This window comes from Cucumis sativus, chromosome 3, assembly GCF_000004075.3.
Source record: "Cucumis sativus cultivar 9930 chromosome 3, Cucumber_9930_V3, whole genome shotgun sequence".
NCBI lineage: Eukaryota > Viridiplantae > Streptophyta > Magnoliopsida > Cucurbitales > Cucurbitaceae > Cucumis > Cucumis sativus.
In genome coordinates, this window is record NC_026657.2 from 23,902,686 (window position 1) to 24,046,864 (window position 144,179).

General features: G+C 32.3%; 10 protein-coding genes and 3 long non-coding RNA genes across 15 annotated transcripts in view; 10 read left to right on the forward strand and 3 right to left on the reverse strand.

Annotated features, from left to right (window-relative positions):
- LOC101222655 (ras-related protein RABB1b) overlaps positions 1-1,137 on the forward strand; it is a 4,398-nt gene extending 3,261 nt beyond the window's left edge. Inside the window, exons 5-6 of the mRNA XM_004145646.3 lie at positions 1-58; positions 739-1,137. The exon at positions 1-58 is cut by the window's left edge and continues 11 nt beyond it. Of these exons, the coding sequence (XP_004145694.1) occupies positions 1-58; positions 739-831 (151 nt within the window). The 3' untranslated portion in view covers positions 832-1,137. The remainder of the gene's footprint in view (positions 59-738) is intronic.
- A 3,340-nt stretch (positions 1,138-4,477) lies between these two features.
- On the forward strand, positions 4,478-5,905 carry LOC101222416 (ribonucleoside-diphosphate reductase small chain). Its single transcript, XM_004145645.3, has one exon. The coding sequence runs from the start codon at positions 4,566-4,568 to the stop codon at positions 5,553-5,555; it is 990 nt and encodes a 329-aa protein (XP_004145693.1). The 5' UTR covers positions 4,478-4,565; the 3' UTR covers positions 5,556-5,905.
- A 7,145-nt stretch (positions 5,906-13,050) lies between these two features.
- LOC101222897 (translocon-associated protein subunit beta) lies at positions 13,051-15,761 on the forward strand. The gene is made up of 6 exons (XM_004145647.3): positions 13,051-13,425; positions 14,586-14,684; positions 14,779-14,887; positions 14,974-15,045; positions 15,181-15,186; positions 15,306-15,761. Exons 1-6 carry the CDS (start codon positions 13,256-13,258, stop codon positions 15,420-15,422), a joined length of 573 nt encoding a protein of 190 aa, XP_004145695.1. The 5' UTR covers positions 13,051-13,255; the 3' UTR covers positions 15,423-15,761.
- A 4,913-nt stretch (positions 15,762-20,674) lies between these two features.
- On the forward strand, positions 20,675-23,080 carry LOC101202780 (cysteine-rich and transmembrane domain-containing protein WIH2). Its single transcript, XM_004145649.3, has 3 exons — positions 20,675-20,895; positions 20,979-21,174; positions 22,678-23,080. The coding sequence occupies exons 1-3, from the start codon at positions 20,841-20,843 to the stop codon at positions 22,733-22,735; spliced, it is 309 nt and encodes a 102-aa protein (XP_004145697.1). The 5' UTR covers positions 20,675-20,840; the 3' UTR covers positions 22,736-23,080.
- Positions 23,081-23,879: 799 nt separating this feature from the next.
- LOC101222179 (protein AUXIN SIGNALING F-BOX 2-like) lies at positions 23,880-26,120 on the reverse strand. Its single transcript, NM_001280628.1, has 3 exons — positions 25,669-26,120; positions 24,817-25,312; positions 23,880-24,695 (listed from the first exon to the last, which is right to left on the reverse strand). Exons 1-3 carry the CDS (start codon positions 26,118-26,120, stop codon positions 23,880-23,882), a joined length of 1,764 nt encoding a protein of 587 aa, NP_001267557.1.
- Positions 26,121-33,580: 7,460 nt separating this feature from the next.
- LOC116402524 lies at positions 33,581-36,748 on the forward strand. The gene is made up of 2 exons (XR_004214940.1): positions 33,581-33,938; positions 35,325-36,748. It is a non-coding gene; the product is annotated as an uncharacterized LOC116402524 (long non-coding RNA).
- A 20,555-nt stretch (positions 36,749-57,303) lies between these two features.
- On the forward strand, positions 57,304-60,598 carry LOC116402458. The gene is made up of 4 exons (XM_031881707.1): positions 57,304-59,838; positions 59,914-60,152; positions 60,231-60,398; positions 60,490-60,598. Exons 1-4 carry the CDS (start codon positions 57,304-57,306, stop codon positions 60,596-60,598), a joined length of 3,051 nt encoding a protein of 1,016 aa, XP_031737567.1.
- Positions 60,599-60,674: 76 nt separating this feature from the next.
- On the forward strand, positions 60,675-61,768 carry LOC116402822. 2 transcript variants are annotated; one of them, XR_004215470.1, is made up of 5 exons: positions 60,675-60,724; positions 60,809-60,904; positions 60,983-61,209; positions 61,302-61,401; positions 61,515-61,768. It is a non-coding gene; the product is annotated as an uncharacterized LOC116402822 (long non-coding RNA). The 2 variants fall into 2 exon arrangements; XR_004215469.1 differs by lacking the exons at positions 60,675-60,724; positions 60,809-60,904; positions 60,983-61,209 and having other exon boundaries at positions 61,216-61,401.
- Positions 61,769-78,216: 16,448 nt separating this feature from the next.
- LOC116402580 lies at positions 78,217-81,856 on the forward strand. Its single transcript, XR_004215026.1, has 2 exons — positions 78,217-81,453; positions 81,548-81,856. It is a non-coding gene; the product is annotated as an uncharacterized LOC116402580 (long non-coding RNA).
- A 13,363-nt stretch (positions 81,857-95,219) lies between these two features.
- Positions 95,220-100,487, reverse strand: LOC101203018 (mitochondrial phosphate carrier protein 3, mitochondrial). 2 transcript variants are annotated; one of them, XM_004145650.3, is made up of 6 exons: positions 100,157-100,487; positions 96,798-97,159; positions 96,643-96,686; positions 96,345-96,559; positions 96,012-96,136; positions 95,220-95,616 (listed from the first exon to the last, which is right to left on the reverse strand). In XM_004145650.3, the coding sequence occupies exons 1-6, from the start codon at positions 100,433-100,435 to the stop codon at positions 95,550-95,552; spliced, it is 1,092 nt and encodes a 363-aa protein (XP_004145698.1). In that variant the 5' UTR covers positions 100,436-100,487; the 3' UTR covers positions 95,220-95,549. The 2 variants fall into 2 exon arrangements, with proteins under 2 accessions (XP_004145698.1, XP_031737799.1); XM_031881939.1 differs by lacking the exon at positions 100,157-100,487 and adding an exon at positions 97,989-98,186.
- Positions 100,488-104,391: 3,904 nt separating this feature from the next.
- LOC105434920 (pentatricopeptide repeat-containing protein At3g26782, mitochondrial) lies at positions 104,392-110,333 on the reverse strand. Its single transcript, XM_011653283.2, has 4 exons — positions 109,666-110,333; positions 108,357-108,840; positions 105,430-107,568; positions 104,392-104,693 (listed from the first exon to the last, which is right to left on the reverse strand). The coding sequence occupies exons 1-3, from the start codon at positions 110,115-110,117 to the stop codon at positions 106,525-106,527; spliced, it is 1,980 nt and encodes a 659-aa protein (XP_011651585.1). The 5' UTR covers positions 110,118-110,333; the 3' UTR covers positions 104,392-104,693; positions 105,430-106,524.
- On the forward strand, positions 104,688-106,262 carry LOC105434918. Its single transcript, XM_031883307.1, has 2 exons — positions 104,688-104,825; positions 105,320-106,262. Exons 1-2 carry the CDS (start codon positions 104,738-104,740, stop codon positions 106,069-106,071), a joined length of 840 nt encoding a protein of 279 aa, XP_031739167.1. The 5' UTR covers positions 104,688-104,737; the 3' UTR covers positions 106,072-106,262.
- A 30,448-nt stretch (positions 110,334-140,781) lies between the features above and the next one.
- The window catches only part of LOC101213627 (short-chain dehydrogenase reductase 3c), a 4,494-nt gene continuing 1,096 nt past the window's right edge, over positions 140,782-144,179 (forward strand). Inside the window, exons 1-2 of the mRNA XM_011653284.2 lie at positions 140,782-140,984; positions 141,133-141,210. Coding sequence (XP_011651586.1) covers positions 140,965-140,984; positions 141,133-141,210 — 98 coding nt within the window. The 5' untranslated portion in view covers positions 140,782-140,964. The remainder of the gene's footprint in view (positions 140,985-141,132; positions 141,211-144,179) is intronic.

Below are 144,179 nucleotides of genomic sequence, written 5' to 3' on the forward strand. Positions count from 1 at the left end.
AACTGCAGCTAAAATACTTCAAAATATTCAAGAAGGTGTCTTTGATGTATCCAATGAGGTAAACTGGTCTATCTTTTCTGGCAAAAATGTAGATTATTGATTGCAATTGCCACCTACCCATTATGCATTGCTATATTGCTAAATTGACAATTTTCTGACATTATGGGCTTTCATATGACTGCAGTAGATTGTAGTACAAACTAATGGCACTGGGATGCGAAAAATTATGAAAGGGCCATAGTGTAGCGATTTGTCTAGAATATTTTAGCCTTAGATTCTTATCTCAAGAGATTAGTTAAAGCCATGCATAAGTTGGTGTGATCACCTATGATTGTAAAAAAAGTTAGGCATTTATGTACAATTTTCATTCTTTTCTGCTATTTTTTAGGGGTTGTGGTTAGATAGGAATAGAAGGTTCATTTTACTTTTAAGAGCTTGAGAGATTTTGTGATGTGGTCTCAGATTAGGTTTTATGGTTTGGACATTATTGGCCAAGGCATTTTGTAACTATCCTCTAGATTTGGTCCTTTTGGACTGGGGATTTTGTATGGTATTTTTGCATTGTGGGTGTTTTATTTTGTTGGGCTGTTCTGTATTCTTTCATTGAAAATATCTATTTCCATTTTCTTTTGCGAGCTTAAACTACTGCTAGCATAGTTTCTATTTTAAGAACATATTGCAACCATGAAGAACAAAAGTTGAGTTGTACAATACAACTGATTTTATTGAATATTGCAGTCATCTGGGATCAAGGTGGGTTATGGGCGTCCTCAAGGGCCATCTGGGGCGAGAGATGGAACAGTTGCTCAGAGAGGTGGATGCTGTGGGTAATTGTAACACTAAAAGAAAGTAATGTGTATATGATGAAGAATCATTTTGTGCAAGTTGTTTTACTCTTGTGCAACCCACCATGATTAAGTTGCTTGTGTATCCCTCTTCTATAAGCATTGGAATGTACAATGTACAGTGTCGGAACATAACTCAGAAGTCTTTCCCAAACTAATTCTTTTCTACTTGACTCCCAACGCAATTAGTTTGTACATTTGATTAGATTTTTTGTTCATCCATTTGTTCTATCCTTAGTTCACGCTGGATATCCGTATATGAATCTGCTCTTGCTTTGGCATTTTATTGATATTCAGACTTTGCTTTTAATTAGGTTTAGTTTATACGATTTCTGTTTCAGTTTCCTGTTCCAGAACTTTCACGCTATTATTCAACAATGTATGATATATATTTTATGTTTGGATATTAGTTGCCTACCATTGAAATACGGTGGTTGTAACAATTGCACCTCAAATGGTATGCCTCCCTAAGTTTGATTTTTTTTATACAGATTTTTTTCAAAAGAAAGGAAATTTGTGAAGTCCACCTCAAAAGGGTGAGTAGGGGTAGGAGTGTAATTGGATTGAGTCGGTTTTGAAACAATCAAATCGATTCGAAACCTCGATTCGAAATGGTATGGTTTTGTGTTCCGTTGGGTCTTTTTTTGTTTTCTTTGTCAAATAATTGATGCATCCACAGTCTCACTCCCCATATAGATTGACAATTTTTTCTAAAAAGTTAATCGAGAAATAATATAATGCATTTTAATTTTTGAATGAGTGATCTCTTTCTAGTATTAATAACACACACATAATGTCTCTACGATGAAAAGCCTGAAGAAAAAGAACGTACCAATTTACAATACCCAGTTATATGTCATAAGTACTTAGCTATATGCCAACTTTTAAGACATGATTTGATGGATTTTAGTCAAATTGAGGATCGAGATTTTGTTCTTATTGTTCTTAGTTAACATGCATAACTCCAAACTACATGAATAGGATTTAAATTAAAAGAGATTACCTTCATAGTTTCCGAATTGCTCGTCTTCTCTATACCACAGACTCGAATCACCAGTTGTGTTGATTCGCTATTCTCTACACGTAGGTTCGGATTGTGGGACTCGATGGATGAAGGATTTGAGAGAGAGATGGATAGTTTGGAGAATTGTAAAGGTTTGGAATTAAAATAAAATAAAACAAAAACTTTGGTGAGTATGAAAATGACCAAAAGTTTTTCTTCATTCACTTTTTCGGATTTTTTTCATGTTCAAAGCTATCACTAATACCTACAATTAGTGGATATCTCTGATAGCAGTTATCAGTTGTTATCACTAATAACTACTAACAATTATTACAATTTTTTTTTTCGTTTTTCTTAAATTGAAAGCTATCATAAATAGCAATTGATAGTTGTTATATGTTGCTATCACTGATAGATGTTGTCACTAATAGATTTTAATTTGAGAAATATGTTATCAGTTGATATAATTGATAACGCTATTAGCAATAGCTTTAGTCACTAAAGGGTACATTTACTTTCAATTTGAAAATATATAGTAGTAGTTGTTATAGTTAGTTGTTGTCGCTGATAACTGCTATCACTACTAACAATGATTACAAATATTTCTTTTCGTTTTTCTTAAATTGAAAGCTATCATAAATAGCAATTGATAGTTGTTATAAGTTGCTATCACTAATAGATGTTATCACTAATAGATTTTAATTTGAGAAATATGTTATCAGTTGATATAATTGATAACGACTATTAGCAATAGCTTTTATCAATGATAGTCACTAAAAGGTACAATAACTTTCAATTTGAAAATATATAATAGGAGTTGCTATAATTAGCTATTGTCGCTGATAACTGCTATCAGTGATAGATTTCAATTTAGGAAATGTGATATTAGTTGCTATCACTAATATCTTCTATTAGCGATGTTATCAATTGATATTTCTAATAGATATTATAAGTGATTTTTCTGTATTTCTACCGATGTATAGATTTATAAGGAAAATAAGATATTATAACTATTCACTCTACTTTGTTATGAACTCTTTTCTATCTTTCAACCTTTCAATTTCCTCCTCTTTCAAATTTTGTAGTATCCATCAATTTCCCTCTCTCAATTTCTTTTTTTTCATTCAAACTCATAAATCACAACAAAAAAACTAAGATGTGAAGAAGAAATCAAATGATCATTCTTATGTTCTCTTATATTATTCATTTTTGTTGTATTATATTTATTTACTTCTACATATAAATATGTTTGATTGTATTCTTTCATGGATGTTTAAATCATGTAATCCTTATATTTTTTTTTTTAAAATGTAAACATGTGATATAAATATGTTTGTGTATATCTTTTTGAGATATGTTTGAATCATGTGACCATAAATTTTGTCTTTTAGAATTCAAGAATAGAGAATCTTGGACATTGTAAAAGAATACATTCTTCACTTAAGTTTTCCATTATATCTTATAAAATACATTAAACATTAAAACATTAACATAAAATCACTTTTAATTCTCTCCATTTTCCACTTTCAATTAGAAATATCTTTTCATGTAAATATTTTTTCTTCAACAAACTCAGTGTCAAATAATTTTAATGATAACAATCTTTTATATCTTTTTTTTTAAAAATGATGTATGTTTTTGTATTTTTGAAAACTAAATTTGTTGAATTTTGTTTTATATATAATATTTTTTATTTACTTCATATATTTTTAAAATTTATTTAACAAGTTAAAAGAGTGGAGAGTGTATTGAAAATAGGGTAGTAATATATAAGGACAGAATTGATGTGATAAATACAAAATGGGATAAAGTTGAAGTGAAAGGCATAAAAAAGATAAAGTTGTGTAGAGAAGAAAAGAAAAGTAAAAATGTAAAGTGAGAGAGGGAAGGGGATATGGTGTGGGGGCAGAAATTGAATTATAAAAACAAAGGGTTCACTTTCCTTCCCGCTCTAAAATATATATATTAACTTTCAATCAAATTTCTCAAAAATTTCCCTCCAAATTGTTATATTCGAAATTTCAATTCTGATTTTTCCACCCAAATAAAAGTTAAATTATTATCTTACAATTCATTTCATATTATTCTCAAATTTCTACTTCATTTATTTAGTCTAAAAGAAATTTGGTTGTTTAGAGTAAAATTACTTTAATTCCACAGTTATTAAATACAATAGAAAAAAGAAGTATTTATTACCATTACCAAGAAAAGGAAATCCAAACATTTTTTTTGTTTCTTCTTTTTACCTACTTCTAACATGTAAAAGTAAATGAAGAATTGGAAAACAAAAGTTTTTGTGTTAGATTGTGAGTTGATGGAATTGATGTAGATTATATATATATATATATAAAGAAAGGTATAGATTTAAATCTGTTTCCGAAATCCATTTGAAATTGATGAATTTTGGAATTTCATAATTTGATTGGATCTAAAAAGAGAAAAGAAGATTACTTAATCCACAGAATTGATTATTGAATTGGTGATAGCTTGTTTAGAACGGAACCGGCAATTCCAAAGTTCCAAAATTGGGTGAAATTTAGATTTAAAGAAAAAAAAAAAAAGAAAAGAAAATTTAAATCACCCGCTATTTTTCAAAACCCTATCCCCAATTTCATTCTATAAAAACCCTACCTCTCCACTCCTTCCTCCACCATCGAAAAATCCCCCAATTTCACAGCCTCAACCTTTTTATTCATCCCCTCTTCCAATTCCCCGCCATGCCTTCCATTCCCGATGAGCCTCTCCTCGCCCCTAACCCTGATCGCTTCTGCATGTTCCCCATTCAATATCCCCAAATCTGGGAGATGTACAAGAAGGCCGAAGCCTCCTTCTGGACCGCCGAAGAGGTCGATCTCTCTCAAGACACTCGCCATTGGGATTCCTTAACTTCCGACGAGAAGCATTTCATCACTCACGTCCTTGCCTTCTTCGCTGCCTCTGATGGTATCGTCTTGGAGAACCTTGCCGGTCGGTTCATGAAGGAAGTTCAAGTCGCTGAAGTCAGAGCCTTCTACGGTTTCCAAATTGCTATCGAGAACATTCATTCCGAGATGTATAGTCTTCTCCTCGAAACTTACATCAAAGATTCGAATGAGAAGAATCGCTTGTTTCATGCTATTGATACTGTCCCCTGTGTCAAGAAGAAGGCCGATTGGGCGTTGAAGTGGATTGACAGCACGGAGTCATTTGCTGAGCGGATTTTGGCATTTGCTTGTGTTGAGGGAATTTTCTTCTCAGGTAGTTTCTGTTCTATTTTCTGGTTGAAAAAACGTGGGTTAATGCCTGGACTAACATTCTCAAACGAGTTGATTTCAAGAGATGAAGGTCTTCATTGTGATTTTGCATGTTTGTTGTATTCGTTGTTGAGGAAGAAATTGAATGTGGATCGAGTGAAGGAGATTGTTATGGAGGCTGTGAATATAGAGAGGGAATTCGTTTGTGATGCTTTGCCGGTGGCTCTAGTTGGAATGAATGGAGACCTTATGAGCCAATACATTGAATTTGTGGCAGATAGATTGGTTGGAGCATTGGGGTATGACAAAATCTACAATGTGCAAAATCCATTTGATTGGATGGAGTTGATTTCCTTGCAAGGGAAGACTAATTTCTTTGAGAAAAGAGTTGGGGAATATCAAAAGGCATCTGTGATGTCAAATCTAAATGGAAATGGAGGAATTCATGAGTTTAAGATGGATGAAGATTTCTGAAGATTGAAGATAAAGATGAGTTCACTGTGTAGAATAATATTTGTGGGTTCTTCTTTCTTTTAATTCTTATATGTAGTTTAGTATTTAGGGATTAGATTTGATTAAGTATGGTTAATTTAAGATTAAAAAAAAAAAATGTTTCATGGTTTGGGTTTAGGTTTATGTTGAATTTGGTGTGTTATGGCCACAAACTATGGCAGATTTAAGAAGCCTAAGATATGATGAGGGAAAAGAACCATTTTGTGATACTTGTTTTGCTGCTGTTATGCATCTTTGTTAAAGCATTATTATGTATTATAGTGTTTCATCATATAACACTGGCAACTCTACTTGCCAAATCTATTTTTATATCCTTTGATGACAAAATTTGAAGGTTTTTTTTTTTTTTTATTTGGATCCCAGATTCTAATGAAGTGTAGGGTATAATCATCTAAAAAAATTGCCGTTTGAAGCTTTCTTTTTTCCCTTCATTAATAATTTGTAACACTCATTTGGAGTTTGGTTTTATGCGAAAGATCTGGGAAATGGTCCAACATTTTTACTTGAAACTATTAAAATGTAAGTCTTTTTTATTTTTAGCATAAAAGGAAACTTTTTTAAAAATATTAAAAAATATCCCTTTTCACCTTTGTTTGTGCAAAAGACCCTCTCCAACTTCCTTTCCTCTTCACGTTAGTTCCTTCTTCATCTTCTTCGTCCCTTGTTTGTGATCGAATATTTAAATCAGGTGCATCGCCCCTCGTATCCATCCTCAACATTTGGTTTGCATTTGCTACAACGTTTACTAAGAACTCCTATTTCACTTTTAGGTGCCAAACCCTTACTAAGAACTCCTATTTCACTTTTAGGTGCCAAACCCTTACTAAGAACTCCTATTTCACTTTTAGGTGCCAAACCCTAACTCTTTTGAGGGTAAGTCTTTTGAAGGAACAAATCTTATCCATGCTCTAACTTTCAATTTTATTTTTGCCTTTTTCCTTGAATGACATAGTATTTTAGTTTAATATTATTTAATTAAATTTGATTTAACTGAATTAATATAAAACTATAAGATATTGAAGAGATCTTCTTATGTTTTGAATGAAATATTAATTAAATATGATTGAATTAACTATTAACTAATTGATTAATGATTAATTAATTAGTTAATTTAATTTTTTTATTAATTTAATATTTTTTGAATTAATAGAATCTTATGATTCTCTCTTACGTTAAGAAAAAGAAAAATAGTTTTTCTTAACCAAAATAAAAAGAATAATTTTGCTTTTATGCGAAATAGTTTCTCCCTAAAACTTTTACCTTCCAAATCGTTCCCACAAACTAATCTCATCTCAAAGGATAGGAATGTTTCCAATGGGTGGTGTTCTCAATTCGATGGATTGTAGATTTAGAGACGTCAACAAGAGTAAGTTCTATGTAACTTTTAATTTAAAAGCATGCTTAGTTTTTTTTATTTAGAATTTTGATTCTAAATATTGTCAATGTACTGGTATTTGGAATTTCCAAATTAAATTGAGGAATGATTTTGTAAAATCTTCTGCTGTCAAAGGTTTTTATCCCTACACTGAGCTCAACAAACAACCCTCCTCCTTTGGCTTCCATTCTTCCTGAAACTCAACTTCTCTCAAAGTCTTCTCTTATTACCTTGCACTTAAAGTGGAATGGTGTAAAATGACAGAAAGAAGGATTTGTTGTATTTAAAATAACTCTTTTTGTTAAACATCCTTGGCCAATTCTGTGAACTTCTTCTCATATTCAGAAACTGAGAGTTCTTCCTATTCTAGATGGAGAAACTCATCTCTCTTCCCATTTGTATATGTCTCAAAAATATATTTGCTATTGAATTTTTCTTTAAAATCTTTCTAGTTTACTCTTCTCCCCCTATTTTCCTCTGGAGTCCACCAATCTTCAATCTCTTTTGCAATAAAAACACATCCAAATTTACTTTCCTCTCTTTCGGGCATTGCATAACTTTGGAACACTTTTTCAATGTTCTTATCCACTTTTCCGCTTCCTTTGGTTGAGTAGTTCCAACTAACTTTGTAGCTCCTAACTCCTTTAACCTTTCTATTCCAAACTTCTTCTCAAGTTGTTGTCCCATGACATCTATCAACCTCTTAGCAAGCCTATGATACACTACTTCTTCTTCTTCTCTTCTTGCATCAAGATTGATTGAATGTGTTTCTAAGTCCATTGTGGGCTTAGTGGCTGTCCTTGATCTGACTCTCCTTGGTGGCATAACCTCATAAGACGTCACAAGGTTGTTCGAGATTTCTCACTTTAAAGCTCTGTGTTTTTCCTCTTGATCGAATAGAACCGAGTTTTAACACCTTTGTTCTGAGATTCTACTTTCGAGTACTTGTTTCGCTTGATAAACTCCAGAATGCTTGGTTGTTTTATTTGTGTGCATGCAATGTTTGTTCATGGATGTGTTGTATTAAAGCTCTAAATGTGTGACTTAGTAGGGGATTAGGATAGGATCATGCGATAAAAGGTGCTATCCTACCTATGTGTTGCTGGTTTCCAAATAATAAACATGTAGTACATAGTTTTCCTATCACTTGTCCAAGTGTAAGTGAAACGAAAGGTTTCGTGGGAAGTCTAGGGTCAAACATAGGAAATTTCTATCAAACCTTTGTTATAAAGCGTACTTCTCAAGGCAGTATACAATAGCTATACAGTATAAAGTAAAATTACAACTAATAAGCTAATTCTACTATTTATACTAAAGACTCTATAAAAGGTGGTATGGAATGGTGAAAAGAAGAGGGATGGACTAACTTGTGTTAAGAAAGTGTGAAGGAAGGTCTTTGCGTTGTAGGGCAATTAAGATACGTGGTGGTCCTTGATGCGATATAGATCAATTAACCATCTTTTAATTAAGGTGAACACCCTTCAATGCCTTAAATGCCACACTTGCTCGCATCTCGGAGTGCAAATGATAAAGATTGATTAAGCGATAACTATCCATAAGTTTTTACTTATAAGACTTATATTACCTCTCATTTAAGGGTGACAACCTCTCACTGCCAAGTTACCACACTTGTTTTCCTTCCAGGACACAAATGATGGAGGTTTAATCACGAAGATGGAGTTTGTGGGCAAACTCTTTCTTGTGCATGTTAGCTATGTCCTTGCTACTTACTCTCTCAAGTAGTTGGTGACAGATGATGTCCAAGCTATAGAGTAAAGCTTAACTAACAGGATAAACCTTATAAGTTAGGCTTCTTATTAGGAACTTATCACAAGCCTAAATCACTAATAATACACTTTGATAAATGAACAGAAAAGATATGAAAGATTGAAAATGAATAAATTTGCAATGTATTAAATGATATAGGCCTTTGGTCACGGTACAATATAACTCATACATTACAATGAAATACAAAAATCAAAAGTAAAGAAATGAAGTCCAGCGGCAGAATGCCTAAGCATTCTTTGGTTCGTTTACAAGTTAGGGTGAAGTAGAATATGGTTTTATCTCTAGTTTCCTTTAAGCTCTCACTTACAGTTGACCAGAGAAAGGATAGAAATATCACACCCCACCCCAGACACTTGCTTGCTCGGTCCAAGACGTAGCGTGATGTCAGCCAAAGTCGTTCGACTCAAGAACAACTTCAACTAACACATGACATGAAAGCATGAAACATTTAAACAATGAAAAACTTTATATCATAAGGATAGAACATTTAACAGCAGAAGTCCTAAAACTCTTAAATAACTTTAAAACCATAGGATAGCCCATTTGAAATTTCCATTTTATAAGTACCAAGTAAACATATATATTATACATGAAGATATGAATTCTTGAGTAAATATAGTAATGCTTTTAGTAAAACAATTCCTTTTATGAAAAAAAAAAAAACTAAGTTGACCTGACAGTAGTAAGTTCAACACGCAGAGATTCCACAATCTGTATATGAAAAGTGGAAAAATATTTTGAAAGAGTAAGTCAAAAGATTTAGTGAACAACAATTTTAGAAAACATGTTTTCATAAACAGTTTAGTTATAAAACTGAAACTTAAATACATTTATCAATAAACAATCATTTTATAACATAAAACTTAAAACATTTGCATAGCTTTTCAAAGATAGTCTTCCATAGCCACAGACAATATTTATCTCTTCGTCCGAAGACGGAACAGTCGTTGGGAAGCTATCCCCCTCCTTTAAGGCATGAAAAATATACCCTTCCTGATGACCCATAAACTATAGGTTCGTGAACTCTAACATCAGTATGGAGTTAAACACATGTATATAATAGGCCTCATGAAATTTTCGAGCATGGAGAAATTATTTGAAAACATTGAAATATTTTCCTTGAACTTGATCATGAAATTAATTCAAACATGGTATAACTTGAACATTGGTGCTTAAACTTTTATCAATAAATCATAACTTGAAATAATAACTTGAAATCATACTTTATAAATCATTTTCACAAACTATTGCTTGTAAAGATTGAAAACATGCTTAATAGATACTTTAGAAATCATGGTGTTACTCATTGCACTTGACCAGAGCATTAATCGTGATATTCCTCTCAAGCTTCCTTGATCTGAAAAATCCATATTTATTCATTTTATTTAGTCTTTTGAATAAGAAAATATCCAAAATTTTCCTTAAATTTCTCAAAAATATCACAACAGTTCAAAATAGTCCAAAAATAGCTCAATGGTGCCCAGTGACATGATGGATAGGGTTGGCCACGTCTGCATGACCTAAGGTCTTGTCGCGTGTAACCTTGCAATGAAGGGTGCCGCACGCGTCCTTACCATCTACCCAGTACACCCACACCACATGTGCCTTGCGCGCGTTGTGTTCCCCACACATTATGCGTACTAACCTCTAACGCAAGGTCATGCACTCAAACTGTGTCATGGCCTTGTCATGTGTGTGCAAAACTAACTAAAGTAGCCTCTAAACTGAAATTTCATACTCATCTCGCCCACACATGCAAGCCTCTTGTCCACTATCCAAAACACTGTTTTTCGTCCAAAATCATGACCCAAATTTAAAAAATCATAACTTAAAATCCATAATTTTTTTTAACAAATTTCGTTCTACAAAGTTGCTCTGAATTGTCTTAACTTTCTTACCTCAAATTTCCAAAGAAAAATTCCAAGAAACGAGTCCTATAGCCTTCTGAGTGTGTACCTTGCTTAGATTCTCCTAGAAAATGAACTTCTCGCCTAATCTTGATCCAAACACCTACCTCATTGAATTCAAACTAAACAACAACACTCTCTCACAAACGACTTAATTTCTAAACTTTTAAGATCAATTTGAATTATTTTGCACGAGTAAGTTGTGATAACTCCTTTGCTGAAGACAACTATTTATAGAAGTCCTTGCTTGAGATTAAGTTGATACTTAATCTTGATTAGACTCACATTTTAAGCTTGTGATTACACCTCATCAACTCCCCCATGTCCTCCTGGCCACAAAAAATGCATGTTAACATGGTTAGGACACCTAGATAAACTTTAAGCTGAATGCCCTAATCATGCCACGTTGTTGTGCTACTCACGTGGCTAACCTCCATGGTTTTATCGAATAGTCTTAGCCTCAAAATCTCTCAACGCCTAGCCTTGGTTGCCTAGCTAATTGCATGCTAACCTCTATGTCCATCTCACCAAGCCTTGGTTGCCCAACTAAAACGCCAAAGTTCAAACACCTAGCCTCAAGCCCCATGCTAGCCTCTTAAACATTAATGCCACAAACCTCTCTTGTGTGTCCTTCCTCATGTAGACAAGCCTTCCTCACATGACTAACCTCTCATAAGTAGCCTTCCTCGCTCAATGACACATCTTTGGAGGTTACTTTTCATGGCTTTGCCACCTAGTCCATGTCCCAAACACCTAACCATGACCACACACCAATGCTTAGAGGTTTTCAAGCCTCATCTTGTTGCCCAACTAACATCTTTTAAAGGTTATTTTGTCCCTTTTTTTGTCCACACAACCTTCAAACGCCTAATGTGTCTCTTCTTGACACTTAGCCAATTTTTTTAACTTTTCTCTTTTTCTTAAATCTATACTCTAACTGTTGATCTCTCCAAATAGTTTTAATTTCTTTTCCTCTAAATTTCACTTTTTCCTTGTTCCTAATAACTTCCAAAGGTTTAAGAAATTTTGAGGTTTCATAAGAAATTTTGGGGTTTCACAAGAAATCTTTTACAAAACGCAGAAAAATTATTCCATTTTGTCGGCTCTCATGGAGCTCTCTAGGTTTTGGTCCATTAAAACCAGAAAAAGTAAATGGTAGGTAAGGAGCCATTGTATAGACTTCTTTCGACGGAAAACTTCTATTCTTCTGATCATGTCAACGCCAATTGCAGTTCTTTGTAAAGTCATATCAACTTCAACTATAATTCTTGCCTGCTAGTGCGTGATGATGTGGTTTTATGCCTAAGGATGTTAATTGCCAAATAGGAATCCTAGCACATACCTTTTGCACATGAATTCCTTTGTGATTCATTGTATCTTTTTTTCTTTATAATTATGTGATAAAACACTGAAAAGCAAGATAAAACAGACATGGAGATCTACTTATTCAAGTTTTATTCTCTTATATTTATGATTTTGCGATAGAAGCTAGCATTTTGACACAATATCTTGTATTTTGGCTCCATTATTCTACTTTAAAGGTCATAATAACTTGTATTTCTACAAGTTATCAATGTTGTCCCGAGTAACGTAACTTAGCCCAAGAATGTTGGAAAAACTCTTAGCTTACCCTCAACATTTGGCAAGTAGATGGGATATAAGATGCAGGTATTATAGTAATTACCCAGGAGGCCAAGATATGACAATGAAAACAAAGTTTCTAGTAGGCTTAAACTTTGATTATTAGATTGTTGTCAATTGTCCATACTTTGGGGTTGGAATTAACCCCTTTTATAAGCTTACAAGGGTTAGGGTTTCCATAAAAATAGGTTGCAGTTGTTCTCTCATCAGCTTACAACCAACTCTAATGATCAATTACTGGCACTTCGACAACTAATTTTGGTCTTCAACAACCACCTCCATACAACCAACTTGGATGATCAAATTTTGTCTCTATTTTTGTGCACACTCAACTCATGAGTTGTATGACTATTAAAAGCATGTTGTAGGATGGTTGATTATACATATAATTGTATTTGTCGCAATAGTTATATGTAAAACGAACTTGTATATGAAACGAGTGTTAAAGAATTTGGAAAAGTAGGCATGCAGTAGAAGGGTGGAAGAAGATGTAAAGAAAAATACAAAGAAAAGAGTGATAGGAAGATGAGGAGGGGGTAATAGGAAGAAGAATATGATAGAAAAAATGGATGGAGAAAAAGTTGTGATTTTTGTTTGGTTTTCCATTTCATTTAACTATATTTATGCAGAAAATTTAATTTGTAGTTGGTTAGTTTACTAACAAAACAAGAAATTGAAAGAAAGAAAAATTGAATATGAAGTGAGTGAACATATAATAAAAATAACCCCTAATTAACACAAAATGGAAAAGAAAAAGTTGGGTTTGTGTTTGTGTGTTGAGCATAATGACAAGATTACCCCTGTTGAAATTCCTTCCTGGGGGGTTCTAAAAAATCCCCATCATATGTTCTCTTCACCGTTCCACATTTTTGCGTACCTAATTTATCTGACGCCTCCTTCTCCCAAACTCCCTTTCCGATCATCTCTCTCGCCCTAATTCCGACCACTTCATGGCCCCTCCTATGATCCATCTCCTCTTCGCTTTTCTCTTCCTCTCCTCAACCATCGCAACCTCCGATGTTCCCTTCATTGTCGCCCACAAGAAGGCCTCCCTCACCCGCCTCAAATCCGGCGCCGAACGCGTCTCTGTCTCAATCGACATTTACAATCAGGGATCTTCGTATGTTCTCTTCCTTTCCTTTAATCTGATTTCTCTTTCCTTTTCTAGATTCACCTTGACTTTCTACTCTCTGCTCCCTCACTTGTAGATCGAATCCTTCTCTGTGCATGTCTGCTTTCATTCATTCTGTTTTGTTCTCGATCTATGATTTGATTTGTTCTTACGTTTTCTCGTACATCAATTTAAGGTTCAGGCGTCGCAAATCTTCTCAATTGTAGAAGAATACACATTTTCATCGATGTGAAATTTGGTGCGTTTGTCTTTTATGAATTGTGGTAAAAGTTCGTAACGTCTTTGGTTAGATCCTCAAGGCTATTATGAACTGGACTCAGGCGTACCTCTCCTAGCTGCATCAATAAATTCTGTATTTTTTTCTTTTTTTAAATGTAAATACCCAAAAAGGATTTACCGGGTCGTTTTATTTTGATGATTGCTGCATTGGCTGTCTTAATAGTTGATCAGCCATGATATTCATTGTCATTCCACCCTAGATCTTGTTTCACATTAAAATTCTGTTCACTACGTCTGCTATAGTGGCCATGCAACAGGAAGATATAAACTGCTTTTGAGTCAATTTTTCTCAAAAATTTACCCTTTGGTGTACATTGATGGGTGGAGGGTTATGTATGTGATTAAGTGCTAGCTGAATTTTAGAAATTTCTAAACCAAAGTTGAACATGTATCTATTTGACCTATGTGAAGCAAATACTGAGAAGGTTAGAAGAGCATTCATGACGCATGAGATGTTCTTTTGACACATTTCCTTGCTTCTTTTTAAGATAATTAAGAGGGTTTATTAGGAACATTGAAAGGGAGGAGTTGTCTGACTTATACATCTTTTTCTTTTTTATTTATTGATCAGATTTACTATCCCTATCCTGTTACTTTCTTTGGCCTTTGCTTTGTATTGTCCATGAAACAAATTGCCATTCAAATTTGTCTTTTCAACTTTATAAATTATATATATATATCTTATTTCTTCATTTCTTTCGTTGCTTAGATTTTCTGTAGTTTCTTTATCTTATGTTATCTCTAACTAAAGAAGGGAATCCTTTTCATTTTCCTCCCTAACCCTGTTACTTTTGTATATTTTTATTTCTAAATTGCCTGGGTTATAATTTTTCTCCTCTTTTTTGTATTTTCACTTGTAATGATTACAGGACCGCATATGATGTAAGTCTGAATGATGCAAGCTGGCCAGGAGATATGTTTGATATTGTGAGTGGTGAGACCTCCAACTCGTGGGAAAGACTTGATGCGTAAGTGATTCCTTTTGTAATGTATTATTTCCTATATGCTATGGTTCCCTCCATTGGGTTTTTGTGCTTCTAACACGAATCTGCTGTTTGACAGTGGTGGCCATGTGTCTCATTCATTTGAATTGGAAGCAAAATCAAGAGGAATGTTTCATGGTTCACCTGCTGTTATCACATTCCGTGTCCCTACGAAGTCTGCTTTACAGGTCAAATGCAATATCCTTTCAATTACGATTATATTCTGGGTTACATAAGGTTGCAGACGTTTTACCATTCATCTTGATATCTGTAGGAGGCCTTATCAACCCCAATTCTACCTTTGGATGTCCTCGCTGACAGGCCACCAGAGAAGAAGTTTGAGTGGGTAAGTTTATCCCCATTCCTTGAATGACTTTTCCATTTCAAGCTTAATGATTTAAAGTCTTGTCAACTTGGTTAACTGGAGCAATCTTTTTGCCTTTGCATGGAATTTATCTCTCTGGGGGCGTTATTTCAACAGGTTAAGGTATGATTCATTCCATTCTCTCAATTCTTCCATAAAACTCTTCAAGTTAATAAGCAAACAGAAGCATTTCTTTGTTGACTGACCATTTATTCACATAACTGTTGTTTTCCTTCCTGCAGAGACTGCTCGCAAAGTACGGCTCTCTGATCTCAGTGGTCTCCATCATCGTTCTCTTCATCTATCTTGTGGCTAGCCCATCAAAATCTGCTGCAAAAGGAAGCAAGAAGAAGCGTTAATTGAAGAGTGGGAAGAAGAAAAATAGGTATAACTGTGTGTTACCCAAAATTTGAGAGGATGATATGTTTGGCTGATGATAATATTTTGTTGGGTTAGGAAAGGTACAGAAACTTTTTGAGTTGATAGATTTTCTTTGACCCCTAATGAAGTAGAGCCGGAGGAAACAGAGTTTAATTATAGACATCCACGAGAGTCGGTTAAAAGTTAAAAACAAATGGTGCCAGTAGTTGAGTTGTTTGTTTTTCTTTTTCTTTTAAAAAGTTATATTTCGGATTTGTCCATCGTATTACTGAGTTGTTTCTTCTTTCTTAGCCATGAATCTCTTCTTCATTTTCTTTGCTTTTTGTGTTTGTTCTATATATAACCTCAAATGCCGAAATGATTTCAATTTGTGTTTGTAGGTTCATATGTATATTTTGGTTGCAAGGAACATAAATCTGACCATCCGTATGTTAAAGCTTTTCTATAAATTTGACCCATGCTATTTAAAACTTGTAAGGTCGTGTGATGAAATCTTAGGGAGTAGAGTAGGCTCAATAATTAAACAAAATTGATAATTATGCATAAAAACAAAAATGTGATAACATCTGCCTGAACTCTCTATTACAAATTGAGATGGGTTTATTATAGGAGGGATAGAGGGGTGACCATGGATTGAAATGTCGAACATTGGCGGATATTTTTACCGCTCACGAACTTTATAAAATCTATTTAGATTATTTATTAAATTTTTACTTTAATTATTAGTATTCATATTCGTATTGGTGGTTTAGATGGATTTTTACACTTTTTTTTTTATTAATTTGCATTTCTCATTCTAACAATCATATCTTGAACTTTTTTAGTTCTTATGGTTGGAAAATATGAATAAACAATTTTAAATTTCAAAATCTTCATGGGGTTAATGGGAAGCTATGTTACTTTAATTGTTACCGTTGTTAGTTAGATGTTTAAATTGGTGGAAATTTTTTTAATATTTTATTGTAGTTTGTCTATTTTGTAAATTTTTGTTTATTTTCTTTCTTTTCATTTGTGATCAATCCATTCATTCAAAATATTGATAATGTTTGTTTTTTTAAAAAATTAAATAATATCAAATTAATAATAAAATTCTCATATCATTTATCAAATTAATAATAAAATTATAAACAATTAAATTTGAGATCAATTAAAAGTTGACATTGTGTTCCAAATCAAAAGTTCAAGGTATAAATTAGCAAAGATTGATGATGTCATGAGTTTTCATCGTGGTCGGTAGATTGCTAAAATCAAATTGAGCCTAAGAATGTGTTTAATCCAAATCCAATTAGTTAGGGTCAAGCCAGGTCTACGGATCAATCATGTCCAAGCTCAAAAGATTCATAGGCCACATGAGGACTTGAGTTCTTTTCATTTGAGAGGTCAGAAAATTTTGCACTTCAGACACCTTAGAGAGAACTCTCCTAACAATAAGAAGATGTCCTGACTTCTAATATCTGAACACTTATTGAAGATATAAACATTCTTTCAATACCTCGATTCAAAAACATCATTTGCTTCACTTCCTCAAATCAAGTGTATGTATTCAACTAGAGAGAATCATACAATCAAGTACTAGCGTTTGAATTGCATCCACATCAAATCTACATCAAACAAATTCAATTCCACGAAATACGTTTATCTAGAAACCTTGTGCAAACAAAAAAAACAATAATTTTATAACTTTTATATTAGATAGAAAGTTAAAAATTATTGTAAAAATAACTTTATTATATTATTAAAAATATATATATAAAGTAAAAAAATAAAAAAAATACTTGTTTTTATTTTTTATCTTAGAAAAAAAAAAGAACAACTACAAATATAGCAATTAGAATTAAAATATTAGCATATATAGCAACATTTTAAAAAATGGTAAATAGAACAAAGTTTATCAATGATAGACTTCTATTGTTTTAGACTCTCATATCGTCGGTGATCTATTATCGATACACTTTGTTATATTTGATCTTTTTAAAATGTTGTTGTTACTTCATTCTTATCACTAAGATTTTCGTTCGTTTTAACTACCCAAAACAAAAATAACAATTATTAAACAAGTTTATTTTTAGTTTTTAAAAACAAAAAACCAAAATCAAATACCTAATATGTCATTGGATTTCTTGTTTTTAAAAAATAGAAAAATCAATTACATTAGCTGAACATGTGTAGTTTTTGTTTTTTCAAACATAAAATCAAGTATTGAAAGTATAAAAGCTAAATGGTTATCAAACAAGACCTAAAACAAAAAATTCATGTCTATTTGATCCCTAAACATTGAAATGTATAAATTATAGATCTCTACACATTGCATGCTTTTGTCCAATAGGTTCCTGAAATTTAAAAAGTATTTAAAAATTATAAAGAGTTTATACTATATTTGACTTCGTAATGGTTGGTTGTTTTTATAACTTCGTTACTTGAAGAAACAAATATTTCACTAGGATAGGTGTTTTGGCTAAACTTAATCTTTAGTGAGTTGTGAACTATTGTCTATAAGGGCAATCCTTTGATCAATATGAGGGAGAGTGGTTGATAACTTGTAGAAATACAAGTTATATTGTAGTCTTTTAAGTAGAATAACGAAGTCTTAACGCATGAAAATGAGAAAAACATGCAGTAAAATAGATAAAATAACTTGGTTGCGCGTTATGAAATATGGAAGAGCTTTTTATGTCTGTTTATTGCGTTTTTCATGTCTTTAAGGGAAAAAGAGAAGAGTAGCCAGGTGACAAAAATGTTAGGCGAGGAGACACGCTCTACCAAATGACCAGAAGAATGAAGCTAGGAGATACACATTGTTAGAAGACAAAAAATGGATGGCGCTAATGTCAGAAGAGACGAAAAAGGCATCTGCAACGTAGAGTAGCTTTATCATAGAATTAATGAAGTACAAACGATGTTAATTCTTGTCAATCTTTGCCTATAAATAGATGCTACATCTTCAAAGAGAACGGTGTGAAAATCCATAGGAGAGCAAGCTCTTTCAACCTCCATTCCCTTTCTTTGCTTTAGGTGAGATCAACTTAAAATGGAGATGAGAGAGTTCCCCTTCTGCTTTCTCTTAGTGTATAGGCAAAAATCAAAGTCAATGAGTATCAGCAGTCATACTCAGCCACTCGCCTTATTTCCTTGTAATATTTCATTTGCAATTTTCTTTTTTGTATTTGTAATGTAAACTTCATGGTTGGCAGGCTTAAAGCCTTAGTTATGAATATTTCTACTTCCATTCCTCCATTTTCTTATCTCTCAAATTCAGTTATGTCTAAGTAAGAATGTGTAAATAATGTAAAGAGTGGTTAATGCTAAGGAATCTAGATGTCTGCGTTATTTATCTTATTCAGTTAAATGTAGCCATTAATGTTTTGTCTTACTCGAGAGAAAAGATAAATTGCTAATTGTTGTCACTTGACGCGTGATAACTTGGATATAGATAAACATGCTGCGAATGGGTTATAGCGATGCAATTATGTCGTTGAGCTTATCCTTAGCATACATATCAGAAATGCTAATGTATGTGGTAAAGACACGAAGAGGTTGGTCGCCCTGATATAGGATGAGTTGCATATAATTAATTTAGAAAGATTAAATACAAATCATCTCTTAACTTTAAGTATTTGGATTCCAAAAGACAAGCAAGTTTGGCGAATGCACCAAGACGTTGTTTGCCTTAAATTTGAAGTTAACTAATGCTCTATGTCGCCTTGACACATGAGTTACCTTTGCTCTACACTTAATTAGTTAGAGATTCCTGCATTTCATCGTCGAGTGCATGAGTTTATATTTCATTTCATTCCACCACCATTTTCAACTAGTTGCTCTATCGCACTTAATGTAAATATATAAGGTAAAATTATATGAATTGTGCATATTAATTTATATTGTATAGATACCACATGATTTTAGAATGCAAGATTGTCCTAGTAGGATCATTAATTAATTCTCTATGTTCGACCCTAACTTACCTAGAAAACTCCTCTATTCGCTTACACTTAGACAAGAGAATGAAAATTTGTACTCAAAATGATGAATTAATGAAGTTGGCAATGCATAGGTAGGATTGTGTTCCTTTAGTCATATATATACTTAGAGCCTAACATAACATATTCACAAATTGATGTTGTAGTTATAGAACAAGGAAGTGGTCTATCTAGCCAACGAAATAAGCCTACCATTTTTTGGATTTATTCGAGTAAGGAGTGGGGAACACAACTACACATGATGTAATTCACTTCTTCTCGTCTTTAGAGAAAATATATCAATTGCTCCCTTAATGGCTGATTCTGAGTCTTGAACAATGGAGATTCTCATTAGCCTACAAGAGGTTAGTTTATTATTAGACTTTTTGTTCGTTAAATGGATCATCAGTACTTAAAAAGTTAGATGTAACTACATGGGTAAAAAAATAATTTGAGTCAGCTATAGTTATGAGTTTCTAATCGTAGATTCATAAGATTTCCTTGTTAGCTTAGAAGAGATAGAAACATTGAATAACAATTTGGAAATTACTATTTTGGTCTTTGTATCTTGTTCAATGTATTTTGGTCCCTAAACTTTTAAAAGCGCGTGTTTTGGTCCCTGAACTTTTGAAAAAAACTTACTTTGTTCTTTGCTGTTACAACTATGTTAACTATTTAACAAAATAATGATGTGACTTCTATATTATTTGGATGATTTGGCTCTGTCACCACGTGCTCGAGATGATTGAAGCAGTCGACATCCTTAAAAAGGTTGTTTCTAAAAACAAAAAAAAAAGAGTCATACTAATCTTTTTACGATGTGATTAGACATTGAAATAAAGTAAACTACTTTTAAATAAAATAATAAAAAATGGTATGCAAAAACTAGAATTTAGTTCGAGAACAATTTTTAATAAAATAATAAAAAAATGGTCCGCAAAAACTAGAAATTTAGTTCGATAGTTGTTTATGTACGAGGAAGTGTTAGCACTCCACAAAATTCATTTAGAAAAGGGTGACCAAGTTTCAAATGTTAGGACATGCCCTGTGGAGGTTATTTATATCATGGTTTTCTCCTCCTCCATTAAACTTAATTAGTTGATCCCTACTACCAACCAGCACAAAGGCTTTCCACCATAGGTCCAATCTTTGTATGTGTGAAAAAGATGAAGAGCTAAATTTGTAATTTAAATAGTTATAGGTGGGGTGAGTGGTGCATTTGAGGAATATTTGGAACCAATATGCAATTATTTAAGAAAACATGATTGGACATGTAATGTAAATATCTAAATTAAAATAAATGCTTACAACTAGAACTTGTGAGAAGGGGAAATACCCCATTACCCACCACCTTAAGCAATTCTGCTATCGTTTTCATCTTCTTTCTTCTTTCTTCTTCCTCACATCTCCAAATTTCTCCATTTCCATTCCCAAAGAATTATGAGTTACCCTTACGGCTACAACCATCCTCCGCCCGAAACCTACCCTCCTCCTGGTCAGATCTCCTTCTTTTCTATTTCTCTCTTCTTCTTTTGATTTTTCACTCCATCTCATTCTTTTCTTTCTTTTCTTCTATAGGGTACCCTCCACCGCAGCCTGGATATCCCGGCTATCAGCCACACCCGCCGCCACCGCCGCATCAAGGCTATCAAGGCTATTTCTATGATGGGTATCAGCCATCGGCCCCCCCTCCCCCTCCTCCTCCACCGCCTTGTCATCATCAGCACTATCACTACGATGATCGAAATGATTGTTCCTCCTTCCTTCATGGATGGTACCCTTTCCCCTCTAATTTCTTCAATTACTATTTGGACTATCATTTTCTTGATCCCATTTTCATTTGTTTGTTTCACTTTCTGAAATGTGATCTTGTTCATGCATTCATTTTCTGTGCTCTGGGAATTCATTGGATTTGTGAAATTAATGTTTTCTGATTTTCTTGGGATTTCGAAACTGGCAATTCAATTTTCCTTTTTTTGATCTTCTTTCAATTTGATACCCATCCTTTCTCTTACAATGGAATATATATGTTCAGTGAAGGCCGACACAATGTGGCTGTCCCTTGGTAATTTTCCAATTCATGTTTGAACTACATTTTTTTAATTTCTTTCTCATACATCCAATTATGTAGGATCATAAGCGACATTATTGTTCCATCCCTCTTGAACAATGCCTTCTTGCAATAGGCTTTTGTGCTGAGGAGTTATTTAAACCCCCATTTGATATCCATTTAGTTTTTCGGTTTTCGAAAATTTTGCTGGTTTTATTACAAGTTCTTTACAATAATGTTCCTTCCTTGGGAAACATTTGTGTTCTTAACTACTTTTTCAGTTTTCAAAACTTTGGCTTCAATTTTGAAAACATTTGTAAAGAGTAGAAAAAGAAAACCAAGGAAATCCATTGCTTAAAGTGGTATTTATAAGCTTAACTTTCATAAAGCGAAAAGAAAATTATCAAATGGGGTCTAACAATTTCAATTTGTTTGGATGCATTCTATCTAAGGACATTACAGAATGGAAGTGGCTATCCTGAACCAATCAAAATCATCTTTGTTCTTGTATAGTGAACTAAGCAGTATTTTTCTTAGTTTAGTCAGCAATAGGGAAAAGAAAACTGGTCGTGTAATGTTTGATATGGGTGCACAGAGCATCTGATGCTTCTCCTTTTATGCTACTTTGTGATCCAATCCTTTCTTCCTCTTTTTATGTTTTGTAGCTTTGATAAAACTATTGAATTGGACTATCTGTTTGTCAAGTTATTGATGGGACTTTAACATTCTGATTTTTGCTAATGTGGGTCCATTATCTTTAATACTGTCCCCCTTGTAATTTGGAAATCAATTTTGCTTGTTCCTTATCTTAATACCCATGTTTATAGGCGTTTTAATGTTCTTGTTGTGCATGAGATAGCTCAAGAAGCCCACTCATTCGGGCGTGTTTTATTGGCTTGCTCCCTTTCCTTGTTGAGTGGAGTACTTGTGTAGAACTTCGAGGCTTCCTTTTTTGGGTTCTTGTGGTTTAATGCTTGTTTCTTTTCCAAAAATAAAGAAAAGAACATTTAACAAGTTTTCTTTCTTCTAACGGATAATGTTTTAGTAATTACAGATGCTTGTGCTTTTCCTTGATCAAACTGAGAAATAATGTCTAAGAATTGTGAAATAAGTTCCATTCAGTAAAGTTTTCTTTCTTATTTCTTTGTTCTTGGTTCCTTATTAGCGAGTGTCCAGTGACTGGCTTTTGATTATAAGTAACAATAAACTTATTGTTCTCTTGTGCAGCTTAGCTACACTTTGTTGTTGTTGTATATTGGAGGAGTGCTTGGCCTGCTTCCGATAGACGATTGCAAAATAGTGTTTCTTCTTCAGTCGGTTCAGCCATGCTGTGTTCATGTCTTCTATTGTGCTGTGTTCATGTCTTCTATTATGAATCGTCGCATCACTTGAAACAAGATTTGTAGTTTCTGGTTTGTGTGATTGCAAACTATATCTGTATTGTTTGATATCTAAATGTTCTTATTTACTTTTATACATACCTAAACAAATAGTAGATAATACTATTATAGACTTGGAATCCCTATTGTTGTCATCCATATCAATTTCTTTAAGATTTTGATGCATGGTTTCTGTGGAGCCTTGATACAGAAAGCAGAATATGCTATTTAGAACTTGGTTTGATCCTTCATTTGGTATCCAAACATTTTAATTTTCTGAGTGGCCAACTGATGCTGGCCCCACTTTCCTTTTGTAAAGTGGTTTTTCTTTCATTCATTTTTTTTTAAATAACTTTGACCTTATGATCATGAAGCTAAAACATCTGAATAACTTTCTTTCCAGAAGAGGTTGAAAATACGAGCAATAAATATAATAATCACAATCAAGCACCTTTTAGTTTTGGAAGCAACAAATGAGAGTCCATTACCTTTTTTTTCCCATCTCTAGAGAAAGCGAGGAAACAAGGAGTTCCATATAATTGTTGAAAATAAAACAATTGAGATTCCATCTTATATATTAGTACACGTTTAGGTTAATTAGTTTAATGCCGAAGACAATCTTCCCAAATCGTTCCAACCTCTATACTTGTTGAATTCGTACACAAAACTTTTGATCATTAGACGATTAGGGTAGGTTTCTCAATCAAACCAACCTCAACCATAGACCAAACAGTTTAACACTCTTCCAAATTTCTCAATCTACCAACTTCTCGATTTTTTTGTTCGGTCTATCGAAAGGAAGGGAGAGCAAAGTCATGCAAATGAGTAGAAAAAATCCAAAGAGCAATTGAGAAATGAGAAAACTAGAATTGCAAAGTCTGTCTATAACATCAATGCAGATAACAAATTGAAAAACTCCCAATAATTACAATAAACACCAATACACTAAACTCACATAGCTAAATAAAAATCCCACTGGTCAGTTTGCCTAACAAAGAAAAAAAAGGTACAAAGTAAAATTCAAAAGCCTTGATGGAAAGAAGTATCAATCTACAATGTCCATACAAACTTAGGAGCATCTTTCCTTGGTCCTACTAATGTACGGTACAGATACATTTTCCCCACTTTCTGCTTATCATCACGGCAGACTTCTGACTGACCATTCTCGTTGATCATCTCCACATTGCGGCAGAATCCCAACTGATCATTCTCGTTGATGATCTCCACGTTCAGCCTAGGCATCTTCTTTGCTAGTGTCTTGCAGCCACCAAGAGTAATCTCGCAGGACGACATCCAAAGGGATCGCATTGTTTCATACTTCCCAACGTCCTGCAGAAGTGCCATGTCACCAAACGGGCTGTCCATGATCTCGAGCTTGCGAAGTTTCTTGCAACCATTCAATACGTGAATCATTCCCTTGTCGCTGATCCCAGCAAATGCTAATGAAAGCATTTCTAGATGCTTTGCATATTCACCAATGTAATAAAAGACCTGATCTGAAAGGAGGCCTGAGAGAGATAAACGTCTCAGACCTTTACATGCTTTGACAATCGCCCCAAAACCTTCATCCAGTGCATTCCCCATTACAGGGTCCGGTTTTGTGGGGTCGAGGATGCACAGCCTGAAACGTATGAAGTTTGGGTTGTTCTTTGCTACAGTTACAAGCGCAGCATTTGTCATCTGATGGCAGAAGTACAATATCGAATGAAGTTTGGGGCAACCCTTCGATATAGCAACCAAACCTTCCTCTGTGACAGCAACATTACCAGCCCCAGAGAGATCAGATGGGAAAACCCTCAATTCCTGCAATTCGTTACAAGTTGAAGCAACAACTTCCAGTCCTTTGTCTCCAATACCATCCAGAATCTGTGGCCCAATAACATTTCACATCATTTAAAAGGATATGAAGTATATCCATACATAGAGGTGAAATCATATGCATATATAAAGCATTATATTGTAGTAGTAAGGTCGGATGAGTACATACCCACAAGCGTTGAAGTCTCTCGCAATACTGAATGACCTTTATGAGCTCATTGCCATGAAGCCCAGGAGCATAGCTCAGGTTCAAGGATGTCAAATTGGAGCAAATTGGGTAAATGGAGGCCAGGCAGCAAGGAGAAACATCTAAAAAACCAGATAAACTCCTGATCGATTTGCATTTCAGAAGGGTGTTCTTGATATTCTCATAGATCTCAGAATCTCGATCGTGATCGTAAGACCCGGTGCCCAAGTCCACAAGTTGAGGAGCATGTGCCAATATATTTTGCAAAGTTTCAATAGGCACCGCACGGTTCAGCCTCAAACTCTTGAGGTTAGGAGATCTTGCCACAAGCCTCTCAAGAGCACCCAGATTCACTTCTCCTCTGAGGCAAGCAAAATTCAGGGAGACAAGCGACGTGCAGCTCTCTGGAAAGCAGCTAAGCCAGTAATTACTATGGTCATCAATTTCATTCTCTTGGAGGTCAAGCTCCCTCAGAAACCTAAAAGGAATCGGGAAAAAGAAAGTAAAACACATCAAGAAACCATAATCTCACATCACGCAAAGACCCTACGAATATTGTATAACTACAATCTACACAGCAGGTGAAGAAAAAAACCCACGGACAGCATAATCCCTAAACATGGTTCTAAAGTCAACAATCAACAACGCAGCACAACAGACCATCTATCCTTAAAATGCTCACTTCAGACAGAAGAAGAGTTTCACAAACCAATACAAACCCACAACAACCAAGAATAGTAAGTAAAAGTAATGTCTCTAATTACAACCCAACAAACAAAGCTCAACAGAGAAAAAAAGAGAGAGAATTTTCTTCTTTTATTATGATTATTATACCTGCAATTGGCAGCAATGGCAGCAAGGCCATTGGTGGTGAATCCCTCACAGCTGAAAAGGAGAAGGGACTTGAAATTGGGAAAGGATCGAGAAAGAAGCTCGAGACTGTCGTCGGTGACGACCATCCGCTTCAAACGAAGCTCTTCGAGGGAAATCCGGCGCTTCGCAAAGGCTTGGATCCAAGGGTAAACGTAGCCACCCCAATCATGAGGGACCAAATTGAAATCAGCGAAATGGGGCTTTCCCTTTAGGGTTAGGGATTTAACACAAGGAAATCTTCCGATTACCCTCTCCGGCGTGATCGAATAGCAATTTCCCACGAATACTTTCTGTCTACTAAATCTATCAACTCTGTACCACAATTTGCACACCAAGGACACCGCGTTCCGGTCCCGGTGAGACGTTACATAATCAAAAACATGTTCTAAAACCTCGTCGGGAAAATAATTCATCGTTTCTCAGCATCCAAAGAGAAAATTCCCCCAAAAACAAGACTTTCCGAGGAGAAATTTTTTATAAAAATAGACCCAACTTTCACCAGGGAAAGGAAAAAGAAGAAGCAAAAACTTTCTGAAGAAAAATATATTTAAGCTCCAAAAAGAAAACGAGAAAAACTTAGCTTTATGCAGCAGTATGAGTATTACATACCGGGAGAAGAAGAAGAAGGGAGGAAAATGGGAGGAATTGAAGCAGATCTCGGAGGGATTGTCTAATGAAATTTGAAATCCGCGGGGAAGTTGACAGATCCAAGGAAGTGAAGAGAATAAAAGAACAAATCTTGCATCTGGGGCAGTTAAAAAACCTAGATCTGCAATTGCAGAGAGGAGGGAGAGAGATTGGGGAAAAGGGAATGGAATATAGTGAGGAAGAAACAGAAGAAGGAACAAAAAAATTGAAGCAGTGGTTGAAAATGGAGGAGAGAATGAAATCCTGAAGTGAAAATGAAGAGAATGATGATGAAATCAAAAGAAAAAAAAAAAGAAAAAAAAAAAGAGAAAAAAGAAGAAGAGAGATTTAAGATCCGTTGAAGAAGAAGAAGAGAAAGAAATATGTACAGAAATAAAAACTTAAGGATTCGATTTGTAATGATGAAGAAGAGAGAGAGAAAGAGAGTAAAGAAATAGAGAAGAACAGGTTCGTCTCTCCCACTGAAGAAACGAACTGGTGGTGAAACAGAGAGAGAGAGAGAGAGAGATGGAAGAGAGGTTGGAGAAAGTTAACCATGGTTAGTTTATAACCGGAGGTAGTTTAACCATGAGTCAACATGCATGTGTCCTTATCTCTTGTTTCGAAGAGAGAGAGGCCCCCACACTCTGCATTGTCTCTAATTTTTCTTTTTCATTTTCTTTTTCTTTTTCTTTTTCTTTTCTTTCATTTTTAATTTCTCTTTTCAGATCTTACCATTGAAAGGAATTTTAAAAAAGGTTTATTAAGTAAATTTAATTGAAACTTCAGCTCATGATTATGTTGAAGTTAATTAAGGTGGAGAGATGAAGATAAAAAAATTAAAAAAAAAAAGAATGAAAATTGAAAAATGTGTGTGTTTATGTGTAATGTATGACCATATCCCTGCGAAAGTGTTTTAAATGTAAGTGTCAGATAAATGAGACTGATTTTTGGAGGAAATTACGGGGTTTGCCATCCGTAACTTTGATGAGGCTGTTTTAAGCTACTGCCGTTCGTACGTGAGCGTCATACTCCATGTGGATCAAATACCTTTTAATCCCTCACCTACTTATTTGTTTTTCTTTTTTTATTCACTCCCCACTCCCCACTCCGACTTGCTTTTCCCTTCTTCTCTTCTTCTCTTCTTCTCTTCTTCTCCTCTTTTTTTCCTCCCTCACTAATTAATTCTTCATTTAATCTCCTTTTTACCCTCTCTAAATTCAAACCAACAACATCTCCCATTATAAATTAATAATTTCATACATTATCACCCCTCTTCATTATATACAAATAAGTTTTGTAAACCTTATTTACAAACTAACATTCATTCATCCTCATTCAACATCTTACTATCTGCAAAACTGCAACACTTGTTGGTTTGTTTGTTTGTTTAGGATGGGAAGGAATCAAATATGAATTGGACTATCTTTTGAAGGTAATTAAAATGAAATAGTATTTTTTTTTAAAAAAAAAAAAGAGAAGAAAAGAAAAGAAAAGAAAAGAAAGAAAGGAAAAGTGAGAGTTAGTCACAGAATTGATTAAAGTGGGGGGTGGTGTATGTGTGTGTGTGTAATATTTACTTTTTAGTATGATGATGATGATGATGATGATGATTCAGTGCAATAGGGTGCACCGTACTGTGGTGTAATAGTCTAACTTTTATTGGTTTGCATCACTCACTACTCCCCTTCCCTCATCTTATCCAAATCACTCCCTTACACAAATGCTACGCTACTTCTCTAACCCCATACCCTACCCTATACCCTTTCTCTCTCTCTCTCTTTTTCCTCTTCTACTAATTCTCTTTACTTTTTACTTTCCTCCTCTCTTTCATAACTAAATTATCCATTTTTCTCTCCATTTTTCTCTTTTCCACCTTTTTTTTCTTTCACTTTTTCAAATTTTAATTACGTCTATTGTTTTTAGATGAAACAAATCATAATTATATTAATAATCCAAACTCTAATCTTTCCCACTATTATAACCATTCTTTTACTTTTTTTCTTAATCTATTATTTATTATGCACTCTATTTTTCAACTTACAATCAATCGCTTATAATTCTTACTATTCTGGGTAAACATTAGTTTTGTTTGGAATATATGAAATACAAAACAATGTCATCTAAATAATAATCAAATTGGTACCAAATGAATGAAGAATGTAAAATTACCAATTACCAATTTTATTATTTGTGGAAAGACATAGGAAATGGTGAAAAAAGAAGATTGATTTTGCTCTTGTGTTGTTTAAATATTGTTGCAATTTCATAAATTTCATAACGATTTTTTAATAGCTACACATAGCACACGTCAACCCAATCGATCAAATATTTTTTTAGATGTTTATTGTCTATCAAGAAAAGAAAAATAGATCAACAAAGTTTGGTATCTTTTCTAAGACCCCGAACTAACTTAAGGTAATAATAATAAATAAATACAACATTTGGAGTATTTTTCTTGAAGGTTTGACGGACTTTTTTTTATTGTCTGGATGAGTCTTACATAAATCAACAAAAATACTTCTTTATAGGCTACGCATTAAGAAAAAATACATTACTGCATGTGGCCTTCTTGATGACTATAGATTGTCAATTTAAATATATTTTTTGAATGGCTAAAACCACAAAAAGAAAAAAAAAAAAACTACTTGATGAGCAATGTTCATTAATATAGTATTCTTGATGTGTATTGTCCATCAAGAAATATGGTAATCTTGATGTCTATGGTCTGTCAAGAAGGGTTTTTCTTCATAGTTTTTTTTTTTCGGTCAGTGAAACCACAACTAAATAGATCATATTTTTTGACGTTTTTGTCTATTTGTTCATCAAAATAAGAGATTTTATTTTATAAATATTGTATTTTTTGATGGTCTTTTGTCATGATCATCCAAAAAAATCAAAATTTGGGAGTTTCATATTTATAGTAGTGAATAGTAGGAAATGAGGTAGATAATGGAATGATTGATGAAGTTGACTAAGTCAATCCTCTCATTAATCCACCTTTAAATCTCTCATTATTATTGTTGTTGTTATTGCTATATCCCAAACTCTTTCCATCCATCTCTTTTGATTTTTGCATTATCCTAGATTTCCTTCTGATTGCCTCTCAAGCTCATTATTCACCCTCTCCTAAGTTTTGTAATTTTTCTTTCTCATAATAATGAGACTTTATTTTTTTTACCCATGTGTTGGAAATTAAATTAAAATTAAGGTCAAATCTTATTGTTTGTTTGGAGGTTTTAAATACTTTAAACGAAAATGAGATGAATATTAATTACTTGACTTTTTCTTTTTGTCTTGTGTGTGTGAAGAGGGTAAGGACATGGTGAGAGCTTTGGAGATATTATGATTTTATCAAAATCAAATATATAATTTCTTTTTCAATAATAAACTAAAAAAATTACATTTTGAGACAACAAAAAATGAAAACCACTGGTAGAAAAAATTATTTGGTCCAAGGCCTTCCATGCAATGTTATGAGCTTCACCATTATTGAATAGTTCAATTAAACAACTTTGTTTCACCTAAATTAACATGGAATTCCAGATATGTGTTTGTTTCCTAAGATTTTAGGTTTTAAAATTCATCATTCTTATTATTCATAGAATTTTAAAATTCATTTGGCAAGGAAATTTTAGTATCTCCATACTCGTAGAAATTATATATCTAAATAAAGTCTTATTAATTAATAAATTAATTATTACTATTAAAATTTTAGAAAAATTCTTATAGATAGTAATAATAAATAAATAGACTATAAATAATTTGACGGATTTTATAAATATATTATTTAGATTTAATAAATTTCAATTAATACATTTATCATTCATATTTTATTATCCTCTATTGACTATTTAATATAAGTTTTATTATTAATTATAATATTTATTTAACTATTTTTATTAATGAATAAAATAATTTAATTATGTCTAATTAAAAAAATAGAGAGATACGGTAAAATTGGTCCAAATATTTACAAACCATTTTTTTTCATGTATAATAAATTTTCTTTTAAAATATTAATTAGTGTGGTTAAATAATTAAATAATTAAATATAGTTATGGGTAGCTACTTTAGTTGATTAAATAATTAAATAATTGGTACGTTAATCATACTGCAAATTCTTAGATAGACATTAATTAATAAATTATGAAAGCCATTTAAAATGGAGACATTTAAAAGGTGTTTACAAATATCTCTTGACTTTCTTCTCTATTAATGTCTTTTCCAAATTTAACATTTCCCAATGGTTTAGAAAAAGAGAAAACTAAAATACAAGAAATTATGAAGAAATTGGTTCTAACCTTAATTTTCACCCACAATTGCAAGGTGGAAATTGACTATCTCACTTTTGTGATACTTCATAGTAGCCCATCTATTATAACTATCTTTACATTTACATTTCACTTAAAAGTTTGGATTAAATTTGACAAATTAAAATAAATTTGCCTAACCTCATAAATACTTGCTCAACTTTTATTTTATTTTATTTAATTGTGTCTAATCAATTTACAAACGTATCATTTTTAGGGGTTTTTTTTTTTAAAATATAATAAATCAGTAAAATATTTATATTAACAATTTTGAAAGTGAAAAAAGACCATATATGGTTATGTACTGAGCCTAAACTATGGTTTAGATCATGATACATAATCGTTACCAATAAATACACGATCGGTTTAGATATATTACAATGATAGATGACATGGTGAAGTAGTATAACTTTTAGGGATCATGTTGATCATAGTAAGTAATAGTGTTGGTTATGATAGTCCAATTTAAATGATCGTGAAAATTTTCAAATCTAACGATCGTGTTGATCATTTAAAATGAACGATATTGATATTCTTGAATATAAGAAAGGTGAAGAACAATATTGAAATAATTGTGAAATAGCTTCAAAGCATGTGGCCAAAGATGATGAAAATGAAATAGAAGATTTAAACGATTGGATTTTATACTCTAAACGTCGAAGAAAAAAAATGTGCAGAAGAGATGAATAAATCGCAAAGAAGATAAATAAATCGAAAAGAAGAAGAAAAATAAGGAAAGAATTACCCTAGGGTAATTATAGACAAATCTAAAGTTTATAAAAATACAACAATGTTTTCGTAGACCTTGTATTTTTTTTTTTGTTACATGAAAATTATAATATAAGAGTAAAAAATATATGGAAATGAAGGGAAAGTTTGAATATAAATGTAAGAGGTGAATTTGAAAGAAAGAAAGTGAAAAATAGGGAATTTAAGAAAAGATTTAAAATGTAAGTAAGCGTGAATCATGGAAACAAAAAAGGGTAGGGGCAGGCGGGCAGGTCAAAGAAAAGAAAAAGGGGTATTGAAAAGCATCTAAGCAGAGTTTGAGTTTGAGTTTGAGTTATTTGTTGTTAGAAATATAATATTAATTTAGGGCAGGGGATGGGAAAATGAAGACATGTGAGGTGAGATGAGGTGAGGTGAGGCTCCCTCTTGCCCTCTTGCCCTATTGCCCTATCGGGGTTTGGCGCATACTTTGTTTCTATACGGCACAAACGTGACCAATTTCTTCTTCTTTTATTATTATTAATTTCAATTCAAACCCTAAATACCAACCTTTTCATTCTTTCACATTATCTTTCTCTTTCACATTTTCACAACAATCAATTATTTCCCCATTTACCATTCTTTTTTTCTCTTTCATACTATCCTCCTTTCTTTTTACTCTACTAAGCCTAAACAGACATAAATTGTGAACTAATGTGATTATCCTTAGTATTTTTTAAAAAAAACTATACAAAATACCTCTCTCAACTTAGTGTTTTGTTTAAAAAATAGCATTGATCTTTAATTTAAAAAGTATTAAAAAAATACTCTTTATTAGTATATGGATACTAGGTGTGGATACTTGTTTCAAATACAACTTTTCAAAAGTTACAATAATACTTTAGTTTGGGTTACAAATGCTCTTCACCTACTTTTGTCACAATAAAATATAACTCAGCCATAAAATTCCAAAAATACCCCCTAAAACTAACATATTATTAATCTTGTTAAAAACATATAAATCTAAGACGCATTGGTGCTTTCTTTAGTCTCTTTCTTTCATTATAATCTCTCTCTCTCTCTATATATATATGTTACCTGGAGAGGATATATTTTCTTTAACTGAGATAAACAAAAAAGGTTGAACAATTGACAAGAAAGAGAGTAAGAGGGGAGATTGAAAAAAAAAACCAGGAAGAGCCTATGAGGTGTAGACATGGAGTTAGAGCATTTTTAACTTTTGTTTTCTCTCTCGTAACTCTTAATGGAACTAATGCAACGTTTTACTGTGCAATGAGGTATTAATAATGGAACGGTTACTGAGGATAATTTTTTTAAAAACATCGTTTGTATATTTTAACATTTTTTTTAAAAAGTTGATATTTTTGAAGAATAAAATACCAACTATATTAATCTAAAATGATTAGGAGAGTATTTTTTTAAGAAAGATTTAGAGAAGGAGTTTAAGGAATGAGTTTGACCAATTTTGGTATATTTAAGTAAATAGTTTAAATAATTTGTTATTTATTGAAAATGCCTTCTTATTCAAATTTTTATATATATATTTTTTTAAAAAAGCATATATGTGTAAAAATACTAGTTTTTTTAAAATGAACTTACGTATTTAAGCCAATTGTCCGATACAACTGTTAATTGACAAGTTTTTTTTTTTAAAGAAAATTGTCAAAATAGAACATTTAAAAAATATTTATACTATTGAAATTTGTGTTTTTAGTAGGTTTATTTTATGAAACATTTTGTTAACAACGTCATAATATATTTTTACCTTAATTTTTTTTAATATGTTTAAAATGTTTATGAGTGATTTTGACGACATTAATTGAAATAATGATTAAACAAAAATTAGTTTTTCTCTCTCCTCTCTTTACCCTCCTTCCCTCCTCTTACTTAATTATTATTTAAGATGTCATGTCCACATCTAACACAATAATACATTACTAACTCAAGGACCTTAAATTTTGAGAGAGTTAAAAGTCAATTTTGTTATTATCTAAAATATCTCTCTCTATATATAGTTTTATTAATTTAAAAATTAAATTTGAAAACAAAAAAGTGTTTAAACCAGTGGTAAGTTCTATTTTGGTAGCATTTTCTACAGTTTAATTTCTTAGGCTTGTTATATAACAAATGCTACAACACAGAAGTTTATTTAATTGCAATTATTACTATGGTATGAGTAATGAGTATAATATATATAACATATGCTCCTGCCATTTGGTACGCTAACACAATTTTCTCATCTAAATTTCTATTACATAATTTAATGGAGAGTTGCAATTTTGGTGAAATTTCTTGAATTCACAATTTGGTTTGGATGTTTTTCAACTGCCTCGTTCTGCTTCAATTGTTGAGGAGTTTTCCCATATTAGCCAGCTCCTCCCTCTGGTTCTCTTAAGGTAAACTTCAATGTGCGACTATTGAGTGTGGCATACGTATCAAAGACATTATTGTTCGTAACAGGAATGGTGAAGTTATGCTTTTTACACAGAGCCGCTTCTCTATGATGCGTAATCATCTTTCATGGTTTGTCTAAAGCTCTCAAGTCTCAAGGGCTGACATTTTGTAAGTTGATTCCAAAATTAGTAGGAACCTCTTCATTGAGAATACGATAATATAAATAAATGAGATTCTTGCTTTAATTGATGCCATTTGAGATCTTCATATCTATGTGGTTATGTTTGTGAATTACTGTATGCCAATCACAAGAGTAGCTCTATTGTGCATGAGTTAGCTTTCCATGCTCATAAATTTCCTTTTTTTTCGTTGTGTGACTTGAAGACCACTCTCTATTCTATGGGTGGATTGTGGATTATACCTTTTATACTTCTTTTATCTATTATCTTGTCCTTGATTTTCATTTTTTCCCTTTCTGCGTCAGTGTCGTGGTTCCAGTTCCTGTATTGTATTTGTTTCTTATATTATTTTAGATTTGGTTGTTGAGATTGGTTAGTTGGTTTGTTGTGCTATCCCTTCATTCTCGCGTTGTTCGGATTGCTTCTCTCAGTTTCATAATACTTCATATTACTGGGTGAATGGTGTTTATGATTTTGTTGAGAGAAAAAAGCCTTTCTTGAAAAGGCATGGTTGGTGATATTTTCTGATCTGTGAGTTACAATACTGCACATCAAAGATAGAAGATTACTGGAAGATAAGATTGCAAGTAGATTTTGGAGGGTCATCTCTGATATAAATAAGTCCTCCGCCTTTTTAGTTCTCTCATCAAATTTCATCCATTCTTCGCTTAAGTGATTTTTTCTGATAAATATTCTTTGCTCCTAATGTATGCAACAATTAGTAAAAAAGAAAGCCGCCATAAGACAGGTATGAAGGCGTCATAGGTTAATATCCAATTTTGATAACCCAGTTCGACGACGCTCCATTCTTCCCTTTCTTTTTTGCATATTTCATTGCACCTTGGGACGGTTTAATTCCCACTCCTAAAATGAAAGCTCCACATGAGTTGAACTTTCTTCTAAATAGAAATAGTGGGTATTGCTAATTTTTCCTAAAATAAATGGGCATTCAACTCAAATTGTTTGAGCCTCCAGAACGGCTTCCCAAATTCTTTGCTCCTAACATCTGCCATTTTCTCCAAATGAATAGTAGAAGGCCCCCTCTAAAGAAAGAATATTGACTCGACTTTTAAAAATGACAATTGTTTTTGTGCAATTGAAGCTCTATGATAGTTGAGTCAGTTCATGAACAACACACGTTGATTCATGTGTATAGTGTTGTACTTAAGTCATAACATTGTAATTCGTCAATTACTACACTAGTAATATAACCTCTTATCATGGGTCTAAGGTGTTCTAGATGTAGATGCAATGTCATCGGGTTATCAAAATTGGATGTTTTTTCTATGTTTTTATAAGCTTCCATAGTTTGTCTCTTTATTATTAACGCATGGTGCAACAATAACTAAGTGTGTGTTTTTTCAATTGGTATCAGAGTAGTCATTGAGTTTTCAATGGCATCCATCAAGGATAGTGGGTCAATAACTGGAAGCGTAAGGTGTCCTGAATGCGAAGTATCCTCTGGTAGTAAGTTTGAGGAATTTGGGAGAGCCCTTACCAGTGTTGTTGCGGCAGATGAATCTACTGAAGATGGCTGTTCTAGTGGGCAGACGAAGTCTGGTGCATATACCGAGCATCGAGGATGATCATCTTGTGTTATTGCAGATGGCAATAATCTCTTTAGAAAATGGGAGGAAGATCAAATTGTTTTGAAACAACAAAATGAAAGGATACAAGGTTTAATGGAGGATACTCATCGTTACTTGTCTTCTATTGCTATTCTCAAAGATGAACGGAAAGAAGCTCGCAATGATTTTAAGTCTCTTTCTAAATTAGTTATAATGCTTACATTCGGAACAAAGAGTTTGAATTACATTTTAAATGATGACTGATAAAAAGGGTATGGGATTCTCGGGCCAATGTTGTGGTTATGACAAATCCTTGATTGTGTTCGTTCGTGCTTTAGATGGCAAAGACCCAAGTGAAGAAAAAGCAACTTTCTCCGGAGTGAATTCCTTCCATGGCATAACTACTCTAAGGCCTTCAAGAAGATGGATATGTCATTTTTGCGGAAAGTCTGGTGAGATTATTCCTGAGGTTGGTTGTCTTATTTTATTAATGGTAGAATTGGAGCTTAATTTCTTATATGGTTGATGTCGATTAATAAATATGTGGACAATATTTATTAATCAAGATATATAGTTGGCTTTTATTTTGTTACAACTTGTGACCTAAACATATAAGCTCGTGGATGCATGATATTGTTGTAGCATTGGCTGTTCTAAATATTCATGTATGGTGTGTGGTGTTCAATAATTTGTTTGTAGCATCGTGAGTCACTTGATTTAGAAGATTCGTGCAAGTTAGGGGAAGCCTAAGATTGAAGCTCTTTTTAAGGAGTCTTGTGCCATTTGACGTGGATTTCTTGGTTTGAGACTTACAATGGTTGGCATCTATACGGCCTCATTTGGTTCTTCATCCTAAATTTACTTGTCAGCAAGGAAGGGGGAGAAATATGTTGACTTTATATTATGATCTGATTTTGGCTGTATTATGATCTCAGTGGTTTTGGATTATGGATATGGATTTGCAGCGCGTTCCTATTTTCCTTTGGTGAATGAGTTGCTTAATGACTAAACTCTTCTTTGGAGATGGTATTTTTGACTATGTGTTATGTGGGTGTTTCCTCTGTTAGCTTCTCTATTTATGGATGGTTCTTGTTCGTGTGGTTGCCTAGGTTACTTGTTGCTTGTTCGATCAAATAAAGGAAGCTTTCCCAAGAGGGAGTTTGGTCCCACTTCCTTCATTGTATTTATTTATTTATTATATTGTTTTAGATTTAAATGTTGAGATTGGTTAGCTGGTTTCTTGTGCTTTCCCTTCATTCTCCTGTTGTTTGGATTATTTCTTGGGTGAATTGTGGTTATGATTTTGTGGAGAGAAAAAGGCCTTTTGTGATAAGGCGTGGTTGATGATATATTCTGATGTGTGAGCGATGTAGTTACGATACTACACATCAAAGATAATCTTGAATACTTGATGAGAAGATTGCAAGTAGATTTTTGATTGAGGAGGAGTGTTCCTTTTAGTGTTATGACACTTGTTTCTGTACAACTGAAGTTCTAATAGTTGAGTCAGTCAATATAATCTCTTGTAATGGAGTTTAAGGTCCCATCAGATGTAGATGCAGTGTTATCAAATTGGGTATTAAAGTTTGATGTTTTCTCTGTGTTTTTATATGCTTTCATAGTTGTTCTCTTAATTATTAACACGCGGTACAACATATGGTACAACTATAACTAAGTATATATTTTCACAATTTGCGTCTGGTGTTCTAAAGAAAACAATTTTTTTTTTTTAATAATCTGAATATAGCAACAGTTTATAGGGATAAAAGTTGAACCTCCCACATCCAAGATGGATGATTATGCCAATTACCTTTCACTACAAAAGAAAATTGAAAAAGTAAAATAGTTAATTTTATTTTTAGGCTATTACTTTAGTTAACGACGGGAGAGATACCTAATGGAACACAAACAAAAGAACATTTTAACTTTGATAACTCAGTTTGGTGAGAACCCACCTACTTCTGAAGAGCTTTAATAGCTTAGATCATAAAGAGATTTTGTTAAGATTCAAATGACTAATTATTAATGACCACCTACTTCTGAAGAGCTTTAATAGCTTAGATCATAAAGAGATTTTGTTAAGATTCAAATGACTAATTATTAATGATCACACTTCATTAATCTAGAAGACACTCCCCTAGATAGTACTCTTTTTAGCATTTCCTATTTCCTAAAAACAATCAGGCTTCCCTGAATTGTAATTTGAATCTAACGAAGATGATCGGGCTCCCCCTAAATATGTAATTGATCCTATTTAGTTAGCTAAGTCTTTTTGGAATCTCTTATCATCATATACCTTGAATCGTCTTTGAAGATATATTTAAACAATCTTCATAAAATGTCTAAGAAGGTAAGGACTTATCTTCGTAAAGATTCTTCAATGGATAGTAGCCTAAAATCGTCTTGAACGGATGCTTGGAAGAAGAATGGTCTTTCCTTTTTATTGGAAGGAAGAACTTCAAATCGGAAGAGGAAAGGGATCTTATAAAGATTTCCAGTTAAAAGATTTTACATTAAAATGCTTGTTGATGAAGGAAGCATATCTTCTTGTGAATGAAAGTCTCATCAACTAAGGGAACGATAGATATCCCTAAAATCTTGAAAGATATTTTTCCGTTTTAAATATAACAAAACACCAAAATATTTATGACCCGTGTAACAAAATAAAAAGCCCATGAAGTCGGTAGAATATTTCATAAACTTTAGATTTGCCCTTGATATTGCGAACTATTAGTCACTTCTCTTTCTTCTTCTTTGTGATTTATTTATCTTCTCTTTCAGACTTCTTCAGCTCATCTTCCAGATTCTCTTTCTTTTATTTTAAAACATTTTATTCTTCTATTTAAATCACAAGAATTTTCAAGATTGTTTAAAAAGAATATTAAACTTCATCTTCCTCATATTCAATAATATTAAGATTGATTGAATATGACTATGACATGATTATCTAAACAATCATTTTCTATTGTCAACACGATTGTTTACCATGGTCAACAAGATCGTTTTAGTGTTGAAGCCATTTTGAACAGTTTAAAAAGAACTACACAAACATGTGGATATGATCTAAACGATCATTTACCATACGAAAATGATCGTTTAGCATGGTCCACACAATCATTTAGATTTGAAGCTCTTTTTTCATTGTTTAAAAAATCTAAACAACCGTGTTGACACTACCTTCATGATTGTGTATCATTATGTACTCGATCATGTATCGGGGTGATTTAGAAGACGATTACATGAGCGTGTGTGACCATTAAACATGCGTTGGCAGGGACATTTTTAGTATTTTTCATTGTTGGTCTGTGAACTTTTTTCGTTTTAGAATTATTCTATACAGTGTAAATATTTTACCAATTTGTTATACTTTTTAGACCCCTAAAAAGAAACTAATTATAATGTTTGTATAACAAACCTAACAAACACCCTCTTTTGACAAAAGATCATTATGTTTAGTTTTCTTTTTATATGAAATACTTTATGATCTTGAACTTTCTTGAACTGAAAAACCAGAGGCCACAACTTCATTCATAGATGAAATAATAGTCTTCACAAAAGAAAAGAATTTCAGTTAAACATCACCAAGGGTCTTTAGATTTACAAATAACAATAAATAGTCAAATCTTCAAAATATAAGCGCTATTAATTCTAGTAAAATCTTCTAAGACAATAACAATATTAATACCAAAATTTTCATAGCAGTAACTATGTGCTACTCCCCCTTTGCGTAAAATAGAAAACTTAACATTCGCCTGTGGCATGAGAAGTAGAGCCACAAAATGTTGAAGAAAGAAGAGTATTCAGATGTTGAACCAATGCATCCACTTCAACTTGGTATTTAAAAAGAGAGTGGATCAAACCACTCAAAGACTGAGATTCTTCTTATAAAACTCTGATAATTCTTGTAGCCAAAGCACGACGAATTAACAAACCTTTTGAACAAATGTTGATATTTTATTTTTTATTTTGAAAAGTTAGTTAATCTAGGAGGGTGAACATTGTGCTCAATGTCTAGAATATGAGTGCCCTAGAAAAGTCTATAACTCAATGATAAGGTTTTAGGAGTAGGTCTAGGGGCATCTCCATATGTCAATACTTCAGGATGTTGTTGTAGCAAAATGCTTGAAAATAATCTTGGAAAATAGATGGGAAGTTTTACTCCAAAGATGTCCACATGCATCAAAAGTTAATTGTAAATAAGCTGACCAACGTTTAAATATTTATTGGTAAACCAGTTCCAATGCGATAAAGAAGAGTTGCTCGTGTCGTGAAGCCATTAGAGGTATGAGTGGAAGGGAACCAGTTGACCATGCCTATTTTATGCATGATAACATACTTGACACTAAGTGAGACAGTAGGTATTTGACCATTTTATGGCCATTGATAAGGAATGCCATAAGTAAGCTTAGAGACCAAGGACTCAGGTGAAGGCTGAGGTAATGAGAGATCTTCAAGAATAGGATTGTCAAGAAAGTTATTAAAAATGTTTGGTGAAAGTTTGAAGGGAATCTGTCACACCTTGCCTTGAGACGCGGCATGAAGCCGACTAGTATCTCTCCCTTCAAGAGTGACACTAGCTGACCCTTAACCTTAACCATTAAACTATAAACGTCAGTAAAAGTTAACACATAAATTTTAACACAACGGGGTAAAACCCCTTTTGAATACAACAAAATTTATATAGTTTTACATAGACAAAATGTAATCTTATTTACATAGAACAAAACCTAACAAAAACCTTCCTAAAAACCTAAGTTTCACAATACAAAAAACTAATTACTGATCACAAGTACAAAATAACAGGACATATACAATGACAAAATGAAATCTTTCAGCAGACAAGTAGCAGCGATTCACGCTCTAAGGACAGGATCTCTATTTGAAAAGTAGATAAACATTTTGAAGAGTGAACTAAATGAGCCCAGTGAGTGTTAGTTTTCTAAATAACTTTTCATAAACTTTTCATAACTTTTAGAGATTGTACTTTAGAAATTCTTTGAATAGTAAATAATAAATCATAACATGAGAGCTTAAATCTTAAAGCATTTAGAAAACAATAACATAAAGCCTTGTTTTTCTTGCTCAAAACCTAAGTATCTACTGCTTGGAGGTAGTAGAGATTACTCGATACCAACTCCAAACCTTAGAGATGGGTATCCCTAATCTCTGTTCCAGATAGATTGGTGTCCCTAATTCCAATCCTGGAGATAAGTGTTCTTACCTCAATTCCTTGGCGCCCATAATCCTGCCATGTTAAGGAAAATTTAGAGATCTTGGTTTTGAGAAAATATCTACAAAACCAGAAACCTTAAATCCTTTTACAATGAGGAACCTTTAACTTCTTTTCAATAAACCTTAAACATTTCATAGTAAATAGTAATCTTGAATAATACATTTAAAAAGTAACATGCTTGAAAACTATTCATAATTTATTTAAGGGGCCCTTGCAAAAATAGCAAAAAAATTATGATAATAGAGCTCATGTCATTACATTTTCTAAATTGCAAAAGTAGCAAATTTAAAAACCGATAATCCTATATTACCATCTGATAGCCCTTCGATAGCGCTATGATTACCATCTGATAGCACTAATTTTGCCATATTCACAATATGCAAAAAATAGGTGTCATGACCTTTTTTTTCTAAATATTTTTGTCATTTGATGAAATTTTCCATCATTTAAACATGTAATTGAAATCATTCATAAATCATAACTTGAAATCATTTTTCACTCATAGAAACAAGTTCAAATCCTTGGTTTATGAATATGCCTGATTTCTTCTTGACCTGAAAATATGGTACAATAATCCATTTAACTTCCCTTGACAATGAAAATATCAAAGTTGTACTTAAAATTTCCAAAATTGACCATAAAGGCCTAAAATCATGTCACGATGTATGCCGGCGTGCATGTAGTGGGTGGCAGGCCTTGGTCATGTGCAGTGGGCATGCCCATGGTAACCTCACGCGGAGGCAGGCTGTGCACCCCAGATGGTCGCATGTGCCTGGCGTCTCGCACAACCCCTACTTGTGCGCATGGCTTGCCGCATATAATGTTTGCTTTGTGCGTGGGTTATGCGTCCAACACAAGCCACAATGCATCACTAACCTCTTTGAACATCAAAATGCCTGTCCATCTTGCCTAGCTTACCTTGTCACTCGGCCAACCACCAAATTAACCCGACTTTGAAAAATTATAACTAAAAATCAAAAATTCTGTTGAGGAAATATTTTTCTACAAAAATTCTTACAAACGTTTTAACTTTCTTACCTTAAAATTTCAGCTTCAAATTCTAAAGAATGAACTATGTAGCCCTTTGGAAATCAACCTTGCTCAGATTCATCCAAAAACTGATCTTCCTCACTTTCTTTAACTCAAACTCAACTCTCCCTTGCTAAAAAACATCAAGCAGCCTTAGACTGGAAACTGAACTCAATTTATAATCTGTTGAGAGTAATTTCAGCCAAAACGCATGAGTGAAATGAGAAAAATGTTAATTTGAAGTGACCTATTTATACAGAACCCGTCATGAACCTTTATTGACACCTCCTACTAGCCGAAATCTAAGTTAAACATGCAAGGACACCTATAAAACACTTCAATGACTCCACCTATTCATCATCTCGCCTAACCAAAATGCCCAATGTCCCTGACAAGTCCAAAACGCCTTTTGTCAACTTGTTGCTAACCTCCAAGCCCTTCTCGCGTGATATGCTTCTCGTCTAAACCAAACCACCAAGCCTTCTTTCCTTACCTCTCAAGGCCCTCACTAACCTCTAAGTGACAACCTTATATACTCAATAACACTCCTTTAGTGGCTCTCTTCTCGCTTAATGTCTTATCTTCATGCCTTAGTCAATTTGCCGAGCCTAAACATTTACTAACCTCTTTAGAGGTTTTCTTCCTTCTTTTGGCCTCCCAATGTACTTCCAAAAAACCTCTAAATGTCTTGACATGATCTAAACATTCAATGATGCTTATTTAGAGGTTATTTCCATCAATTTGGCCACCTGCACAACACCAAAATAACCTCTAAAACGCCTAACCTTTAAGCCTTAACACTTGGCCAAAAATTTCCTTCTTATCCAATAACCACGACACACTTTTATGACACTTTTTATCCTTAAATTCCTTCAATACTTAAACTTCTCATTACTTCAAAGGCCTCAAGTTTTCTTCCAAGGTTTGGGGTTTGCAGAATACCTCAGATATAGAAAGTTTGGTAATCAGAACTGATGAGGTCATTGAAATTTGTGGGGAGAGTTCTCTAATGAAATGAGTGTAAAACTGACGAACTTGAGACACAATTTAAGAGAGGTCAACTTTAACAATTAAATCCATTATTTTCTAAGAAAGAATGATGTTGATCATATATGTTTTATTCATTAAGAAGTATTCTTTGAACAACATATTTCCATTTATGGACATTTTCTTTACTGTGAAAAGATATTCCATCGTGGGGCTGTAGGAATATTGGGAGGGATTTTTGTTTCACTTACTTTAGTAGTAACAATTTTAGGGTCTTTAGCAAGCTTTTTGGATTTTGGAACTGATTGCTCATTGCAAGGTTTCGAAGGAACAATATTTTTTCAGTATGTATTGAAGCATTTGGAATAGAATTGATAGAAGGATTTTTTGAAACAAATTTATCAGACGAAGAAGGAATTGATTGGTCATAAGCAGAAACTCATTCAGAAGGATTAACATCAACAGACTCACTAAACACGGTTTCATTAGAAGCATTATTAACTGTTTCATTTAAATCAGGTTCAACAGAAGGGTTTTCTTTTTTGAGAGGATGGAACAAAAGTAAAGTCTTAATTAATGTCAGTAGAAGAGTTTGTGGCTAAGGATTTAGCTTTTTTAAGTAGATCTACTAAAACTATATTATCTCTTTTGTCAGAATCCCCATCGGAAAGATACCTAAAATTTTATGGTAAAGAAGATTCAGAAATATCTTGATGAACATGAGGACTTGAATGCATGAAGGAATCGATGACAGTATCAGTTGAAGACTTACTTCTTTTTTAACAGATTTCCCAAAAAGACAACGAGAATGGATAAGTTTGAGCCGTTTTGAGCTTTGGGAAGAAGGTGCAAAATGTTGCATTTTACCCTTCCACATTTGTAGTTTTACTTTTATGATCTGAGTTATGATTCAATTTGGTCTCTACGTAAATGCTTACTTTCAATATCTTTATTGCAAAAATAAAAAATAAAAAAATTGTTACATTATTTAAAATAATCAAAAGACTTATAATTAATCAAATTTTACTACTTTTACATCACCATTCAAATTAATTTAGTTGATATTATTGCCAAAGAGCAAGTTGCATATTTGGTAAATAATGAATATTAAACCTATAAATAAAATTGAAACAAAACTCAAATCTCAAATTGCAACATTTTCAAATCTATGAACAAAGACCATATTGACCAATCCATAACAAAAATTTGTGTAATTATAATGGAGTTCCATTGTAGATTAATTATAATGGATCATAGATGTAATTGAATTGTTTTCAATCACGTTTACTTAGAATCATGAAGTTTGTCATATTTACTATTACAGTTATTGTTATCTTGACTTTTGAGAGTCAAACATAAGTGGTAACGATAACATTAAAGGTGCCAAAATTCATAATTTTTTTTTAAAATTTGGAGTAGGGAAAATAATAAGGGCAATGGTAACAATACGACATAATTTCCATATACAATTAGATGAATATCTTTCACTTGTCAATTAGTTTGCATTTTTTTATTGCATATTTGAAACTGAGCCTTATGTTAAACTCACGTTCTAATAGAGAGATTTCTTGTAAATTAATTTTTGAAGTTAGCATAATTAAGCTTTTGTAGGTGTTTTGAGATAATGTGAGAAGTGGGGCGGCGAAAGAAGATGAAAAAATTAGACAACATTTTAGAAGAAAGACAACGCAAGAAGGGAAGGTGCATGGCAACGAGCACTTAACCTATTATTGGGTGATGAGCTAGGCGAGGAGGAGTTTGATTAGTTAGATAAATACAAGTTAAGTTTAAGTTGAGCATAGTTCTAAACTAATATGTGTAACACACTAAATAGAAGTTATCGGAGAAGTGTAATGCTAACTCACCTGATTTGAGGGGAGTATAAATAGATTTGAAATGGATTAATTAATGTGTTTTAGAAAAAAGGAAGTTCAAGAAGAGGAGTAAAAGGTGAAGCTTCATTTGTCATACTCCATCCCGGAGCACCTCCTCACTAGGTCCGAGATGTGGTATGAAGCCAACTGATATCACTCCCTCTAAATGAAACTAGTTGACCCTTAACCTTTGACCTTTAAAAGAAAAATGGAAGCAGAAGCTAAGAGATGTAACTTAAACACAATTGAGTGCTAGCGATCAATAAAACAGACCATGATAGCCACCTCCTCGAATCATGTCGAAACACAACTTTACAATTCATGAGGCTAGCCAAGAATGTATGTGGTTAAGATGGATGGCTCAACATATGCGAAAATCATGTGGTATATCTTCTAGTAAACTTCTTCCAACAACTTTAATTATACGAAGATAACACAATTTGTATAACTCAAATCAAAGGAGGTTATAATACTAAAGGTGATAGAACAAAGCACATCTCACTAAAACTTTTCTACACTCATAATCATGAAGAAAATGACGACACCAGAGTACAACAAATTTGTTTAAAGGATAACTTGGCAGACTTATTTACAAAATCATTACCTAACACAACCTTAGAAAGATTGGTGCACAACATTGGAATGCAACGACTTAGAGATCTCAAGTGATGTGTTTTTATGAGGGGGAGTAAATTGTATTTTTGTAAGTATATAAATTGTATGAAATATGTACTCTTTTCCCTTCACTAGGATTTTTTTCCTAGTAAGGTTTTAATGAGGCATATTTCATATGTATAATGAGCATCTAAGGGGGAGTATTATAAATAAGTAATATAATGGTGTAGATGTCCATGTCATGTGACTTATTATTGTAGACAGTTAGTGTCCAAATACGACCACATCCTTCATCATGTGTCAAGTAACCATGCACCTTTATGGAGGTGTTTGACCCATGAGTTTGGAATTAGGAGAGTTTGACATTTAAATTCAAACCCATGTTTGAATACTTGGAACAGATTCTCCGGGATTAAGAAACTAAACCCATGAGTTTGGAATATATATATATATATACACACACATATATTTTATTGAATATCATATGTTTTAGAAATTTTTTTCACTTCAACCTCTTATCAATGATCATTGATGACTATTGGCAAGAACGTTAGCTAACTTTACGATCAATCATGATGACTGATCATATGATCAATCAATGGTCATGACAACCAATAGTCTTAACTGACGACTCTAGATCATCTTAATCATTACCTTCAGATTGTCTTGACCATGAATTATCAATCGTAGATGACCAATCATTTTGGTCGTTGGTGACCTGTACTTTGGATGTTACTATCGTCTAGTGAACATCTTGATAAATGGCAACCAATTGTTATCATTAACTATCGATATCGTGCGGATTAACAAATGGTCGTAGTGATGGTTAATGATCAATAACCATTACCCTTGGTGACCAATTTTCAAGATGGTCGACGACCAACCAATCGTCTTAAACATTAGCATCGTTGACCGTCTTTACCATTGATCAACGACCATCTTCATCATAAGGTTTCCACACTCTTTCCCGTGGGTTTGAATATAGTAAACACTATTCAAGCCCATGAATGATTTTTTTTTCTCTAATTCAATCTAGAAAATTTGTCGGCCAACTCTGAACACCATGCCTGGTGACCATTGTCGGTTAACCATTGGGTATCATTTTTAACAACTTCGTTGACGAACTTCTAGCCACCAACTCCGAGCAACCATCACAAACCTTGAAAAATTAATAAAAATGACTTTTTGAAAAACATTTTTTTCTCTAAGTCATTCCAAACAAGCATTTGATTTAATCACAATAATACTTTTTTAAATATGCATTTTTCTATTCTTTTATTTCCTTTTCTTCTTGAATTTTTTTAATAATAATTGTTAGATCATATTTTTTAATGGTTACTTTTCTTTTCTTTGTTTAAAACTAATCTCACTTTTCTCTTCTTTGTTTAAAATTAATATTTCCTTCGTTGGAAGAGATTTTTTTTATTTTGTTATATTTTTTTAGGTGAAAATTGATGACCTATCTATTGTGATAGTATAAATCAAATATTAAGATATTGGTAATATGGTACAAATTGTAAATACCATGGTAGACTTTTAGTTCAATACCATTTTTCTTTTTTTTCATTGGTCAATTTAACTAGAAGACTTAGGAATTTATTTGGATTGACATACAAAAAAAGTGTTTTTTTTTTTTTAAAAACTCATTTTTATTTAAACTCTCTTGATAAAGATGGTTTAAAATGCATTACATGCGTATCATAGAAAGATAACCATAACTATGTCTAAATGTAACTCTACTTGATTTTTCGCTTTTGCATGACCCTTTTGTTTATGCTTATTTTGAAACCTATTAGACCATTTTTAGTGTTGCTTAGTTGAAACTTTCATAAACTCCATTCGTTTACATGACTTATTATATTTTATGGATGGTTTTTGATATTTCTAATTAGACCATTCATATGCTTAATGCAACTGTAATCAAAATTATTGTTATTGAATATTAAAAAATTTCTTATTTTTACATTATTGTCATAAAAATCAATAGAGTCAATAAAATTAATTAGAGCTAAAAAAAATGTAAAAAATCAATTAAAAATTTGACACATCATAAATTAGGATGTACAATTCACAAAAAAAAAAAAAAAAGTAAACAGATTTGTAATGGTATCAAGATCCCATCAACTAAGCCCACATGCATTTAATTCCCAAACATTTGATTTCGCGTTAAATGTCCCCTTCTATTTGCCAAATTCCCAATTCCTAAACATTTGATCCCATGCATTTAATGTAACATTCTACTTGTCAAATTGCCTATAAATAGTGATATTTGGTGGGTTTGTACGATACACTGTTATTAGACAGAATTTCAAAGAATTTAAAGAAAGTGGAAAATTTGATATTTTCTTATTTATTTATATATTTTATATATTTATTTATTTTAATATTATATTTTCTCGATTTTTGTATTTGAGATGACTTGTTTTTGCAACTATTTTAATTCTTTTTAAGAGTGAAATTAAGTAAACTTAAAAAAAAAATAAGGAGGCTAAAATGAATTTAAGAAATTCATTTAACAACTTAAAAAAGTCTAATTACAAAAATAGAAATAGATTTATCAACTATTTCTTCATGCATATGTAAAATTCAATTTCAATGAAACTTCAATTAATTATATTCTTCCTTGGGGCTTTCTCGTTACTATTTTTGGTTGTAAAATAACAATAACTACAATATGTTTTAATTTACATAAATATAACAAAATAAAAAAATATTTACGGTTAATGTAACAAAAAAAATAAAAGCACATGAAGGCGATAAAATATTTTCATAATTTCCAAATTTGCCCTTGAATATTGCAAACCATTTGTTACTTCTCTTTCTTGTTGTTCTTTGTGATTTATTTGTCTCCTCCTCCATGTTTTCTTTATTATATTTTTAAACAATTTATTCTTCTGTTGAAATCTCCTATTTCTTCTTCACCATTTTCGACAAGATTCTTTGAAGTTACTTCATCTTCCTCGTAGTTAAGAAGATTAAGATCGTTTAAATATCATTTCGATATGCTTTAAATGATTGCTTACCATGGTCAATACGATCTTTAAATTTGACATCATTTTTCTATCGTTTAAAAAGAACTACACGATCATGTTGATATGATCTAAACAATCGCCGATCTCTTACCATAGTCAACACGATAATTTAGCATAGTCAACACAATCCTTAGATTTGATGTTTTTAACAATTATTTACATTAGACTACACGACTGCTTACCATAATCAACACGATTGTTTAGCATGGTTAATATGATCGTTAAATTTGAAGTCTTTCCTCATCATTAGAAAAAGAACTACACGATCGTGTTAATACGATCTAAACAATCGTTTACCATTGTCAACACGATCCTTTAACATGGTCAACACGATTGTTTAAATTTGAAGCCCTTTTCTCATCGTTTAAAAAGAACTACACGATCCTGCTGATATGATCTAAATGATCACTTACCATAGTCAATATTTAATTGTTTAGCATGGTCAACACGATCGTTAGGTTTGAAGTTTTTTAATGATAATTTACATTAGACTACACGATCACTTACCATAATCAACATGATCATTTTACATTATTAACACGATCGTTTGCCATGGACAACTCGATCATTTAGCTTGGTTAACACAATCATTAATTCGAAGCCATCTTCCTATCATTAAAAAAGAACTACATTATTGTGTATCATGATTGTACTACACGATTGTTCAAAAGAAGATTACTCATGTGTGCATGTGGCCGGTTAATTGTGTGTTGACTAAGACATTTTTGGTATTTTTCACTAAAAAAAATATGACATATTTTTGGTATTTTACTTTTAACTTATTTTTAAATTTTATGACAAATATTTTTTTAAAATTTAAATTGAAAAATTAAGAAAATAATCATTAGATATATAAGTTTAATAAAAAAAAAGAGTAAAAATATGATTTATAGCAATATTTCAAGACTAAAAAAATTAACATCAAATAAATTCATCATACCTCTAAAGTTTTAATTTTTATAGATATAAACCAGTCTAAAATAAAAAATAAGTATTTTATTTTGTTATTAACATATTATATATATATATATATATATATTTTTGAAACTAACGTGAAACTAAAAGAAAATAAAAGCTAAGTAGTTTTTTTGTTGTTATTGGTTTTCTATACTCAAGAGGATTAGGGTACAAGCTTAGGGTTTTTTTTTTTTTTTTTAAACTTTTCAGATATTTGATTTGATCAGTATTATTTTTAAAATTAAAAAGATTGATTTGATTATTTGATTTTTCATGAGATTGATTTGATTATTTGATTTTTCTAACATGAATAGTGAAATGATACAACATATGATCGGGTGTTTTAGTATTAAGAGTCATACACCATATAAATTAGCAGTACAACATTGTGTAAGGGGATTCTTTGTTTTAATATAATATATTATTGTGTTTCAAATTATTTGAAAGCGATACAAAACTATCATAGATAGTTTGCTCAAGATAAAACATATGACAAATCGTAAGAATGATCAAAACATATGACAGACGAAGAGTCTTTTCATATGTTTTTACATTGTATCGATATAAACAATTTTAATTTTTATTTAAGTAATTTTCAATTATAAACAATTACTAAAATACAATTGTAGATTTTCATAAAAAATAATGTGAATATATTTATATAGACTTTACTTTGATGCACTTGTCTATCCACACAAAACTCTCAATTAGAAAATTAGCTTGGTGAAACAAATATCGATAAATATATTTAGTAATACTCTGCTCCACATAGTATGAAGTCCAAAACATTTCGATGCTCGACTTAGATAATATATGTAGATACCGTATTTTGTCCGACTTTTTATTTTTTATTTTTTTTCATTTATTTATTTTTTAAAAAGAATTTGAATTTAAATTTAAATTTAAATTTTAAAATTTAAATCTTAATTTTTAATTCTTAAATTTTAAATTTATGTTTTAAAACAAAAATAAAAATAAAAATATATTTAAAATTAAAATTAAAAATAAAAGATTTTTTTTTCTCCTCCCTATTTTTTCTCAACCATCCCTGATAAGAAGTTTGTCGTTTATATTTCTCACTTCATTGTATTAAAGAAAAACATAACATAATATTTTTTTTATGTGAGTCATAAAAATTATGTTCAACCAATTTGTACGTCCATAGTTTATTCTTATTCAAAATTCTTTTAGCATTTAAACTTTTGAATGATGTACATAAAAAATTTATACTTCAAGATGTACAAATCTAATTCTCCAACACATGCATATTGTAAAATTAAAAAAAAAAACTAGTTTTTCATATTAATTTTCTCTTAGCAAAATTCATATTGAACATTTTATAAGATAAACTAAATAAAGAAAATATTTTCATTATTTGCTGAAAAAATTATAACAAATAGCACAATTTAGAAATTAAACTAAAAATATTGCACAACAATAAAATATTTATAAAATGTCAAGTTTGCAATTTAGTGATTATTGTTGATCTTTATTATCAACAATAGTAATCGATGATATATTTCTCAAAATGAAAGCTAACACTGATAGTCATGTATCAATGATAGCAACTTATAGCCGTTGCTAATTGCTATCACTGATAGTAATGATAAATTTCAATTTGGAAGAGTGGAGAAAAAACAATCATAAAGATGACAAATAATAGAAAGTCTATTAGTGATAACCACCGATAGTTGTTGTTAGTGATCGCTTTTAATTTGAGCAATTTGGGAAGAAACATCCCAAACGGTGGTTGCACGTAATTGTAACTAACAATTAAAACCAAATTGAGTATGTACATAGGTATTATTAGTGATCACTTTTAATATTGGTGATCGTTTTTTATGTTATATATGCAATTATTTTATTTGTGTTATATATTTTATTTTATTTTGCTTAAATATGATTGATGCAAGCGGTCCTATTTACTACCTACCAACTCATTCCCCCATCCAATACTTTAAGAAAAAAACTATAGTATATAAAATGAACTAAGAAGGAGATTTTTTGCATATTTGTTTTAAACATCCATTAATAAATAGAAGTTCTTGCAAAAATAATAAAAAAAATTATGATAATAAAACTCATGTCACTACATTTTCTATAAATTGTAAAAATAGAAAATTTAAAAGCCGATAACCCAATGATTACCGTCTGATAGCCATCCGATAGCTCTATGATTACTGTTTGATAGCCATCTGATATCACTAATTTTTCATATTCGCAATATGTAAAAAAATAGGTGCCATAATCTGTTTTTTTCTAAATGTTTTTATCATTTGATGCAATTTTCATAAGTAATCATTGGTCTTCCAATCTTTTTTGTTATTGGCGGAGGACACAATTGTTGGAGTATAAGTGGCTTTTAAGAGATGAATAAATTATTTAGAAAGAAAAATACGACTAGAGGAAGGGAAAACAAGTTAGAGAAAGTAAGTTAGAAAAGGTTACACACAAATTTTTTAAAGAAAAATGTTAAAATTAGAGTGAATAACAATTTCTTAAAAAAAAAAATATGAGCAACATTTGGTAATAGAAAAGTTAGAGATACAAGTTATAATTCTAAAAGTTTTTAGCTAATAAATATACGAAACATTTTTTAAAATAGTAAAATAAATTAAAATATTTACAAGCTATAACAAAACTTTAAATTCTATAAATGATAGACAACCGTATAATTATATTAATATATATTATTGATAGAATCTGAAAATTTTACTATATATTGTAAATATTTTGTCAAAGTTTGTTATTTTTGATAATTATAAATAATTTTAAGTACTATTTTAATTTATTAAATTTTATGTACGCATATTATTAATATAATCATATGGTTTTCAATATCTTTGCATTTAAAAAATATATTTTTTTAAGGTTGACATGATAACTCTTAGCATATCAATAACTCTGGTAGCATTTTAACTTTTTCTTTTTTAAAATTCAATTACTCAATCATACATTTGTTCGACTAAAACGATAAACTTACTAAGTTTATCATTGTTGGATACATAATTTGAAAAAAGAAGCAAAATAACTTTTATTACTACAATAAAAAATACGAAGATAAGTTTAGGTGTGTGTTTATTTAATCGTTAAATAATAAGCGCTAGAGATGTTGGTTACATGTAAAGTTAGAACTAAATTGTGCTAGAATCGTTGTAAGCACTGAGGAAGAAAGGTAAGTTTGATAAAATTTAGAAACTATGAGGATGATTGTTAGATTGTAGGACAATTTTGATTGAGAGTTATGAATGGAATGAATTAATTTATACATCAAATGTGAAAAAGGATGGGTCCTCAAGCAAAGTACCATTTTGTTTTGATTGGTGTCATTTAATTGGAGGGCATTTTATTTTAGTTAGTTAGAATGGTAGGTCTCATGAAGACCCGTAGCCAACAATTAAAACCAAACCTCACTCCACCATTTTTAGTCAAATTTTTATTTTTCTTCCTATCTTACCTTCTACGACCTCATTCTTCTCTACTTTTCTATTCCAAAATTTTTTCCCATATATCATTGGTTCATGAACTTAGAAAAATTTCACAGCCACCCAAAAACCAAAAGAAAGTCCGCAGTCAAACTTGACGGGATAATATTATATTTTATTGATAAATCAATTGTAATGAACTTCAAATATAAATGTAATTGCATTACTTTTTATAGATTTTATTAAAATTATAAATATGTTATATTTTTGTTTACGTAATAGTAATGATAATAAAAATGGTAAAGTAACACTAAAATAAATTCAGAATTCTTATATTGTGATAGTAACATTATTGGAACGCTTAAAAAATGACAAAATAATTATGATAATAGGATTCATGTCACTACTCAAAAGTAGAAAATTTAAAAGTAGATAACCTTTTGATAGCTCTCTAATAACCCTCTGATAGCCCTCTGATAACTGTCTGATATCATTAATTATTTGTCATATTCGTAATATGCAAAAAAGAGATGTCATGAACTATTTTTTTCTATATGTTTTTGTGATATGATACAATTTCCCAACATTACTTGTAATGCTAATGAGCCTCACGTAATAATCAAATGTAATTGCATTGTTGAGTCTCTTTCCTAAAATCAAACTACGTTGGTTGATTACCGATTTCAAAGTGGGTCCCACATTTTATTACAAGTACATTACATCGATAAACAACCAACCAAAAAAAATGAAGCCTACCTTTTACATTATAATTGTTGGGTGCAACCCAACCAATTGCCCAACAACGGAAAAAAAAAGAAAAAAAAGGTCATGTGACAATTTTTTAAAAAGAAAATTTAAGTTCTTGATCATATTATTATTATTTGGTAGGTTTGAAAAAGGGATGCACGAGATGGGTACAGACTAGGCTGCGATTAAATTTCTCACACAAATATATGTTTCGTATATGACTTTGCAAATATACATAAATAAATAGATAAGTGTGAGGAATATTATGTGAAGTCAAAATAATCTATAGTTATCCATACTATTTAACAAGGTTAGAAGAAACTTCCAAGATTATTAGGTAATTTCAGTGGTAAAAATTAAACTATTTATTTCTTTTTAATTAATATATTGTTCTTACCAACCTTCGTTTTTAAGTTCAAATCATTTATTTATTATAAAATGCTCACATCTAGTGACGAATCCAGAAATTTCATATAGGGGCATCAGACACTATATAATAATCATACTAAAAAATGTTATAAAAATATCTCGATGTTTTATTGATATATACTCTAATAACATTAACTACATTTGTAGCAATAAAAAAATGATCGAAAATTTTCACATGATTTTTTTGTAATATAAATGTGAATTAAAAATTGCATCAAAATAAGAAAATAAAAAAAAGAATAATATATTTTTCATCGAATATTATTTAGAGTAGAAGTTTAAATCATGAACTTTATTGCATTTTGAACCAAATTTTGTTTAAAATAAAACATTATTTAATATATACTATAATCTGACACTTTAAAAATAATATTAAAATACAAAAATTGATAATGTGAGGGAGACATGTGCCCCACAGGCCTCTTAATAAATTCGCCTCTGGTCTCGTCATCATTTTGTAATGAGGGTTTTTAAAAAATATAACAAATCAACCAAATATTTACAATATATAGAATAATTTCAAAAACAGAAAAAGGCTACAGGCCCACAATCGAAAATACAAAGATTGTCATGTGATTAATGGACACTCGGAACGTGTAGTATATTTAGTAAATGATCGTTTAGATTTGGTTCAAGATTTATTGGGACACAGTTGTTTACATTTGGTACATGATCCTTTATATTTGGTACACGATCGTTTAGATTTGATTGTTAAAATTTGAGTAGTAAAATCTTAACTTTTTTTTAAAAGATTTTTTTTGTAGATGATCGTTTAGATTTGATAGACGATCGTTTAGATTTGGTCATATAAATTTGGCTACCCAAATCTAAATAATTTTTTAAAGATTTTTTGGTACACGATCGTTTAGATTTGACTATCCAATATCTCAACGATTTTTTTTCACGATCTTAAACAACTAAATAATATTTTGATTTTTTTTTATAAAAAAATAGATCTTGTAGAAGAAGAGAAAAATACGATGAAAAAAAAAATGGTAAAAGAAGAAAGAGAAGAAAGACGATGAAAAAGAATGACAAACCTGAAATAGTTAAAAAAAATGATCAGCTTCATGGACTTTTTCATTTTGTTACACGAGCCGACCGTTTGTTATAGGGTAATTGTAATTGATGGCCATTTTAGCAATAATAATTAAGGATATAACAACATTTAATTTTTTTTGCAAATATAGCAAAACTATCGCTGATAAACTTATATCGCTTTAGTGATAGACCAATATTTGCAACATAATCTATCGGTGATAGACTTCTATCATTGACAGAATTTGATAAATTTTGCTATATTTGCATTTTTTTTTAAATGTTGCTATATACTTAATTATTTTGAATTTAATTGCTAAATTTGCAACTATCCCTATTTTTTATTTCAAAATAACGTTCGTATTTCTAATCTTCTTACTAAATTGTGATTAATAATATAATTGTATTTTTATAAACCACCCTTAATTTCAAGTGTTGTCATATCAAAATCTTGATTTTTATTTATAGCAATTCTCGATGCCAAAAAATAGATCAATTGTAAAAATTATTTTATTAGGAGATCCATCTAGGTGCAAGCAAGGAAAGAAAGGTAAGCGTGAGTGTAGAGTCTAGCTACACACACTCTGACACTCAAGTCTGTCATGTGCTTTTGAGTGACTAGACAATAGAGAAAATAGTAAAATTTTCTGGCTTATTTGGACATACCTTCGACCAATGGCCTTTTGTTTATATAATATGGTGATTCTTAAGATTCTTAACCATCAAACTCGTAATCGTGCCTCTTAAACTTCTAGAACATTGACTTTATAATTAATGAGTAGTTACATTTTCATTATAACTGACTCATGAATGCACCCTTTATGACACATGTTCGTTCAGAATCTAAACGATTTCATATTTAACAATGCAGAGGTCTTCTCTATTGGTTCTCTAGGCTCTCCTTAGTACTGTTCTAAAAGTACTTTCCTTTGTAGGTCTCCATCCTTTTCTAATAAGCTCCTCTAATTAGGAAGCTAGGTTTTTCTTGGTGGGTCCTCCTTCTACGAGCTCCTCTTAGGAGGTTCTTTCTCCTAGGCTTTGCTGAGCTCCTCTCGAGCTATCTCTTAGACTTATATGAGCTTACTTCTCTTATGCCGACCTCATGGGTCTTGCGAGTTTCTTAAGCTCCCTTTTATGAGTGCTCCTTTCGAGCTCACTTCTAGGCTCTTTTGAGCTAAGCTCACAGGTCCCACTGAGTTGTCTAAGCTCTCTCCTAGGCTCCTCTTAGCTCCACTTGAGCCTATCTCATGGGTCCCATGGAGTTGCCTAAGCTCTTTCCCATGAATGCTCCTTTTGAGCTTTCTCCTAGCTTCTTTGAGCTTACACTAGAAGAAAACAACCCTACAATGACAGTTATATATCTCAAAAAATGAATGGAAGAAAAAAAACTGTCACAAAATATAAAATTTCGCGTTTTTGGCGGGAAAAGACGGAATTTTTCGGAAAACACTTTTCGCGACAGTTATTAAATGTCATAGAATTTTAGGGTTAAAAATTTTATTATTTTATATTTAAAAAATTAAAATTACATATTTATATTTTTAAAAAAACCCAAATTCCCCAAACTTTTCCCCAAAATCCCAAAAATTGTCCCCAAAATCCTCCTCCCATTCGCGTGCCCTAACTCTCCCCGAAATTTCTCCCAATTTCTCCCTCTCCTCCCGTCGGCGTTCTCCCATTTCTGACCGTCTGAAGTCCCGTCGGCACCACCACCCCCCTCCTGGCCGTCCGTCGAAACCTTCTCCACCAACCCGTCGCCACCACCCCCGTCTTCTCCAAACGTCTCCAATCAACCCGAACCTTCAAATCGTGGGCGTCGGTCCTCACCCCTCCCAACCGCCGGTAAGCTTCTCTTCTTTATCTCTTTCTCTCTCTCTCTATGAAGTTCTTCGTTGTCTCCATTGGATTGTTTCTTGAGTTTCATTTTATCCCAATTCCAGTCATTAATCTTTGATTTTCTGTTATATGATCTTAATTTGTTCTTGGAAGCACATGATCTTATTTTGTGAATTTGATTTATGCTCAATTTGTGTTTTCTAACGGTTAGCTTCTCTTCAATTTTAATTTCTGAGTTAGCTTATTAGTCTAATTACTTGTACAATGTAAGCCAAAGTACTTATACAAACCTACCCTAATCAACTAACTAAGGACAAACTATTGTTATAATTATTTGTCAACTAATTCCCTTCATCATTCATCATGTCTGTAAAGGAAATTGTCCTTGAAATGTTTTAGAATAATTGGGGTTGTTGAACCTAGTCCATAAGTTTCCTTCAAGAAAATTCCTAAATGGTTCGTAATAAATTATTAAGTACTTTGAGGATTATCTACCGTTTTGAAAGTTTGAGTTTTAAAAGTTGTTGCCTATAATCTCTTTTGTAATCAGGTTTATTTTCGAGGCCAACTTAGAACTCCACACAATGGACAAGTCATGGATGACCCAAAATAGGATGTCAAGAGAATATGATTTAGGAGTCGAAAGGTTCATTAAATTTGGGTTGAGTCATGCCAAAGGTCTTAATTCAATTAGATGTCCATGTTTGAATTGCGGCAATCGTTTACTTAAGGATGTCTCAACAGTTCGATATCATCTGTATGCCAATGGAATTGATAAGAGTTACAAGGTATGGTTCTGGCATGGTGAAGAATTGAACTCAGATAACGTTGCCAACACGATGGAAACTACAGTGGATGAATCTGATGAAAACGACGATTTATTTAATACAATTAATATGGTACAATCTGTTCAAGAACAATCTTTTAATGCATCAAATACCTTCGACACTATGTTTGATGATGCGAAGAAACCCTTATACCCAGGATGTAAGAAATTCACAAAGTTATCAGCCCTCGTGAGATTGTATAACCTGAAGGTTAGGTATGGTTGGACGAATACTAGCTTCTCTGAATTGCTGTCCATAATAAGTGATCTATTACCTGATAACAATGAAATTCCATGTTCTTTGTACGAAGCGAAGAAAACACTTGGTGCCCTAGGACTGAGTTACCAAAAGATTGATGCATGCCCTAATGATTGTTGCTTGTACAGAAAAGAATATGAAAAGTTGACCAAGTGCCCTAAGTGTGGTTTGTCAAGGTGGAAGATCGCTAAGAACTCAAAGAAGGAAAAAAGTGGTGTGGCTGCTAAGCAGATGTGGTACTTTCCAATAATTCCAAGATTTATAAGAATGTTCAAGAGATCTGAAAATGCTAAGAACTTGCGTTGGGATGCGATAGATAGACAAGTTGATGGTGTTTTGAGACACCCGGCTGACACTCCATCATGGAGGTTGATAGACCACATGTGGCCAACCTTTGGGTCAGAACCGAGAAATCTCCGTTTGGGTTTGTCTACTGATGGAATTAACCCATTTGGAGATATGTCGACGACGTACAGTTGTTGGCCCATCATCACTACAATATACAACCTTCCACCATGGCTGTGTATGAGAAGAAAACATTTGATGCTGACAATGTTAATATCAGGTCCAAAGCAACCGGGGTACGATATCAATACGTACTTAGCACCTTTAATTGATGATCTACAAACGTTGTGGACGGATGGAGTTCGTTGTTTCGATGCATATAAGGAAGAATATTTCACACTGCGGGCTGTCTTATTATGGACCATCAACGATTTTCCAGCATACGGTAATCTATGCGGTTTTAGTGTGAAAGGATATAAGGCTTGTCCAATATGTGGAGAGGAGACTACTTCTATAAGATTGCAACATGGAAAGAAAATGTCATACATGGGACACAGGAAGTATTTGCCAAGACATCATCCATACAGATTACAAAAAAAAAAATTTAATGGGAAGCAAGAGCATGGAATTCCTCCACAACCCTTGTCGGGCGAGGCCATGTACCTTAAGATGAAAGACATGATATTTTCATGTGGGAAGAAGTGTGGGAAGACTGTGCATAATGAAGGTGGCAATGACTATTGGAAAAGAAGACCTGTTTTTTTTCAACTACCATATTGGAAACACATGCATGTTCGACACTTTTTAGACATAATGCATATTGAAAAAAATGTATGCATGAACATAGTGGGCACCTTACTTGATATACCAGGAAAAAGTAAGGATGGGATGAATACTAGACTTGACTTGGTTGAGATGAAAATTAGACCAGAATTGGCACCAACGTTTACTGGTAATAGAACTTATATCCCTGCGGCATGTTATACACTGTTAAAAGAAGAGAAATATCGATTTTGCAAGACTTTGTCAGAAATTAAAGTTCCAGAAGGTTATTCAGCAAATATTAGTAGTCGTGTCTCTTTGGATGACTTAAAACTGACCAGCCTTAAGTCGCACGACTGTCATGTTTTAATGCAGCAACTGCTTCCAATTGCAATACGTTCAGTCCTACCGAAGAATGTGAGGTACACTATTAGTAGATTGTGCTTCTTTTTCAATGCGATTTGTGCCAAAAGTTTTTCTGTCTCAGATCTTGATGCACTTCAAGAAGATATAGTTCTGACTTTATGCAATCTTGAGAAGTATTTCCCACCCTCGTTTTTTACAATCATGGTTCACCTTGTCGTTCATCTCGTTAGAGAAGTAAAGCTTTGTGGACCAGTATATTTGCGATGGATGTACCCATTTGAACGATGCATGAAAGTGTTGAAAAGTTATGTTCGCAGTAGAGCTCGACCGGAAGGATGCATTGCAGAAGCAAGCATATGTGAGGAGGCAGTTGAATTCTGTTCAGATTTTCTCTCTGGATTAGATCCTATTGGACTTGGGTCACTCAATTCAAGGACAGAAATACAAAGCGATCGACCGCTATCAGTAGGAACATACGTTCGACCCGATGTCCAACAACTCAAGCAAGCACGAAACTGTGTGATTCCAAATCCGACAAAGGAAGGAGTCACGAAACTGACGCATGAAGTTGGATCACATTTAATGTGGCCACGACATCTTGTTCTTACTAGGAATGATAAGGTAATTGTCTGTCTTATTGTGTTGGAGTTTTTATGCATCAAATTGTACTAACAGTAGTGGAAATTTTTGTGATAGAAGGAAACTGTGGGCTTCAATACGGATCCGTCCACATTCTCCAGTGCAGCATATCTACGTGCTCCAGTGGCACTCCAGTGTTTGGTTAGACTCGTTGAACATATGGGGTCATCGATTCAACTAAACACGCCTTTAGAGCTATTCGGTGTGAAGAGAAAATGTTGCATTATGGTTGAGTCACTTAGGGATTTCTCGTCAATGCAGCCAATATGCACATCATGCCTAGATGCTTACATGATGTAAGATTTCCTTTTAGTATATATACGTCATTGATGGTTGCGGTCTCCTTTTAATTGTAATGCCATTTCATTGTGTAGGTACCTTCACACAATTATGGTACAAGGACGAAGTTCAAGCTTGTTCAAGTTCATGGATGCCGGATCTGTAAGTTACTCGAGTTACAAACAATCGCGTGCGCAGTTGTTGAATGCTCGACTTCTCGGAGCCGAGTATGACCAAGTCGTATTGTTCCCATACAACTCTGGGTAAGCGCATGATAATGACATTTTCATTAACATTCACGATTTGAATTCACTATTTGTGTATAAATTTATAATGGTGGAAATGTGTTCTTAGCAATCACTGGACATTGGTCGTTGTTAATCCTACAAAGGGTGCTGCATATTGGATTGACCCGTTGAAGAATCGGATTGACGGAGACATGAGTGAAGTGCTTCAGATGTAGGTCATATTATTGTCGTTAATGTCTTTATTATGTGTGCAACTATTTTAATTATGTAACAATCTTATATTATGTGGTAGGTCATTTCATATATCAAAGAAGAAAAAACCGAGTTGGAAGGTTGTTAAGGTATGTGGCATTGACCAGTAGGGTAGTCGTAAATAAGTTATTAATTTAAACGTTTCACATGTATTTTTTGTATTCTACATCCAGTGTCCCAAACAAAATGGGGTGGTAGAATGCGGGTACTATGTTATGCGATTCATGCGGGACATAATTTCTGCGAGGAGTACTTCGATTGTAGATGTCGTAAGTATTAGAGTTTTCGAACCACTTTATGTCATTGTTTGGAATGAAAATAATTCTTAACCACTTTATTATTTACAGATGAAAAGTTTACCTCCTACGTACTGTCAAGATGAAATCGATGAAGTTAGATTAGAATTGGCGGAGTTCCTTTCTAAGCACGTACATCGTGCTTAGCACCAGATTAGGAAACAACATTTTTTGAAGTATTTTGTGGGGTTTTTTTGTTAATATAATTTTGTTAAACCCGAACGACACACAAGAAAATGTTAAGCGCATTCTTTTGAACAGACTTAAGCATGAAAGGGGTAAGTGAATGGTTATTTTATCACATCTAAGTATATGTGACTTGCTTTTAAGTAAGTGGATATGAATGTGTGTTTGCTTATATGTTTCTTAGGAAGAGTTCGATATATATGTGACTGGCTCATGGAATTTTGGTATTTGGTGCCATACTGCATTGTGATATGAATCTTCTTGCAATCAAATAACTGCTGAAGGTGATTATTTGCTTGTGTCCTTGGTTCACTATCTTTGAATGTTTAATATATGGATTGGGGATTAGAGATGTATGTTTTTGCAATGTGGTGTCTAATTGGTTTTTGTAATTCAGTACTGCGGTCTTCCAAAATATGGACAGCTTTGTCATACACATGGGATAATGCTGGGCACTTCATTCAAGTAAGACGGTATAGACCTACATTGTCGCAAACCAACAATGAATGGTATGTCAATACATGTATGGCTTGCACATGAACCCTTCAATCCCTGTAGCACTTTTTTTGTTCCTGAACCTGAGTAGTTGCTGTAATCTTCCTATTCGTTTTAATAATTTGAGAGAATTGGTACATGATTATTCATAGTTCATCTTTATTGCCGATGATTGCATAATACAAACTGTTCAACTCTAAGGATTACAAATTGTCGTACATGTATTGTCGTAGGCTGTTTTGTTCTAAGGACTAGGAACAACCCAAGAAGTTGTTCAATTTGCAGTGGCCATTTGGTTGGACGTTCTTCTTCTCCTTGATAGAGAATGGGAGAGTGAGATGGGGTATGTTTTTGGTATGTGTATTCTAGAGAGAAAGAGTAGCAGTATGTTTTTGTTTGCTGTGTTTGCCTAATGTAGTCCTCATGGTCTTCTCTTTTCATTTCATGGAATCAAGTGTTGAAGTTCTTGTTTGTGTTCTGTATTTTGTTGAGACATTGATTTAGTTATTCATTGACTGTACGTATGTGTTATGGATACTTATATTTAGGTTGTCTTTGTAGATTCAACTGGAGTCGACAACTTCAAATATCATTTCCAGAAACGAACATTCTCGGTTGGTCCAGTCAAATATATTCGAATGCTATTTAAAATATTTTTTGATTAAGGCCTAGTATTTTGTACATGTGGATTATTGAAACTTGTATTAAGATGTACAAATATTATAAATCGTATTATAGTGTATATATATTAAAGCGTTGGCTATTTTTTTTGTACATTGGTGTGAAACTTGCATAATTTCAAAATTGTCATTCTCAGCTACATTATTGTCAATGTAATGGTTCGTGTAATGGTGGAGCTACATGGAGAACAGGAAAAAACTATAGGAAATTGAGAAATGTGGAACATGAAATAAATGACGTAACAAAAGAATTTGTGATAGTTAATAGTTGTTGTAAATTGGAGAACGATGACAGTTATTTAACAAAATAAATTGTCACGATTGCTCTATTTGTGACAGGAATAACATGTCGTCATAAGATAAACAATGACAATTTTTTTTTCAAAAAAATCTGTCACGATTGCAATATATTTGACTGGAAAAAAATGTCGTCAATGACAAAACAATGACATTTAATGTTATCGAAAAACTGTCACGATTGCAAAATCGTTGACTGGAAAAAAATGTCGTCAATAACTAAACAATGACATTTTTACCAAAAAAAACTGTCGCGAAAAACATATTCATGACAATTAATACATGTCACAATAATAGAATTCGTGACATTTATTTAACTGTCGTTAATAAAGAAATGATGATAGTTATTGAATGTCATAAAATAGATTATGACAGTTATTGAATGTCGTTGAATGTTGATTAACGACATTTATTTCATGTCATAAAATAACCTATTGCGACAGTTTTCAAAAACTGTCGTCGAAGGCCTTTCCATGACTCCCGCTTCTATGACTGAAAATAACTGTCGCGAAATCCGTTCACGACAGTAAATAACTGTCGTCGTAGACCACTTTTGTACTAGTATTATCTTGAGCCTCCTAATGGGTCATATTGAGCCATGGATCACATTGAGCTGCCTAAGGTCTTTCCAATGGGTGCCTTTTCCGAGTATAGTTTAGGTCTATCGGACACTCTCTAAGCTCATTTAGGCATACCTTATGGGTCCATCAAGCTACCACTAAGGTCCTTTAGGCTCTTCCATTGGATATCTTGGGTAGGCTAAAATTCATCCACAACAGTTACCCCCACTCTCAAGCTTGATTTAGATAGAAATGTTTGAAAGTTTAACTCATGTGCAATTTTAATATTTTCTCATCTCTCATACCAAATTATAATGCTTTTGAAGATTGATTTGGTTTTTAAATTAAACTAGACTGAACGTATGGTATATAATATCAAATTATTATTGAAGCAATAACATTTGATCCAATCGAATTGACAGTCGAACCGAACCAAACAACTTGTATTATCAAGTGTTGAAGCAAAGGAACCTAAACTAACTAAACCGATCGGTTTGGTCATTCAATGGGTTTAAGTGTCCAAATATTTGTTGATTTCTCAAAATGTGGGGTAGAAATAATGGGGTGCCTGCAAAATTAGCAAAAGAATTTATGATAATAGAATCCGTGTAATTACTTTTTCTAAATTGCAAAAGTATCAAATTTAAAAGCCTAGCTCAAAATCATCCATGAGCCTAAAAGTTAAAGACGAAACTACGGTCGTTTCAAATTTATTCATTCTTCTTAGTCTTAATTTGTATAGCCCTTTGATAGCCATCTGATATATCAAAGTCGTTTGTTAATCTTCTAATATATTGGTAGTTGTTATGTCTATACGTCACGAAGCATTTTCATCGCACGTAAGATGCTTACTATATATGTATTGTGTGATTAATTTTATGCAGTAAGTCATGAGTCATGATCATAGCATGCGAGATGCTCACTATGTACCTCTTTATCACGTCATAGCTAAGTCCTCATTTAGTACAAGTTTTCGTGCAAGCAAAATAGTAGGTTTACCTTGATGATCCAGGGTTGAACATAGAAAATTGATTCAAGACATTAGTTCTATGAATTACTTGTCATCTAGGCAGTGTAAAAGAATTAATTAAATAAAGTATAAAATAATCAGAACTAGCATTAAAACTACTTATGTACTAGTATTCATTTATTGACTTTTCCATCTTTCTTAGGTATTTGCATTCACAAGATGTTTCAAATTACATCTTCGTCGACCCATCCCTTATATCTGTTGGCTACAACACCAAAGAAGTTAGAGCTCGCAATCTATGCAGTAGATTAATGATTTCAAAGCAAAACCAACTGATTCTAAAGTCTTTTAATCCCGGGTAAGTAATAAAATATACTAATCAATTTATTAAATTGTATTGCTTCTTCTTTTGTTGATATTGAAACACATAGCTCATACTTTAATGTGCTCACCGTTTAGGTTTGTTCATATTATGTTTCTTTAAGAAATAAAATAATTAAGCTATAGGTGATATGTTACTTTGAATTGAATTTTAGGATTTTAGATTATGTTAAGGCAATATGGGGGGAGGGGGGTCAACTTTTATTGTTGTAGTCTACTTTCAAAACATCACAGAGAGATAGGAAGAAAGGAGCCAAAATGGGTTGGTGATAGGAAAAAACGGACAATTATAAACGGGATTTCGATTCTTTTATGTTCTATTTCAGTTTAGGTGATATGTTACTTTGAATTGTTGTAGTTTACTTTTGATTTAGCACAGAGAAACTTGTTTTGGATTATGTTAAGACAATCTACTTAGATTCTTTCTATGTAGTGGTCATTGTGCACTTCTAGCTATTAACGCATACGATGAGACAATTTACTATATTGACTCACTTCAAACAACATGAAGAGTAGATATTAGAAACGTAACTGACATGTAAGTAAGTTTTTTTAATGTATGATGTTTATCGTCTTAAAGTTTACTTCATGGCTAAAGTGATGTAATATAGAATAGTTAATAAAACAGTTTAACAGTTTAAACTGTTAACTAACAGCTAGATAGTTAGTAAAACAGTTTGATTGTTTAAACTGTTAACTGTTAAAAACTGTTTCATAAAAAACATTTATATCAACTACTAATAAATACTCCTTCTCTTAGCCATTAGAGGTAGAGAATTCATTTTTGAGAAATTAAATCCAGACTTGAATTTCATCAAGTGGTATCAGAGCAGCTCCGATTCTCGGACGGATGGCTGCCCGGAGAAGAATCCCCGCCGCGGGGGACAACCGCGAGCAAGAAGAGGTGGAGGAAATCGCCGCCCTCTCTCCAAGGACATCCACGGTTTGCTTGCTGGCCGTCGAAGACTCCTTGGGAGATTTACATGACAAGATGAATAGAGTAATGGATAACTTGGACTCCCTCAATCGAAGAATAGACGGCCTGCTGGCACCGGTAAGGATAGAAGACTATGATCGGCATGGAGGAAACAGAGGAGGACGACGGGCACGAAGGAATTTTAGACACTTGCCCAATCCAAGAAACGATGAAAGGAGGAGACAAATGGATGCCCCACCACGATACGCTGACGACGATGACCAAGAAGATTATGACGATTGGCAAAACGCGCAAGACCACGAATCATCAAGTGGAGACGAGCAAGGAAATATTTGGAATGACCACGAAGAATATCGAATGCCCCAAGGTTACAGAGGGCAGGAGGTACGACGAGAAACTTATCATGACTACAAAATGAAAATTGACTTGCCAACGTACAACGGGAAGCGCGATATTGAATCTTTCTTGGACTGGATTAAAAATACAAAGAACTTCTTCAACTATATGGATACACTCGAGAGAAAAAAGGTACATTTGGTGGCTCTAAAGTTGAGGGGAGGAGCCTCGGCTTGGTGGGACCAACTAGAAATAAATCGGCAGAAATTCGGCAAACCACCTATCCAATCGTGGGAGAAGATGAAGAAGCTCTTGAAGGCACGCTTTCTGACACCGAACTACGAAAAAACATTGTATAATCAATATCAGAATTGCCGCCAAGGGAGCCGAACTGTGGCAGAATATATTGAAGAATTCCACAGATTGAGCGCAAGAACCAATCTGAGTGAGAACGAACAACATCAGATTGTAAGGTTCATTGGCGGATTACGATTCGATATCAAGGAAAAAGTAAAGTTACAGCCCTTTCTCTTCTTGTCGGAAGCTATTTCTCTTGCGGAGACAGTAGAGGAAATGATCACAACACGATTGAAGAACTCTAACAGAAAGATTACATGGGAGACAAACTCCACCAAGAAGCAACCTTACAACAGGAGGACGGAGGAACAGCCAGCAACATCAGTGGCTGAGAAGGGTAAAGAGTTCGATACTCAAGAGGCAAGCAAAAAGAAAGAAGGAGCAGGCAGGGGAAAGAGTCTAAACAATTACACTCGCCCGTCCTTAGGGAAGTGTTTTCAATGTGGTGAACCTGGCCACTTATCCAACAACTGCCCCCAAAGGAAAACAATAGCACTAGGTGAAGATGAAGGCAGTGATATGAGTAAAGAAGACAAAGAAGGAGAAGAAGAAACAGAGCTGATTGAAGCAGATGATGGGGACAGGGTTTCCTGTGTTATCCAAAGGGTCCTCATCGTCCCTAAAGAAGAGACAACCCCCCAGCGACACAGTCTATTCAAGACAAGATGCACTATCAATGGCAAGGTATGCAATATCATAATTAATAGTGGAAGCAGTGAAAACTTTGTAGCAAAAAAAATCGTGGCCGTCCTTAACTTGAAGACAGACCCCCACCCCGATCCTTACAAGATTGGATGGGTGAAGAAGGGAGGGGAAGCCACAATCAATGAGATTTGTACAGTATTACCACTTTCCATTGGAAACAGCTACAAAGATCAGATTGTGTGTGACGTGATTGAGATGGATGTGTGCCACTTACTACTAGGCAGACCTTTGCAACATGACACTCGAACCCTACATAGGGGGAGAGAAAACACCTACGAGTTCCAATGGATGGGAAAGAAAGAGTCCTCCTCCCACTAACAAGAAAAAACACATAAGGCATAAGGCAGAAAAAGAAGGGGCAGCTCTTTATCACAGTAAGTGGGAAGAAAATTTTGAGAGAAAGGGAACAAGACCTATTGGGACTTGTAGTTACTGACAAGTCCAAGGGAGAGGAAGATGAGGTCACTGATCCAAAGCTGAAGGAGTTACTCACAGAATTCCCTCACCTAAAGAGAGAACCACAGGGATTGCCTCCCACACGTGACATTCAACACCAAATTGACCTCATCCCAGGAGCATCACTACCCAACTTACCCCACTACAGAATGAGTCCAGAAGAATACAAAATCCTACACGATCACATAGAAGAGCTGCTGAGAAAAGGCTACATCAAGCCAAGCCTTAGCCCATGTGCTGTGCTTGCATTACTTACACCAAAGAAGGATGGAAGCTGGAGAATGTGTGTAGACAGCAGGGCTATCAACCGAATTACTGTAAGGTACCGATTCCCCATCCCTCGAATTGGAGAGTTGCTGGATCAACTAGGCAAGGCTACCATCTTTTCAAAGATTGACTTGAAGAGCGGCTATCACCAAATAAGGATCAGACCGGGGGACGAGTGGAAAACAGCCTTCAAAACCAATGAAGGCTTATTCGAATGGATGGTCATGCCCTTTGGCCTATCAAACACCCCTAGTACCTTCATGAGACTAATGAACCAGGTACTTCTCCCTTTCCTTAACAAGTTTATAGTTGTCTATTTCGATGACATACTTGTATACAACACCAACTATGATGAGCACATACTGCACTTAAGAAAACTATTCCAAGTCCTAACGGAGACAGAACTATACATCAATTCCAAAAAGTGCACATTCTTTAGAAGGGAAATTGCCTTTCTTGGCTTTATAATCAAGCAAGGGAGCATAGGCATGGAACCAAAGAAAGTAGAGGCTATCCATACTTGGCCCACACCAACCTCTATTAAGGAGATACAAGCCTTCCTTGGCTTGGCTTCCTTTTACAGAAGATTTATAAGAAACTTCAGCTCATTGGTAGCACCGCTCACCGACTGCCTAAAGGGAGGAAACTTTAAGTGGACCCAAAAGCAGCAAGATAGCTTTGACGACATTAAAAGGAGGTTGACTTCCAACCCCATACTTCAACTACGAGACTTCACTTTACCATTTGAAGTGGCTGTGGATGCGTGCGGAACAGGAATTGGGGCTGTTCTCTCTCAACGAAGTCATCCCATCGAATATTCTAGTGAAAAGCTAAGCTCATCTAGACAGTCTTGGAGTACATATGAGCAGAAATTATATGCTCTCGTTCGGGCATTCAAAAAGTGGGAGCGCTACCTATTATGCAAAGAATTTATACTGTTAACTGACCATTTTTCACTAAAATACCTCCAGTCCCAAAGAACTATCAGTCGAATGCACGCACGATGGATCTCTTTCCTACAAAGGTTTGACTTTGTGATCAAACACCAAAGTGGCAAAGAAAATAAGGTGGCAGATGCCCTCAGCAGAAAGAGTTCCTTACTCACACTTCTCTCCTCAGAAGTCGTGGCATTTAAACATCTTCCCGACCTATACGAGGAAGATACTGACTTTTCAGAAGTATGGTACAAATGCACTAATTATATTAAAGCTGAAGACTTCCATATTGTGGAAGGTTTTCTATTCAAAGGGGAACAACTATGCATACCTCACACCTCATTACGAGAAGCCCTATTAAAGGAAGCTCACTCGGGTGGTCTGGCTGGACATTTCGAGCAAGACAAAACATTCGAGACAATTTCCAAGAGGTATTATTGGCCACAACTCAGGAGAGATTCAAACAATTTCATTAAAAGATGTCCTATATGCCAAAGAGCTAAAGGCTCAAGTACTAATACTGGGTTATACTCTCCACTGCCCATCCCAATTTCTATTTGGGAAGACTTATCAGTAGACTTCGTGGTAGGATTACCAAAGACTCAAAGGCAAAAAGACAAATGATGCAATCTATATAGCCAATTTGTTTTTCAGAGAAATAGTATGCCTACATGGAGTACCAAAAACAATTGTGTCTGATCGGGATGTGAAATTCTTAAGCCACTTTTGGAGGACCCTATGGAAGAAACTTGATACGACTCTGAAATTCAGTACTACAGCACACCCACAAACAGATGGACAGACCGAGGTCACTAATAGAACACTAGGCAACCTAATACGTTGTCTTAGTGGGACTAAACCGAAGCAGTGGGATTTGGCACTTGCTCAGGCCGAGTTTGCATTCAACAATATGAAGAATAGAGCAACTAACAGATGCCCATTCGAAGTTGTATATACTAAACAACCACGATTAACGTTTGACCTTGCCACACTCCCTACAGTCGTAGACATTAATGATGAAGCTGAAAAGATGATTGAGAACATTGAAAGACTGCATAAAGAAGTAAATGATCACTTAATGCAAATAACAGAATCCTATAAGAAAACATCTGATAAGAAAAGAAGACAAGCTGGCTTTTCCTAAGGAGACTTAGTAATGATCCACCTTCGAAAAAATCGATTTCCCATTGGCACATACAATAAACTCAAAGACAGACAACTTGGTCCATTCTGTATCCTAAAGAAAGTTGGAGAAAATGCCTACAAGATAGAACTACCACCAAACATGCATATTCACCCAGTCTTTAACGTGGCAGACTTAAAGCAATACTATGCTCCAGACAGTTTCAACTTAGCAGACTAAGGTTACTCGGGTCGAGTTCCATCTAAGGGGGGTGGAATGATGTAATATAGAATAGTTAATAAAACAGTTTAACTGTTTAAACTATTAACTAACAACTAGATAGTTAGTAAAACAGTTTAATTGTTTAAACTGTTAATTGTTAAAAACTATTTCATAAAAAACAGTTATATCAATACTAATAAATACTCATTCTCTTAGCCATTAGAGGGAGAAAATTCATTTTTGAGAAATTAAATCCAGACTTGAATTACATCATAAAGTGTAGTTGTTTCTTGCAAATAGGGCTATTACTATCTTTCACTCTCAGAAAAATAGTCAATTGGAAAACAATGAAGGTAAAGTGTAAACATATTTATTCATTAATTAAAAGTATACGGTATATGAGCTATTGCACCATTAAATTTATATTTTGGTAATTTATGTATTTACAGTATTCTTTGCAAGTTGGAGTAGTTGAATGTGGGTACTATGTGATGAGATACATGAGAGATATAATCACTAATGGGAGCATAGTAGTCACAAATTCAGTATGTTGTGTTTAAATGATTATTTGAATTATTTTCTACAATTCAAGTAATCAAAGTATTAACATTAATATTTTGGGTTCATATCAGATTGATACAAGGAGCCCATATAGTTAATTTGAGTTGGATGAAGTGCACATGAAGCTTGCTGATTTTTTGGGTGACCACATTTGATTTATGATGATTATATTTTGGGTTAGATAGACAAGTTTTGTTGATACTGGATATAGGTGTGATATTTTGTTGATATACTTGATATAGCTAGGTGAATTAATTTAGTTGATACACCTATAGTTATGCTACACATAGATGGAAAGTTTAAGCTATTGTTAGAAGTATAAGCTAACTATATGTATGTATATGGTTCATTGATTATATATATGCAATATGTTAAAATATTATTAGTTCTTTGATGGAAAAAATTTAGTTGATTCAATTGTTCAATTAATGTGTACTTTAGCACATTTTTAAGCGTCAAGTAAGACCAGTTTTGTAGTATTGTAGTAGTGTGTCCATACTACATATTGGGATGTTGTACTCTCTTCATAGCATTAAAAATAGTATTAAAATCCTATTCTTATCACAACTTTCATTTGTAGTAACAACAACGATAAAAGTAACAGTAACATAAATATGGTAGATTATGTCTAGCGATAATAATACCGATAACAGTAACAGTAACCGTAAACATACAACTTCATAATTCTAAGTAAACGAGAACAAAAATAATGCAATTATATTTGCAATTCAAACTTAATAGGATTGATCCATAAATGATATTTCATTACAATTACACCACTTCGTATTACCATTTGGTAGAGATGGTCTAAATGGAATCATTTGGTAGAAATGGCCTAAATGGAATACAAATATAAAAGGTGTATAGGCTCCACTGATGGGGGTTGACCTTCGATCCTCATCTAAAAAAATCCAGATCTTCAAGCATGAGAAGCTAACTCATGCACCATAGAGTTACCTAACGATTGACCAACATGAAGCTCATGAATGGAGTCGAAAAAAACTAAAATAACATACTGAAATAACATATCAAACTTTCCAAAAAAAAATTAGTAAAACTAGGCTATCTTAAATGACATTACAACATCCACTCTTTCCAATATGTAATAAAAATTAGCATAATTGTAACGAGATTCTATTGATGAATCAATCATAATTGGGCTTGCATTTCAAGCATAATTAAACTACTTTTGATCATATTAAATTAGAATTACGAATCTATTATATTTAATGTTGTTGTTTGATCCTATACAATATATATATAAATGTAATATTAAATGTGACAGATTCACAATTTTCATATTGTTATATTAATAATATTAGTAACAGTATAACAGTTGAGATAGTAGTTTCCACGCAATTCTCAAACATAATCAAATTGAGCATACTCTGTTCTTCAATCAAACTGTACATATTCATTAGTGACTTTGAGGTGATCTCCTATAGTTCATTAGAATTACGGTATGCAGATAAAAAAAGTGTAATGAAATGAGACTTACTTTTCAAAATAATTTTGGTTTAATTAGTTTCCATTATTTTTTTATCACTCTCTCTATTTCCTTAAATCTTATCAATTAAACTTGAGTAAACCTAATATGATTTTTTTAGGTTATGCAGATTCCATGTTATTTGGAAAAACAAAAAAGCGTTGAGAAGATATATAGCTTTTGAATATGCAAAAATCAAAGTGTTTTTTTTTTTTTAATACAAAACTAAAGATCCTTGGAGTATTTTTGAAAGCTTGATTTGGTGTACATTTTAAAAGTATTAGATTTTAAAATTCAAGGATTCTGAGTGGTTAAGAAAGAAAAGCAAACATTAAACAAAAATAAAAGAATTAATAAATTAAAAGAAAAATAAAATAGAGTAATAAAAAAGATAAAATAAGTGTGTAAAAGAAAGTTGAAGTAAGTTCATTAGTAGGACGTCTCTTAATTTGACACCATTTCCCTACTTTGATAATTAAAAACTCTATTTGTCATGTGGGGGGAAAGTGGTTACATAGTGTGTCAAAATTTGTCTCATAGTACACATATGCCACCACCACCACTCAAATAATAAATACTTTTCATTACAATTATACCTCACACCTACTCTAATGAATTTCATTGTTATAGTTTGATCAATTACCAATTAACTCTCATTGTTTGTTTTCCACATTGCTTCAAGAAAATGGAGACCATCCCACCAATCAGATCAATATGAAAAGGGATTTTTTCCCACTCACTCCCTCAATTCTCTTTTTACTGTGGGTGGAGTCTCGGAGGAAATAAATACCTCAAATTATTATTTCTACAAATTTTTCATGAGAATTCTTCACCTTGATCCACATAATTTTAGATGAAAAATTTCATGTACATGGAAAATCAAAATGGGCCCCTTCCCATCCACAAACATCTATAGTTGTCATGGACGTAATTAAACTATGAGACTAATCCAAAACAAACGGTTCAATATATTGATCTAGTTCATGTAGCTAAAAGAGAAATCTTGGCATGGTCTTGAAGAAAGAAGTACAACATGTTTAGAATAGTCCAAATTGATCGTGATTGATTTGATCTTAGAATAGACTCCTCTACAAATCTTAAGTGATACTGATTATGAATGTGTGTAGGAGATGCATATTTAAAGTATATGTTGGCAAATAATCCTAATCTTTCATACGTGTTACAATATAATTATTGTAGTTTTTTTTCGGGTATCAAAATGTGTAACAAACATCTACTTAAGAACAACTTTCTATTTACAATATCGATCACATTTTCATTGTTAAAATTATGTGTCTGCCTTTGTCCAATTGATGCATTAGCAAGTATCAAATTGAAAATTTAGAAAAAGAACCAAATGACAATCAAGTCTGGGTCCAATTGAAAATAACTAGTATATCTTTTTTTTTATTTTTTTTATGGTGATTGCAAAAAAGAGAAAAGGACCTTACAATTTAAGGCTAAAGCACAAACATAACACCTGTAAAAATACTAGAATGAGTAATGACAAAAGCCAAAAAAAACATAAAGGAAAAACGCTAGATGGAGAAGAGGCTACCTGGTCCCCACAAGAAAAGTTCCAAATTAATAAGAAGCCGTTTGAGAGAAGGTTTGAATTATGGAGTGTTAGAGTTATGATAAACCTAGTGTTATGATAAGATATGTTTGGAGGAAAGGTTATGTAGGAAGTGTGTGTTATGATAGGGTTATATTAGTGTTGGGCGTTGTGTCCTAAAACTTGTGGTTTGTAAATGAAAAACTTATTTCTATTTACAATAAAGTACTTTTTATTGTTATTCATTCAATAAATTTGTTGTTGAATATGTAAATTGTTTATTTCATGTTTGAAAACCCTTACTCCAATAAACTAAGATTCATACCTATGAGTATGAGTGCTTGAACTTAACATGGAGATATAAAAATCGATCAAGTTCGTGTAAATAGCCAAAATAGATTATAGTATATGGATAAGGTTGGATACCTTATTCTGAGGTTATTATTGGATTGACCCATTTTATAGTTTTTATAGGAATTGTCCTGTGAAGTGTTTTAAATGAAGTGATCCTAAATTGTTCAGATAGAGATACGTGAATTCGGGTGTCCACGTGCAAAGAGTTTGTATAAAACCAAACTAAGAAATTTGTCACTCTTACTTTATAACGTAGTTTACTATTTAAGACTGATTGCTTTAATAAGATGACCTAGGTAAAACTCGACCTTAATCCTCACCTAACTATGAATTCATGTTTATTCGAGATTGTCCTTTAATCTGCATGAATGAGTGAGAGGAGTTGAAATCATCGCCTCAACAAATCTCCCATTTCAAGCTAGGGTAAGAATGGATAAATAACTAAAGATATAAGATGCAAGATGAAATTCACTTCTACCCACTATGAGGGTTAGTAGAGAGGTTGTTCCCTAAGTGCTGACGTTGGGACTTGAACATGAGATCCCACTCTCTCATTGGCTCAAGAGAGATTCACTTTAGTGATTGGACCATAAACCAATTGCTTATTAGAGGATCAAGTGTAACTTAAGGATCCAGATGTAATTTCAAGGGTAAAATCATATTTTCAGTGCCTCACTAAATTTATGAACAATTTGTGAGAGTCAACTTACTAATCATTATTATATCAAGTGGATACAATAATATGTCTACCGAGAGGAGCGTACAACTACATGCTATAGTAGATAGTCTCATTAGTTAACGAATATTGGTTAACTAGTTAAAGAGTATAATTGGTTAACCTCATATCATTAAGGCTCATGGTTTGTAGGTTCATTAGATCCCTTCACTAGCTCGTCATGGAATTAAACATGATTAAGAGAAGAAATGTTGATATAGTTAATGATTACAAATTAAGAGAAAAATTATATTTAAATAAGATTTATATATAAAAAATTCCAATAGATATTTGAACGAGGAGAATTGGATTGATTTGAATTGAAAGTTAAAAATATAATACAATTTAGTTAATTAAATTGTTTGATTAATTATCTAATATTTTCAAATTAATTATATCAACAAATGAAATTATTTAGTTAAATGAATTTTGAGTTACAAACTTTTCAAAATTAAAAATTTCATGAATTTATCCAATGTGGAAATTGAGTAAGTTAGTTGGCATTGTGTGGTGTTAATCTCATAGTTCTCCGCAAATCAGAACAAAAAACCAATTGTTTATAAATACACCAAGTTTTAATTAATGCTTTGTATTTTGTTGAAAAATACATAGTACTCATCTAAACTTTTCTTCTTCTACAAACATTGAATGATGCAACCTTAACCCCCAATCTGGAGAGATCAAAATCCTAAATAACCATGGTGTCAAAACAAATAAACACACTCGATACATTTGAAAGCATAATAGAACAGAACAAATATGATGTAGTTGATTAGCATAAAATTGAGAATAAGTGATTGACTCTTCAAATTGGTAGTACTTCTTTCCAACAGAGAACCAATTTGCCTAAAGCCTTTATGAAATAAGAGGATTTTTCAATGTTTTAATTTTTTTTCCTCTTTTACTTTTTGTCAACATGAGCTAATAAGCACAATTGACACGTATATGTACTCGAGGTTTGAAGACAATAGATGTAGAGATGCTATAACATCAATTCTGGAGAAGACAGTTAATTAAATGCAAGAACACAAATGAAAGTCTTAGAATAATCATCATTAGACATAAGACGAAGCAAGGCCAAAAATCTTCGAAAGAAATCTGGCAGCAAGAAAGCCAAAAAAGATTAAGATCTCCAGCATTAAAGATCATGAAATTATTAACCAAACAAAAATGAGTGGGGAATCTAATCACAAGGAAAATAATAGACGTATTTATAATATTACATTAATGTAGAATCTTGTAGTACCAAATTATTTGGTGATATCGTAATATTTAAAATCCATGGAATATTTAATGAGTTTAAATATATAGGAGCAAGTGATTTTTAAGGAAAAAAAAAGTGTAGGAACTAATAAAATAAGTAAAGACAAAATAGGAAAATAAATAACACTTCCACTTGCTTGGGATTATGCATTGAAAGCTAAAAAGAGAGATCGGGGGCGAGGAGTGGAGCAATCATGCATCCTTTAATATTAATAATAATCATAACAATAATGTTTAGAATTAAATTATCATTTCCCTTACTTCTTTTTTAAACCATATAAAAAAGTAACCAAATATTTACATTACAAAAATTTTGAAAACGAAAAAAAAAAGCTAACAGACTTATAATGAAAATATAAAAAATGTCTCACTCAACACGCGATTAATTAACCGCTTCTGTGTAATATATTTGGTACACGATTTTGTACCGAGATCATTTAAATTTGGCTATCAAGATCTCCAAATTTAAATGACTATCCAAATATAAAAGTTCTTTTTTTCGACATTGATAGTATACATTTGCACACCATATTATTTTCAGCACTATTTTAGTACTTTAATTAGTATTTGTTTTGTTTAATAAAATATTATAAAAGGTTATTATAATAAATAATATCCAACCAAATATTATTTCAATTATAATAAAACATATAATCGAAAAATAAAATCTTTTTATTGGATGAATTCGTAGCAATGTGATTTGTCTTTACTTTCAAGATCATGCACGTCAAAATAGTAATATCATTTACTGTAAATCTTTTAGGTTAATTTCCATAAATGTAAAAAAACACAAAAATATTTATAATATGTGTGATAAAAATAAAAAACTCCTTGATAAAATATTTTTTAAATTTCAGATTTATCTGAATGATTTGTCACTTCTCTTTCTTCTTCTTTTTTGTAATATATTCATATTCTCTTTTAGATTTCTTTTGGTCCTCTTCCAAATTTTCTTTCTTCTATTTTTGAACGATTTATTTTTTCGTTTAAATCTTCTATTTCATTGTTCATGCGAGATTTCTGAAGAAATTTGATTCATGGAGTTGAACTTGTGTTGGCATTGTGCTTGCATTTTGACAGACTTTATGGGCTTGAGCCTAGTTGGTCCATGGATCAGACCCGTTGGCTTCACCACATAAAAATTGGATCATATTTAGCCTTTGTGCTAAATTAAACTTTTTTTTTTTGACTCAATTGAACTTTAGCATATAATATTTAATTGAACCAAAATAATTAACTTGATCCAACGGTCATAATTAAAACATGTGTCATCGTTAGAATTGACCCATTTATGTCTTCAATTTTAATTTAGGACACATGTCAATTTTTTAATTAGTCACAAATTCAATTATTTGTATTTTTCATCATTGATTTAGTAAATAACGTACCAATCCGTACAACAAATATATCTTTTGATAGCATACAACCATACATGTTTAGGATTATGTTATAAAATATAGAAGTAAAAAAAAGGCGAAAAAAATTGATTTATTTTTAGGTCTTGAGTGTTATGCTTTTTCTCTATTTTCAAAGTTCCCTTTTTACCAAATGCCTTATTCTTATTCTTTTCACTCATTACCACCTCTTTACTGTATCATTAAACAAACAAAAGTCCTATTTCACTTATGTTTTTATCATGTACCCTATGAATTCAATATTTCAACTACCCACAATCTACAATGTGATCGGAGATGGGATTCTTTTACTAGTTTTGCTTATATGCAACTACACAAAAGGTACACAGTTATTTATTGTGTTCAAATCTAAGAGGTGTGAAACAATGGTTAAGAAATTTCAATCTTTCAACATGGAACTATTTCTAAAAAATGGACATGGAGATATACGTGCCTTTTGCCTTGTGGATCTCATATTTGGTAACTGGTTTGTTTTCTTGCATATTATAAGCATCCCTACTATATAAATATTTGAGATTGTCACAAAAACGTTGTCGTTTCACATGGACTTCCAGAGCTCTATAGAGTAGAAATTTAAGGGCTAAAATGGTTTTTAGGTGAAGTATAGAGACTTTATGTTTATTGAGAACATCATTTAAATTTTTTGATATTGACAGGTTTTGTTGATGGTTTGGAGATAGGAAATAACGTAAGATATGATTCATTGCCTATGTACCTCTGCGAATATTGGTGTGTTTTTTTTATATACTTAACTTAAAGTGCAGTGGCGTGCACAAAAGCCTTGGAACACATATATCAAAAGTAATGGATATGATAAAGAAGAATCTTTCCATGATGTTTTCAGATCCATGTTTGATGACTCTATTTTTCATTAATATCACCAGGAGTTCAATTATTTAAATTTTTACTAATCCTTTTATTATTTGCTAGACTTCTACTTTTGCGTGGGTCAACTTTTTCTTCTTCGAATTTGTAACAACTGTGTTGTTCATGCTACTGATGTTTTAAATGCCAAAGGATGACCTTTTTGGTTGAGTGAATCTCCAAGTTATATATCTAGCTAGATTTATAATTTCTATACTTTTTAGGTGTTAAATGATAGGACTATGTGCTGACTCTCATTGTTATTTTTAATACATGGGACACTTAATAAAACTATTTACTATGTCTCTAATGTTTCTCTCTCAGCCACTTCTCTCCTTTTTTGATAATCCTGTAGGTTACTGGTAGAAAAAGTTGACCTCAGGTGTATTAACCTTCTGCATTTAAAGCTGTTTTTCTGTTCAAGTATCTCCTTTTTCTTCAACCTCTATTTTGGTTTGCATCTGATGGTGTATTTTCTCTCCTTATCATAGCAAAAAATACCCTTTCCTCTGACTCAGGTTTCGGTCGATGCTACAGAATGGAATCGACTTGAGTATTATTCTACTTCTAGACCACTAGTACTTCTTGTATGTCAGCTTGTTAAATTTTTTAGTTAATTAAACCTAAGAATTTGAGGTTTTCTACGACTATGATCTTTGTTTTTGCTTGGTTGTTGCTCATTTTTCAATCTGCAAATGCTAGTGATTTAAATATCTTCTTGTCCCTTCTTCTATTGCTTTTTTTGTTAGATTACTTGAGAAATTCTATTTTTTTCCGATGCAGTTTTTGATTTTGTGGCTCTTTGCTGAAGTGGGAAGGTTTTGTTTCTTTTTCTTTGAAAGAACTTGATTGAAAGAAGTGTTTGTTCTTGTTTTGATTGAGTTTATGTAGTGGCAAAATGTGTATGCAAAAGGAAAAAAAAGTTCTCAAGCTTCTGTTAATAGGGGGTTTGTCTCTTGAATGTGATTGTGATTCGACGGGGTAGTTTTTAGATTTTCGTAGAGAAATACACTACAACAAATTAGCCTTTCAATAACATTTTTTAATAACATATATTATAACAAGGCAAATATCTTGTTTTCTTTAACACTGAAATTTTTAGTCAAAAAACTTTCTTTTTTTTTTTTTTGCTAAGTTGGACCCAAGGTTTTAACAGGCACAAGGGAGTCTTATGGCATTATATAAGGTATGTACTCAATCATGCTATGGTTGAATACGTAAATGATTTTATTTTTACCCATAAGTTGTTTCATTTCATGTTTTGGTTTTTAGGCACGGTAAAAAAGATACTTCCTTTAGCATATTTCATGTTGGTTATTAGGCACAATATTTCATTCATTTCATGTTTTCATTTACTTTTGGTGTTAACATGTAATATTTCATTTTAGATGTTACTTAAGTTTACTTTAAATTGTTATAGTCTCAATTTCTTCATCCTCCAATTTTGCAAATCTTCTCTGGTTCCCTCTTTCTCACAATTCTTCCATTAACTGCCTTAAAAGAGGAAAGTAAAATGTTCTATAATCATACTCATACCACCCTATTACATCCTAACATAATCTCTCTCTCTCTTTTTTTTTTTTCTTTGTCTCCAACGGACTACGAAGAGATCCTCTAGTTCATTTTTACATTTACCCAAATTGGGAGCATATCCCACATTTACCCAAGATATGTTCTTAGTACGAAAGTTGATGGCATTTATTTATTTGGTTCAAGGTATGGAAACAAGTTTAGTTTTAAAATCTTTATTGATATCTGGTTGAGTATATGATTTTTAGGCAAAAAGCAAGCTAATTTTAAAGAAATGAAAAAAAAGCAACTTCCTCACACATGTAGTCGTAAAGACTATGCTCGACTAACATAAGATTTGGTATAATTTTATGTAATTAATAACATTATTATATTTAGCACATATAGCTAATATGTAAATAACTATTGTGTTTCAATGTACAAAAACTCTTCTTCTTTAACTTCAATTACTCGATTAGATGCTTGGACAAAGGCACATGTGAAGAAAGATGAAAAACCTTTCAAATCGCAAGTGGCCGATACTTTGGTTGGTTTATCTTTTGTATTTTGTATTTTATGTTTTTATTTTATTTTTATAGTAGTTGTCATTTGAGTATTGATTTCTTTAACTGAATGACGGGTTTGATGAAGTATGCTTAGACACCACTTGTTTTGATCTCTTGTTAGGTTGTTCTTTGACTAGTGAGATTTAGTTGAAGTAGTTTTTAAGTGTTGTGACTTTCTATAATGCCTTCTACCCCCTCCCCAATGATCTTTTTCATTTTCCATGCTTTGTTTACTGTTAAGTATTTTGATTTATTCAACTTGACTTGTTTGATGAATTATGCTTAGATGCCACTTGTTTCGATCTCTTGTTAGGTTGTTGCCCTTTGAGTAGTGAGATTTATTTGTAGTTTTTAAATGTTGTAACTTTCTCTACTGTCTTTCACCCCTACCCCCAATGATCTTTTTTTTTTTTTTTTGTCCAATACTTTGTTTACTAATTATTGATTTGTAGTTGGATGATTGTCATTTGAGTATATTTCTTCAACTAAATGACTTGTTGTGACTTTGTCTCATCCCCCACCCCACCATGGCTTTTAAATAGTTTACTATGATTTTTGGTTAGAAGTGTATTGAACAAGAAAACCTAACCAAAAATCATGTGAGAATGTCTTCTTCGAGTAGTATAATTGAAGATGCAATTAGTAGAGTTTTCGATCCCGATCAAGGCTATGTAAGAGGATTAGGATTTTGTGTGACTCGATCGAAGGTGTCTACATCAATTCAAAAAGATAAAACCATTGCATCTCTTGAAAGAAAATGTAACAACTTAACGTCAGATGTAGATGAACTGAAAAATATAGTAGCTTCCTTACCCAAAGCACAAGATAAATTTGTCCTAACACTCTTAAAAAAGTTCTTAAACTATGTTTTATAGTACATTTTGACATTGTTGTTTATATAGGAAAAAAAAAGTGAACAAAATTTGAAAAAGAGTAGCATCATCGAAAGATATTCTTACTCCTACTCTAATCATAAATTTTTCACCAGTAAATTTGTTTGTAACTTTTTTGTTCCTTTATTATTTTAAATTATTATTGTTTAATATTTTTTTAACCATATTATTGTTGAAAAAGAGTGTTACTACCAGAACTCCCTATAAGCGTTTGCTACTAGATTGGCCGGATTGGTTCAGGAGAAGCCATTGTTGAAGGTAGGATCCATCAATTCTAGTTCACCATGTTCCTCTTGACCCCAATGTAGTTTGTGTGTGAGTTGATACAACGAGAATACCAAATTCCTTCTTGTGGAGACCTACCTCTGACATTATTGTTATTGACAATGTTGTGAGCACTATTGTAGCATGGCCAATGGATTAAGCCAAACTATGTAAGAAATTTTATTTGCTTTGTAAATTAGGTATTTATTTACTTCTTTAGCTTATTAGAGTTAGATAATGATATTGCTTTTTATTTTTTGTTAGGTGATTGATATGAGGAGAAAACAATGGGAGCAACACATACATGTCGAATAATTTTGGTATTGCTATAATTTAAACATCTTTTCTTATCCTATCAAACTTTTGAGATTATATATATGAAGTCATTTTATTTGAATTGAGAAATTTCTTGTTCTGGTAGTTGAGGACTTTGTTGGAACTTAGTGATAGATTATTTTAAACTTTTGAATGTATATAATGCTTTTTTTTTTTTTTTGTATGTTATAAGTTTGAATATTTTAATTGTAATTATGATTGTAGATTTGGATGAATGTGAATTATACCTTCCTAGTATGACAAATTACGACTTGATCTATAAATAACTATCTGATTATAATTTGATTTTACAATAATAATATTGGATAGGTGATATTAGATCAATTATAATTATGTTTGTATTATTACAAAAAAAAAAAATGCTATATAGGGTCAATCAATAAGAAAGTTTGTGTGTAAAAATGGGGTATTTATAGCTTTTTTCCATTCCAATGAATATTGCTAATAAAAATAAGAAACCTTTAATAACATATCTAATCTTTTATAATGTCTTTTTATTGTTATAACATTTTTTATGATACTTTTTCAATATCATGAAACGTTTCCATAATAGTGAATTAAAGCTATAATATATCAATTTTTTTATTGTTATTAATAGCTTTACAAAACTCGCTATTAAAAGTCAAGGACTTCTTGCTACGACAACATTCATAAAACGGTAAAAAAAAAATGGTTTATAGAATTTTTTTCAATGTTATTAAAATAGCTATTGAATGGTTTTGATAACGTTTTTCTGAACGCAATAAAAAATGCTTCAAAAAGTCTTTTATAACATTTTTCCAATGTTATTAAAAACGCTATTGAAACATTTTGATAGTGTTTTTTCAATGTTATTAAAATAGCTATTGAAACGTTTTGATAACGATTTTTCCAACGCAATAAAAAACGCTATCTAACTTTCAATAGCATTATTTTCAAAAATGCTATCGAAATTCAACAATAACGTTTTTTTATGCTATCGTAACTTATATTTCTTGTAGTGAATTTGTGACTGGTTTTAAAATTTCTTATTCAAAAAATGCCTCATTTTCGAGATTTATGCACATATATAGGTGAATGAATCTTGAAAAGAACAAAGTTGAAGTCAAAATATGAACATTTTTTTCTCAATTCGACATATCAAATTAATCAAACTATAAATTAAGTACATTAGTTTGATTTAAACTTAAAATAAGGGTTAAATAAGGGTTGGAAGATGGTCAAACTTTAATTTGAGAAATGTTCAAGGTTTCATCCGTAATTTACTTTGATTTGAAGATAAAAATTTAAATTAATTTTTTTGGGATAAAATTTGGAATATAACCAAATTTTAGTTTGAAATAAGAATGAAGTTTCTACCACACCCTAATTTGTCCTGAGGGTGCACAAGAATTTGGAATTACCAATTTTAATTTGAGATAAATTGAAGGCCTCAATCGGGGGATAAAATTATTGTGTCGATTTTAATTTTAATTTGGCTACCCAAATCTAAACAATCGTATAGGGAAGCATAGTCAAATCTAAACGATCGTTTTCCAAATATATTTTATGTGTGTTGAATGTCAATTAATCACATGACATTTTTGAAATTTTTCATTGTAGGCCTGCGAACTTTTTCTGTTTTCGAAATTGTTATAAAGTTTAAATATTTTGCCGTTTTGTTCTATTTTCTAAAAGATACCTAAATTTAATTAGGATTCTTATTTTTCTTTCGATAAAATTAAAACCTACCAAATATCCAAAGTTTACATATGAGAGGTTTGGTTCTAAAATTCTTTGAAAGTCAACATTTTTTTATTTTTGTTTTCTAAATTTAAGATGTCAGTCTTTGTTGAATGAAATTTCCCTTTAGTTTAAGATCTTTAGGCATTTGTTTGGTAATTAATTTTCTTAATATATGGCTTTTCTTTCTTTTCTTTTCTTGCAATTTCTTTACAATGCTCATTAGTTTTTAGCCAACCATTTTTTTTAAAGAAATAAAAGCTTTTAAACCTTAGTTTGAATTAAAAAATGTAAATAAAAAGTCCATATATAACAAATGCCATAATAGAATTAATTTTGAGATGAAGCCAATCTTTATCTACTTCTTTCTTTCTTCTCTTTAATTTATTTTTATTTGGAGAAAGACTCTATGTCCATATCTCCAACTTTGATGAACATATAACTTCTATTCAACAAAACTATCAATAAATACCTCTAGCCCTACAAAACACATGTTAGCTTTGGCCACTTGACATTGAGTGCTCGTCCTTTGCAAATTATAAAATATTCCCATCCCTAATAACATTACCATCACACACTATAGATATTATCTAATAGTATTCATTGTATCTACACAACTACATATTGACATCTTTAAGCAACTCTACACAACGTATGTCATGAACAACTTGGCTCAAGCTAGATCACACAACATTTCAAAGAATTAAAAGTGCACGATGTATGATAATTGGAACACACATGACCAACCATCACTATTTCCATGCTGACAATACTTTAATTATCAAGTCAAGTTCTTACCCTCACTCTACACAATTCTCTATTATTTCATCCATTATGTCATATCATGATCAATGACTTAGTTCAAGGTAGGTAGATGACAAGATATGAAAGTATCGAAAGCACGACCTATGATAACTCTTAAAACACCTGGCCACCATCACTATAGTCGTCTTTTAAAGAGGTCAAATTGTTACATTATCGTACTCATTTAATTCGACATATCGTAACGTAAAGAAATGGTTTTGACTTGCACTTCAAAATCATGAGTTTGGACGAATTTCATAAAATATGAGCAAATGAAAGAGGAAATTAACCAAAACCATATATTAGAAAATTGTAAATGAATAAAAGAGGGAGGGGGTGAAAAGTATGTAAGTTAGAGAAAGAAAAAATGTTTAAACAATGTGTGGTTAAAAAAGAGGGAATGGAAGCATGCGGCACATGATAGCGCATGGGAATTGGTACGTGGTCCTAAAAGATTAGCCTCCCTCTCTACCTATTTCTTTTCACTATTCAAATGGATTGGGATGGAACATGAACAAATATAACAATCAACCATAATGCTCCAAAATGCTCCAAAACTTTGTCAAAAATGTTCAACTAAAAATGGACTATAAGAGGGTATGGAAGAAGAGAAGGGATGTAACACGATCGTGTATTTTAGTCTAAACAAATAATCTACTATTGTTTAGGTCACCATACATGATTGTGTAGTTCTTTTTAATGATGAAGAAAAAAACTTCAATTTTAAATGATCGTGTTGACCATGACAAATAATGATCATGTTTATCATGAAAAATAATCGTATTGATTATGTTAAGCGATCATATAGTCCAATGTAAAACATCGTTAAAAACTTCAAATCAAATTATCGTGTTGATCATGCTAAAAGATCGTGTTAACTATTGTAAGCAATCGTTTAGATCATGTCAACACAATTGTATAGTTAATTTTAAATGATAGAAAAATGACTTCAAATTTAAACGATGGTGTTGACCATGGTAACCAATCGTTTAGGTTATGTCAAAATGGTATTCGAACGATCTTGATATTCTCAAATATGAAGAAGATGAAGTAACTCCATAGAATATTGTCGAAAATTGTGAAAATGAAATAAGAGATTTAAACAGAAAAATAAATCGTTTAAAAATATAATAAAGAAAATGTGAAAAAAGAGTGATAGAATGATTCATAATATTAAAGGCAAACATAAAAATTATAAAAATGAAATAATTTAGGGATTTGATGGGTGTTTATATTTGGTAGACAGGCAGTAAATATTTGTTAGTTTTTGTTAGTAAATAATGTATTGGAATGTTAATTTCCGTTAAAAAGTTAAAAAAAGTTTTTCTGCCACAAGAAAAGTTGTAAAGTATTTAAAACTTTAGATGTAACATTGAAAACTATAAGACACATATAGAGAGAGAGAGAGGTATGTGTCCTTTAATTTAATGCCCATCCATAATTCACATGTGGTTCCTTTATCTTCTTATGAAACAAAGACCCTCTTATATAATTAAAGAAAAGAACTCATTATTCTATATTCTTAATTAACTAGCTTTTCTTTTCTTCTCTTTTCTCAAATATCATTGCTCCTATTTAATCACTCAATTTTCCTTGTATATATCTTAAGAAAATTATACAAAATATTTAATAACTTTGGAGTAATTTTCAATCCATTACAAAATTGATAGAGGAGTGAATAAAAACAAGAGAGTCTCTTATAGAGTGAGAAAGAAAGATGACTTGTGTATTTTGTATATTGTAATATATTACATAAAAATCTCTTAAACCTTTATTAAGAGGGTTGCGAGAGTAATGACTACACAACCAAACATAAAAATGGGACAAAAGAAAAATTTATGCAAAATGATGAGAAGATTAGTGGATAAATTTGTAACTTAAGGAGGTTATGGATATCTCTTCTTCTTTATCTCTTCGCAAAGGTCTTCCATTGAGCCTTAGAGACCTTCATAACTTTTGCAACGGAAAAACTAAAGAAATTACAAAATGCAAATTACAATTCTTAAACTTTACTTTGCATGAAAATAAAATCAAGTTAGACCTTCTCACATCCCTCGATCATCCACCTCTTAATGCACTATATAGTGAGTTTTATGGCTATCCTCTCCCTGACTGAGCTTTTTGTCTCTCTGGCACACTCGGTTTGGCTTCACCAATTACCTGGATATTGCACTCACCTTTCTTCGAAGTCGGGTCATCTCCGCACTAAGGAGCAATTCACTTACCATCTGGCTTCTTAGGCCTATGATGAGAAGCCATGGCTAGCATGCCGTGTGTTAAGATATTTTGTCAAATAGTTTATAATATTTTCTAAAACAAAAATCCTTTTTATGAAGGTACCAAATTTTCCTATTATTTAGGAATCTTGATATAAGTTTGTTTCCTTCCTATATGGAACAAGATATCTACATAAAATATTATGGGAATATATATATGTGGAGATTGTGGTTGTTGTGACGAGGAGAAAATACCAGATTATGGAAAAAGATACGAACTTGTCTGAGGACACTGTTTAAGGTGAAGAACTTAATGAATATTTGATATTGATCTTATCATTGTAGATTGATATGAAACCAATGAGAAGATAAGAAATATGTTGATGTGAAGGCTACTAAATTGAGGGATCAATTCATAAAGTCAATGGGAGCCTGAGCTATTCTTACAAGAGATTTTGTATACTTTCAGGGGGAGCCTGAGTTTACTATCAGTTATGATATGACTATTTAATGTAACCAGTGAGATAAGTTACATATTATGAATCTCAATAATATTCCTTACCTGAGCAAAGAAACTCTTCATATGTAGGCAATATTTGTCGAACTGGGTTACCAAAGTGCATTGTATTATTTACTTTCTATGTGCTTTAGTTAAACGTATAGTTGAATATTTGTGATATAGCTAAAAGGTATTTGACTCATTCATTTTTCAATTGATATTAGAGCAGGTTCGATATAAATGGAAACATCCAGAGAAGTTACCGTTGCTACAAGACCACCCATATTGGATGGAAAAAATTATTCTTATTAGAAAAGTCGTATGACATCATACTTGAAGTCTCTCTGGATGCAAAGGCCTAGAAAGCTGTTAAAATTGGGTGGAACCCACCTATGATTACTGAGCGTAAGTCTGTGCCAAAACCAGAGGAAGACTGAAATGATGCAGAGGAGCAGGGATCCTTGGGAAATTCTCGAGCTCTCAATGTCATATATAATGGAGTCGACCTGAATATGTTCAAATTGATCAAGTCATATGTTACTGCTAAAGACGCGTGGAAAAAACTTGAAGTAGCCTTTGAAGGAACATCTAAAGTAAAAACATCTCAATTACTATTGCTGACTTCTAAATTTGAGTCACTAAGAATGATGGAAGAAGAAACCATAACATAATACAATGTACGAGTTCTAGAAATTGCCAATGATGCTTTTAATCTTGGTGAAGGAATATCATAAGCAAAGCTGGTTAGGAAAGTGTTATGATCTCTTCCAAGAAAATTTGATCTGAAGATCATTGCCATTGAAGAAGCATATGATGTCACTACTCTCTCTCTCTCGATGAACTGTTTGGTTTTTTGCTCACATTTGAAATCTCGCTAGCAAAAAGAGTATAGAGTAAAGGCAAAAGTGTTGCGTTTCAATCCATTCATGAAGATGAATCTTTTGAGAAAGGAAAAGCGCCCTATGATCAAGTGAATGAATCAATTGCTATGCCGACAAAGCAATTTTCTAATGTGATCAAGAAAATCAACAGTTCCAACAACTATGGAGGGTCAAATAATCGATCTCAAAATAATTTAGAAGAAGAGAGTTAGATAGGCCAAATGTCAGAGAGTCAGAATGATCCAATAACAAAGAATCAGATCAAGCGAATAGCAGAGAGAACAGATCTTTCAAATGCAGGGAGTGTGGAGGTCATGGACATTATCAAGCCAAATGTCCAACTTACTTGAGAAGGCAGAAGAAAAGTTTTAGGGCTACCTTATCTGATGAAGAATCAAATGAAATAACTGAAGAAGAAGAGTTTGTGAACGCTTTTATCAATATTGCTTCAAGTGATGCAGTAGATTTGATCTATAAGTCTGATGGGGAGATGAGTTGTCAGTCTAATGATGACCTGACTTAAAGTAAAATGGTGTTCTTTTCTCTTCCTAAAAAGCCACCGTCATTTTTTATCTCACAGCGAGTTGTCAAGTCACCTTGACAAGACATTTATTTGTTCGCCTCATCCTCTTGGGTGCAGATACTTCTTCTTGTAATATCCTACTGAACGTCTCGCTCTTGGCACCCAACGCATGCTTCCTTCTTGCCACCTATTCTTATTGCGTCTGTTACCTTCACGTGATAGAACCTTGGACTCACGTTTTTCTCTTTTCACATCGCCTATTCACTGTTCGCATCCTTTCTCACGAATTAGTACTTCACATATATGGTTTCATTCTAAAAAATTTAGATTGATTTAATTTTTTTTTTAATTTTTTCTATTAGAAAAAGGCCATAAACTTTCTAAATAATGAATATTTTGGTTGTAAACTTTCAATTCTTCGTTTTATTTCTTGACCTAAAGTCCTCAATATCACAACTTACTTTATTAATTGGGGTTTTAAAAAACTATAACAAACCAGTAAAATATTTACAAACTATAGAACAATTTTGAAAATGGAAAATGCTCACATGCTCACAATGAAAAATACAAAAAATGCCCTAGTCAACACGCGATTAATCGGTCACACGCATGCGTGTAATTCTTCTTCTAAATGATCATGATACAGAATCTTGAACAAAATGATACACGATCTTATAAGTACTATCAACATCAACCACATGTGCGCGCGTAATTTTTGTTTTAAACGATCATGATACGCGATCGAATAGGAAATGATACACGAACATATAGGAAATGATACATGATAGTGTAGTTGTTTTTAACAATGGAAAAAATGCTTCGTGTAATTCTTCTTCTAAATGATCATGATACGCGATCATGTACATGTAAGAAATGATACATGATCTGATTTTGTTACACGAGTAGTAAATATTTTAGTGTTTTGTTATATTTATGAAAATTAGCCTTATTAATTTATGCCACCAATCTTTACACTCACAAACTTATTGGCTTAAATATATATATGTTTATGTTTACATTAGTAATTTAGTATATTTGACTAAAAAAGATCAAAGAAGAAAAAACTCCACCTTATTACTTTGTTAAAAAGGGAAAATAATAATAAGTTTCAAAGTGTTGGTTTTTTGGTTGAAATAACGTACGTTTTAATTTCCATACTATTAGAGTACTTTTTTTTAAGAAAGAACAAAAGAAACACATAACTTAAGTACTACGAAGCCAATCGGAGAAGAAAGAAAACTAAGAAAATTGAGCTCTTCAAAACTAAGAAAGAAAACTAATAAATATATATATATATACACATATATATCTTTTAAAAATTTGAGTTAAAACTATAGATTAAAATGAAAATTAAACTTGAAAAGACAGCTAAAAGAAAGAAAGAAAGCAAAGAGAAAATGAGTATTTGGAGGAATTTTGGGAATATGGACAACTTAAATGAAAAATGGTAGCTTTTATTGAACACCATATGGTTTGATAGAGAAATATGAAGGAAATATAAAGACAGTCCCCAATCACTTCCCTTCTCTTTAATTTCTGCATATTCTATACTCATTGTATTCTTTTTACGCTTAACCCTCTTTTACTTTTATATTATGCTTTCCTTACATCACCTCCCTACCAATCACTTTTTTCTTTCCGTAAAAACAATAGTACACGCTAGTGAGAAACATTTATCAAAAAGTATGGTTAATAGTACCTATATCATGTCAGTTGAGTCGTAATAATTTTGACAACTTTATAGGAAAGTTGATTACTCAACTCGACACACCCCTTCTACCCGTACTAACAAATAAAAAAAATTCAAATGAACATCCTATTCTCAAAGGAATCTCTTATTTTGCCAATGAGAATGTGTTATACTTCTACAAAATTAAGGATCTTAAGAAGTCGTGGTTTTGATCCTTCCAACCTATTAAATGAATTGTATTTTTTAAAAGATAAATTCATCCCAAAGTATACATTAGAAAACATAAATAAAAATACATTGCAATTAAACTTTCTACAAGTAGCTAAAGTTGACAATAAGCTGCAAACAAAAACATGGTGACAACATGATGAAAAAATTGATAACACAAAAAAACAATAAGTTACCCAATTAGATAGTGGATCTCACCTTTCTAATTCTTCATCCCTACAAAATATACTTAGGAAGTTGATACGTTGTACTATGTGAATTTGGTCGTCGCTATGCGAAAGATGTGGGAAGACCATACTTGTTGTGCCTCCATGCATCTTACTTAAGAACTTCTTCCTTGAAACGATAAGCTTGATATTTTTTGTATGTCAATTACTTTAGTTTTTTTTCACTTCAACTCATTGGCCTAAAATGATATGACCCAAATAATCTATATCTTCTCCCGCAAAGCTGCATTTTTTTTTTTTTTTGTTTGCATATAACTCATTCTTCCTTCGAATTTCTAATGCCAACTCGAGGTGCTTCAAGTGATCTTCCAAATCCTCACTGTAGATTAGTATATCTCGAAGAACACCAATATGAACTTCCACAAAAATGGCTTAAATATAGACTTCATGAGAGATTGAAAAGTGGATGGAGCATTATTCAAACCGAACGGCATAACTATAAACTTATAGTGTCCATTATGTGTATGAAATGTTGTATTTTCTATGTCTTCTCCACACATTATGATCTAATGGTACCCCACCTTCAAATCGATCTTCAAAAACCACTTCGCTCCATTTAATTCATCGAAAAGCTTCTCAATCACAAGAATAAGAAATTTTTTTGGAATGGTTACATTGTTCATCGCTCGGTAGTCTATGCAAAAACGCCAACTTCCATTTTTTTTTCTTACCAATAGGACTGGACTAGAATATGGACTACTGCTGGGACGAATTATTTCCGATGTCAACATTTCATCCACAAGTTTTTCCATTTCAACTTTCTGTTGTGAAGCGTATCTATAAGGTCGTACATTTACTGGATCAGTGCCTTGTTGCAAATAAATATGATGTTCAATATTTCTTTAAGGGGGTAGTGTCTCCGGCCAAATAAAAGCATCTTCAAACTTCTTCAACACTATAGATACTGCTTCTTCCACAATTAATACTTCTTCAATCCCATCCTCTTCCTTTGGTTCATAGACTCTCTCCATTGCCCGACATTCGATTAGAAATCCTTGATCGGAATCCTTCCATGTTTTGATCATGTTCTTGAGGCTTAATGTGGATTTGGTCAAACTTGGGTCTCCTTTCATCACTACCTTCTCTCCTTAATGCACTAATGTCATTGTGAGGTTTCTCCAATCTACTTCTGTCATCCCCAGCGAATATAACCATTGCATTCTCAACACGACATCTACCCCTCCCAATTCTAAGGGTAAAATGTTTGCCACCACTTTCCACTCATTCAGCTTAATTTCCACTTCTTCACATATTCCTTTAACCTTCACTGTCGCCCCCGAACCCAAAATTACACCATAGTTTGATGTTGATTTCGTGTTTGGTTGCAACTCCTCCACTATCTTTTCGGAGATGAAGTTATGTGTCGCTCCACAATCAATGAGAATGACAACTTCTCGATCACCGATCTTCCCTTTCACCTTCATCGTCCCCGGATCGGTTAGCCCAACCACCGAGTTAATTGACAGTTCAATGACAGTATGATCTTCTTTTGTGACTTTCACACAATTCAACTCCCTTTCATTTTCTCTCGCTTCTTCTACGATTTCAAATTCTTCATCATTCACCTTGACCACATACATTCTCAGCTCTCTTTGTTCTCTGTTTTTACTTCGGTGATCATGAGAATATTTCTCATTACAACGGAAACAAAGTCCATTTTCCTTCCTCGCCTAAAACTCCGCGTCCGACAATTGTTTTGACTGCCCTTCCCTCTTAACTTCTCTAGAGGTCGTTCTCAGAGTAATCATTCTCATTGGGAACAATGTGTTTCTCTTGTTGTCACTATTGTTCATTGTCATCGTATTCGTATTATGAAAAGAATTTTGAGGAGGATACTTACCTCCAGCGTACCCCTTAAGGTTAGCCTCATTACGAATGAGCTCTCGATTTTCCACGAGTTGAGTCGCTTGCATCATTTGAGTCAGGCGGACCAGACAACAAAAATTAACTTTCGCTTTAATCCAAGGAAATAAATCATTCATAAATGTTTCCTCCACTACTATGTCCTGTAAATCGGATAATGGTGCCATCAGCCTATCAAATTGGTTCCGATATTCTTCTACCGTCGATTTCTGTCCGATCCTCAGAAATTGTCCGCATATTGACCCATCTCTTGCTCATCGAAAATGGATGAGTAGTCTCTCCTTGAGGTTCGACCAACCGATAAACTTGTCACGTTCTTCTTGCGCCCTATACCAGTTCAGCATCAGGCCTTCAAAACTAATGGTCACAACCAATACCTTCTCAGCATCAGTCAATTTGTGTATCTGAAAATATCTATCTGCTCGGAAAAGCCAATAATTGGGATCATCCCCGTTGAATACCAACATCTCGACCTTTTTGAACTTATTCCACTCATTTGTTTCGTCTTCTCCTTCCATTTTCCCATCCTTCGTTTCATCCTCATGGTCCCTGTTTTTGGGCCTTCCTTCTTATTCGTTATCGTTGACACTGTCTCTCGCCCACTAGACTCGACCATCTTCTCACTCATAGTCGTACGCTTCTTCGTGATCAATTCCATGAACATTATCAACATATGATGAGACTTTTCTGTCCTTACACTGATCGTTGTTAATCTCTCTTCCGTCAACGAAATTTTGCTTACCTCGTTCCATTCTCTCCTTCATTCGTGTTTGGACCATCGTATTCCTCTTGCCTAGAAAATCTGTCTCTGATACCAATTTGATGGAAGTTCCTTTGGAAGTTCAACTAGAAACTTTTATTGCTTCAATCAACTAAATGAATTACAAGGTAAAATAATAATAACAGAACAGTCGAATTGATGAGATCTCAAGTCGAAAACAATTTAACTCTCTATGCTATTCTATCTCTCAAGGAAGAGCATGGGTCGTTTCTTCTTAACTCAGCATACCCTTCCTCTTCCCTCCCTATCCTTATTTATCCTAACTGACGCTTAATGACATTTCTAAATCTCCTCCGATTTATCCTAATCGACGCCTAACAATCTTCTAAATCTTCTCTACTTCGCACGTCTGTTCCCCATGATTTCTTTCTTTTTCTTTCTACTATATTGATGTATGATAGTGGGTCTATCGGATTACTCACTAAAATCTCAAGGACCTGTCTTGTTTGTCTAAGAAGAATAATTTTATGTCTCAAAGTGTGAAAAAAACTTCTAAAAAAATCGTTTATGGTAGTCTTTCTCATGCTAGTGATAATCAACCATCTAGAATTGGAATTTCCAAAAACTCTCTTACTATTTCTTTTGTGCCTCTGAGTGCCTTTCACAATGAAGAAAGTGTTGGTTTATGTAAATATAGGGTTGAAAGAAGAATTGCAACTGAGAAAAAAACTCTCTGATCAAACTCAAGATTCCTTAGACATTGTGGAATTATTTGCTAAAGTGGGTTTGTAAAAATTGTTGTAGCGTGCAAACATGAGTTTAGTTCAACTGACACCTATATGTTCTTGTAGACAAGTGGTCAGAGCTTTTTGTGAATCTGTCTGTTGGTGCAAACAATGTTACTAGCAAAGATCCACCATATGGACTAAGATCTTTACCATGCCCTTTTAATTTTGTATATGGTATTTGTGCCAATTGTTTTCAATAACATGGAGTATATGGAGGTACTTATAGATCACAATATGTAATGAACATAGACATCGATTTGTTTTCAGTATCTCAAAGAAGAAATACTTATTAGCTCCATGGAAGTGGAGGAAAAGAGTCTTATTCTTGAAAATAGTCATAGCATTATGCTTTTATAGTATGGTCTTAAAAACAAATTAACAAATCATGTTAAAATCAAGCAAAACAGTCCATCAAAGTGTACTAATCCAAGAAAAATCATCCATCATTTTTATCAAGAAACCATACCATTATGCCTTATTGCTTCGGTCCTAAAAACAAATTAACAAAGCATGCTGATACAAGCAAAATCATCCATCAAAGCATACTAATCCAAGAAAAATCGTCCACCATCTCTATTAAGAAGCCTTATACCATTATGCTTATATGCTTTGGTCCTTAAAACAAAGCACGCTAATTCAAGCAAAATCTCATCCATCAAAGCATACTAATCCAACCAAAATATCCATCAAAGCATACAAGTTCAAGGCAACACATCAATTACATCTACTACAAATGTTCATACTTATGTTACCAAACCCCCATTTGAACACAATTGAGCATAAAATCATTCAACAAACTATATAAAATTTCTTTTAAAAAACAAAATAAAAGAAACTTTCCGTAGTCAAATCTTCATCGGGAGTTAGTAGCTATCTCCTAACACTCTTCTAAACAACATCGAAAGTTGTTTATCTCATTTAGCAAAAATGGGTGTTTTCAAACTAAATTTCGACAACTGTTATACGACATTAGAGTTCAGCGCTTATTTTCAATGCTTACTTTACCCCATTGGAAGATACGCTCTCTTGACCCCCTTTCTCCCAACGGTCGTTTTTTTTTTCTTGTAGTGATTTAAGGACCATAATCTCCAATACCAAGAACTTTATGTGGTGATGTTTGAGAAACCCATTGATATTCTTGAACAATTTATGAGTCGGTGAAATTTGATACTTACAAAGAATGTAATTTTGAAAGAATCATGGGGAACCTACACTAAATTGCAAATGTTTGTGAGTAGAAACATTGAGGCGTTTTGTGAAGATCATTAGCCATTGGTCACCGGTACAAGCGAAAAGAAAACCCTAGCAATATCTATACAACTCAGAGAACTTGACTAATAACATTATCTAACTAAGGTAGAGTTGGAGAATACTAACAAATAAAACATAAACATAAGATCCTTTCAATATACATGTAATTTTATCACATTCAATTTGGAACTGTCATTTTGATAATATATATATAAAATTTAAATCATATTGAAAAATGTCAACTCACATGACTTGTTTAATATTTGTAAACCAATCAATATACAATGATACAACGCATATTTGGTGAAGAACAGAGCCATGTCATGACCTAAAATATAAAGCCTCATTCGATCGCTTTAAGAGGTCAAGGGTGTGGAGTAATTCATATCCTCTGCCCATATCTACCTAATTTTCTCAACTATCCTTTTCCAATATTATAAATTTATATTTATTGATTTTACATATTTTTCCAGCAAGAGTTTTCTTGTAAATTTTGTAGTAAAAAAAACGTGTTAAGTAGTGACAATGATTGGATAGCCTACGCAGTTGCAGTTGTATGTTCTGGGGATGCAGCAATGGGAGGAGCAACCCCACCCGTTGTTGGCCTGAAAAGAAACCCTCTGTCAGAGGAGCGAATTTACCGTGTTGAAAAATAGGTAAAGTAAAACACAAATCTTTCCCTTTGGGTCTACGTGTGCCCAACTATTTAACTTACAATTAACTATAATATTACTATTTCAATTTTTATTATTATTTTTACCCTTTAAGTTTTACATGGGATACTTTACCCTCCAAAATTTGATAAATAATTCTAAGTTGTCCTTGATTTGAGGAGTGAAAATTAGTTGTTGACCAATGAAACATCACTTAAAACTACTTATCTAGAAATAGAGTATCTATTTTAGAAATTGTAATGACCAAATGGATACTAATTTGAAGAATAAATAAGGTGTATTTTGGGTTATAAATAATAAACAAGAGTGGTAGAAAAGACACGTACAGTCCAACAGAAACTTTGAAGGCGTCGTAGATAACCCATTGAGCTCCAGTTAGGGTACCAATCATGACTATGCGTAGAGGCAGCCCTCGTGTGAAGAGACCCCATAATCCAAGTTTCTGAATTGCCTGCAATACCAACACCATGACTCCAAATTTTAAATTAGAAAAAAAAAACTATAAACAGGGGAATTGTTCTTTTGCTCTTTTGCTCTTGAATGGTTACAGATTTTTGTTTTTGAAAATTAAGTCTACCCTTAATTGATTTCTATGTTTTGTTAGGTACATTCCAAAAGTGTGAGAAAATAGAACAGAATTTTTACAAATAAATACTTACCTCGCCAACGGTAGCCCCTTTAGCATTATTGAGAAAGGAGACGAGATTATCCGCAGGATGAGAAACTATAGCACAAGACACACCCGCAATATATCCACCAGCAAAGCTGACTCCAAGCTGCAATGCGCTGCTGCATTCATTCTTTGGCTTCGTGATTGCATGCTTGTAGATAAGTTCCACCAAGTTCTCAAATGTTGCAAACTTCATCATTGTATCTGTAAGATGCAATGCTTTTATTTTTATTTTCTTTTCCCTATCACTACTATTAATTAACTCGCTCTATTTCAACTTCACTTACATGGGATTTGACGTCCCCACAGAGGAACAATACCCTTGTACAACCTTCAAGAACAAAAACAATTTGGTTATTAATTACAGAAAAGCAGACATCGAACTAAGCTTAACAATTAAATATATGAGATAAGTAGAGGATCGAAAGAGTGAGTTTTTTACCCAAGAGCACCTTCAGATCTAACAAATTTAGGAAGGCCATCTGACAAACCTCTGCCAAAACCTGGCTGTGTCTGAACTCTAACTTTAACAGCTTCAAAGGGGCAAAGTGCAACATCAGCAATCACTTCAGCGGACGCAGAACCAGCAAGATAGATCAATGTCTTGTACTTTGCTGCATACTCAGGACCCACTATATCGGAATAGTATTTCTTAAAGAATTCGTAGATGCCATACTTGCAAGCACCTTGAGCACTGTAACCAAGTAGAGTTGGCGCCCAACCCCTAAAGAGGCCCCTGATTCCTTGCTCCTTTAGCAAAACTCCAAAACCAGATGAAATGTTCTTGTATTTCACCGGGTCAATCTGAACAAAAAGATTGTTGTTGGCTTTGGGATATGTAATGAATACAAAAGGGAAAGTGGTATTGAAAACATGTAAAACAATTTTTTAAGTTCGAATGAAATTTTTGAATTGCTACCAAACCAAACACATTTTGTGTTCTTTAAATCGCTTGTTTTTAGTCTCAATCCCCAATAAACAGGCCTCAAATGTTTCATCCGATTCATTTCATCTCAGAAGACACAATATAGCCGAAAATTGAGGAGGAACAAAACCAATATATTCCATCTAATGGAAAACAATTAAAGAAAACAACCAGCAAGCTCCTGTTAAAAGAAAGGTCACCCACTAACCAAAATGTTTCCAAGTGAATAATTACAAAAGCTCTTCAAAATGGAAACCTAAAAATACACGTAAAATCTAACCAAAGACCAAATCTCACTATGCATCCTCTCTCTATCCTAAAATTCCTCTCCCCAATATGTCCCACATAGCCGCACACACCCCGGCAAGCTAAAGAAAACCCCCTGTATCTTTCAAGGGTAGATGGAGGAGGAATTCCTCGATCATCACTCTAACACTCTAGCTCTTGAAAGAAAGAGCTTTGCACAGTCCAAGCAAATTGGCAATCCCAAAAGAGATGATTTCCTCCACCTTCGGACAAAGCAAGCAACAAAAAGACACATCAAGCGAAGTTCTTATCCAACCAAGCCTATCAACAATGTTAACCCGACCCAGCAACACTAGTTAAATAAGTAAATCTAACTTTCTTAGAAATATCAGTCCTCCAAACCACGTAAAAAACTAACTCTATAGGGGGCAGGATCTAACAAGAGATGAAACAAGGATTTACAAGTACAACCCCTACTAGGATTACGGTTTTAGTCACGAACATCTCTTCTTCTCTCCCTAAAACAACATCCCAGGAGTAAGAAAAGAAGAGAAGCCATGTTTTCTTATTGGTCAAATTAGGACAAAACCCAAAAGAGAAAGACGCATAATTCTTAAACCCAACCAAAAGATCCCATGTCATACAATTTTTGAAAGAGGATTAAGGTTTGTTAAATCTTTTTTGACAATGAATTTTATTTAGTTTTCTTTAAAAAGAACCATTTTCCACTAATATATCAATTCAAATTTTTAGGGATTTCGTTAATCCTCGTTTTTTCTCTGACAAGAAGATTTTTTAAAAGATATTTTAATTAATTCATCAAAAAGTTTTCTCAAGATCTTTGACCAAAATCTTTAAAACCGAATCTTCAAATCTATTTTGGATTTCTTTAACGGTAAATCTTTGAAGTTGCCTCTCGAATTCTAGTATGAAGTTCATCAAATTAACTCTACCTATAAATATAGGAGTTTTCACTCTCTTTTGAGATAGATAAAAAAAGATTCATCCAAGAAGAGACCGGAGAAGAATCTTGATGGGAAGGTAAGTCTTTACCTTCAACTAAATAAATAATTTTATGAAAATTATATTCCTTTAGTAAGATCAATCCAAGAAATATGAAGATTAGAGATTAAAAGAAGACTAGCTTGATATCTTCAAAAGATATTAACATAGTGATATAGCATTCTTTCAATATAAATAAATAAGTTTCTTTATCTGAGCATAAAAACTCTTTTGAAATAGGTGAACTTACCGAACAAATTATCAAATTTATAGTGTTCATTTTTCTTAATGTTAACTAAAGTAATAAGTAAAATGATCTACTCTACATTTTCAAATGATAAAGGTACGAAAACAAAGAACAAAGGAAATTCTCTCCCGCCCACTCATCCTTTCAAAAGAATTGCAAAAGATATATTTTTAGAAATTGGAAAAGATATATTTGTCCAAGGATTTTGAAATGTGCATTTAACCCCTTTTACAATAAATGGAAGCCATGCTTGTTTACAATAATTGTATGCCATAAAAATTTGGGTTCAAGAGAAAAGTGACAAAGCCACTTTGCCAACAATGCCCTGATGTGGATTCTTTCCTTTTCAATGTTCTTACACACTAAACTAGGCCCTAAATAGTGAAAGAACATACACCGAGATTCCATTCAGCACATATCTAATCAAAGTTATTCTACCAGGTTTAGAAAAGAACCCTTTCTTCCACAACTGTCAATCTCTTACAAACTTTCTCATAGACAGGATCCCAAAAAGGGAGGGCTCTTGAATTACCCCCGAGGGAGCCCAAGATAGAAGGAAGGGAAGGACCCAACTACACAATCAAAGACCTTCGCCCACTTTCGAAGCTTGGCCTGATCCGAATTAATACCAAATATAGTGCACTTGCTTCTATTCACCTTCAGACCCGACAAATATAAACTTCAAATAAGGCAACCATGTGGATAAGGATACGGAAGGACTCCTCTTTTCCAAAGCAGAATAACATAGTATCATCAGCAAATTAGAGGTGTGATAAGACTACTCATTCCTACCAATCTTAAACGGCTCAACAATATTACAGGCATAATTAAGATGAGAAGACTGAGCAAAATAATTGATGAATTCTTTTTTCAAAAGAAAGACGGAGAGAGAGAACTGCCAAGCATTATTCATCGTTAATAATGTGTGCCTTATATTGAATCACGTCTTTATCAACCAAGAGAATACAGAGCTGTTACAAATAACTTCGTATACCTCGTATAGACTTTGCAACAGATGGAATGCAATTCCCTAAAACGACCCGTAAAACCTTAAGATCAAGCTTCTGCAACACAACGCTCGGAGTAGTAACTTTCAAATACAGAGCATCGTGTTATTTAAGAATATTTTACACAGAACTAATCTATCATTTGTTCATCTTTCTGTAAAATTAAATCCGGAAAAAGTTTCAGAATCGAGACTGGATCAAGAGTCTATACAAGAAATAGGTGCAGAAAAGTGATAGTGTAAAGATGAATAAAGTTCCAAAATTTGATAGAAACGCTTGAGCAACCACACATTTATGAGATATTTAAATGACGGATGAGATGAAAAGGAATAGTGGTGGAGGAATTAGTGTTTGTAAGAAAGCCATATACCCACCTGCATATTACACTTGACAAGATCGAGAGGAGTGAGGGCGGTGTGAGTGAGACCACAGCTGAGGCTTCCACCGAAGGCACAGGCAGCGTAGAAAGCAGGGGAATACATCTCCAATTTCTTGGTGGGGTCAGTGGGAGAAGGAATGGGGAAGGGGTTCATGGGAGCGGAGAAGGATTGTGATGGAGATTGAGAAGGAAGAGTGGAGTGGAGAATGGAGGAAGAGGAGTAGAGGAAATTAGGGATGAGAGAGGAAGATGACTGAGTTTCAGAGATGGCCATGAAAGAATATAGGGGAGAGAGGGAAAGTGCAGAATAGTTTTGTGTTGTTTCGTTTTGTTTTGATTTGATTTGATAAACAAATTGAATTGGTATTTATATATATGTGTGTGTGTGTGTTTAAAAAGAATGAAAATTCCCTGAAAGTTCTTTCTTTTTCCAAGCTTTTCGCGCCATTCGATATTCATACATACACCTAACTGCCCATTATGCTTCCGGATTATCACTTTTCATCTTCTCCTACTTTAGTGTCTTTATTCATCATATAATATGATACAAATGCATATATTAGAAAGAAAAAGAAAAATATTAGAGAAAGAAGAATTGGACTTGAAAAATAACAAGAAAGAATATTCTTTTAGAAAAGAAAGTTGAAGGAGAAACGAACACAATTTTATATGATAAACATGTAATAGAAAACGAACAGCCGCCATTGACGTGGGGGGGGGGCGGCCTGAGGACTATTTTCCAATATTCACAATTTTCAAACTTACCTTTAAATATCAACTTCCTCTCTTTCATTTTTATTTTGAATTTTCTTTTTCTATTCTCAAAATATTATTTACTATGATTAAAGGGTGAAAGCTTCCATTTTCTATTCTCAAAATAATTTATGCATATTATTAATTTAAGAGTTTAAGTAATATAACTTCTAAAATTTAGTTACATACCCGATATTAATTTTAATATTACACAATTTTAGTATTTATTAGCTGATTTATTACAAATAAATTATAACATTTTTGTTATATAAAAAAAATACTTTTAGAAATTAATGATTTAAAACAACAAAAGTGCCTTTCTCATGTATGTAAAAAATGGTGAGTTGTGAAAGTGAAGGAGTCTCCTTTTCAGTTTATGTTCCGAGTCAAAAAAAAAAGGAGCCTCCTTATTTTACTTTACTCAATCTTCTTCCACTAATATATTAATTCTCATTTCTATAAGTTCTTTTTCTTTTTATTATTATATGCAATTTTCGCTCTAAAATAAGTCTTCACATATGCACAAAAACTTTTAAATCTACTTCATTTCCTACGTATAAATTTAGTTTTCATGTCTTTCCATTTTTAAAAATAGTTTCAGTCTATTGATTTCATCTTTGTACATTAAAGCTTAAGGCACTATTGTCGAGAAAAGATTTCTAGTCTTAGAGGCAACATGAGACTCTATTGTGAAAAATACTCCATCTAGATGATAGCAGAAGTGGACAATGACGGTCGTTGAAAAATGATGATCTAACGTTAGCAACACCCCTACTTACATTATGCTACATTTGGTAAGTTGGGTATTTTCTTCTCAATTCTTTTGAAGGATTCTTTTTGGTAGCTTATTACCCATTTGTATTTTCTTTACAATTGCTTAATGTCTTTTGTGATTCTATTACTTGTATTGCAATTGTATGCTCTCCATTTAATTCTTACATACTTTTCCAAAACCACTTTGCATCTTTAATGACTCTACCAAAATCTTCTTTCAATGTCTTCCGTTATATAACACGCAAACACAAAGTTAAACTAGTTATGGTAGTTCGATGATGATGATGTTAGCGTTTGACTAAAGATATTATGATTCGACGATCGGTATAGGATATTATAATTCAGAGGTCGGTCCATCTTATATGTAGATGTCAGTTCATGAACTTCATACATGCATGGACATAAATTTAAGATCATGGTTTTAACTTAAAATTTAAGTTAAAAAATTGGTATAAAATTTGGATTAGTCAGAGTACTTTTTAACTCATTTTAAGCTCAAACGTATTTATGAAACATTTTCAATATTTCAAGGATATTTTTGAAACAAAACTTTAACGATTTTTATCCAAAACTAAAGATAGGGGTATTGCTTGTAACCATTTTTAAAAGTGTATGAGCATTTTTAAACTTTGAATATTTTTTGTATAAATTATAAAGTTCATGGACATTTTTTTTTTTGTAATTTGGCAAATATAGTTTCTAACTTTTGGTGACAAATTACTATTAGGTGTTTATCTATCTATTCTTCCACTCTATTAGATTTTGTAGAGATGCCTTAAATGTTGTACTACTCTCATTGGTAATATAATATTCTTGAAATTTATATATATAATGTTCTTGAAATTTATATAGAGTGTAAAAATATTCTATCAAAAGTTTCAGAAGTATTTTCCAACTTTGAAGTATAATTAACAAATATATATTTACCATTAGTTTGAATTGGAAATGATTAGTGTTTTATTTTAAAAAATTATCCATAAACTTTTTATACTTTCAAATGAATAAATTTTTTTTAGAAAATATCTTATAAAAACAGTAAATACCTTGAAAACTTTAATTTTTTTTAAAAAAAATTAAGAATGCTCCTGTCACGTATTAGTAAAAAAGAAAAAAAAATGTTATATTAAACTTTATTTTCTTATATTATTTAATTAAATTGAAATGATGGACTATAAACTTAATTAATTATAAATATGATCAATTATAATTAATGTTATGTTTATTAAATATATTGATGAGTTAATTTTAGGTAAATTTTCATAAATATAACAAACATCAAAATATTTATGACCAGTTAACAAAATAAAAAGTATGTCAGGTTTGTCGTTCTTTTTCGTCTTCTTTATTTTGCAATTTTTCTTTTCCTTTCAATCATATTTTTCTTTACTTCTTTTGAAACTTTTTTTTTTCCAAACTGTTATTTAGTTGTTCAAAATTGTGTATCAAATATAAAAGATTTTAAAAATAATTGTTAGGATGTTGATAGTTGTTTAAATTTGACCAAACAATCATGTACCAAAAAATCTTTAAAAACCAACCAAAATCTGAACGATTGTATACAAAAAAAATCTTGAAAAAACTATTTAAATTTAGGTATTTAGATTTGGGTACCAAAATCTAAACGATAAGAATAATCAAATGTAAAAATCTAAATGATAAAAAACAATCAAATCTAAACGTGTGTCAAATAATCTTGAAAAAAATGAAAAAAATTGTTAGATTTAGGTAGCCAAATCTAATTAACGTGTAACAAAGAATAGACAAATGTAAACGAGTACAAAAGAACATAGCAAAGAATAGCCAAATGTAAACAAGTACAAAAGAACATAACAAACAATAGCCAAATGTAGACGAGTACCAAAAGAATCTTTAAAAAATTGTTTCGATTTGAGTGATAGTGTAGTCAAATCTAAACGATCTGGATATAAAATCGTGTACCAAATATATTACAAGGGCATTTTTAGTATTTTTTAATGTGGATTTGTGAGTTTTTTTTTATTTTTAAAATTGTTCTATAGTGTAAATATTTTGTTATATTGTTAAAGAACTCTTTAATTCTAATTATAAATTTCTTAAAAAGATTTAAGAAGTTTTTTCAAAAATAGAAAAAAAAACTATTTATTCTCGATAGAAAAAATAATTAACAATAAATACATTTAATTTTTGTAGGAAGCAAAAATATTTTTTCCATTAATCTATTAAATTTAAACATATTGTTTGTCCATAAAATTTAATAAATTAAATTTAAACATATTGTTTGTCCATAAAATTTTGATAACATTTTCCATGCACAACTCAACAATGTAACAATGTGATCTTAAATGACATCTTTTATTTTTATTTCCACGTATTCCATTTTGAGACATCTTTTATTTCCAATGATCCATAAAACCTTAAACCAAACAACAACTTTTGTGATTGTTTTAAATAATATAACGGTTGAAAATATTTATAAATAAAATAAAATATAATTGTGATTGACACTTTTAAACATCTATCAATGTTACAACTTATCAAAATTTAATATCGGGTGGGTGGGATAGAATGAAAAGTTATTCAAATTTAAGCTTGAGTGGGATAAAATCAGAACTTTTGTAGCAAAATGAGGTTTTTATTATCGTGGCCTCGATGATTCGCCTCCCCACATATCGTAAAAAACAAATAGAAACCTTTTGTCTTAAAACAAAAGATAACGAAAATAGAGAACGGAGGAATCAAATATATTTCAGCTAAGAAAACTGACAATTTGCTATAGAGATTTCTTTAGAGACTAACGGATATTTTTTTATTGTCTTGCAAAGCAATAAAAGAAGCGTATCAAGAATGGGATTGAGGGCAATAAGTTTCTCATTTAATTTGTATAAAAAATGGAATCTTTTAAAGGAAATGGAAGAGATTCATTACCTCCATTTTCAGCCTTCTATTATTCTAAAACCCTGCTGCTTTGTAGCTTTCCCTCTGCCTTCTTTGTTGCTTCTATTTTCTTACTCCCAATTCAGTTCCCCCTGTTCCCATTCAGAAGAAACAGAACAATTAGAAACACATTGCAATGGAAAAACAAAGCCTCCTTTGTTTAACAGATACAAGCAGCTCTGACAGTCCTCTTCATTCCTCCACCCTTCACATTACTCATTCAGGTTTTTCCTCTCTCTCTCTCGTTCTCTTTAACTCTAACGTAGGTTAAATGACCGTTTCGATATCACGGTTGGCATATGGTTCATTTCAATCTAGTCCATGTGGTTTGGTTAAATTGACTCTAGTATTACTAGACTAGATGTATTTTTCTAAATGTTAATATTAGTATAGCTCGGTGGGTAATTGATATACTTTTTTTCTTGAGGTCGGAGTTTAAAATCTCCAGACTAATGTAGTTGTACAAGAAAAAGAGAGACAAGAAAAAGTATTTTCCTAGATGTGGTAGAGATAAAATGAGCTGGTATTCAAATGGATGAACTTCCTTTCTTAAATAAATTGAGTTTAAAATAGATGAATCAGTTAAACTGGATGAAAGTCTAATGCATTTAGTTTTCACAAATACTTCAAAACTAAGAAACCAAAGACTAAAATTTGTTATTTAGGCTATGAAGTATCTTTTGTTGACTGAAATATTAACCACTTCCAACTGTAACAGACATAAACAAGAAAATGAAGGCAATAGTGACCCTTTTGGAAGAAGATGGGCATTTCCGAAACAGAAACCTAGAAATCAAATACATGCTTGAAGAGTACAACAGAACTTACCAAGCCTTGGCTGAAAAATATGACTGTTTAAAGTTCATAATTGTGAACACTCTCTATTCCTCGTTGTCTTCGCCTTCTGATGCCGAGATATTTCAATGCAATTTCAGAAGTCTAGATATGAAGTCTGCTGCAATTGATGACAACCAGAAAGACAAATATGACATCTTCAGCGAAGAGTTCCTGATCAAGCTAAGAGATGAATTGGTTGTCTCAAGTAAGCTGTGTAGTCAGAATTCTGAAAAAATAGTTGATGCCCATACAATGTATGGAAGAATCACGGGTCATGCTGAAATAGATAAAACTGAAACAAAGATGAACGAGCTTGACATACGACAGGTCAAAGATGTACATCCATCAGTGGGTATTGATAGGTGGGAGAGCAGATGGACTGAACTAAACTCACAAGTGACAATGCTCATGGAGGAAAATCTGCATCATCAGGAGGAGTTAACTAGGAGAAACAATGAAAAGAGAGAAGCCATTAAAGAACTTCAGCAACAGATACAAAGCCTCAAGAGTGAGAACAGGGCCCTCCAGAGTGCTCTCAGATTCACAAAAGAAAAGTTGAAGCCATATCAGTCCCCAATTTCACGACTAGCAGCAGCAATTTCAAACAAATTATTGATGCGAGGTTGTTCTTGACCTGAATTTCAGTGGCTCAGCAATAGATCATTCAACATTCAATCCAAGCACACTCAATCCTGTAATCTGAAATTGAAATTTTAATTGAAGTTGAAGAGCTAGTCGATGGAGCTGGCTCTTTTCTGATTTCTTTCGAGCATATGTCATGTTTAGTAAGATTGATATTCAATCCCAGGCTCAGTTACAGTTCAGATGCTTCGTTCTTCTGTGCATTCAGTACATTGATAAATATAATTAAGCAGAAAATAGTATGTAGAGTAGCTTTCAGCTGCATGTAACCCTTCTAGTAAGAATTTTTTAGGAAGCAATCCTTCCTACGACTGGTAAGCTTTGATCTTAGGAAACCCAGTAAAATGTAACTAGACTCTTTCCAGAGCATTCATGTGCTTCGTTCTTTACGATCTGATCAAATCAAATCAATTCAAAGTACTTAATCAAGTCCTTAATTAAGTGTCACCAATAATCCCCGCAAGAACACACCCCATCCTTAAAATGATGAAATCTCTTTGAATCTCGGACCACAAAGTCTCGATGAACGAGTTTAGAAATTAGCTTAATGACAGTATGACAGTCTCCACAGACCCTAAGATTTTTAATGATGTTTATGGTTGTTCCAGGAGCAGAGTTCATCACTCCAAAGGCAACAGCAAGTTTCTCACTGTGAACTCTTAAAATGATTTCTTTCTCCTCTTCATCAACATCATGAAGAACTGAGGTCATATTTGGCACATAGCCTATCTTTTGAAGCTCCAAGGTTAATTTCTCCAAATATTTGTATATCATCTCATGATGAGGATGCTCTTTATCTCCAACCAGAAAAACATGTACTCTGCCTTTCAGTTCAACCAGACTGAAGCCAGGTGGTTTAACCAATTGACGGTTCTTCATTAGCATCCTCATCCTTTCAACATCAGCCCACCTTCCAGCATCTGCATAGAGGTTAGAAAGTAAAACATAGTACCCACAATTATCTGGATCGAGTTCAAACAATTTCTGAGCAGCAATCTCGCCAAGGTCCACATTCTTGTGGATTCTACAAGCCCCAAGAAGAGAGCCCCAGACAACAAAATCAGGTTTCATCTTCATTCTCTTGATTAAATTGTAAGCTTCATTGAGGCATCCTGCACGTCCAAAAAGATCAACCATGCAACCGTAATGCTCGATACCTGGCTCAATATCATATTTATGCTTCATGGCATTAAACCAGTGCCAGCCTTCTTCCACCAAACCAGCATGGCTGCATGCAGCAAGAACTGATACAAAAGTGATGTAATTTGGCTTCACTCCAGCCCGAACCATCTTGTAGAAGATGTCGAGAGCTTCTTTGGCACGGCCATGCATGCCATAACCAGCAACCATGGCCGTCCATGACTTAACATTCTTTTCCTTCATACGATCAAAAGTTTTTTTTGCCATTTCAACTCTACCACATTTGCAATACATGTCAATTATGGAGGTTCCAACACACACATTATACTCCAAATCCATCTTTATCACCTACATGAATCAGCAGATTAAACATTATTATTTGTTCGTACTGAGATTATGAGATTTAAAGCAGCTAGTAATGGAGAAAAAAGACTAATGATAATACCAAGAGTTGCAACATTGACAGACAAATTTTATTACAATAAATGGCTCAAATTCATATCTTGGGTCTTCAACTCCTCTGGCACACATTGAAAACCAACTAAACCTATCTAATCAATTTCGTTTAATCAGTCTCAACTAAACCAATCTGCTCGGGGGGTAGTCTCAAACTCTGCCCCTAGGTTGTTCTCTTCTGTTCTTTTGCTATAGTCTCTGTTTCTTATTTAATAATAATCATACATAAATAAAAACTGGTCTGAAGTGTGTTTACCGGTAAAACAATGAAGGAATGAGAAATAGTCAGTCAGTTTAAATGGGATAGATTTTGACAACTTTGATTAACCAATTTTATAAGTGATCCAAAATCCTAATATGTGTCCATATCATGCATAATTAATCTACTTACAATCTTCAATAAATGGAAAAAAAATGTACCTAACTATCAATTATAATGGTCTAGCCAATCCAAGTATAGCTCATTGAATAAACCACCAATTACGAACCCAAGTGTCGATGGTTTGATCTCTCTTTTTTGCATTTGTTGAACTAAAAATAAGGTTTCTATGGAAAATTAACCAAGGTAAGTTTTACCAACCACTAATAAAACAAACAAGATTCTTTTTTTTCTAAAATGGATACTTCATAAGACAAATAAGATATAAACCAAAAATTTAATGATTGAGAACTATAATCACCTGATCATGAATACACTTGCCAGCCCTCAATGCCCCAGCATGAGCACAAGCCAACAAAACAGCCGATAGTGTCACTGCATTGTAACGAACACCAACATGCCTCACCATTCCATGGAAAACTTCCAAAGCCTCCCCAGACAACCCACTTTGAGCATACACTGCAATCATTGAATTCCAAGAAATGTCATCTTTCTCTTCCATCCAATCAAACACCTTTTTAGAAACCAAAGGCTGCCCACATTTTGCATACGCATCCATCAATGTGTTTCCAACTCCAATACTCCCATCAAAGCCTTTCTTTACCACGAAGCCATGAACTCCTTCAGTAATCCCCTTCCCAGATACACGAGAACAGGCGGATAAAACCGAAACCATGACAACTGAATCAAGAGGCACGTTATTGCCATCTTCAACCTCTGTTTCTTCCTCCAGGAAGTCTTTGAAAAGCAACAATGCGTTATCTGCTTGCTCATTTTGGACGTAACTGCAAAGAGTATGAATTCAAGATTATAATTTGCTCGGATCTACCAACTGAAATAATGCTTGGCGATTTAGAATGGTTATCTGAGTCGCTAGAGCTACTAGAATATTAATTCCTCTTCAATTGATTTTCACTTGGTGGGTATTATCTAATTTCAAACCTACATATGAGAAGAGTATTGAGAATATGAGCAAAACACTAAATTTATACAACCCCTTAGCAAGTAGGAGGAAGTCATGTATTGATGGTCATGTGTCCAAACTCAAATGTTGAAAACTAAGAATTAAGAGTACGAATAAAAGATAGCATAAATACTAACTTTATGTCACGTTTAATAACCAATTAACATTTTTGTTTTTGAAAGACATGCTTGTTTTTTCACGGAATCTTTAAAAGGGCTTTCATGTTAACTCAACAGACATTGAATTCTTTGCCAAATTCAAAAAAAAAAAAAGAAGAAGTTTTTAAAAAATAATTTTAGTTTTCAAAACTTTGCTTGGATTTTGAAAATACCCTTAAAGGATTAACAAAGGAACATATTGATGGAAATAGTGATTATAAGCTTAATTTTCGAATATCAAACGGTTGTGAACAGGACTTCAATTTTCAAGTTAAGTGGTAGCTTAACAAGTGAAGAAACGTATAAAGAAAATGAATCACGTCTTTAGTAACTTATCAGCTAAAATTTGTAGGTGCAGTGACGGTTTAACATGATAGGCCTTGAGTTCGAACTCTAGAAGTGGAGATAGAGTTAAGAATCAGAATAAAAGTTCAACTTCACTCATTCTATTGACGTAAGCTTTCTGAGAGCATGAATTACAAGATTACCCGGTAATCATTGACGTCCAAGATACGACGTTTCGAAGGGGAATTTCGTCGAACAGTGCACGTGCATCCTTCAACTGGCCACATTTGGAGTACATATCGATAAGGGCGGAGGAGACGAAGAGATCAGTTTCGAAGCCGAAGACAAAAGCTTGCTGGTGAGACATCCTGCCGGAGACAAGATCGCAGAGAGCAGAACAGGATTTGATGGTGCAGGGAAAAGAGGAGCGAGTGGGAATGAGGCCCAGCTTCCGCAAGGAGGAGAAGGCTCGAAGAGCTTCAACCGAATCGCCACCGCGAGCCAAATCGGCGATGACAGAGTTCCATGAATGGACATTTGATTTATCAACGTATTTGTAGAACCAAGTGGCAAGATTGGAACTGGTTGAGTATTGGCGCCAACAGAGTTTCAAATGGAAGACCAATTTGATTGAACGTTGATTTGGGATTCCCATTCTCAAATCATATAGTAGAAGATTTATTGTTTCTCCTTAGCTTTCGTTTTCATAATTCTTGTTTCTCGTTGGCAGCAAGCAGATCCAGTTCAATTTTCCCGGGAGAAGACTGGACAGCGCCATGACCTATTAATTAGATAAAAGCTTCATACGAACTACTACTTGACCTACCTTTGTTTTAGAATTCAAATTTTGTAACCTTTCCTCCAAAATTAAATTATGAAATATTGTTATGGATGCTCCACTCTTCTCTTTTTTCTTTTTTTACTAGTTACAATTTTTTTTATCCTCTTTTCTTTTTTAACAATTTATTTGGGACTAACGTTTCTTTTTAAAAGATTTGTAAAAATAGGGTTCATTTAAAACATATGACAAAAATAAGAGAGAAAGGCAAACTATGGTTAAAAAATAGGGTGATTTACGAACTGACCATGATTCTGATCTCCTACAACATCCTTACCCTATCGTCATCGTCTTTATTCAACACGCCTTCGATCTATGTCTACAACATTGAGTTGTCTTGTCTGCTGAATAATATGTTCTTCATTTACCAAGGTCTGGTCATACATTGAACTCAAATCTTGTAAATCATGTTCTATCGAGTAATTATGTATGTCTTGGACAAAATTATTTTGTATAATCACAAATAATGTAATTAAATATTATGCATGTTATACAATTAGAAAATAAATTATATTAAATTCTTACCATGCAATAATAGTAAGCGTCATGGAGTGTGATAAATCGTCTCATAATTGACTTGTACGAGGAAAAATAGTGATTTGATACAGTTGGCTCGTGTGTTGCTTTCCTTGTTCACAATGATCATGACATGTATGTCAACTCGTGTAGTTCTTGTATGAATCTTACCCCAAGAGAAACTAGTCTTCGACGACTCGAAGGAACACCTAAGAGAAACTAATATTCGATGATTTGAAGGAACACCTAAGAGAAACTGGTCTTCGGCGACTCGAAGGAAAGCCTAAAAGAAACTGGTCTTCGCGACCCGAAGGAACACCGAAGAGAATCGAGTTGTAAGTGATCCCGTCAAAGCACTCATAAAAGTTAACTACACAGACATAAATAGATGGTGATTCCGAGAGACACGCATATGGGTACGACCCTAACAAACAAAGTTAATAGAACACCGCAATCCTGAAGGGATAAAAGCCTTAGGCATAAGAAGATTTTAATTTACAGAATCATTCCTCAGTTTAATTTGAGAATTCCAAAATACCAAACATTGGCAAAATAATACATAAACTAATTTTCTTATTATAACTTAAAGGCTAAGCATGCTTTCGAATTATAGATTAGAGAAAGAAAAACTTATATAGTTTGATGTCTCTGAATCTATAAAAACTCCAAATTGAGACACTACCCGTCGAAGATTTTTCTATCCTCTAGAATAAGATTGGTTTGTGAGAACCAATTGAGACGAAAAAAAAGTTTAGAGAGAAACTATTTTTGCAGAGACAAAAAACACTGGCTTAATTAATTTAGAAAAACTGTTTTTCTTTTGCATATTTATAACTCCTTTTGAGAGAATTATGACATTCTATTAATTTAAAAAGTATTAAATTAATAGAAATTTCAAATCAATTAATTAATTAATTGATTGATAATTAATTAAAATCATATTTAATTAATAATTCATTTAAATCATATTTAATGAATATGTCTTCAATATCTTATACTCCTTGAACTTTTCAAGAGCTTCCGACTTAGGCTCTATTAAGTATAAATAATCATACCTTGAATAATCATCTATAAAAGAGATGAAGTATTCAAAACCTCCTCTAGCTTTTACATTCACCACAAAGGTCTGAATATATAAGTTCTAGGGGTTTATTGGCTCTATAACCTTTTCGAGTAAAAAAATATTTTAGTCATCTTTCCTTCAAGAAAAGATTCACATGGAGGCAATGAATCATCTTCTAACTCATTTAGAAGTCCATTCTTTACCAATCTTTTGATCCTATCGAGATTAATGTGACTTAATCTTAAATGTCGTAGATAAGTATTATTATCAAAATAAATTATTTGCCTTTTATTTTGAGTATTAGCAGTTTTCAACATCCCATGATTTAAAATTGATTTCGCTCCCTTAGGTCTTAATACATACAAGTTGTCTTCAAGCTTAACTGAACAAATATGTACATCATTCTTAGAAATGAACACTTCATTAAAGAAAATGTTATATTATATGATTGTTCGATAAGTCAAGAAATAGATATAAGATTCCTTGTAATCTTAGGAAATATGTACAAATTTTCTAAAAACGAGAATCTATTTCTGAAAGACAACTTAACATCTCCTACTACACGAGTTGAAATGACATCTTCCATTTCAACCTTGAGTATCATCTCACCCTCCTCGAGCTGCTTAAAGGAACTAGTTTCCTGTAAAGAAGAGCAAACATGGCTAGTGGCTCTTGAACCAAGTATCGTGTTTTTTGCTTAGTATATCAGACATACTGAACAAGAGATAGACGCGGGCCTTGTCATTGGCCTTTATTCAACGGTTATATGCATCCCAGACATTCTAAGATGATTTTTAAGCAGGGGAAGGTATTTCCTCATTAAGACAAAGCATAGATCATCATAAACCAAAATCACATTCAAGTTTCACTTCCACGTCGCATAATTTTCACCGGTTAATTTTTTTTATTTTTAAGTAGTTGAATAATTGAAGAAGACATGCTAGAATATCAAATAATTGACTGTATTAGTTATCTTTTTCTTAACCCATTACACAAAATAATTCAATCAATTCAGAAAAACAAGCAATCAAAGAACCATGATCAAACAAATGATTTAGTTTTTGCAACGATACTTTAGAAGTTTAGAGTAACAGTCACCGAAGGGTGATCAACTACTCCTCTCCTGAATTGAGACAATCTTAGCTAATAACTAATACTAAAATAACTCATATTCCTATAGTCTTTAGCTACCGTTGTTCAATCAATGATTCATTAACTAACTTAATTCATCTCGTAAGTGTGACCCTACCATTTTCAGATCACAGAGGTACGCTTCAACAACCTACCAAAAGGAAAGACAACTGTTGAAGATTAACTTAAGAAACTCTATCCATTTTTTGAGTTTGCGTTGTTCCGACTTCTATAATCAGGCCCTCCGAAGGGATGGTCACTCTAGGATGACATGGAGGCGGATAATTGAAATCTCATGGTGCGACTGAATGGAGGAAACCATAGAATACATTGACACACGCCCTTCTCCCACTTACTATGAACATTTTCCATATTAACCTTGTTATTGATCCATACAAACACTTTTCGAAGGGAGGTCGTGCCTAGGGCGACAAGAAGTCGAGTATGAATCTCACATGTGAACTCTTAGGGATATGAGAGTTGAAAATTGATATATCCTATATATCATTTTTCTCCTACTAAAAAGTTCTATTAGTTTAAAGTTTGTTGTACTCAGTTAAATTTTGGCTAAATGAATTTATCTAAGTTTATTCTTATTAAACTCTTATAATAAAACTTTGCTCTAAATTTTCTAGGTGTATTAAACCATTTAATTTACCTGATGGCATCTTATGCTAAAAGGAATATGGTTAACTCAATGCTGGTTTTGGGTTAGTTCCTACGTAGGAGGTGTTCCGTAAACTGCCAACTTAAGTACCCTCAGCCTTAGATAGAACTTTACCGATGAAGTTCCCTTATAACCTTAAATCTTATTTACTCTAAAGTTTCTAGGTGTATCAAACCATTTAATTTACCTAGTGACATTTTATACTAATAGGTATGAGGTTAATTCAACGCCGGTTCCGAGTCAGTTCCAAGGTAGAAGGTGTTCCGTAAAATGTCAACTTAAGTACCCTTAGCCTTAGATAGAACTTTACCAGTGGAGTTCCCTTATAACCTTAAATCTTATTTGTTCTACTTAGTCTCATTAAACTAAAATAATTTCCACAACTTTACTTAAACCTCATAGCATACAATTAAATCAAATTCTCTTCAATCACCACAAATTCAAATCCTGTAATTAATTAAATATTCATCCAACAAATATCTAATTAATTCCAATGTCCACAAAATCAAATTATTGTTGAAATCAAACAACGCCCAATAAGTTAATTTTAATTAAACAAAATTAAGATAATTATCTCAAAAAATTATCTTAATTTTTTAGGGATTACACGATGGATGCGACCTGCTTTGTAGTTAGTACTTTCCATCTTTTGTCAATTATTAAGTAGTTTTAAATTACCATCATATTGGTATATTTCCAGTTTTTGTCAATTGCTAAGGATTTTTGTTATTCACCATTATCATCGTCATATGATTAACTTGCATTTTTGGGGTCAATTATTCTCATAAACTAGAGAGGTACATTTTGAAAACTTAGAAATCAAATGTGTCTATTCTTATAAACATGAGAACTAAAAAGATATATTTTTAAAATGCAGGGACCAAATGCACATATTCATCAAAACTTGAAGACTAAAAAGTTTATTTTTCGTATAAAGTACATATTTGCTACCTCCCTCAAAATCAGGTTTAAATAGTCCAGCGAAATAGATGACCCAAAATTAGGGAGAAAATGAAATTTAACCTACCTTTGAAATGAGGTTTTTTGCATTAAAATTACAAAAACAAAACCTCACACACGGATTGACCTTTTACTTGGTTATTGTCTCGTTGTCTTGCTATTCTTATTCTTCCAACCTCATTTTTCTCGAATTTCCTCTCTTACTCTCCATTCACCCTTTCTCACGATCTCACTATTACTCTCTCCTTATTCTCCTCTCGCTGTCTTACCCATTCGCTCCACTACGTTTTGATAGAAATAAGACATGCACAGCGGAAAAAGAATTGAAATTCAACCATAATTGCCACAATTAACAAGTAACCCTAAACTGATCAAATTAGGGTTTTAGAAATATTACCTTTGAAGCTTTCAAAAACTTTGATACCTCCTTAGCAATTCAAACCGAGACGACCACTAGTGCTCAACTACTATCCTCTGGACAAAGAACCGGGTTGTGGGACCCAATTTGATGTAGAAAGTAATGGAGATAAAAGGAAATTGGAAGGTAGAAGTTCTTTTTTCTTCTTGGTTGAGATCTTGGAGTATGATAAAAAAAAAGGCAAAAGTTTTCAACCATTTGAAAACACCCCTATTTATAACCTAATTACATGCAAAAATGCATCTAATTAATTTGCCAAATCTTAACATTTAATGTTCCACTAACAATTAGTGGAACTTAGTGGGCTAGGTGTCTACATCTCATACAGCTACATATCTCACTATCCCACTAAGAGTTAGTGGGATTATCCAACAAAATGTTGGATTTTTCCACTAACTTAGTCCAAGGGTAAAATGGTCATTAGATATTTCAAGTCAAAAGTCAAACTTTGACTTTTCTAAGTCAAAAGTCAATATTTTGACTTTTTACCATTTTGTCCATCTTGACTAATTCCAACCTCCCGAGCATGAATCCGCATTCATTTTTTCAAAATTTAAATCACATTTGAATATATGGCCGGTCAAAGTTTGAATTTTCAAAGTCAAAAGTCAACATTTTGACTTTTTACAATTTTTGACCAATTCCATCAATTCTGAGCTTCTTAGTATGAATCCGCATTCTGGCGAAGTGATGAATGTAGCTCAACTAACGCAATAAGAGTTATAAGCTAAGATTCTTACAAGACTTATCACACACAACTACAAATAACACATTGATAGATTAATAGTAAAAATGTGATGGATTGAAAAAGTGTAAACATGCAATGTATTAAAAAAATATAGGTCTTAGGCCACTGTACAAATATGAACAAATACATTACAAAGAAATACAAAAACGAAAAGTGTAGAAATGATCAACATTACAAGTTAGGGGAAGAATGAAAATATGACATCTTCATACTCTAAACTCTCACTTACAAATTGACCGAAGAAAAGGAAGAATGGCTTTTATAGACGATGGAAAGGCTACTATTTTCCACCACTCTCTAAGATTTGGACCAATCCGTACAAACATTTGACTTTTCCATTAGTCAGTCTTCCACCCTTTACTCGAGAGAGATGGAGTCCTTTTATAGGCAAATCAGGCGAAAAACTTCTATTCTCTTGAACATGTCAACGTTGAGAGCTTCCTTTGTCAAGTTACATCAACTTCATCTACCACTTATATTTTCTAGCGAACCTCTTCTCGCATGCTAATGTGAATCTCACCTAGGAATTGTACTTGCTAGGTAAGGTCTTCTCAAGTAAACTTCAGACAAGCTCCTCTGCGATTTGCTAGCTTATTCTTTTATTCATATCCTGCGGTAAGACACTAAAAATAGGGTAAAGCAGGCATGTAGATTTATGTGAAGTGTATTTTCGAATATTTATGAATTTACAACATTAGTTACACGTTTTGACACACTTAGTATGCATTTTGGTCTCATTATTTTATCTAAAAGGTTATAATAACTTGTATTTCTACAAGTTATCACCTTCCTGGTAAACGATCATATAATATAGTCTAAAAGATCGTTTAAATATTGATACACAATCATTTAGATCTTGGTAAACGATCATTTAAACCTATCACTTATCTATATGGGATATATGTAATAGTGGTCTATCTTTGTCTATCTGGAATAAACGATCTTGGTACATGATTCTTGTACTAAACCTAAAAATGATCTGGGTACACGATCTTATACCAAATCTAAATGATCTTGGTACACGATCGTGTACCAAGCGTGTACCAAGATCGTCGTTAAGATCTATCACTTATCTATCTGGGATAGATCGTGATAGTGATCTATCTCTATCTATTTGGGATAGCCGACTGATTGTTCAATAGTGCATGGTCTTAGTTTCTCCATTTTCTTCAATATGTGGAGATTAATAGCATCAATATGCTTGCTAAAACATTTTAAAAAGAAAAAAATGATTAAATTGCATTAAAAGTAAAAAAAAATGAGATTAAATAATCATTGAGGACCTACATGTTTTTTTTAAAAAATAATTGTAATGTAACACCCTACAAATTAAGGTAATTTTGAATTTAATTATCATAATTGTTTATAATATTTGAGTTTAATGGGTGTTATTTTGATTTATTTGAATATGAAGTTAGTTGGTTTTGTTGATATTGAAATTAACTAAATATATATACGGGTGTATATTTAGTTTGATTGATATTCATAGAAATGTTGTTAATTATATGTGTGTGTGTATATATATATATAAAGAGGTTAATTTTTATAATAAATCGACAAAATATTTATGGTCCATGTAACAAAATAATTAAAAAAAAAACACATGAAGCGGTCATTTTTTAAAAAATATTATAGGTTTTGTCATTCCTTTTCATCATCTTTCTTCTCTTATCTTTCTACAATTTTTCTTTAATATTTTTTTTGAAATTATAATCTTTGTTTTCAATCGATCATAAATCTAATATTATTTTTTAAAAAGTTTTATTTGGTTCAAAATCGTATATCAAATATAAAAGATTTTGGTACATAATTTTGAACAAAAATCGTTGAATGATATATCGTTGTTTAGATTTGGCTACACGATTGTATACCAAATCTAAATAATATCGATACAAGATCGTGTATCAAATATATTACGCGTACAAGTGGCCAATTAATCGCATGTTGACTGAGTCATTTTTGGCATTTTTTATGGTAGACCTGTGAGTTTTTTCGTTTTCGAAATTGTTTTATACAATGTAAATATTTTGCTAGTTTGTTGTATTTTTGAAAAATCTCATACACATATATATACACACATAAGTAATTAATTAATATGGAAAAATAAGAGAAATTGTCAAAAATAGAAAATTTAACCAAATATTTACAACATACAATTTTTTTTTCATATTCTTCTAATAACAAATATCGACTATCAATGTCATTGATAGAAGGATATCACTGATTATCAAATGTTTGTTATTTATATAATCTGAATTTTTGTTATAACTTGTAAACATTGGGAGATGGTGCAACAATGACAAACGACTACCTTTGATGTCGTGAGATACTATGTCTCCCGATGCACCAAACTATGCGTCGAAAGATGTCCTATCTTCTGACACTCTTTCTCCCTACGGTCTAAAGATGCATTAGAAGATCTGGAATTTCATGTAGTGATTATATATTCAATTCAGTTTTGGATAATGATATACAACGAGTTTTTTTTTGTATATATTGTGTCTTTTTATTTGCAGTATTTTCATCCGCGACTAGTGTTTTATTGTATGTTTCTTATATGTATCTACTTTTTATAGTATATTTCCCATATATATAATGTGATATATTTACGATAATCTTTTCTAATTATAATGTATTCACTAATATATCATACTATGTTTTCTTTTGGCAATGTATTCATATGTAATTAACTTTTTATAGTATATTTTTCATACGTAGCTATTTCTTATAATATATTTCTCAAATATATAATCTGGTATATTCACGATAATCTTTTTTTAATTACATATAAGTTTTCATTTTATAACTTTTTTCAATATATACTATTATTCATGATTTTTTAAAATATATAAAATAAAATATTTTATTTGAATATTTATTATATACTATGGAGAGGGTTTGATGCCCTTTAATATATTACATTGTGTTAAGATTTTAATATTTATTTTTCAAATACTTTCGTTTTATAGTGTTTCTTTATTTTTCATATATGTATTTATTTATTTTAAAAACGGTGAGATCAAATGTGGAAGGGAATAGGAAAAGGGTACGTCCAGCCCAAGTATTGTTAATGGGCTAAAGCTAATCTTTCAAACAAGATTGGCTCAAAGAGCCTAAAATGAATAATAGGTTGGGTTTTATACATATAAGGCCCCATATAAGTAGCCCCTTAATTTAATATCATTTTGTAGATATGATTTCTTTTATACAAAAGTTTTTTTAAAAGTATGATTTGGAGGTTGACAAACACCTTTTTTTTCTTTAGATATGCTCTACGAACTTAATCTTGAATACTATAATTATATTCGGAAATTCTAGTTCTTAAACCATAATCCATAGGTAATTCTCCTAAATTGATTTATGTATAAAATCTATGAGAATCAGTATGTCTCTCTTTTGAAGATGATGACTCTATAGTTTTTATTGTTGTTTTTCTTTTAAAATGTATCTTCATATTAATATGTTTACTTTGCAAAATTAGTATTGAACAATATAAGTATTATGATTTATCACATAGATTGAAAAGTATTAAAACTAAAAAGATTAAGAAAAATTTGAACTTACTAGTGAATGGATATATGATACGCACATTCTAATGATGAACAAAAAAAATTATATTGTAGCCTTTAGTTCTGAAATTAAATTAAATTAATATACACATGAGTAATGTCAATGTGAATTTAAAATTTGCATCAAAAAAGAAAAAGAAAAAGAAAGAATAATACCTTATAAAGAATATAGGCTTTCGACCATTATACAATAAGAACAATATAAATATTACACAAAGAATACAAAAGGGAAGATAGAAGACTAGGAATGAATACAAAAGTTACGGGGAATGGAAAATGGAATCTTCACCACTTAAACTCTAAGCTCTCATTTACAATATGACTGGAGAAGAAGAAGAACTCTTTACCGTTGGTGGAAAGACTATTCCCTTCCGTCCTTCTCTCTAGGTTTTGGCCCAAACAGGCCTCTTTACAATATCAATTTTGTTTGGTTGATTCAAACATTGTTATTACAGTGAAGATCAGGGAGTCCTTTTATAGACAACTTTCGACAGGAAATTTCTATTCTTATGAGCATGTAAGCGTTGGTTGTTGCATTGCAAAGTCACGTCAACTCCATCTACCACTCTTGTCTTCTAGTGAATCTTCCTCGCATTGTGACGTGGTTTGCCTAAAAATTGTACTTGCTACACGAGATTCTTATTGCATAGTTTCACGCTAGCCTCTTCGTAATTCGTACCTTTCTTCTTTTACTAGAAATCCTATGTTTATAACTAAAAACATGGTAAAATAGGCATGAAGTTCATGTAAAGTGTATCTTTTCATAATTATGTATTTACAGTATGATATACGTGTTTTGATACTTTTATCGTTTGTTTTAGTTCCATTATTCTACCTAAAATGCTATAATAACTTGCATTTTGACAACTTATCATGTATCAATAAAGTTTCGTTTCTCATTCGTCCCCTACCTGTATTGAGTTTCTTATGTTAACCCTAAAAAATGATATTAGTAATAATGGTTAGGCTTATTTATTTTTAAAGATAAAAACTTAGTAATAACATAATATCTTATAATATTTCATTTTTATCATTTTAGAAAATAAAAATAAATCAATTTTTTTTTTACAAAAATCTTTTAATATCACATTTATCTTATTTGTACTATTTTAGGAAAAAAAGAAAATCAATTTAAAATAAAAATCTTTTAATATCCATTTGATTTATTAATTTATTTTTCACAAAATCTCAAACTATCTCATTTAATTTATTTTAGAAAAATGAAAATTTATTTTATTAATATAATATCCAATTTTGATTTTATTCTTATTAATTTTTTCTAATTTGTGATACACCGAGTCTATAAATAAGAACCTTTGTCATTTGTAAAAAAAAATCTATAAAAAAATTCTTTGGAAGAAAATTGCTTAGAGAAAAAAAATCGTTATAGCGAGTCTCTAGGAAGAAAATTTTTAGAACGAATCTTTGCAAAAAAAAAGTTTTTTTTATTCTTTTCACTATCTTATTGTCTTTACTTTTCTTTTACTTTCTTAAGCAAATCAAATCAAATATTCAATGTAGAGATTTAATCCCAAGGATCCGTAGCTCATACAACATGTAATTTCTGTGGGATTCAAATCCTTATTTTTCTTTTGTTCTTTTTTAGACGATAGAGAAAGAAAAGAAAATATAGAAAAAAATATTGTATTTTTTTCTTTCTTTTATCATCATTTAAAAAAAAAAACCCTTTAACAATTTTCTTCTCTCTAAAAAATTGGGAGAGAAAAAGTCGTAAGGAAAATGTTCGTTTTTTTATTTATCGCTATTTCATTACTTTTTTCTTCAATCCCAACTTATAACCTTCGTTTTCTTTTCTCTAAAATATAGAATGAAAAAATGGGGATAGGGAAAATTTTATTATTATTATCTTCATTATGATTATTATTTTTATTTCTTTTATCATGTCGCCACCCCTCCACCATTTTTCTTTCTTTCTTTTTCTTTTCTTATTTTCTTTTTTGTTATTATGTTTCCTTTTCTTACTTAATCATATTACGGTCATAATAATAATTATTATATGTACTTAAATGTATAACTCTTGGTATTTAAATTTTTTGAATGTTTTAAAATTATTTCAATTTAAAATTCTCTAAGTTTTAAAATAAAGATTCTTTTTAATCATTTAGCAAATTTGCCTGTAACGTTATAAATTTTTTATGCTTTTCAAAACCTTCAAAATTTTATTTATGATTTCATAAGGTTTCCTAAATCAATCTTTTCTAATAACTTGACCGTTTTCTTTCAATAAAATCATATGATGGAACCTAGGAAACTTAGGAGTCCGATTTTCTAAAATTATTGAGGTGAGGGATCAACATCTTTGGGAGTCCAAAATTTGATCCCAAGAAAAAATGAATTTAATTCATATTTTAAAAAAATCTTTATTCGTAGACTAGCCTATGATAGATTTTGAGAAATTGTAATAATTTCTCATTTTTTTAAAGTGAGACATTTTCTTCAATATATAATCTAATTAATGGAATATTATTCCACTTATTTTATGAGATTATTGCTTCAAATATTTGAGTAATGAGGGGTAAAATAAGATATTAGTTTTAAAATAAATTTAAAATTATTTTCAATTCAAAATTTGAAATTTGGTCACCGTTTTTTCTAAATGGGTGTTGTGGGGTGCTAACATCTTCCTCCTACACAAATGACTTCTGAACCCAATTCTATTTTTCGCAGACCATTTTTAAAAAAAATTGTTTACTATGTTTTGGTGTCCAATCACGTCGTAAAAAAAATTGGTGGTGACTCAAATTTTCTTTTAAAATTGTTGGAATTCTTTCCTTTTTTCTAGGTTTTTTTACTTGTTAGAATCCTAGAATAATTATGGAAAGATTATGGGAATGTTTTCCTTATTTTCCTAAATCTTTTTCTTTTTTATTCCATTGTATACTATATTTATTCTCTCTTGTACCTATTGTTTTATACATTAGAAAATAATAACAACAAACAATCGTGGTTTTTCTCCCGGTTCTCGAGTTTTCACAACCATCAATTTTAGTGTCGCCGTAGCTGCTGTCGTTGATGCTCGGATGAGTACTGCCATGGACGAATTATTAAGCCGGCTATAGAAAACGTCCGAAAATAATTTTTCGTCATTTCCGCAGTCATTCGCGCCGCCGCCGGACCATCACGCGTCTGGTTTTCGTCCTCAGACGGCGCCGACCATCCCATCTGTCCAACCCTCTTCTTCATCAGCGACCTATATTGCTCCCCACGCCCCGATTTATGTTCTGCCATCTAATTCCGATCGGCCACCACCGCTTCTACCGTCAAATCTGTATGTCCAGCCACCTAATGATCCTAGCTACCATTCCGATGTTAAAAATTCTCAAATTCACTCAGCATTTGAGGTTGGTGAATCTTCGGCACATTCCAACCGTAACGTGCAAGCTTCCTCGGAAATAGTTCATCAACAACTAGAAGGGCTTCAACAACAGATAGCAGCACTTGAGGCTACCTTAGGGACGACATCCAATATTTCTCTACCGATGTATTCTGAGAATCCGGTAAACTTGTTCCCTAATTTATCCTCTCCTTATGTGACTAATACGGTGGCTTAGTCTTCCATGTATCATCTTTCAGGAGAAAAGTTGAATGGCAACAACTATTTATCATGGTCTCAGTCAGTAAAGATGGTCCTCGAAGGACGACAAAAATTTAGCTTTCTGACAGGGGAAATACCTCGCCCCCTACCGGGTGACCCACAAGAACGATATTGGAAGGTAGAGGACTCTATTCTTCGATCCATATTGATCAACAGTATGGAACCTCAAATTGGCAAGCCGTTATTGTTTGCTGCAACAGCCAAGGATATTTGGGACACGACCTAGACACTTTACTCAAAACTTCAGAATGTCTCTCGTCTATACACGCTGAGAAAGCAAGTTCATGAATGCAAGCAAGGAACCATGGATGTCACATCCTTTTTCAATAAGCTTTCTCTTATATGGCAAAAAATGGACCTATGCAGAGAACTAGTCTGGCGTGATCCCACTAATGGTGTGCAATACTCGAGAATTGAAGAGACTGACAAGATTTATGACTTTCTTGCTGGTCTTAATCCTAAGTTTGATGTAGTTCAAGGGCGTATACTAGGCCAAAGACTGATTCCCTCCCTGATGGAAGTTTGTTCTAAAATTCGCCTCGAGGAAGATCGCACAAGTGCTATGAATATTTCTGCAACCCCTACTATTGACTCCGCTGCTTTTTGTGCAAGGTTTTCTAACAGTAGCAGTGACAAACATAATCGAAAACCAATTCCTGTCTGCGAGCATTGCAAAAAAAAAAAGAAATGGCATACCAAAGAACAATGTTGGAAGTTACATGGTCGTCCCCTAGGAGGTAAGAAACACCCTTCCAACAACAAATAGAACACATGGCGGGCGTATGTAAGTGAGTCTGCTGAACCTCCTCAACAATCTGATCCACACAAAAACCAAACTGATCTCAGTCTTGTCACTTTAGGTGCCATTGTTCAATCAGGTATACCTCACTCCTTCAGTCTTGTTAGTATTGATGGGAAGAACCCCTGGATTCTGGATTCTGGTGCCACAGATCATTTGACTGGGTCCTTTGAACATTTTGTGTCTTACATTCCTTGTGTTGGGAACGAGACAATTAGAATTGCAGATGGCTCCTTGACCCCCATTGCTGGAAAAGGGGAAGATTTCTCCATGTGCAGGGCTTTCCTTACATACTGTTTTGCATGTGCCCAAACTATCTTATAATTTGCTTTCGATAAGCAAGATCACTCATGAGTTAAACTGCAAAGCGATATTCTTACCTGATTCTGTCTCTTTTCAGGACTTGAGCTCGGGGAGGATGATTGGCACTGCCCGGCATAGTAGGGGAATCTACCTCTTTGATGACGATACCTCTTCTAGTAGCATTTCTAGGACTAGTCTCTTATCTTCCTATTTCATTACTTCTGAACAAGATTGTATGTTGTGTCATTTTCGCTTAGGCCACCCTAATTTTCAATATATGAAACATTTATTTCCACATCTCTTCTCTAAAATTGAGATGACTGCCTTATCTTGTGATGCGTGTATTCAGGCCAAACAACATCGAGTCTCTTTTCCCTCACAACCATACAAACCAACCCAACCCTTCACTCTTGTTCATAGTGATGTCTAGGGACCATCCAAGATAACAACCTCATCTGGAAAACAGTGATTTGTAACCTTCATTGATGATCATACCCGTCTTACCTGGATCTACCTTATCACTGATAAATTTGAGGTTTCCTCTATGTTTCAAAATTTCTATCACACCATTGAAACACAATTCCATAAAAAAAAATTGCTATTCTTCGGAGTGATAATGGTCGGAAATTCCAAAACCATAACCTTAGTGAATTTCTTGCTTCCAAGGGGATTGTTCATCAAAACTCGTGCACCTACACTCCTCAACAAAATGGAGTGGCCAAGCGAAAAAACCGTCACCTTCTGGAAGTAGCCCGTTCTCTTATGCTTTCTACTTTCCTTCCTTCATACTTGTGGGGAGATGCTATTCTTACAGCAGCTCATTTAATCAATAGAATGTCTTCTCGTATTCTTCATCTTCAAACTCCCTTAGATTGTCTTAAGGAGTCCTACCCATCTACTCGTCATGTTTCTGAGGTTCCTCTTCGTGTGTTTTAGTGTACAACTTATGTCCATAACTTTGGCCCTAATCAAACCAAATTTACCCCTCGAGCTCAGGCATGTGTGTTTGTTGGGTATCTCCCTCACCAGCATGGTTATAAATGTTTTCACCCGCCATCCAGAAAATACTTTGTCACTATGGATGTTACTTTCTGTGAGTACCGACCCTACTTTCCCTTTAGCCATCTTCAGAGGCAGAGTGTGAGTGAAGAGTCTAACAACACCTTTAAATTTATCGAACCCACTCCTAGTGTCGTGTCTAACATCAATCCTCATTCCATAGTCCTACCCACAAACCAAATCCCCTGGAAAACGTATTACAGAAGGAATCACAAAAAGGAAGTCAGTTCCCCTACTAGTCAGCCGCCGGCTCCAGTCCAAGACTCTGGAACCTCCTCGAGATCAAGGTATGGAAAACCCTACTGAACCCTGTACTAAGAATATGATAAGTGAGAATGACAGGTCTAATGTTGCTGTTCTTGAAAACGTGGAAGAAAAGGACAGTGGTGATGAGATTGAGGTCAAAATAGAAACCTGTAATAATGAAGCGGAATAGGGTCATACTGGAAAATCGGATGAGTATGATTCCTCTATTGACATTCCCATTGCTCTGAGAAAAGGTACCAAGTCTTGTACAAAACACCCCATTTGCAACTATGTTTCCTAAGATAATCTCTTTCCTCAGTTCATAGCTTTTACAGCAAGCCTTGATTCTATCATAATACCAAAGGATATCTACACTACTTTAAAGTGACCTGAATGGAAGAATGCTGTCATGGAAGAGATGAAAGCTCTTGAAAAGAATAGTACTTGGGACATTTGTACTTTACCTAAGGGACACAAAACTGTGGGATGCAAATGAGTGTTCTCTCTCAAATACAAAGCTGATGGTACTCTTGATAGACACAAGGCAAGGTTAGTTGCAAAGGGATTTACTCAAACCTATGGTATTGACTATTCATAAACTTTTTCTCCAGTTGCTAAGTTGAATACTATTAGAGTTCTGCTACCTATTGCTGTGAACAAAGATTGGCCTCTATACCAGCTGGATGTTAAGAATGCCTTTTTGAATGAAGACCTTGTAGAGGAAGTCTACATGAGCCCTCCGCCTAGATTTGAAGCCCAGTTTGGTCAGCGTGTGTGTAAACTCTAGAAATCTATATATAGTCTGAAACAGTCTCCCAGAGCATAGTTTGACAGATTCACTACCTTTGTCAAGTCCCAAGGGTATAGGCAGGGACACTCCGATCATACTTTATTTACAAAGGCTTCCAAAACAGGAAAGATTTGTTGGAATTTTTTGTCCTAAAACTCGTAGTTTGTAAATCATATTCTATTCAATAAAGTTGTTATTGAGAAATTAAATATTATAATCTTAAATCCAATAAATCAAAGTTCCAAGGCTATTTTTTGAATAAACTTGAACTTTATGTGTAAACATAAACGTGGATCAAGTTCGAGTATATAGCCTAAATAGTCTATAGTATATGAAATAAAGGTTGGGCGCCTTATTTTGAGAGACTATGGATGCGGCCCACTTTGTAGTACAAACGATGTGATCCTAATCGTTCATGTAGAGACATGAAAGTGGGGGCATCCTATGTAAAATGTTTACATAAGACTGAACCATGAATTAGTCATTTTTACGTTATAACACCGTTTACTGTTTAAAACTGACTATCTCAATTATTGATGACCTAGGTAACTTAGTCTTAATCCTGAGTTAACTATGAACTCCTGTTCATACGAGATTATCCTTAGATCTGCATAGGTGAGGGCAGCTCATCAGCGTTGGCCCAATAAGCCTCCCATTTCAGGGGTAAGATCGGGTGGATAGCTGGGAACATAGGGTACAAGATGGAATTCACTCCTACCCGCTTTAGGGTTAGTAGATAGGTTGCTCTCTTAAGCACTGAATCCAAGTCTTGAACAAGGGGCCCCACCCTCTCATTGGCCCGAGAGGGATTAAGTTTATAGGTTGAACCTTAAACCAATTGTTCAATAGTGGATTAGTGGGACTTAAGGAGCAAGATGTAATCTTGGGGGTAAAACGGTATTTTGACCCAGCCAAGGTTACGAGCAACCTGTGAAGGATTAACTTACTGATTATGGTTTTATCAAATGGACACAAATATATCTATAGTGAGGGGAGTGCAACTACGGGACTTTAGTGGAATGACCCGTTAGTTAACGAATGTTGATTAACTCGGTTTAAAAGAGTTTAGCTAGTTAATCTTGAATCGTTGGAGCCCATGATCTATAGGTCCATTAGGTTCCTCTGCTAGCTCATATGGATTAAACTTAGAACAGTGTGATGAAATAAGTCGAATTGTTCGAATAGGGAGAAGAAAGGAAAACCGACATATACAGTGATATAATCGTCGGTCTTCTAATTAGAAATAGAGCTTTATGTTTTACATACTATAAGTATGAATGCGGATTCATACTAAGAAGCTCGGAATTGGTCAAAAATAGTAAAAAGTCAAAATGTTGACTTTTGACTTTGAAAAGTCAAACTTTGACCGGCCTTATATTCAAATGTGATTTGAATTTTGGAAAAATGAATGCGGATTCATGCTCGGGAGGTTGGAATTAGTCAAGACGGACAAAATGGTAAAAAGTCAAAATATTGACTTTTGACTTAGAAAAGTCAAAGTTTGACTTTTGACTAGAAAAATCTAATGACCATTTTACCCTTGGACTAAGTTAGTGGGAAAATCCAACATTTTGTTGGATAATCCCACTAACTCTTAGTGGGATATGTGGCTATATGAGATATAGACACCTAGCCCACTAAGTTCCACTAATTGTTAGTGGAATATTAGGTGTTGAGATTTGGCAATTGAATTGCATGCATTTTTGCATGTAATTAGGCTATAAATAGAGATGTTTTCAAATGTTGAAGGACTTTTGCCTCTTTTATCATTTTCATAATCTCAACAAAAGAAAAAAGAAAGCTTCCAATCTCATTTTATCTCCATTACTTTCTACACCAAAATTGGGTCCCACAACCCGGTTCTTTGTCTAGAGGATAGCAGTTGAGTACTAGTGGTGGTCTCGGGTAGAATTGGTAAGAAGACATCAAACCTTTTGAAAGCTTCAAAGGTAATACTTCTTAAAACCCTAATTTGATTAGTTTATGGTTACATGTTAATTGTGGCAATTAGGGTAGAAATTCGATTCTTTTTCCGCTGTGCATGACTTAGTTCTATCAAGATTGTTGTTCTAATAGTGTGTGTGGATGACATTGTTTTGACTGGAGATGATCAAACAGAAATCAGTCAGCTAAAGCAGAGAGTGGGTGATGAATTTGAAATCAAGTATTTGGGAAACTTGAAATATTTCCTTGGAATGGAGGTGGTCAGATCTAAAGAAAGTATCTCCTTGTCTCAAAGAAAATACATCCTTGATTTGTTAACCGAGACATGTATGTTAGGATGTCGTCCTACTGACACTCCTATTGAATTCAACTGTAAACTAGGAAACTCTGATGATCAAGTTCCAGTTGATAAAGAACAGTATCAACACCTCGTGGGTAAATTAATTTACTTATCTCATACTCGTCCTGATATTTCCTTTGCTGTGAGTGTTGTCAGCCAGTTTATGCAGACCCCTAATGAGGAACACATGAAAGCTGTCATCAGAATTTTGAGATACTTAAAATCAACATCTGGTAAAGGGCTGATGTTTAGAAAAACAGACAGAAAGACCATTGAGGCATACACTGACTCGGATTGGGCATGATCTGTTGTTGACAGAAAGTCTACCTCTGGTTATTGTACCTTTGTTTGGGGCAATCTTGTAACTTGGAGGAGTAAGAAGCGAAGTGTTGTGGCTAGGAGCAACGCTGAGGCCGAATACAGAGCTATGAGTTTAGGAATATGTGAGGAAATTTGGCTTCAGAAAGTTTTGTCAGATCTTCATCAGGAATGTGAGACATCATTGTAGCTTTTCTGTGATAATAAAGCCGCTATTAGTATTGCTAACAACCCTGTTCAACATGATAGAACTAAACATGTTGAGATTGATCGACATTTCATCACAGAAAAACTTGACAGTGGGAGCATATGCATTCCGTACATCCCTTCGAGTCAACAGGTTGCTGATGTTCTTACCAAAGGGCTTCTCAGACCAAACTTCGACTTTTGCATTAGCAAGTTGGGCCTCATTGATATTTACGTCCCAACTTGAGGGGGAGTGTTGGAATTCTTTCCTTTTTTCTAGGCTTTTTCCTTGTTAGAATCCTAGAATAATTATGGAAAGATTATGAGAATGTTTTCCTTATTTTCCTAAATCTTTTCCTTTTATATTCCATTGTATACTCTATTTATCCTCTCTTGTACCTAATGTTTTATTTATTAGAAAATAATAACAACAAACAATCGTGGTTTTTCTCTCGGTACTCGAGTTTTCACGTAAGTTGGTGTGAACTCGTTGTCTCTCTTTTCAATAAAAACTAATTATTTTTTAGGACGTCGGCCACTCCGCATCGTCTCGGGCACATGGAAACTGCTTAAGCTATCGAGCATCACATCACTATACTTCTCTAAGACACACAAAATGTCTTTAGGAATTATCTCTTCCAAGGTTTCCAACGACTCAAGCGAAATGACCATGAACGTCAGTTGATTGCGAGCACGACGCTACTTCATTTGTATGGTCGAAATTATTTTTAACCCATTAAGTTGCTAAATGTCTAACTATTTGCACAATGGTGGGGGCAGATCTAGTGATCACTAAAGATATGGCTAAAGGCATCGGTATCACTTGATGTTCAAGTAGAAATTTCAATTCAAGTACAACATTGAAGTCGTGCATCTTAACGACCACAAAGTCTGCAGGGCTGCTCCATCCTCCCAACTTTATCATTGTTTGTTTTGTAACTCCAATGATAGGTAGAACAATAAAATTTACGACGTTTATTTTTCCTATGTCTTTCTCCTAACTGAGAGTTGATCGCCTGACTTCTGCCTTTGTTATGAAGTTATGAGTTGCACCAGAATGGACCATAGTACTCTTTGTTGGTTTTTAGTTGATTCAAGTGTCAACATACATTAGACCTCTTTCTATCGGGTCACTTGTCTCCCCCACCTTTATCTAGAGAAATGTTAAGAATTTTAAGGCACTCATTCTAGAATTATCACCTTCTTTGGTTTGAGCAATTTTGCCCTCTACTTGACTCGATTTATCATTTGAATCGAAGGTTTAGGACACATCTGAAAAATATCGTAACATTTCCCTTAAAGAAAATACCTAAATCTTACAATAGAAAATAATTATTACAAAAGAGTAGTAGAATAGTGTAAGAAAGAGATTGAATCCACAAAGATTTAGTGAATAGGCTACACAACGCTCAAGAAATTAAAAAAAAAAAAAAGAAGAAAAGATTCAAGAATCAAGGAATTGCGCATGGAATGGGAGGGGTTTATGATATCAAGAAAGAGAGTAAAGGAAAAGTGTAACGACCTAACTCTTTATACTAAGCTTAGGTCATTACCTTAAAGATAAATAACAATTTTGAATATTCCTTGAAAAAATGAAAACTAAATTTTTATTAAAAATAATATGAAAATATGTTGCAACTGCGTTTACAAATTTTAAAGAAAAGAAAAACAAATAGATAAAAATATTTAAACTCAAAACACTAAAAATGAACAATGAAAAGTGGAAGCAAAACCGTATCCCATATACCATGTCACGAATCCTTCATATCGCTCGCTAGCTTTCCTCTATCTTTACATTTGCCTAAAATGTTAATCATAGAAAAGATTTAGTATAAACATATACTCAGTAAGGGACCCACTAGTACTCTCGCTAGGTATCTGTTAAATTCTCATTAGGGTTTTGTAAGGAAGTACTCCAAAACTATCGTGCTTCCGAACACACGCTATCTAGTGATCCCGTAGGAACACATCTGGGCTCTCGGTGAACCTGAAGGAAACACCGTAAGAGAGTCAGGTTGTAAATGATCCCGTTGGACCACTCATAAAACATAATATGATAGGCTAGTAAGTCTCATCGAACTTGCATCAGTTATGAAAAGAAACATATCATGACACGCTAGTGGTCCTATCAAACTTCATCAGTCATAATATAACATGATAGGCTAGTAAGTTTTGTCGAACTCACATCAGTCATAAAAAGGTGGTGGTCCCGAAGAACACTCATATGAGTACGACCCTAATAGACAAAGTTAACCGAACACTCATTCATAACATGTAGCATATCATAAACATCATAGCATGATATGAATATCAATCATAACTACCTTATCATGTGATTAATATTATGCATCATAACATAGTCATATTAGTCATAACATAACAGTTATATCGGTCAAATTAGTCATAACATATTGGCCATAACATCTCAGTCATCAATATCAGTCACATTAATCATCTTAGCTACGTCAATGCATAATAAAAAATACATGCAAACTCTTAATTTTACGTTCGAAGGTCTAGTAGTAAAAACTCTTACCTCAAATTAGCTAAAAATATTCATTTGGTGACAGTAAAAAATTCTCCAATTAAATCAATTCTAATCATAAAATAAAAATTTCAGTATTTTAATTAATAAAAGTAACATTTGGCTTTCATCCAAAAAATTCTTCCAAATTAACTTATCTAAAATTAAGGTTGAAACTAATTCAACATTGATAAAAAAAATTCGTCATTTGAATATTGTCAAAGAGACTTTTCTAACGCACACAACCAAGGGTTATCTTAGTAAAAAAGATTAAGGACATTTGTTTCTCTCTTTTCAAGTTGAATATTTCAATGTTATTTATAGACCCAAATAATAATATTACCATTATTATTTCCTTTTTCTTTTCCTTGGATATATATATTTATTATATTTTCTCAATAAATTCCTTAAATGACAAAATCCTAAACATTTATAACCATAATTAATAAAATATTATTATTATTTATTCTCTTACCAAAATATATAATAGTGATGTATATTTATTTAAATCATTATTCTCTCCAAATTAAATGTATCATCTTCTTCATGGATAGATTATCTTATTTTTCATAAACCATGATAATTATATTCCATCATATAACTAATTTACTTTTCCAATTAATAGAATCTCCATCCTCTTTCATATCAAATCAACTTTTATCTTTCGAAAATGATTATCTTTTCCAAAAATAAAATATTCTCTCCCTTCACTAAATTCAATCAACTTTATTCTTCTACCAAAATAATGACAATTATATTCCATCATGCAAGGCGTTGTTACTTTGACACACTGGCATGCTTTGGAAGAGTTAAACTCTAGTAGAGGAAGGATTATTTCTCCATATAGACACGACTCTCGATCAAACCATCATACTAACTAGATAATACAAGACTGCGGTGTACTTTTTTTACTAAGTCAAAAGAGAAATTCTCTATAGGGTTCGTTCCACACTAACATCGGGCAACCCTAACTGATCGTGCTCAAGCCTTACCTTTGGATTCTAAAGCAAACATTTCCTTACCTTTGTCACAATTTTCTTTTTTGGATTTTGTCTTTTTCTTTCACTATGATAGAAAGCGTTGCTTTGCTCGAGATATTGGGCTTTCCCTATTCTAAGATTTATCTAGTAGACTCGATAGGACGATTGATCTTTTGGAGTGATAACAAATGAATTTAAACACACAAATACTCTAATTTCAAGAGGATCATAAGTTTATCGTTTGAAACAAAACTGGTTCAAAAAACTAGAAAGCACGTCAAAAGAAAACTTGCTTATTTACACTATATTTGCTGTCAGACTAATTGTAAAGAAAGAAGAATAATTCTGGAACTAAAACTTGCAAATACAGTAGTGGCCAAGAAATTTTTAAGTAGAAAAGCAATCAAGCAAGAACACAAATATGAAGATCAAAGGAAGAAGAAGAATACTTAAAAGAATTATATAGTGGTTCAGTGATTTCACCTACATCCAATCTCAAGAGACAACAGCGAGAACAACTTCATTCATCAAGGGTTTTCAACATACTCCCAGTGAAGTTCTTAGCATTCTCTCATCATCAAATTTTCTAACTAATGTGGTGAGAGTTGGAGGAACTACTTAGTAACTGTTTTGAAGGTTATCGGGTCCTTTAAGAGAAAATCTTGTAGATATTAACTTATTCTTTTCTATTTTAATTATGGTTATAGAGTATTTGTTTCATAATACCTTAAACAAAAACAAATATAAGCTACATGTAAAAAAATGGAATAGTTTATGAACTTTGTGCACAATCACTCTAATCTTCAAGTTGAAACAATGCTTTATTAGTTGAATCATATTCTTATTTTGTTCTGCACAATATTTAATTAATAGGTATTTAAGTCAATGACAAAGTTACCAAAAGAAAAATAATTAAAGTGAGAAATAGGTGGTGTTTAAGTGATTAAAAAAAAGGTTAATTTACACCCATCTAACCAAAAAAAAATAAATGATGAAGTCCTAATTTGTTTTGAATTTTCTCGGACCAGTATTGAATAATTCTTCTTTTTGAATTTACGCCCGTCTAACAAAAAAATTTGAATTATTGTTCATCTTCTGCATATTATTACTTTTCCTTCTTTGTATTCCCACTTCGATCTTTTTGTTAGCGATTTATTTCCTCCCTCTTCTAGAATCTCTTCCTTTTTGTCATTTCTCTTTTTTTTTTATTTCTTTTTCTTTTTTTTCCATTACAAGATTTAAATAATTGTTTACCAAGATCTGAATGATCGTGCGTACCAATATCTAAACGAACTTGTATCAAGACCATTTAAATTTGGTACAAGTTCGTGTATCAAGACCATTTAGATATGGTACAAGATCGTAGCAAGATCGTTTAGATTCGATACAATATCATTTAGATTTTGTACAATATCGTGTACCAATATCCAAACAATCAATCATGTTCCCGGATAGATAAGTGATAAGTTCAAACGCTTATTTACCAAGATTTGAACTCGTGTACCAATATCTAAACCATCTTTTAGATTATATTATACAATTATTTAAATTAGAAGATTTTTGTCATTTCACACCGTGGACTTAGCCGGTAAATTTCTTCGTTTTGTTCAAAATATTTTTATAGGGAGTAAATATTTGAACGTTTTGTATTGTTTTTGAAAAAAAAAATGGCTTAAAAAAAGAAATAAACAAATAGCATATAAGCAGGTGGCAATGGACAATCTCTTGAAATATACAAAATCTGTCCAACTACTGTCCCCCTTCTTCAACTTTGTGTTTTTAGCCATTCTCTACCTAATTTATAATTTATTCAATATGTTTTACTTTGTATTATAATTCATTTCTATGTATCTATTAAATATGTTTTATAGTGTACCCTTTTTTTCTTTTCTTTTCTTTTTCAAAAAATGTAGATATATTTTATGAATAATAATCCTGAGTTCTAACACAGATTCTAATATATGAATGGTTCTAGCCTTCCATTTTGGGATTAGATTTAGATCTTGTTTTACAAAAATATTCCTTTTTCTTTTTTTATTCTTTCTTAATAAAAATGTTAAATATCTTTTCAATTATCTTTCTCCAAATTTGACATCTTTTCCAACTTGGAAAACTATCTTTTTCGGAAAATAATGAAGAATACATATACTCAAGAATACTAACTCTGAATTTAAAATACCTAATTTTAGAGCGTTGGCAAAGATTTAGAAGAAGAGAATGAGGATATTTTTGTCCATTTATATAGTCTATCTTATTATTTATAGTCAAAATATGCCCACCATAAAAATTAGCAAACCGCTAATTTGCTAATGAAACATAAACTAAAATATAACCATGATCAACTAAACAAGTGAAATAAATCACTTGAGTTGAATGACCTAGACCATGTCAACCAAACTGTATTTTCTTCTAATTGAGTCGATTCAGTTTGTCTGAGCTGAGTCGAACCGAACCAAACCAACAATGAGCGAACTATTAGTGAGAACGGCCCTACAAATATCTATATGGATACCAATAGAGATACTTATCTTCACTAATTATATACCTATGGTAATGCATTTATCTAATCAACGTGGTGTTACAATCTGTTCCATATTATCCTAAGAGTTCTAAACTTTAGTGGTCAAATTTTTCATGGTTTTCGGATGATTTTGATCACAAACACAGCAAGGACGACCACAAATCTTTCCCTATACTTCATCTTAGAACTTGATTGTTGAATCAAATTTGTGATCAATTTGATAGTTTTAATTAGAGTGAGAGAGAATTTTGAACACAAGTGTGAATGTTTAGCAAATTTTACAAGGTTCATCGTGAGTTTAACTCAATTAATCTTCATTTATATATAGTCAAGCTTCATGCAAACTAATATCAAATATTGATTTGACACTCGACATGAATAAAGTGGGATTTATTGTAGGATCGATCGAGGGATTAGAAACTCATTAAGGCATAACTTAATCATATCATTCAACTAATTTGTTGAAAATCTCCCCTCATTTAGTTGACTTTCAAAATCCAAAATTTGAATTTTTATGTAATGGACATTTTTAAAAATAATAAAATAAATTAAAATATTTATAATTTATAGCCAAAATTTTGGATTCTATCATTATAGCATATCAATAGCTATTAATGATAGAATTTGCTATAAATTGTAAATATTTTGTAAAATTTGCTATTTTTAAAAATTTATGTTTATTTAATTTAAATAACTTCACTATTAATTAAAATAACTTCATTATTAATTAAAATAAAATTATTTTAGTTAATTAAAAAAATTTGTCAAAAATAAAACATTTGACAAAATATTTACATTTCATAGAAACATCAGTAATTAATTTTGTCTTCTAGTGATTTTGTTTTAGAGCGTAAATAGTTCGTCAATTTTTTAATATATTAAACTATTTATTTAATTATTATTATTATTATTATTTTGCCATGATTCAAGAACAATCCAATTGACCAAAATTTGAATCCCTATTCAAATTTTTTATATTTAAAATCTTATATAAACACTATTTCTCTCTCGATGTGTAATTATTAAGTCTATTGAATATCATTAATAGCTTATATCAATTCAAACTATTTCAATTTCTCGATCAAACTGTTTTAAGTTTAATTTCATAATGAACTAGTAGAGGGGCTTAATGGACCTAATAGATCTACAGATCATGAGCTCCAATGATTTGAGATTAATCAACTACACTCTTTTAACCAAGCTGACCAACATTTGTTAACTATAGGGTTGCCATTATAGCTCGTATTTGCACTCTCCTTGCGGTAGATACATTTGTGTCAACTTAATATAAAAGAACTTTTCAACAAATGTATAAAACCTTTTAACACAAAACCTTCAATATATGATTGATAATGAGGCTTTTTGTAAGTAGAAGAGAAAAAAGCTTAGTAATAATAACAGTATGATTAAGAAGAAAGTGATATATTTTGACATTTAATAATAAATCAAACAACAAATTTTCTAATGGAACATACGTATTAGTTTTTTACATTATATATAGCACTAGAATAATAACACAGTCTAGTTACATCATATATATCTATTATTTTGTACTTACAAGATTCTCTTGTGTAGCTTCATTGACAGGTAATCCATTATTACCCAAGTGAGTTAGTTCCCAAATTCTAATTCGACTAGGTTCTAGTGCCTTGAACCTAAGTGAAAATGATATATATTAGATAGTTTGATAAAATTAAAAGAAGTTTAATTTATGTAACTTTTCATTTAATTACCTCTTTTTCAACTGTTTGTTGTATACTTTGTGAACGGCATGTAACCCTTTTTCAACTTTTCATTTAAGCCTCAATTGATCCTTTCATAAACAATCAAACGCAATCTCTCTTGGACTAGTGAGAGCTTGGGACTAATTAATTGTTCAAGTCTAAAGTACGCACTTAAAGAGAACAACCTTTATTTTATCCATAGAAGCAGGTATGAGTGAAACCTTATTTTCTTAGGTATCCACCTGATCGTACTTCTAAATGGAAGGCCCATTGAGCAAGCGTTGAAGTGCTTGCTCTTGTATATGCATATTTAAGGAGATTTCCAAGTAAACAAGAGTTCATACTTAGCTCAAGATTAAGGTCAAATTATGTAGGTCATCCATCAAATTTAAACTAGATAGTTTTAAATAGGCAACAACGATATAATGTAAATGTGACTATTTCATGGTCCAATCTTATATATGCAAACTCATTTACATAGGATGTCCCCACTCACATGTCTTGGCAAGAGCAATTCGGGATTACATCGTTTGTACTAAATACATAGTGTGCCACATCCATAGCGTCCCAAAAATAAGATGTCTAACCCTATTCTTATACTATATATATACCGTTTATACTATCTACTCGAACTTGATCCACATTTATGTCGGTACATAAATTTCAAGTATTTATACTATAGTCAAGGAGTCTAAGTTTAGAATAAGCAAAATTATTATTTTATAACAATTTATTGTGTGTGTTTTTGTTTTGAGATTATAAACATCTCAAAAAGTATATTCACGCTTCGATCTAAGTTAGAGCTAATATTATTCCATGATTAGTGTCTTAATCATTAGAATAGAGAATTACATAATAAGTAGACTTCCAATAATACAAACAAGGAAAATACTAGAAAAAAAATATTAATTTGACGATGAACTCTAGCATGTGTATATATATATATATAGATACACTTGAAATAAGAATTTTGAAGACAGTAGTCATAAAAAGTTAAAGCTTATAATCGTAATGTAACCAGATATGCATTGAGTAAATAAGTGATGATTAATTCGAAAAAGTAAAATAAAGTATGTGAACAGAAGCATAAGTTGAGTGTGACAATGTGATATGCAAAGGAGAGGGGGGGGGGGGGGGGGGGGGGGGGGGGGGATGAATGGGGAATCTGTTTGATTTCATGAATGACAAGTGACAAAACATGTAATTCTGAAAAGGAAAAGCAAAGCTTTATGAGTGAAGGATTGAAAGAATTAGGAAGGCTGGGGGACCATGAATATCAATTATTGTGTGTATATATACACACACACACACAGGAATGGCCTTAGTTGTTGAATGCCCAATCCCAATCCCAATCCCCTCAAGCAAAAAGAATAAGGATACTGCTTCATCTCTTATGTAATTGACTACACCCAACAATATGGAATTGCCAACGCACATTCAACTACAAAGGTTGACTATATAATAATTCATAAGAATAATAAAAAATAAAAAAGGTTTATATTTTAGAAAGTTTCTTTTTTACTCTATGAAATTAAAATACTATTGAATTTTCAAGTTGGTTTTACAAGTATATTCTTTTTGGTTAAAAATAAAGACTATAAATTGATGTGACAGCTAAAATGTAAAAAAAAAAAAAAAACATTATATTATATTGTTTACAACCATACATAAATCAACTATCTAAAGATATCATCACAATCATTCATATATATAATCAAATTTTATACTGAGTTGCTACGTAAGTTATGTCAATGCTATTTAAATAATAAAATGTGTGACTATTAATTTTTTTGCACACTAGTTTTAGCCCAACAATTCTTTGCTTTTCATTTTAATAATGAAAAAAAAAAAACTTTGTTTTAGCATTTTTTCAACACTAATTATTATAAAGTTGTAGAACAGAAATGAATTTTTTTTCTTAGAGTTGCAAGTGAAACCTTCCAAAATTTAACATTTAAATTTAGCGGTGGAGGAAGAAAAGGCATTCTTTTTTAAGTATAACATCCACCGTTCAATTCAAGTATATATTAATTACCATTTAAGTTGTTTTGATTGTGCTTGATTTTGTAAGTATAAGAATAAAATTTTTATTGATTGTTTTTAAATTACTCTTATAAAAAAAAACAGAAAATATCAATAATATATTAAAACTTTTCAAATCTCTGAGTACCAAAATAATAAAAACACATCTTGAATAAAATATTTTAATATAAGAATAATTAATTAGCAGGATGAATCAGTCTCCCTATTGTTGCAAAATAGATAAAAACTAAGTTTTAAGAAAAAAGAAAGAGGAAAATGGTGGGTTGGGAAAAAAGAATAATAAAGAAATAAAAATGCATGGGAATCCATAATTGATATAATATAGATGTGCATATGATAATATTTAATGTTGAAGAGAAAAATGAATTGAATATTGAACTGTGGTACAGCTGGATTTTATCTGTAACTTCATGAAACATGTCCAACCTCTTTTTCATATAATTATTAATTATTGTATGCTTATAATAGTAGCCTTGCTACCCTTTTTGTCTCCCAACATATATCTAATTATTAACACCCCTTCATTCATTTGGACCCATTATTATATTCATCCATCCATCCATCCATCACCCCTTTCATTCATTCTAAATTTATGTATGATTTAAGGATAATAATTAAGTTCCTTTCTTCATTATTCAGAATCAACATTTGTAAATATTATTAACTATTTCCATCCATATATAGAATCGAAATTTTGCAACAAACATAAATTCTACAAATTAACAAATATATATATATATATAATATATATATATATATATATATATATATATATATATATATATAACTTCTTCTCAAATTGCTTTTTAAAGATAGCCTACCATATTATTATTATTATTGGCAATATATATATGTATATATTTTTGTTAAAAGTGGTGGTATTTTATTTGACAATTCAAAGATGTATTTTGAGATTCGAATTTTAATAGTAAACATGAATTAGGTTTGATTCTTACAACTAACAAATTGTTGAGAATACAATTACAACTACTTGTTTTTACAATTATACAAATGGTGAGTAGAAAGTGTTATTCTTTTTTAAGCAAAAGAAAGAAAGAAAGAAAGAAAGAAAGAGAAAAGACAACAAATATGGGCATAGGAAATTAAAAGAAAAAAAAGGAGAGAGAGAGAGAGAGAGGATTCCCGAAGTTGACAAATGCATAATTATTTAATGGGTCAAAAATGTTATAAATGGGGGATTTTCTCCTGAAATTGAGGCATGTTTTGGAAACATTATAATTTTGTACGTACACATACTTTATAATTAAATAAATATTTTGTCTTTATTATAAAACTAATTGTAGAAGGAAGAAAAACGAAACCCCCCCACATTTTCTGATTTTAGAGGACAGTCCTTTTTAAAAAAAATTAAATAAAATGTTTCATGTGTTTCCTCCCCATACAATGAAATAAAAATACTGCTTTTTCAGCGTAGTTAGTGACCCATTTTATATTAACAAATTAACTCGGGATCCACCTCTCATAATATTCAATTCTTAAATTATTCCACTTCATTTTGGGTGTTTATTTTAATTTCAATTTATTATTTGCTTAGTAAAACAATTGGATGAGAGATAAGGAAGTGAAGGTTAACATCTTGAGAACAAAACTTGTGAATGGTTAGATTTAGTTAGCTCACTGGACCTCAAAAGATAAAAGAAAAGTCTAATCATGAAAAGTGTTTGGTGTGTGAGCTTAAGAGAACCTCAAATTAAAATATAGTAGAGCTTAGAGAGTGAGTTAGTGGAAGTCTAATCAAGAAGAGCCTCCATGATTTATTAATCACACAGTAATAACATATGTAAATTACTTTGAGGTAGGATGATTTTTTTTTTTTTTTTATAAAAAAAGGTTGAGATTAAGCATATGATTTATATTAAATATAAATGAAGGCATTATTTAAAAAAGAAAAATTAGGTAAGATGTGTGTGATTAAATAGCAAGAGGTGAGATGGTGTGTATGTAAAACCCAACTCCATGTTCCGTTGTTCACTTCAAATTCAATTTTGGGTGCGTTCACTTTTCTGATCTGTGATTGTTGCATGAAAATGCGTGTTCATTACAACTCCCTCTCACACAAATAAAAATAAATCTCCAATTTTCTTCTTAATTAATTCTCTTCAATATTTTCACAGCTCCCACATTCCCCCACCCAAACCCACCCCCGTTCTTTACTCCCTTCATCCCATCGCCCTCCTCATGCTCCCATCCTTCGCCAGGTTCCTTCTACCTAATTCATTCATTCATTCGTTCGTTCATTCGTTCATATGTCCATTGATCCCATTCTTTTTTTCTTTTTTCTTTTAACTTCTCTGTATTGGAAACGATCTTGACTGTTGATTTTCGATTCTTATTTTTTTTCTTTAGAGAGATTGAGATGATCGGCAATGGTCTTCTTAGAGGGAGTTTCAGGTCGTTTTCTTCAGTTTCCAGTCCTCGGAGAAGGTATGGATTTCGATTATTTCTTCTTCATTTTTGATCTTTTCGTTTTAGCTTTCCTGATTCTGTTTATTTTATTTATTAAAAAACAAAAGGAATCTAAGTAAGGGAGGTTTTAATTTCGCATCCTTTTTGCATTATTTTGGATTTATGTGATTTTTTGTTGTTTTACCATATAATTCGGAAGCAAGATTCTCACGCCTTTACTTTCGTCATCGGCCGTCTTCAATTTTAATCATTTCTTTTTCTTTTTCTTTTTCCTTATGATAATAACTAAACCTTCTGCCGTGTTCATCTTTCAGTTCTTGAATAATGTGTGTGTGTCTTCTTTCTTTCTTTTTTTATCAATTAAAAATCTACCAATTGTAAAAAATGACGAAAAATGAAAAACTAATTTCAAAAACTAACATAATTTTCAGAAATTAAAATAAAATCAATATCAAATGTTACGCTTTGAGTTTTATTCTAAAGGTGAAATACTCCTAAATCTTAGGTACACTTCATAGATTTGGAAGAAATTCATGTTTTACTCTTTAAGTTTATTTCGAAAAAATATATATATATGTTTTGATTTTTAAAATGTTACGAAAGCAAATGTAGTTGTAGCCATAATCATGCACAGAAATTGGAAGGTATGCTTCATATTTTCTTACCCTTATTAAAAATTAACATAGTTCGTTGTTGTGCTTTATTCTATTTTTCAAAGATATGATCTGCCTTTTTAAATAATAATTTTTAATGCACTACTTATCTTCCCAATTTTTGTAACGAGTGTTGTAAAATTCATGTTATTTTGAAATTAAAAAATATATTTTTTTTTAGGATACATTTTAAAAGGAAGCTTTTAACTTAGTCTAACTAATAGCGTAATTGAAAATTTATGATATGTATTTAGTTGGGACATGATCAAATTTTATATAAAATTCCATTTTTGAGACAAATTTTAAAATGAAGTTTGTAAAGTCTTAATTAAAGGGAAATTTATTTGAAAGTGGAGTATTTTGTATAATTATATATCTATTTTAAAATTACAAAATTGTATTTGTAAAAGACAAAACCTAAAGAGAAATGATTACTCCTTAAAAGGGAAGACACAAATGTGAGTCCAGTGTCCATATATATGTGGGACACAGTCTTTAAAGTTAATTCTAAAATCTTTCCTTTTTCTTTCTTTTACCCTATTTGTCCTGTTTTTAAATTTCAATACTATTTTAAATTATATTAGTAAGTTAAATACTTTAAATACTATTTTCATCATTATTTAATATTAAAATTGAACAAACCACAAAAATATATTTTTGATTTAGTACTTGAACCAAACAAAAGTAGTATGACTGTACATGATAGAATAAGTACCATTTATAAAGTCATGACCATGGGAGGAGGGTCTTTTATTTATGCAAAAAGCAAGTCACTTTGAATAGCATAACCTTTTTTTTTCCTTTTGAAAAAATATATTATCCAAAACACATTTTGAAAGAATTCTTATTCTTAAAAATATATTTTTTTAATAAATATTATCCAAATAATCATTGAGCTATGAGTAAACATTTCTTTTTCTTCTTTTCAAAAGTAAATTAGGAGAAAAATGCATGTTTCATAAAGATTATATTCTGACTAATTTTGAATAACCTTTCATCTTTGGCTATAGACAGGTTGCATTTTATTAAGGTTATGCATTTTAAAACAACCATATGTTTTTTAAAATATTATCTTCACATGTGTACTGAATTTCTTAAATGCATAGATTAATATAATATTAGAAAGAAGATTGATATAATCAAATAATTAATTGTTGTCATCACTTTGGTAGTATTGTTTTGAGTGAGAACATTGTTTATTTAGGAAATTATTAACCAATAGCAAATCTATTTAATTATAAAAGCTTAAGTTTGATTGTTGAATAGATAAAATATGAATTAACAGTGAATATGTTTATATGTTCACTAAAATAGAATAAATTTAAAAATATAAAAACGAAAATGTTGATTTAAGAAAATATGTCAATTAATCTAATAAATAGAGGAGAAAAGGAAGCAGAAGAGGTCACACCCCCTTCGCTTTCTCCGCAGCTGTCTTTTCTGTCACACTTTCTTTTTCCGCTTAATGTAATAAGAAGTTAATTATAACCATGACAATGAGTCCTATTTGATCTTCAAAAGAAGAAACAAAAAAGTCATATTCCTATATTTATTATCACATTTCTTTTTAATAATAATTCTTTATTGCTTTTACCATTTATGGTATACACACTAATAACCTAATACTAATTTTAAAATTTTTAAAATTTCACTCTTCAAATGATCAAAGCTTAGAACGTATTATACATTTAAGAACTTTTAAAATGAAATATATTTTAAAAAAAACTTTAAATTCTATCTATAAATGGGATAATATATAAGTTATTTAAATATATATATATATATATATATATATATATATATATATATATATATATATATATATATATATATATATATATATATATATATATATATTATTTTATGTCAAGATTTAGACTTATTTTCAAATTTCTTTCAAGTTTTTAAAATTAAGTTTTCGTTTTGTATTTGAGGTACTTTACATTTCTTATTTACTTTTAACCAAGTTAGAATGGAAGTAATCATAATAAACTAAAATTTCAATATTAAAAATAAGTTAGATAATTTTTATTTTTCTCTTTTATGAGTTGCAAGTTGCATCGATTAGAAAATGTAAAATTCCAACCTTAAAATCGAGAGAGATATTATATGTTAAATGAACTATGTTTTTTGTGTGTAAAAGGTTAGATGAACTACATTCATGTCAACAATCTCTTACACTTTTTAACGTAAATTTGGCTTCCAAAACTAAAATAAATATATAATAGAAAAATTAAAAAATTAAACTAATAAATAAAGATTTTACTCTTTTAACTAAGGTGCTTATTATTTTATGTTATATTTACATTGGTAGACATTCTAATTTATCATGTA

What these genes read in the sequence shown, in the direction of transcription:
- LOC101222416 (XM_004145645.3), top strand. Translation starts at nt 4,566, where the DNA reads ATGCCTTCCATTCCCGATGAGCCTCTCCTCGCCCCTAACCCTGATCGC.
- LOC101222897 (XM_004145647.3), top strand. Translation starts at nt 13,256, where the DNA reads ATGGCCCCTCCTATGATCCATCTCCTCTTCGCTTTTCTCTTCCTCTCC. An exon ending in ATTTACAATCAGGGATCTTC is followed by an intron (nt 13,426 to 14,585) that starts GTATGTTCTCTT and finishes TAATGATTACAG; the next exon opens with GACCGCATATGATGTAAGTC. An exon ending in CTACGAAGTCTGCTTTACAG is followed by an intron (nt 14,888 to 14,973) that starts GTCAAATGCAAT and finishes TGATATCTGTAG; the next exon opens with GAGGCCTTATCAACCCCAAT.
- LOC101202780 (XM_004145649.3), top strand. Translation starts at nt 20,841, where the DNA reads ATGAGTTACCCTTACGGCTACAACCATCCTCCGCCCGAAACCTACCCT. An exon ending in CGAAACCTACCCTCCTCCTG is followed by an intron (nt 20,896 to 20,978) that starts GTCAGATCTCCT and finishes TTTCTTCTATAG; the next exon opens with GGTACCCTCCACCGCAGCCT. An exon ending in TCCTCCTTCCTTCATGGATG is followed by an intron (nt 21,175 to 22,677) that starts GTACCCTTTCCC and finishes TCTCTTGTGCAG; the next exon opens with CTTAGCTACACTTTGTTGTT.
- LOC101222179 (NM_001280628.1), bottom strand. Translation starts at nt 26,120, where the DNA reads ATGAATTATTTTCCCGACGAGGTTTTAGAACATGTTTTTGATTATGTA. An exon ending in GCCATTGCTGCCAATTGCAG is followed by an intron (nt 25,313 to 25,668) that starts GTATAATAATCA and finishes GATTCCTTTTAG; the next exon opens with GTTTCTGAGGGAGCTTGACC. An exon ending in AGAGACTTCAACGCTTGTGG is followed by an intron (nt 24,696 to 24,816) that starts GTATGTACTCAT and finishes ATTGGGCCACAG; the next exon opens with ATTCTGGATGGTATTGGAGA.
- LOC116402458 (XM_031881707.1), top strand. Translation starts at nt 57,304, where the DNA reads ATGGACAAGTCATGGATGACCCAAAATAGGATGTCAAGAGAATATGAT. An exon ending in TTCTTACTAGGAATGATAAG is followed by an intron (nt 59,839 to 59,913) that starts GTAATTGTCTGT and finishes TTTTTGTGATAG; the next exon opens with AAGGAAACTGTGGGCTTCAA. An exon ending in TTGTTCCCATACAACTCTGG is followed by an intron (nt 60,399 to 60,489) that starts GTAAGCGCATGA and finishes ATGTGTTCTTAG; the next exon opens with CAATCACTGGACATTGGTCG.
- LOC101203018 (XM_004145650.3), bottom strand. Translation starts at nt 100,435, where the DNA reads ATGGCCATCTCTGAAACTCAGTCATCTTCCTCTCTCATCCCTAATTTC. An exon ending in TTGTCAAGTGTAATATGCAG is followed by an intron (nt 97,160 to 100,156) that starts GTGGGTATATGG and finishes CTTTTTGTTCAG; the next exon opens with ATTGACCCGGTGAAATACAA. An exon ending in TTCAAAGTTTCTGTTGGACT is followed by an intron (nt 95,617 to 96,011) that starts GTACGTGTCTTT and finishes GTTTCTTTTCAG; the next exon opens with GCCAACAACGGGTGGGGTTG.
- LOC105434918 (XM_031883307.1), top strand. Translation starts at nt 104,738, where the DNA reads ATGGAAAAACAAAGCCTCCTTTGTTTAACAGATACAAGCAGCTCTGAC. An exon ending in CCTTCACATTACTCATTCAG is followed by an intron (nt 104,826 to 105,319) that starts GTTTTTCCTCTC and finishes CAACTGTAACAG; the next exon opens with ACATAAACAAGAAAATGAAG.
- LOC105434920 (XM_011653283.2), bottom strand. Translation starts at nt 110,117, where the DNA reads ATGGGAATCCCAAATCAACGTTCAATCAAATTGGTCTTCCATTTGAAA. An exon ending in TGGACGTCAATGATTACCGG is followed by an intron (nt 108,841 to 109,665) that starts GTAATCTTGTAA and finishes TACTCTTTGCAG; the next exon opens with TTACGTCCAAAATGAGCAAG. An exon ending in GCAAGTGTATTCATGATCAG is followed by an intron (nt 107,569 to 108,356) that starts GTGATTATAGTT and finishes TGATTCATGTAG; the next exon opens with GTGATAAAGATGGATTTGGA.